Below are 135,268 nucleotides of genomic sequence, written 5' to 3' on the forward strand. Positions count from 1 at the left end.
CGGGACCCCCCGGGTAACGATAATACCCATATAAAAGAACAGATTATGCTGGACCTGGCTGCCCACGCGGGCTGGCACCAGGAGGTCCTGTGCGCGTTGGAGTGGGTGAAGCTCGCCCTGTAGGCGGCTGGAACTTGGGAGGACTGCGGCGGAAGGTTGGGAGCTGTTGATGAAAGGGAGACAATGGTCGAGTCGGTTGACTGCTGTTTTGATTAGTAGTTAGGTATGGAGCGCAATATACCCAGTTTTCCCCAATACGTAATACACGGTACGGCCCCGGCGGATTGCTCCGTCGGGGGGAAGGTTAGGGTAATAAGCTAGTACTTTAAATAGCTCTTATAAGACCCCCTAGGTAATAATAATATTTATATAAAAGAATAAATTATACTAAACCTAGCTACTTACGCGGACTAATATTAAGAGGTTTTATATATATTAAAGTAAGTAAAGCTCGCTCTATAAGCGGGTAGTAAAAAGTTAGGAGCTATTTTAGTTAGTAATTAGGTATAGAGCGTATTATACTTAGTTTTTCTTAATACGTAATATACGGTACGGCCCTAGCGGATTGCTCTGTTAGGGGGCTATTAATTTTATATATTTTAAAAAAAATAAAGAGAATAATTAAAAGCTTTAAATAAAAGCTTATTATTTTTAAAGAATTACCCTTATTATTTTAATCCTCGAAAATATTAAAAAATACTTAGCGATCTATAATAAGTAATAACCCTAATTAGATTTTATAAATAATTAAACTAATAAAGCTACTAACTAAAATCTAAACGCTATTATTAATAATTAACTTATATACCTAATTAATATTTCTAAAACTTATTAAGTTACGTAATCCTTATTAAATATATTACTATTTAAATTATTATTATACCTTAATCCGGCTCTTAATAAAGCTAGTCTAAATAACTAAAAAAATAGTTTTTTAAATACTTTAATTAAGAATAAAAATAGCCTTATTACAAAGACTTTAATTAAAATACTAAGAATTTAATTAAAATAAAAAGCTATTAAATATACGCTCTCTAAATATAATTAGGCTATATAAGAGAATAATAAACGCTAACGTTAAGAACTAGCTAAGTTTTATTAAAACCTCTTATAATATTATAATATATATAAAAATAAAGTTAATATTAATAAGAGTACTAAAAAATAATAAGTTAATTAATATAACGACCTAATTATAAAAGCTATATATCCCCCTAACGGAGTAATCCGCCGGGGTTATACTATATATTACGTATTAAAGAAAACTAGGTATATTGCGCTCTATACTTAATTATTAATTAAAATAATAGTTAACTAACTTAACCGTTATCTTTTTTTTATTAATAGCTCCCGACCTTCCCCCGCTTCTAACTATTTAAAGGGCGAGCTATACTTATTTTAATATATATAAAACCTCTTAGTACTAGCCCATATAAATAGCTAGATCTTATATTATATACTTTTTTTTATTAAGGGTTAGGGGGCCCTTTATATATTCCTTTATATTTATAATATAGCCCGTATTAAAAGAATTTTTAGTTTTATAAAATATAATTTTTAAATTAATATTAATATACTAAATTTTAATATTTATATTAGCCTAGCTATTTATAGTATTTATATTATTACCTAGCTAAATTCTATATTATTAAAAAGTATTTTATTAATCTTTAAGTATACTTATATTAGTTACGATAATTATAGCGTTGAGCTAGCTAAGGGCGCCTAGCCCGAGAGGGGTAGACTTATTAATAAGTATTTTTAGTTCTAGCTTACTAATTACTAACTATATATTAAGAGAGTAAGTTCTTATTAAAGTAGTAGTTTATATATTAATAAGTTTATTTAGTAAATTTATTTAGTAGATTTATTTAGTTTAAATAAAGAGTAGCTTTAGGCAATATTAGAAGCGATAAGGATAGAAAGAATTTTTATAAGTTCTAAGTAATAAATATTAGCTTATTTAGCCCTTTTTTTTTAAAAACCTCTACGTTATTATTAAAGTTTAGAACCTCTATAGTTAAGGGCCGCCTCTAATTATTATAGCTAACTATTATAGCTAATTATTATAACCGACCTTTATTATTAACTTTTTTAGCTAGCACTGCCGTAAGGTAGTTTACTTATCCCGAATTATATAATAGTTTTTATATCGAAATTATTATATTATATTAAGTACGTACTTAGGGTATATTATACGTATTATATAGTTAAAAAGTGTACTATATTATATAATTTTTTTTAAAAGCGTAATCTTATTAAGGTCGATTTTTTATACTTATAAAGCTAGAAAAAAACCACTATATAAAAGCTATATATATAACTCTAGCTTATCCCCCCGACGGAGTAATTTACCGGGGCCGTATTATATATTACGTATTAGAGAAAACTAAGTATATTACGCTCTATACCTAATTACTAATTAAAATAGCTCCTAACCTTCCCTTACTTTTAGCTATTTAGAAAGCGAGCTATATTTACTTTAATATATATAAAACCTCTTAATACTAGCCTATATAAGTAGCTAGATCTTATATTATATACTCCTTTTTATTAAAAATTAAGAGGCCCTTTATATATTTCCTTTTATTTATAATATAGCCTATATTAGAGGGATTTCTAGTTCTATAAAATATAATTTCTAAGCTAGCGTTAATATACTAAATTTTAACGTTTATATTAGCCTAGCTATTTATAGTATTTATATTATTACTTAGCTAAATTCCGTACTATTAAAAAGTATTTTACTACTTTTTAAGCGTACTTATATTAGCTATAATAATTATAGCGTCGAGCTAGCTGAGGGCGCCTAGCCCGAGAGGGGTAGACTTATTAATGGGCATTTTTAGAGAGTTCTAGCCTACTAATTACTAACTATATACTAAGAATAGAGTAGGTTCTTGTCGAAGTAGTATTTTAACTAGCTAACCTCTTAACTAGTTATTTAACTAGCTATCTAGGTAATAGTTTATATATTAATAAGTTTATTTAGTAGATTTGTTTAGTAAATTTGTTTAGTTTAAATAAAATAGCTTTGGGTAATATTAAAAATAATAAGGATAAAAAGAATTTTTATAAGCTTTAATATAATAAAAAAGTAGTAAATATTAGCCTATTTAGCCCTTTTTTTAGAAATTTCTATATTATTATTAAAGTTTAGAACTTCTGCGGTTAAGGGCCGCCTCTAATTATTATAGCTAACTATTATAGCTAATTATTATAGCTAACCTCTATTATTAACCTTTCTAACTAGCGCTACTATAAGGTAACTTACTTATTTTAAATTATATAGCAGTTTTCGTATTAAAATCACTATATTATATTAAGCACGTACTTAGAGTATATTACGTATATTATATAATTAAAAAGTATACTATATTATATAATTTCCTTTAAAAGCGTAACCCCGTTAAGGTCGATCTTTTGCGCCTATAAAGCTAGAAAAAAACTACTACATAACTCTAGCTTATACTCCTTAAATATTATTATTAATAAAAAAAGCTAAAAAAAACTAGAGTAATAAAAGTTAGGATTAAGAGATTATTAAAAAGGAATAGGATAAGAACTAAATAAAATTAATAAAAAAAGTAATAAAAGTAGAAAAGATAAAAAAAGCAGTTATAAAAAAGAAGGGTAAGTAAAAAGCTTAATATAATTAATTATATATAATAATTAAGATTAATTTAAAATAATTTCTTTTTGTAAAGAATTAAAAAAAAAAAAATTAGGGAATAATTAAAATAGAATAGGATAATTAATCCTAATAGTTCTTTTTTAAAACTAATTAAGTATAAGTATTTATAAAAAGGCTAATTAAAATAAAATATAAAAAAAAGGGCTTTAATTAAAAATAGTAAGTTTAAAAAGCGGATTTTTATTTTAATTATATATATATATTTTTAAAATTAAACTAGAGCCCTTTTAATAATTTATTTTTAAATATAATAATATAAAACGATTAAAAAGTCTACTTTTTTAATCTAGCTAATACTACCCTCTTTTCTTAGTCTTAACTCCGTTAATTAAGGCCGTATTAACCTAATTAAAAGAGATATTTTATATTACTTTTATAAATATTAATAATTCTTTTAAAGTACTATACTACGAGAGTCCTCTATACCCTATACGTTTTTAATAATAACCCCCTATATTACCTACGTTACGAAGCCCATACTATAAGATATATAAAAAAAAAAGAATCGTTCGAAGTAACTTTTGTAAGTAATAACGAAACGGCCTGGTTATATTAATAAATTACCTAAAGCCTATAATCTAACTAGAGCTAATAAACTAACCCCCGTCTCCCAAACCCTAACTGATTGCCAAGTTGCCAAGTATCAAGTTTATTCAGAACAAGACCAGCAAGAAGTTGCGTTCTTGCTCGCACACGCGTCATCAAACCTCGCCTTCTGCGGATACGGGCACAGCACCTGCTCTTGCGTCGATCCATCCGGCAGCGTCACGATCACTGGTGAAGACTCCGGCTCCGTCCCGTTCTCGACCCAGGCCCGAAGCTGCGCGAAGATGGCCTCGGGCTGTCCTCCTCTGCCACCCCAGCAGTGCTCGAGCCCGGGGACGCGATAGTATTTGTAAAACGAGCTAATGTTGCCGCCGACGACGTCAGAGACGGTGTTGTAGTATCGGAGAGTGCCGCCAGGAGAGATGCTTTGATCGGCCTTTGGAATATTAGCTCAGTACAATGTACGGTAGTTAGGGATCAAGCAACGGAAGGGGCATTTACGAGTCCGTGGTAGGTAATGATCTTGCCCCCTGCGTTTTTGAAGTCGCTCAGGTCCGCCTCGTCGGTCTCCATGTTGGAGGCAAAGACCAATTTGGTGGCGCGGTGGATCGTGTCAAACGTTGTGTCTGTAAGAGTAGGCACCGTAGCATTGGGGTCTTTGGAGACGAAAGCCTGCCAGGCAAAGGCAATGTTTGCCTCAGCAGTGCTGCTCGTGCAGACCTTACCGGTGCATTCTGTCGGTGCGATGACGGATAGATTGCTGCCTATCTCGTACCCATCGTAGATGAATCTCCCAGTGGAAGAACGGGGACCGGTCCAGGAGGCATTAGCCACGTTGGCGGCCGCTTGACTAAGTTCGAGCGTTGAGTTAGTCTGCGCGCACGTGAAAGACTTGCCAACCTGCGCGGAAACGTTGAAGTTTGCCCTGCAGGCCTCGGGATCACTGACGAGGCCGTCCTTGACACCGTCTAGCTCGTCGCAGGCAGAGATGGCAATGGCGGTGAGCGCGTTGAGTTCGCATCCCAGCGGGAACTGCTGGGTCTTGAGCATGTAGTAGCTAGGCCAGATCGAATTGAGGTAGAACTCGGCCCAGTTGACGGCGGGGGCGGCTGACATGATGCCGTCGTAGGCGTCTGGGTATTGCTGCGCCAGTTTGAGGCCCTGACGGCCGCCCTGGGAGCAGGCATTCCAATAGGATCGCGCAGGAGGCTTGCCGTAGAAGCTTTCAATAAGCTGTTTCGTTATAATAGCCTGTTGCGAGAAGTTTTGGTTAGAATTGTGGCTTGGTACATGTGCCATGTTGTCGACCAAGAAAGACAGCGTACCTCATCATTCAGGGAGACCTGACCAAAGTTTTGCAGAGCGTTGGTGTCTAAGCTCCCCGGGCTTTTAAGCAGCCAGTCGATGGGGTTCGAGGTAGTAGGGATTCCGGCGTCAGTGGTGACAGTCGCGTAGCCGTTGGCAACGGCGTTGATCATGGCTGCGTAGCTGAGGATGAAGCGGCCGGGGTTCCAGCCACCTCCGCCGACTGACTGCAAAATCCCGTTGTAGCGGTCTATGGGTGGTAGCCAGGCCTCGGCCGTGAGGGTGTCGTTCTGTCCTGGGTGCGTGTAGGTAACGGTGACGTTGCAAAAGGTAGCGTTCTCAACGTTGAGGGCCGGCTGAGAGTAGGTCCATCCCTTTGGAACGTCGAAGCTGTAGTCTTCCACCAGGTTAGCTTGCACCGCGAGAATACTGGCCCCTAGCAGTATAGGGGACCCGAATGTCGCGCTTGCGCAGCGGCTTCCATTGACGGCGAGGGCCATGTCGGCTGAATGAGGTATGATGACTTGAGCTTCGTAAGGAGGTTTCCAAAGCAGTGAATTTGTGCGAGGAAATAGGGGTGAACAGCAAACCACCTTTCTTATATAGAGTAGTGTACCGGCAACAATGACGAGAGCTCTCGGCATGTGTCTCCAGGATGAGGCTTTGCAATTGCGGAAATTAAGCATCCATTTTCTGCAGCATTGTAGACCCATCGACCGGAAGAGTAGGGGATCAAATGAAAGGATGTCAATCCTCACCGTCGGCATGATAAGTGATGAATCAGGACTGGCATGTGTATATTGAATGGCTCAACTACGACTGGGACCACTATTCTTCTCCTTCATCCTGTCATGACGCCAACAAGTTTCCCGAGGCCTGGCAACAATCTTCAGAGCCATCACTCCGGGGTCGCCGCAGCTTGAGGTGGAACTCTCCATTGTTTCTTCCTGGGTCTCTGCATGTCAAATCCTTTCTCGAAGACGCAATGGAGAAGTTTGCGTCGGGATGATGCCAAAGTGACCTCGACACGTTGAGCTGGGGTCCACCGGCACAAGTACGTGACTAAAGTAAGTGACTGGGGTCGTATTTTATACGACCCCTGCAGACGATCTGTTCGTCGGCCGCTAGTGGATCCTGCGACTCGCGAGGAAGTGCCCACATATGATACTAACGTTGCACTAACTACGCGGGGCCTAGGCTTGACGACAACATTTCTGGTGAGAACAGAACCGAGCGGACAGCATTCGGTTGTCATATGCCGTTCTTCTAGTTGAGGTGACCCTTTCCGGCAGTTTGGGCAAGTCTCGGCTTCCCAAAACTCGTTTATTGTACGGACCTAGCAAGCTGATAATATTTTTCAGGGCACACCTTTGCAAGGACACCCTTGGTGTCGTCGATATCTTCCTATTCGTGTGGACCCGGTGATGGCTTGCCAGGTATCGTACCTTACGTGATGTGGATTTGGAGATATTATGCATTGAGCAATGTTGAGGTCGATAGCCTAGGCAGTTTGTGGTTCGAACCTGTTCGGCTATTATATAAAGCCGGGAAGCAGGAACCTGTTAGTAGAATGGTCAATGAGCTCAGCCAGACTTCTCAACCTGTAATATTCTCATCACTCGTTTACGGTAGTTAATGGTGTTCTCTCTATTATAAATCAGACATACAACAGAGCGGCTCTCTTTTGTCAATACTTACGGCTTCTTCAAGCATTCTTTTACTTTTGCTTTCGCTTGATTCTGCTTCCCAGAGTCGAACGCTCGGAGACCAAATCGAGTATATCGGCAGCTGTGTATTCGATCAAGCTGACCTCAGAAGGGCTTATCTACATTCATAATCTGCTGGTTTATCCTCGCCCTGCTCTCACGATGCCAAGTCAAGAATGGCAAAGTGATCTCATGGACTGCAGCCCATGCGGCACCTGCATGATGGCCTCATTTCTTCCATGCATGGGTACGTCAACTAAACCTTTCCCCAAACCATCTTACCCTAGTACCTTATTACCGATAATCCATCCAAGTGCTGACTTACATACCCCCCGTCTCCTGCATCAGTCTTTGGCAAGACCTCCGAGCGCATGCGCGACCCCAGCCTCTCAGACTACTCACCCATCAACGGAGACTGCTTTATGATCTCGGCCCTTGGCTCCATTGGTCTCGGTTGGCTGTAAGTTAATAAGATGCTGAGCCGGCACTTTTTGCCATCTTTCCCCTCAAAGCACCTACGACATTCCTCGGCAGCTCGCTGACTATGCCTTTCTGACTAGGTTTCTCATGAACAAGCGCGGCGATATCCGAAAGAAATTCCACATCGAGGGAAGTACATGCGGCGACTGCTGCGTGTCGTTTTGGTGTCCCTGCTGCGTACTCATTCAGCATGAGAACGAGGTCGAGGGGCGAACCGATTATGGGCCGATCAATACTGGGTACCAGTCGCAAGCACAGAACATGGAAATGAAGTAATCACGCGGGTTCATGACCTTTTATTTGTCTAGATGTTAGATGGCTGATACTGCTCTCTACCTGCCCGCGTGGTAATTCAAGGGAAGGGAATCAAAACTGTTGGTGATTTTTGTTGTGAAATCACATTTGATGTCGAACTCATCTTCAGACTGCACATATAGTCTGTCAGAACACATAACTTCATGGATAGAACTGCTTAAAAATGATGCCTGAGTGATTCAGATTATTTAGTACGACTCTGATTCAAGAGATCAAGCTTGTACTTTAATCGATCCTGAAGCCGCGTACGGCAGCTTGAGTGTACGTCTCGCCCAGCGCAGCGCCGACATCCTACTTGCGAAGTAAGTTGCGAGTACCAAAACCACCGATATTGCCTTCATGTTGTCTTTAAGAAGGCTGGATCCAAGGTCTACACCTCGTCGCCGCGCAGAAGCCGTTGCAACATGGCCCGACGTACTGCCCGTTGAGATCGTAGCACATCCCGTACGTCGGGACACAGATACCGAGACAGCTGACTCCCGTGACGGGCTGCGGTGGTCCGATGATGACCTGCTGGAGACCCTGGGGCGTGATGCCGCCGACCAGAGCCTTCTCGCCGTTTGTATAGAAGGTGCACTGGGAGAGGGCGTTGTAGTCCGGTGCGTCGATGATGTTGACGGAGATGTCGTTGTCTACGTGTGAACGGTTTAGTGTTCCTTCTTACACTCTCAACGATGCGAACAATTGTGTGGGGTTGGAACTGACTTGTAGGATACACCTGCCCATCGGCGGGAATTGTCATCTCGTAAGACGCGGGGCCACCGTGGAAGGTAAGGTGAACTGTCTGAGGGGCATCGCGATCCTCGAGCGGGTGAGAGAGGGATGGAAGGATGAATGAGATTGAGGTAAGAAGCACTGCGAACTTCATATTGAGAATTCTTGAATTAGAAAACTTCCAAGGTAGGGCTGAAGATTGAAATTATGTTGGTGCTGGCGGGCCGGTAGATTGATGGTTAAGGTAGGACGAGCGTCTGACCAACTTTATCGAACCTAGTCATCGAGACTTCACCAGCATCTTTATACTCACTCAGAAACACGATGCGACCTCAACCACATCCTCCTGACTTTGCGAGGAAGCAAGATGCCTCGGTTCTTCCTCATGTAGATTAGTCCAGCGCCTACCCTGCTGTACGATCAACACTCGTACTCCCACAACCGTCAATGGCCCGTCTTCGGGAATGACACCCGTACGACGGATACGAACTCACATGGTCTACGCCTCGAAAATATTTTCGTACCTTGTCAGCCATCATGACGATGTCCTACTGGCAAAACATTGACAATATCATCTTCCTCCCAGGCTAAATCCTCACCACTGCCGATCGATCTCGTAAAAAAAGAAGGTTGTGGCAGAAAAACCAGGGAAAACGTCCCGAGTGTGGCGTCAGTCGGACCAATGCCACGATCTCCCCGCAAGACACTAGAACAGATTGATCCTCGGGCTGACCTGGGTTCAGTCACTAGCGTGCGTGCGTGCGAATCCCTAGGTGCTTTAGGTAGAAGCTGAAATGGCACCGGCATGGAGGGGAAGTGGAACACGTTTTGTGTAATGCCCTCTTTTACCGGCTTTTGTTGGGGACTGTTTGGCAACATGAGGGAGGGGAGGCACCGGTACCTAATCGCCTCTTCGTTGGATGCATGCAGGTTGATCGCCCCTCGGTCCCAAGCCCGGTCTGGGGAACCTTAGATCCCGGATCCCAAGGGCGGACTAACAAAAAACCTCGTATCAGGGCGGAAGGAGAGGGGTTGCCCTGCGCATCGTATCGAGCATGATACTGACGTCCATCTGGGACCATGTCTCAGTTGGGCCTTCTATCAAGTGTAACCTAGAAGTCGGTGTGGATTTGAGAAGGATAAGACATAACATTTTGTGGTAGGGAGTCAAGTATGGTATTCAACGATGGGACGAAAGTGTTTCTCCCATCACTCAGTCGGATTGAGTAGGACTTCCTGCGGCATCTCTTGAAATTTCGTGGCAACACAGTCAAACTCGGATGCCGGATGTGAGATCGGCTTCAGCTCCGCTCAGCTAAACGTGCGTCTGACATCTGCATACAGCGGTCAGCAGTGGTATCATCTCCAGAACAAGCACCCAGTTGTGATCAGGTGCTTCTCGGAAGCATCTTTCATGCAAGGGTTCAAACGTTACAAGTAAGCTTCAACGTCTTACGTTTCATTGAGATCGTTGAGCAATGTCTGACTTTCCCAGTGTCTTGAATCTACAATTCTAACAGGTAGCTATTTGCTGCTCTCGTATTCCCATGGTCACCCTGTGGAGGCGCGTCTACGAATATCTCTATCCTCGCTATAGACATTTCCCGAATCTCTTGTTTTATCCCATCTTGCCTCAATAGACTCGGTGAGATCTATCATGCGGCGGCGCAAGAGGCGCCACGTTGACGCTTAAGCTATCCGACTCACAGGCGTCGCCATCCCAAGGGCCACAATCAGGCTGACAAACGGTCCCGCTCTCCGGTACTGTCCCATGCTCAAGATACTCCCGAAGGATCTTGGTCGTACACTTGCTCCCCGTGGCAAAGGCAGCGTGGCCCACCGACTCTTGAATCACGACAACTGACCCGGGGTGTCCCTCACTCGCTTTGAAAGCGTTTCTCAATGGCGTCACGGGATCGAGTCGCGAAGACATGAAGAGCAGCGGCGCTGCGGGCCGGCCTTCTACAACCGCAGCATCGTGCGGCGGTGTCGTAAACGGGCCTGTGAAGCGCCACTTGGGGCGGACGAGCCAGCTCGTGCAGGCGGACCGAATCTGTCCCCAGTAGCCGGCGAAGGTCGGCGACTGGGATTCGAGCACCGCGACGTAGGCCCTGTAGTCGGCGAGGGTCATATTCGTGTTATCTTCGCCGTCGCCGCAAAGGACCGCCTGACCGCCGTCTCCCCAGGAGAGCCTCAGATCTGTGGCGTTGGGATGGGTACAGGCCTGGTCGATCTTGGGAATCTCGGCGGAGGCGGACTCCAGGATGGCGGTGTAGTTTCCCTCGATGGCAGCATTGATTTCGTTGGCGAGTTTGATGAAGCGAGTGTAGGGCGCGTAGAGCGGGTTCTTGAAGGAGAGGATGACATCGTAGCCTGTCAAGATGTTTGTCACCTTGCCGTTGAGTACCGCGACGGGGGCTTCGTCGAGACGTTTCACGAGCTGATCGACTCGATCACGAACGTCTTGCCACTGCTTGTCCGAAGGCCGGCTCAGCGCGCATTTCTCCTTAGCCTCAAAGCATGTCTCGTAAAAATAATCAACAAGCTTCTCCGTATCTTGAAGGTTGGTCTTCCAGCCCTAGTCACACGTGTGTTAGCCGCATGCGAAGAGGTGAATGGGAATATAGGTACACTCTTACCCCTGCCACGTAGTCATTTGAATCCGCGATGCCATCAACAATAAGCCGGCCTACGCGCCCAGGATACATTGAGGCGAACGTATTGCCGAGGATGCTGCCGTATGAGAAGCCCCAGTATTGAATCCGCGGCACATCCTTAACCTTCCGGAGCTCTAGCGACTGCTCGGGTTGCGAAGCTGCAGCTTCTTTCTTGCGAAGCTCGTCAATCTTGTCCACCATCTCGACCATGTCGCGGCAGACAGATGCTGTCGTAGCAAATGGGATGATGGAGCCGTTGCCCGGCTTCTCGGTACAGAGCCTGCCGTACCCCTGAATCCTCGCCCACTGCCTCCTCAATGCATCCGGGCTGGCATCGAGCGGCCCGATGGCCAGACGTTGGATGTTGTCCGTGTCCCTTGCGAGTTCGTCCTCGTAGCAATCAGCCACAGGCGTCGTGAATTGCACGCCGCGCGGATCCCAGCTCAGCATCTCGTACTTTTTGCTGCCGCCGCTTAGCGTGCGGCGCATATCGTGGCCATTGCGGAGCAGCATGCTCACGCCGGAGCCACCGGGCCCGCCTGGGTTGGTGAAAACGGTGCCGCCAAAAGATGGGTCGTCGTCGGGGACGGTGGCAGGGAGCTTGATGATTGCCAGAGAGACCGTGTGCTCGTTCGTCTCATCGAGCCAGTCGAGAGGGACGCTGAGGCGGGCGCATTGGTAGTCTTTGTAGCATGGGTGGTATTCCAGCTTGCGGGCGGGCGTGATGGTATCCCAGTCAAAGTCGGTGATCTTGGGAGGGTCGGGCTTTTTGGCGGCAGTGAAGCCGGCGAGACCCGTGACGGCGGCCAGGCCAATTGAAACCTTCATTGCGTTCGGGCTATGAAAGACTGTGATGAAGCGATTGTGTTGTGATGAAGTTGACGAGTACTTATCCCGAGGCAGAGAAGTTGACGAATGTCGGAAAGATGCCTTTGGCGAAGAGACGTCGCCCCTTCCACCGTGTTCGTCGCTGCTGCCAATCACCTGGCGCGCTTTAGTTTATCGCTGAACTGCAGTTAATGTTAGGGAAGGCGCCGGTCAACACGATTGAGATGAAGATGAACGGCGTGAGATGAGGGGAAGCTTGCTTTCATGGGCCTGAAGAGTGAGTTGAGCAACCGAACAGCCTTTTGCTGCGTCAGCATGGCGGGCCTGTAAACCCGTAAGCGCGGCGCGCAATGATCCCGTCTTACGCCCTTTTGTTCACCAGAACACCAAATGTTGGACGCCGCCAGGCGGAATGAGGAAGGTAAAAAATGCACCCCATGATAAAGGCGAGATTGGTCAGGTCATTTGAAAAACTCATTTGGAGATTCATTCTACTATTATAAGTCCAAGCCTATTGGGTTACATGAACAATTATGAAAACGCCGTGACGCCTGCTGCTCAAAATCTGACAGTTTTCCACCCACCAACTCACTCACTCACTCAACCACGCTCATTCACTCATCCGCTCACTCATTCGCTCACTCAAGCCTTCGCATCCGACAACCGAATGAGCGATGATCCAACCCCCGTACTGCTTGCCCACTGGCGATGGGCATCCTGAATTTCTTCGAGCTCCCACACCTTCTTGATGGGAACGGTGATCTTGCCCTCGGCCGCCAACTCAAGTAAAGCCTTCAGATTCGGCTCAAACGTCGCGTCGTCGCGCGTGATGTAGTAGAACTTGGTCCTCTTGCCGCAAAACGGCACCATGCCCCGCGCCATAAGTTTCATCGTCGGCAAGACAACAGAGCCATGCTCCGAATCGTCATTGAGTGAGCGTAGATTGCCGCCGTAGCCGACCAAGATACCGGTAGGCGACAGAACCGAAAACGACTCATCCCAGCTCTCGAACCCGAGGGGATCGAACACGGCGTCCGCCCCGCCGAGCTCCTTCACGGCCTGCATCCACTTCTTGTCCGTATACACGAACGGGTGGGCCCCTTGCTCCCGGGCGGCGGCGTGGTTCCGCTCCGATGCCGTGCCGTAGACCTCGGCGCCTTGCAGCTGGCACAGCTTCATAAGGGCATAGCCGACGGCCCCGCTGACGCCGTGGATGAAGACGCGCTGACCTTTGCTGACTTTGGCGACGTCAAAGACCATGGCGTACGCTGTGTTCCAGTCTAGGATGAGGGCTGTGGCCTGCTGCAGGTCGGTCCCGGGGGGTACTCTGATGAGGTACTTTTCCGGCAGGTTGACCAGCTCGGCTTCGGCGTCGTAAATTGTGAGGCAGGCGACGAGATCACCCGGCGAGAGCTTGGATGTGCACCCTGGGCCGGTGGTCTTGACAGTGCCGACCAGGCAGTAGCCCGGAGTCAGCGGGGCCTTCTTCTGCATGGGGTAGACGCCTTTGCGCATGTTGATGTCGGCACCTGAGAAACCGGAGTAGATGGTTGAGACCTGGACGTGGTTTGCCGGAGGCGGCTCGATGGTGTCCTGAATGATTTGGACCTTGGAGACGTCGCCGAACTCCGTGATGACGGCCTTGCGGATAGTGGTTGCAGACATGCTGAAGTTAAGAGTCTGATATGAAGTTTGTGATGGTGGTAGTGTGTGGTGAGGGCGAAACTGAAGATATGAGAGGTCGGAATGTGATGAATGTCTTGATTGATGATCTTGTAGTCTCGTTTCTAAAATCACAACTTCTAGTCGTTCCATCATTCATTACTTATACCCATCCTTCTCTATCCCGAACTTGCATGGCAATATTATCATTCCTAGGTTATGCTATGCCTTCCACGCTGCGACCCCGCGCCGTGAGACGAGAGGCTGGCGTCGCGGATGACGCCTCATGGAGTCCTGTTGTGCCGACATCTTCACCAAGTGGCCATTGCTCGAAGCACTAAGGACGCCACCGTGAGCTTGATTTCACCGCTCGACGGATGAACTCCAGCAATATGCCTGAGTATCCCATACTCCACTTGTGGCAGTACAGTTGGGGCCGGTGCGAAGGATGGGAGTGTAAGCGGGTGGCTTGCTGCAGGGAGGGGATTTTAGAGAGGAGTTGTGCCGACCAACGGCGCTAGCACCTCCATTGGCTTTCGAATGTTTCACTGGCGCATCCTTCGTGGGCGTCGCTCTCGCTCGGTCTGACATTGGACCGCCTCGCTTCATTCGCTCTTACGCGGCGCCACAGGAGACAGAGGGTCTCGCTCTTGCTGCATGCAGTGATATCTTACCATAGATTTGAACCCACAACGGATCGGAGCAATCAATTGTTGCTGATTGTCCAAACACCACGGCGCAGGAATGCCTCATGGGACTGTGCGGGGGAGCATATCTGACTCTGTACATGTGGCCTCTGGCGCCAGCATTTAATTTGGCCACAGCTCAATATCCATACATGTCAAGCCACATGGCAATGAGCTGCTTTATTGTCCGATTCGGGATCTTCCCCCGTCAATGTCGCGTGGATGAAGCTCAAGATACCACGTACATTCGACTTGACGATCAACCCGGATAAGATCATCATGCACCACGAAGCCTACTGCCAATCTCGACTGGCAGTTGCTGCTGGACTTGTCGTCTGACTTAGTACCCAACCTGAGGCAAAGTGGTGGTAAGTTCGAAGCAGATGAACCTCGCTCATCTCTTAATCGCGGCATAGAAGCCGTGGCATTAATGATTTATACTGATGCTACAAAAAGTATTCAGGTAGGCCTCACCCAAAACTGTTTCCTGAGTGACAGAGCAGTCACAATAACAGAGCCGCATTGAGTATAAAGTTGCGAGGTTCTCGAAACCTTTTCCCAGTATCTGCGCGACACGATTACTTGCTGAGTCTTGCCCCGTAATATGACATCACTTTCCACGAAAGCTCGTCAAACTCAAATGTCTCTTGAACACATGATCATTCACAAAGCATACAGCGAGGGGCACAGGGTTACTTCATAAGAGTGTGATATTGAAAAAGATTATTTGTCGGGTCCCCTTTCTGAGGCCGGCCCATGCGATTAAGTACATTTATCGAGTCCAACCAAGGAAGATTGAAACACATTGGTTTTAGCAGGTCCTCGACATGCGGATAAGGGGTATGATGAGTCCGCAATGCGTAGTCCCTGCCGGATGGCTAGAAACACATGACGAGAATTTTGGTCCATACGGACTTGGGGTTGACCCAGGCCGATCAAAGGTAAAACAGATTCGTTTAGAAGACGTTGCCCTTGGTCTGGGTACCCTTCTCGCTCTCGACCTTCTTAATGTTGATGTGCTTCCACAGAAGGATGGAGGCCAAGCAAAGGGGAACCAAGCAAGAACCGGCAATGACCATCTTGTGCTGGACATCAGCGTAGGCGGCAACGATGGCGTCGCGAATGGGGTCGCCGTCCTCAAAGGACATCTGGATCGTGACGTCGCCGAAGATCTCAGCGGTTCTGTTCTTGGCGTAGTCGGGGAGGTTGTTGTACAGCTCCGTGGGCATGATGTTGTTCCACAGGCCACCAGCAATGGCGAAACCGATGGAAGAACCGATACCACCGAAGAGGGAGTAGATGGCCATAGCGGAGGCAATCTCCTGGTGGGTGACAACGGCCATGACGGCGATCTGACCGCAGGCGGCGAAGAGACCGGTGCCGATACCGTTGAGCATCTGCATGACGACCAGGGCACCGACGGGGGTGCTGGGCTTACGCAGGGGAATCAGGAGAGCGGTACCCAGAAGCATGAAGGGAACACCAGCAAGCGCGGTGTACTTGTAGTCACCAGTCCATCTAATGATCAATCCGAAGATGGGGCCGAAGAAGGAGGAGGTCAGGGAGAAGGCGTTCAGGATGTATCCGGCGTAGGTGATGCTCTGTCTGTGGACAACCAGGAGGTAAGACTGGTAGTAGGTATCCCAGGTGAAGATGGAGATGAACATGATTCCGTAGAGAAGGAAGGCGCCGATGAGGGTCGGCTCCTTGAGGTACTTGTAATCAATGAAGCTGACGGGGGCGAGGTACTTCTCCCAGATGTAGATGATCGGGATGAGGACGACTCCGACGACCTCCATAGCAATGATGTAGCCAGTCTTCCAGCCGTTGGGGGCGTAGGAGACGATGTTGAAGGGAAGCATGATCATGGAGAACATGGCAATGATGAGGACAATGCACATGACTGTTGGGAACATGGTTAGCGCCTGGTCCCGCGAATTTTCCAATCAGCTGAAATGGAAAAACTTACTATCGAACTGAATCAAGTAGTAGATGAAGCCCTGGAGGTAAGAGCGGTCGTTGGACTTAGCCTTGGCCAAGAGACCAGCCTTCTCGGCCTTGCGCTGCATGAGCAGCATGATGGTCAGGGCGGGAATGCAGACACCAGCAAGAATGATGGCGAAGGCACCGAAAGCCCAGCGGAAGTTGAGGTTGGTGTAGAAGAGGTCGGCGATCTTGGGGCCGGCGAAGGTGACGGCAATGGTGGGGGTACCGTTGATTCCGAACATGATCATACGGTTCTGCAGCGAAGTCATATCGGCGATCATGATGTCAATGACGAACATCATGCCAAAGTGGCCAACGTAGTAGATGGTGTGGGCGGCAACGTAGGTCTCCATGTTCTTGCAGGTAGCCTTCATGATCATACCGATGACAGAGCACAGGATCATGATGGCGAAACCCTCGGAACGTCCCCAAACGTCGATGATCTTTGCAATGACAAGCTGGCAGCATCCTGACAGGATAGTAGCGAAGATACTGACGATGGCCAGGAGACCGTGCTTTCCGAAGGATGATGTGACGAAGGCGTTCAGGGAGCCCTGAACGGACTGCAGAAGCAGATCGGCGAAGGAGACAAGGTAGAGCCTTTTCAAAACGAACACAAGTCAGTCATTTGCTTCAGGGATCACTTCGAGTTGCCCAGGTGGCGGAATGCGAGAAACTCACAAGCAGAACATGATGATCATGGTCTTCTTGGACCACACGGAGGTGATGGCTCTGACACGCTGAACACCACCCTGGAAGTTCTCGCTCTCAGCGTCAGACTCCTGCTTGGTGTCATGGTTGACCTCCTGGGCGCCATTGTCGTAGGCAATGTTCTTCTCATAGTCGATGCCAGCCTCTGTGCGGTGGGCGGCCGTCTGCGGCTCGATGGTAGCCATTGTTGATTATCGGTCGCAAGAAAAAAGGCGACGAAGTGCCACAGTAGAAAAACCCAACGAACAGGGTTTTCAAGAGGGTGGAAACGGGGAAGCTGTTGGCAAGAAGGAATAGTATATTGAAGGCGAATGCCTGTTTGACCTTGCTTGAAGAACCAAGAGAAGGAGAAAACTCAGATCGAGGACACGAGGTTCTATGCGGGCCTTTCTATATTGGCAGATGGACCCCCCGTCCCAACATCCATAAAAATCTCCAGCCGATGTCGCCCAATCTTTGCCTTTATCAGATGATCAGATTAGATGGCAAGGGGCGAATCAAACCTTGGGGCCCATCGGAGGTATGGTTAGGTTCGTGCTAGCGTAGTGGGATCGACCAGGCCGGACAGCTCTAGGTCGGAGGCCGCGTAGCTGGCTAGACCCTCATTGCGACTCCGTCTTGTGGAATGCCCAGGTAAATGGATCGTTATGGATGGGCGGTTTATACCGGAAAGTGAAGGGATCAGCGAATCCGTTGGTTCAGCGGTCATCATTGGCAGCAAAACTTCGAGAAGAAAAGTGGCGTGAAAGGGTGTGAAGGCCCTTGAAGCAGGTGGAAGGGTTTGTCTCTGCAACTCTGGTATTCGGAGGGCTCCATCATCCATCGTGTCTGGTCGGGCCGCCAACGTGGTGGTGGGGGTGGAGCGACTGGTTTCTGGTTCCTGGTCACTCACATCTCACCAGAATATCTCCAACTCTCCAGTTGCTTCCTGCTGCATGTGGCCGCCGTGTTCCAAGGTCGACGTTGCAAGTGGGTGCGCGGGAGTAACCCTCCTCTCCAGATGCCATCTCCAGCCTGATTCACATGCCTCAGGAGCTTGTCATCGTACGCACCCTCCTTGAAGCTCTTCATGCTGTGAGTGTTGAAGCCGTCGAACGCCTCCCGAAAAGCTCACCAGGACAGTGCTAAGCTTCTGCAACTACCGGTAATAGCGATCTTGATTTTCTTCAATTTTGCGGCACAGCCGTTGGTGGTAGAAAGGTTTTTTTTTCCCTCAACACTTGGCAATGCAGGGAGCATCGCTGAAAACATGGGTGCAAAAACGAGACCAAACAAGGGACCATCTCCCACATATCCGCAAGCTAAGCCAAACCCCCACTTTCAAGCGGGCTTATTATCCATGAACGATCGAATGGTCATATCCCGTCGGTCAGTGCTGGAGTGACACCACAAGGATCCTTGCAGAAGTAGTCTGTCACCTCAATGTGGCCAATCAACAGCTGTTCCCGTGAAGAGAAATCCAAAAACTCGGCGCCATCCATGCAGACAAGGTGTGCCAGGACGCACATCGCGGCAAGTGGGATCGAGCAGTGAGCAGTGCGAGCCAAGGCGGTGATGGTGTCCTCGGTCTCACTCTGTTTTTTCGCCTCCTGTCCGTCACCCGTCTACCATCTGTCTAGGTAGTGATGAGCACCCATAGTGGACTAGATTCCAAAAAGACACCCTATGGGACCATGCGATGATCTGTTGGTGTCTTGATCCGTAGGCTTGGCTTTTTCCCGGAGGGAAGGTTATCATGTACCTCGGGCCACATCAGGGCGATTCCGCCGATCACGGGCCACGGTCGGCGAGGAACGGGAACGGCTGCTGCGTCCGACTTATTGCCAGGACGCCGGCATGATGTGCCGTTAATTACTGTGCCGTTATCCATCTCGAGTGAACCCCCAAATCGTCGAGTCATAGAGAAGGGCGTGATGGTGGGTTAAGCGCAGCTGACGTGGCGCGTTGTGTGTTTGATTTCTCTGGTGTCACGGTGTGGCTGTTCGGTTGGTCTGAGTTATTTTGAACTACGCTTTCAATAAAATGCAATTTTCTATGTGTCAAAAATGCTTGTCGGCGCCAGAGCGACACGAAAAAGGCTCCACGATCGGTCCTCGTCGCGGAAGTCAAGCGATATTGAGTCTCTCAGCCGTCAATGCAAAACCTGAACGCCAACAGGGGCGCGCTGACCGACCAGGACAATTGCCCAAATTCTCACTGGCCGGTATCGATAGCGGCGGCAGTTCTCGACTGACACCTGAGCGATGTGGGTTTATGGAAGCATCCTTCGACAGGTCAGAAGTACGAACCAACCGAGCAAGTTACTGGAAAGGGAAAATACCCCGAATGGCCAGTCCCCGAGAAGAAAAAAACAGACTCATCAAGAGAAGCTGAGTTTCCAGACAGTCTTGGCCGAATCCGATCCAGAAGGAAAAAAATCATTTAGTATTGCCACAAGCGCCCCAGGCGGTTGTCTCGTAACTTCAATTCTGACTGGATCGGAGGTAATGTGCATCGCCGTCAAATGTCGGTTTTATCACGACGTGCTCCGAGGGAAAGTCCTCACGAGCCCACTGACTCAAGGAAACAAAGACGGCACAGCATCCCAACTTGACAGCCATCGAAATCATCTTTCAGTCTCACACGCCAGACCGTTACGACGATGGGCAAAACTAATTTTCGAGAAGCCGCAATAGACGAGTTGCAGACGACAGTGTCCGAGTTACCCAAGGATGATCCGATTACTCTCCTGGACTCACGGCCTCAGCCTACGATGAACTCGAAAACCTCTCGCTTAGAGTTTCCACGTCCACGGATGAACTAGGACGAGGTCCAACAACGAATAGGCGCGTCAACCCGAATCGAGCTCCGCCAAGAGACGTCCAGGCCTTTCTCAGCCAAAAACTTTTCAGCCAGCAATCTAACACAGCAGGCTGCATTTCTGCTGAGCTCATCATTGCGTTTGCCGACAAGTTTCTCTGAGCGTATGTCAACAAATTTGACATTGTCGAAACAAAGACCCAGCCAATACCGCTTTCTTCGGAGTTTCCGAAGGTATGCCTCGGAGACAAGACACCCATTGACTCTGTGCGGCTTGAATCACCAGAAGTCGAATTAACAACATTCTAGAAAGCCATGATTTCTGAGCTTTGGCTTATGTCGCTTTTTACAACTTGGACAAAACTAATTCCCAGCTACAAAACGAAGTTTTTGTGAAGTCAAACATTGCCAGTAGAGTCGTCGGTAGTTCCCTTGTCAAGCTACTTTCTCAAACATGCCCAGAGGTCTGAGCTGCGAGCACAGATCACCACTTATACGGCTCTACTAGGCGTGTCTTGGCCAGGCATTGAACACAAAGAAATCACCGAGTCCTCGCTGTTTCTCGTCATGAGGTTACCAATGAGTTGAGTTTCACGACATAATTCGAATTCCGGGCCAACACTGAAGCGAAGAAGAGCGATCATCCGGGTTTTGGGATCATTTAAAGTCTGAAAGACAAGTCTTTGGCACGATCAAGTAGACGAGCAAAGATGACATTGCATTCAAAATGTTTAAGTTGAGGTCTTGGTGCTCCTTGCTGCGCGGAAGTAGAGACTTAAGTCAGGATTTCCACCATAATACTCTGAGTATCTGTTCGATAACATTTGATGAAACGAGTTTTGCTTCAAGCATAGAACATTGCAACTTTCTCGTATAGTTCAACATCCACGTATCTTCAGTCTTTCTAGTGTTGAAAGCCTCAGAATGGTAACAGCTTTTCGAAAATTGCTACATGATGCGAACGGATTATAGGTGGTAAGATTTGTGGTTCCTGTAGAGAGTAGACAAACTCATGGCAGAGTTCGATATATGCTGGGTAAGTCACAACTATGGGGCTGCGGGCTGAGTTGTAGTTTCAGAGTCTACATATATCATCGAAAGTCATTGGTTTCCTTTTGAGATTCTGTAAGAAGCCGCCTAAGGGAGAACCGCGAGCGAATGTACGCCGATGGTACAGCCTTGCAAGAATCTTATCACAGGGTACGACAATTTCAACCAAAGTCCCGATGGGCTACCAAAGTACAACTTAGATCGGAACTGCAATACGCAGGGACCTGCAAGGCTCGCAGCCTCGCAGCAGCAGGATCCCAACCCAGGCTAGGCCGCGATGGAGACGGGCAGCAGCTCCAGCCAGATCTAGACCTTCTTCAGTGTCTCGGGCGAATGGTGAGACAAGTAGTGGTGCCTCAGTGAACTCTGCGATCTTTAAAGCTCTAGACTTTCCTGAATGCACTAGGACCAAATCCACATCCTTCTCAGCACGGAGTGTCTTAGAGAAGGAATCGGAAGTTGGCCGGTCTTCAAGGTCATTTGGCACTTGGAAGTTGGAAGCAGAGTTCGCCGCCTCGAGATGCGAACTGAATGCATAATGTCATGTCTGCGAACCAACTGTTGGAGATGATAAGCAAGCTCCAGGCCTGTGCTGAGCCGCCTTGGCACTTTGAGCTTATTATTGACAGGAGACCCAAGGATCTACGAGGCTCCTCAAAAAGAAGAGACGAAGGCACGCAAATCCACACTTTGCCCATGGGTTCACTTTTCACGACTGCAGTTGCAGAAAGTTCGTCCAAGTCATATCCAATAGCTCAGCTTACACTACAGATGGAGTCTTCAACCTGCAGGACTGCAGGATTCGCAGTTACCGAATTCAGGGAAAGAATTGGAGAATCGCAAGAGGGAATGCATGGTCGTGCATGCATGCGGAATGCGGAAAGGTAGTCTCGGTTGGAAAGGCCCCACGAGCGGCTAAATGTGTCAATGGTGAACGATGATTCGGCCTCTTCAAGGTCGACGGAGTTTGGCCGTGGGTTAACGGGTCAAACCGGTACAGAGCGGGTGGGGTTGGTCGGATTTCGTTCGGGAAGAAGGGGGTAGAGCGAGAAACTGGAGCTTTTTATCCCTCATTTTGGCCGCCGGCGTCAGCAATTTTCCCATTTCCACGGACCATCGATAGACCGGCTTGAAAAATGTTGTTAGATCGTTGCGATTAGTGAAAACTTCTCGTCGAAGCGCTGAGCCTCGGTGGCTAGTGGTGTCAGGCTGCATCCGGCATAGTGTCAACTGTTTGTATCGAGCTCGGCAGGTTGTCATAGGTGTGATCTGTGAAGAAAGACCGAACGATTTTTTTGAGCAGTCTGTCACACGAGTCTTATAAGTCTAAAATAAGCTAGGGGTGACTACCCAACAGATAAAGTATGTTCGGATTCTGAATGATGCTTCGTATGTATCGATCTTCATCTCGTTTGTCAATGCTTCGGAAATTCGGCGAGTCATCAAATATGACATCTCCTTTTTGGGTCGAAGAAGCTCTCAGTACCCATACCTCCAATGCGAAAACCTCGCGCCACAGACACTGTTGGTTTGTCAAGATGGCTGACCTCACGATAGCTGCACTTGACCTCGAACGGAATAAATATCCAGCAGCCGTCGGCGATTAAGAGAATTCTTGACTACACAAACGCCTCTGAATGGACAGAAAGATCTTAAGAGTGGAGAAACCATCTGATCTTGAGGCCGCATCCCCGTCTCGGCGTCCCCTCCACCACTTTCTCGGGCCGGACGGCGTCAAATGCGTGATTAGCGCTACTCCAAATGGCCCTCGTTTAGCCCTACAAGGCCATGGGTTGAGCCTCCCGCGGTCGCCGTGATCAAGGATGATGCCAACGGAGCGAAATTCCGATGCCTCCTCGTTGCACCTGAAGACATGGTTGGCCATATGCCTCCCATATTCGGAACCATTTCCGTAGAAAACACGAACAATTACCCTCGAAACATCCCATAGTATCAGTCACGGATTCATCAAGCTTACGCCAACGGCCGGAGTCCGGCACGGGACATGTGGGACCCCTCCCACTCTGGCGTCGCCGAGTCCCGTCTTAGACGCGGAGGCTCCGAGGTCCAAGCTTTGAGCGGGAAGGATAAAAGTCTGATGGAACCTCTTCGCATCTAATCTGATCTAATCTTGATGATCTCGTCCCAACTGAGTACAATCTTCTTCGACAATCGAATATGGCCAACGTCGAGGCGAACCAAAAGTCCGCCATCGAGGGGGCGGACATCGCGGACGTCGCGCCAGAGGCTGTGACACCGACGACGTCCATTGAGGAAGCGAAGCGTTCTTCAGGTGCGACACACGATTCCATTCAGAAATTTCCTTCCTGACCAAGATTAGACGAATCCTCCGCCCCGAGTCGAGATGTTCTGTATGCTGCTGGAGTTGGTTTGAGACCCGATGATCCTTCCCTGCCATGCCTGACGCTCCGCATGTGGGTGATTGGCATTGGATTTTGCCTTTTGGGTAGCGGCGTCAACACTTTGTATACGTTCCGATTCCCATCCATCAGTCTCTCCCAGTCAGCGATCCAATTTCTGGCATACCCTGTTGGAAAAGCATGGGAGTTTGTTGTTCCCGACTGGGGCTTCAACATCAGGGGTAATCGCATCAGCCTGAACCCGGGCCCGTTCAACTACAAGGTTGGCATCATCCCTGAATGTCATAGCCCCTGTGACACCCGACGCTAACAACCCGTTATCTCGTAGGAAAACATCCTAGTCTATATCATGGCCAACCTCAGCTTCTTGACTCGGCTGAGTGCCGACGTCTTGACCGAACAGAGAGTCTTTTACGGGCTTGAGGCAGGATGGGGATTCGAGTTGACTGTTACACTGTCAACAATTCTCTACGGCTTCGCTCTGGCCGGACTATGCTATGCATTGGTTGTTGAGCCCCCAGGATTGCTGTGGCCTGGTGTTCTTGGAAACACAGCCCTCAATGCTGCGCTGCACACTGGCAAGAGAGAGGACGAGACCGAGTAAGTGCCCTCACATTATTCAATGCTTAGTTCAATTCATTCTGACATACCGGCACCCTAGAGCAAAGTGGACGGCATCTCGCTACAAGTTCTTTATGCTCGCCTTTATTGCCTCGTTTTGCTGGTACTGGTTCCCAGACTTCATCTTCCCAGCACTGGGCTACTTCACCTGGGTCTGCTGGATTGCTCCGAACAATGCGGTTGTCAACCAGGTATTCGGCATGAAGAGTGGCATCGGTTTGTTTCCTTTCACGTTTGACTGTAAGTAAACCCTCATAGGCCCAACAAAGTCCTGAAAAGCTCGTTGATACTAATATCAAATAGGGAGTCAAATTGCCTATATTGGTTCTCCGCTTGTCGTTCCCACGTGGGCCATTCTCAACATCCTGGCCTCTCTGGTGTTCTGGATCTACATTATTTCCCCGGCGCTGTACTACTCAAACACCTGGGACTCAGCTTACTTACCCATCCAGAGCAATTCCATCTACGATAACTTGGGAAAGACGTTCAATGTTTCCAGAGTGATTAACAAAAAGGACGACTTTACTTTTGATCCTGTCAAATACGCCAACTACTCAGACGTACGCAAATACCCCAAACTCCCCATACTATATTATTTTCAGTAGCTCTTCAAACGAGAATGCTTACTTCTTTTACTTAGATCTACCTTCCCGTCACGTATGCGCTCAACACCTTTGGTCTCTCATTTGCCACCATCGCATCACTCTTTGTCTGGTTGTTCCTCGAGAAACGCCGACACATTGCAGCTGCGTTCAGGTCCACCCAGCTTTCTGCTCTCCTCGGGGGCAAGATCGTCCCTAGACACAACCCTCAGCCAGGCTACAAGGCCGTCCCGCTCTGGTGGTACTGGGTTGCTGCGCTGCTTGCTCTAGGATTCGGGATGTTTGCTTGCGAGTTCTACCCGGTTCAGCTTCGCTGGTACGGAGTAGTCCTCGCGTTCGCAGTGTCTGCCATCTTCTTCGTTCCCGTAAGTACCTTGTAAAACTGCTGCTGGTATGAAGAAATGCTAATTCGTCAAATTCAGCTCGCTTGGGTCTATGCGACGACAAATATGAAGATTCAAATTGATATTTTTTGCCGTATTATTGCAGGATACATCTGGGAAGGCAAAGTTCTGGCCAATATTTGGTTCTTCAATCTTGGCTATATTTCTGGCATCAAAGGCCTAGCATTTGCCCAGGACTTGAAGTTGGGTATCTACTGTAACGTGAGTCCTTCGCCTCGTTTCCCCTCCAAAGCCGCCCTTTACGTACTGACAACGCATCGTTGTAGATTCCGCCCCGAAAACTGTTTCTCGTTCAGTCAGTGGGCCTCGTCATTGGCTCTCTGGGTCAAGTCTCCGTTCTCAACTGGGCTCTCAACCACATCCCAGGGATCTGCTCTACAAACGCCCCCAACGGCTTCACGTGCCCCTTCTCTCGGACACACTTCAATACCAGCATGGTTTGGGGTGCTCTCGGGCCCCGTAGATTCTTTGCCGATGGCGCAATGTACCGCTCGCTGCTGTGGTTCTTCCTCGTCGGCGCCGTCCTGCCCGTGGTCGTCTACCTGGTGAGGAAGAGAGTCTTCCCCGAGGCCAAGTGGTTGAAGAAAGTCCATATTCCGCTCTTCCTCGGTGGACTCAACTATATTCCCCCGGCGTCCGGAACGAACTACGGGAGCTGGGCGATTGTCGGTCTCGTTTTTGGCTTGCTCATCAAGAGAAGGCAGAGGACTTGGTGGAGACGTTACAACTTTGTTCTCAGCTCAGCGCTGGACTGCTCAGTTGCTATTGCTGGAATCGTCATCTTCTTCGCCATATTCTACACCGGGGCTTCCAAGAAGCTTACTTGGTGGGGTACGGAAGTTCACAAAGTAGGTTCATGACATCTTATAGTAGCATCTCGTGGGAATAGCATGCTAACCATGATCTTACGCAGGATACTTGTGACTGGAAAAGTTGCACTTACATGAGCCGAAGCGCTCATTAAAGTACCTGAAAATGGAACGCCAAATTTGGGGTTCGGGAAGCGACAGGCACGCGGGGTATTTGCGTGGGGGTTGTTTTTCCGTAGTGCAAGCGTCCCACCTAGTAGTTGAAGTTCGGAGGGGTCTTCGCACTTGAAAACTAAATTACGTAGTAGACTTATCTTAATTATTAGTACCTTTATTGGAGCGTGTTGTCATCTGAGCACTCGGTGTTAAGTGCCCGTTGAACCAGGTTTGTGCCTGAAGCTGTAGTCAAGTCATGGGTCGGCGCTGTCAATTGCTGTTCATGATCGCAGCTACTATGTCGGAGAAAGTCATGGATGGAAATTGAAAGAATTTCTTTATTGTTGATGCTTACAGTGGCGCCAGTGCTATTGGAAACAATGGCTTTGGGACACGCTCGGGTTTAAGGCTTACTGTGACGGTCAGCGCTACCTCCGAAAGTCCGCGCATTGCGGCGGAGGAGTCATCGCCGGCTGAATAATGCAGCAATGATCTGCACTGCTCCGACCGTTCGGCCGTGTATGCGGCCCCTAGGCGGCACATGCATACGCCGGCCGGAAGCCTGCGTGGCCTTTACGCACCTCTTCGCGAGTTTGCATGTCTTCTGTCTCACATCATGTATAATGTACACTCCGAAAGTCCGCTACAGTAGCTTAAGAACTCGGTGGATGAGTCAAGTTTCATGGGGTTTACAGTGTAACTGAGTAAACCGTGCTCCGCAAACATTTGTAAGCGGGGCCCGAACTCTGGGCACCCATACGGGGCCGATGGGATGAAGCCTGAAGGGCAGCAACCTTCGAACGAGGTCGAGAACTCTATTTACTCCTCTCGGACTCTATAAATGTATTTAAGACCAGCCGTGTCGTTCCAGGTCTCGTCGCATTACCTCAAAGATCTTTCTATTGAACAACGACAACATGACTACTTCAACAAGCCCTGTGATACCCACCGGTTCGACGATCCTCGTTACTGGGGCCAATGGATTTATCGCATCACATGTAGCCGATCAATTCATCAAGAATGGTTACAAGGTTCGCGGTACTGTTCGGGACATCGAGAAGAGCAGCTGGCTCAACGCCTACTTTGAAAAGACTTATGGCAAGGGCCACTTTGAACTGGTCTCAGTTCCAGATATGCTTGCAGGAAACGCTTATGACGAAGTCGTGAAAGGTAGTATTTGATGCCCCTACTGTTAGGTAGATGAGTGCTGTGTTATTATGCTGATACCTGCCAGGTGTCTCCGCTTTCATTCATACGGCATCCATAGTCAGCTTTGACCCTGACCCAAACAACGTCATTCCGACCGCGAAAGAGAGCGCCTTGGTTGCCCTCAAGGCTTCATACAAGGAGCCGAGCGTAAAGCGCTTCGTGCTAACTTCATCATCGTCAACGACATTAGCCGCGAATCCTGAAACTTTCATGGAGATGAAGGGGGCGGTTGTGACCGAAGACACTTGGAGCCCTGACGCGAAAGAACTGGCCTGGACGCCGGGCCCGTGGGGTCCTGAGCATGGCGCTTTCGTCTATGTTGCCAGTAAGGTTGAGCAAGAGCAAGCCGTTTGGAAATACCACGAAGAGAACAAGTCCAAACGCCCTGACCTCGTTGTCAATTCTGGTAAGAAAAGCTTGCATTGTGAGCTCCTATGCTTTTCGGTCTCGGATATTAACCGTCATATTAGTCCTGCCCAGCATGAACCTGGGAAAGAGTCTTGATGTTGTAAACCAGGGACACAGGTCTACTTCAGGTTTCATCCTGCCTTTCCTCGAGGGACAGAGAATGCCTCCTCACTTCAGCCACCCCCGTAAGTGCTGAAAGTGAAAGTTGGACAGTCCTATAGCTAACTTTGTGCTAGAATACTTCATCGATGTACAGGACGACGCTATTCTGCATGTGGCTGCCGCTATTTTACCTGATGTCAAAAGCGAACGCATCTTTGGTTTCGCTGAGTCGTTCTGCTGGGATGATGTTCTCAAAATCTTGCGCAAGCAGCACCCGGGCAAGAACATCCACGAAAACTTTGCCAGCGAACCTTTCCCAGTTATCATCAAGCCCGTCGACCGCGCTGAGGCACTATTGAAGAGGATGGGACAGCCTGGTTGGACTTCCCTGGAGGACAGCTTGCGGATGAACACAGAGGACCTCAAAGCTGAAATTTCTGCCTGAGAACAGGGCTTTCATGGATTTCGATGTTTTGGTGTAAACGTCGGGGTTTGGTAACTTGAAATCGAAAAAGCCACCTTCAGCTAGACAATCTAGGGCTGATACTTCACATCAATATCGACCAATAGTAACTAATCAGCCCGCAAGTCGCATTTCAGCTACACGTTCTAAAGCAACCGGCATCACAAATGTACCCCGCATAAGCGCCGGCTGCTGCCTGAAAACGGGTCACTTGTAGCCAAGATGCGAGTTCGATCAAATTGGGCTTCTTCTGGTCAGCACGACCATCAGGATCTTTCTGATACCAACATGCCTCGTTTCAATTTTTTTAATGGGCTCGAGAACAGCACGGAGAGTGATTGACTGAGTCAATACCCCAACACATCGGGGCCGACATGGACCCTTGCAAGATTTGCCGGCATTTTATTGAGTATACCGCCCGCTTAAAGTCTCTTGTCAAGTTCCAAACACCATGGATCGTATGGGAGCAGGAAACCAAAGAACTCTTCGTTTCCAAGAAAGATTGCCCGTTGTGCGCGGCTCTTTGGGAGTTGCTGATTGAACACAGTCTGAACCAGGCTAGAGAGCGTTTCAAGCACGTAACAACAGAAAGCTCACATCCCGTTGCTCTGAAAGTACTGGAGGTAAACAATACTGGTAGGATTCTCTGGGCAAGCCTTGAAGTTTCATTGGAAATCACACGAGACAGTTTTGTGTATCTTTCAGAGGCATCAATAGGCATTTCGCCACAGGATCCAGATGAGGGTATGTCTCAACCCAATTCTTATTCCTAAACCAATACTGCAGAAAGCTTCACACTCATGTACTGACCACTTCCCGTAGCATACCAGCATCCTTCTTTCTGGATGTCAGGTCGGACATATTCACTCCGGACTTTGGCAGAAGACAGGATACTATGCGCAAGGACTTGGTTGAATACTTGTGAGAGCACGCACGGTAGCTACTGTCAACCACGCAAGGGAGAATTGCCAAAACGTTTCATCGATACGAGACCGGATCAGCCTTTACGCCTGGTGTCTACCACGAGTGAAGTATTCCAGCAACTCTCCGCCGTTGTGCGATATGCAACATTGAGCTATTGCTGGGGAACATCGACTCCATTAAGAACTACAAAAGCTACGGAAGAAGACTTTGGCGTTTCTATACCTGAGAACCTTCTTCCTAAAACTTTCCGACACGCTATAAGATTAGTCCGCTCATTAGGTATCAGCTATCTTTGGATCGACTCCTTGTGTATAGTACAAGATGACCAGGCAGAGTGGGAATTGGAGGCATCTCGCATGGGGGATTTCTATGCTGGAAGCCTTATCACTATAGCAGCAAGCGACGCTTGGGATAGCGAAGGAGGCTGTTTCCCAGGAGACGATAATAGCATGGAAGCAGTTATAGATGGAAAAGACTCGAGTCCAGGAGACACTAATGATCCTGAGAGTGCGGCAAGAGCTAAGGCAGATCCTACAGTCCGGATGTTCACCTACAAGGGAGAGGACGGCTACTCCCAAACGTCTTGCACTAGAATGATCCGTTTTCAATGCCTTGACCCCCGCGAAATTCCACGACAAGCACAGCTCAGCACACGAGGATGGGCGCTTCAAGAGCGAATCTTGTCTCCAAGGATTCTTCACTGTCTGAAGTCGGGCGTTCACTGGCAGTGTCAATACTTGTACGAAACTCAAGCTACTCAGACCTACCAGGTCCACCATTCTACAGCAAGTGATTCGACATACCCCATCACGCAAGTTTCTCAATGGTGGCCTGAATGGATCGAAGATTACTCCAAGCGAGACTTTACTATCGCCTCCGACCGGCTGCAAGCTTTCGCCGGGATTACCAAACACTACACAAACTTAACTTCAAAGAAACCGATTCTCGGAATTTGCCCTGACAATCTTGCTCGAGACTTGGCTTGGATCAGAAATGGCCAAGGGAAGGGCCCCGGTATTCCTGGAGCACCCTCTTGGACCTGGTTTTCTTGTAACGCCCCAATCATGGTAGATGATTGGGGCTTCAAACTTCAACGCCGCTTCAAGGTCTCAAATGGCGTGGACTTGGTCGCCTTTGGCATCGAGTGGAAGGGAATCCCGATGACGTCCCAGATTGAGTCTTGTCATCTCATCATACGTGGAGTTGTCAAGAGTATTTCAGTCCGCATACCGCCAGAAGCCATGCTATACAATCCACCGTACATGCTGCTCAACGATGAAGAGACCGATTTCTCCAAAGGCCCAATACCTTGGACCTGCTCAGGACGATTCGACGATCCCGGTCATCCGGTAGATTCCGGACTCCCATACCCTTGCTTGCTTCTCAGGACGAGGATGATTGAGGAGGCCAAAGGTGGCACGATTTTCATGGATACGTTTCTGATTCTTTCTCGTGAGAATGACCCAGCTAAAGTAAAGTCGACTGAGCATGGGAGCTTTCGACGCATCGGAATCGCATCATTCAGAGGCAAGGACAGAATCTTCGTGGACAATTCCGACAGAAAAACAGTATTCCTCATCTAGAAAGATTATACCAGACCATCCCGTATACCTACATTGAAAGAAGCCTTTAAGGGTCAAATGTTTATTTTAGGAGATGTTCTCGGAAAGTACTGAATAGACCTCCACCACTCCTTCTTATTCCTACTTTAGCGAATGATGCCGCATTCTGTAGTCAATAGTATCAGTCGTTTCACGACATCCATAAACAGGATTTGCCACTGCTGGATAATGTGCAAGAGTCCAGTGCCAGCTACTACGCACATTACACACGCTTGCGTAGGGCTTGAGAGGGGAAGTTTGAATGATGACTTGAGTAGAAGGTGAGCTAACTGAATCAACTGGGCTGTACCTGTTGTATTCGACTCTGAATATGTGCAGTGTTTCACATAAGGTTCAAGGAGAACAATCTCGGTTATTTCAATCTAAATGAGCGCTCAAGGTAATAAGAAATGAGATGGATTATGGCAAGCTTTAATAGCTCGTGATCTTCAGCCTCAACTCAAAGAGCATGTTCAACACCTTATTATTCTCTATCCCCTCAGTCGTCCTTGGGGTTGCGGAAGAGTACAGGCTGAGGACTTCCTGGCCGTTGTCCATCAAATTGCCTTCGGGAAAGCGTATTCGGCTGCCAGACATAGGTCAAACCAGGCCTTTCCTGCCTTGCGGTGGCAGGAAGAAAGACCGCCGTCATGCCTTCTGGTATCTGCTGGGATATGTGTAGAGGGCGAAGGGAGACTGTGCTTGGCAGGCCCGGAGTAAGTATTCCAGTGTGACCTGCAGTTCATCCTCGTTCGGATAACGTGAACATCCATCGATGGCGCAGAAGACCACCGCTCCTGGAATAGACAACAAAGTTATCTCGAATAGCTGCCGCAAGGCGTTAAAATCCCACTCAGATAATAGCGCATAATCGACACCCATGGCCAACGTTCGCTCAGCTGGTAATTTCTCAAGCAACTGAACGATCAAACTGCGCAAAAGATGGAATCGACCTTGCGCGCTATCCTCGCGGAGGATACCACAAAAGTAGTGAAGAGTGACGGCTGGCTACATATCTTGGAGACTGGCAACTAATGACAATCAAACGCTTGAAAGGGGTGTCGTCAGTCTTCCGGGCTCATGAATTCGGACAAATAGGATTTGTGACTGATTTGACTGCATCACATGCGAAATGTTTCGATTTGTGTCACTTTCTTGACGATATCGCTTCCGTTGATTCCCTCCACCCTGGCAACTGATCCGATGATGTCTAAAGCCATCTCTATTCGCTGCGAAGAAACTCCACGCATGCCTTGAAGAACCTGTCAACTAAGTCGCGACGTCTCTTGCGGTGCTTGCTGGAGCATCATGAACACTGCATGAGATGGTGACGATATTTGACTACTTTGATGCTGGCCAAGCAGCTTCATTTCTCCTGCGAAATCAATTAATTAGCTTTTCCTATTTTATATAATATTTAACTCGGCAGAAACTTCAGCTGTTCTTCCAATATTTTGTTCTGGACTGATTCAAGTTCCTCAAATTTCTTCTTTAAGATCGCGTGTTCCCCTGTGTGTTTGGGGACGAGTTAGTGACTAAATCACACTCAAGCGGAGATTAAGAGTTCATGTCTATCAAGGAAGAAATAAATGTCACCTACAGTTCGACTCCGTTGCTATGGAGCGAAGCGTCAGGGAATCATCGCTCAGAAGCGCCAAAGCACCTCGTTGAGCCATGGCAGCTGCTATTGGTATCTCTATCACAGAGTTGTTGGTTCGGATCGCCTAGTTCTTTGGGTGATGAAATGTATTGGTCTATATCTTTATTTTGCACAAAGTGAAAAGGGCCGTTTTCAACGGTAGGTTGACTGGGCTGTTGCAAGTTGATATAGGGACTGTTGCCGGCCACTGCGTGCCCTAGCTTCGCTGGTCGGCTTGGACCTCCAATTCGACAGCTGCTCTCATACTCTGAACAGTGCCTTTGGCTTTGATCCCGTGCCTGCTCGTAACTAAGAACATTGCTCGCGAAAGGCTGGTGCAAAGGGCTCGGTCTTCTGTATTGTACAGAGAGTCTCCACTCTGACAAACACACATCTTCGCGATCAAATGAAGGTCGACCGACAACGCCCCAACGTTATCGTCTACCCCGGTAACGCTGTGACCATACTTGTCTTGTAATTACCGTCAGAGCTTTGCCATTTCTTCTATCATGTGCTTCAGTCAACTCATTTCTTTTTTCAGTGTTCTCTCATCTGCTCACAAATTGAAGCCAGGACGTCGAAGTGTTAGGAGTGTAGTAACTATTTTGGGGTTGACACACGAGGTTTTCCCGTCTTCTTAATGGGACTTTACATCAACGTTGGCCATGCGACTGCCGAAGTACTGAAGTGGAGAATGAGGGGTAAAGCTGCTTCTCGGACAATAAGGAGAGGGGACAAATGCACCCCAGAAGCTAGTTAATTCTTCAGAGCTCCGACGAAGAGTCGGCCGCGCAGGGCGGCTTCGAAGGAGACAACCTTTCGGCCAATGCTACCAACTCTGGTTTCTCATCTATTTGGGTTTTCACACTGGCTGACGTGAGCTACTCTGACCCCTGGCGACTAGCTTTCAGCTCAACCTTGGCCATCAATCGGCAAACAATACATGTCTGAATGAATTGACCCCTCACTTTGCCCCGCCATGTAAATCCGTTTGCTATAAATCCGGTTGCCCCGCCTTCGACACTAGGTAGATCAGCCACCCACCGAGATATCGCGACCTTTAAAATTCTTGACGTGAGGGGTGTTTTGTAGAGTACAGAGACATACATCTTACTTCCCGGCATTCCATTGATACCAGTAGTCCTTCCACAATGTCCACCAAGCTCCACAAAGCGCCCCCTTTCAGGGCAGAGCACATGGGCTCTCTCCTTCGCCCTCAGAAGCTCCTCGATATTCGCGAAGGCAAGATCCGTGATCAGGGTCTGTCAGAGGAGGAAGCCGGTCTTCCCGCCGTCGAGAAGGAGTCTGTCGCCGAGGTCGTCCAGCTGCAGCGCGATCTGGGCATCAAGGGCGTCACCTCGGGCGAATTCAACCGCACCCGTTTCTGGGGCCTCATGTGGGATGAGTTCGAAGGCTCTACCCGCTTGCAGGATGCCGAGGCCAGCATGTTCCGGCTGTACCACCCCGACGTGGTGAGCCTTATCGAGAAGGACCGCAAGGTCATGCCCGGCGACTCTGTCATCGCCGGCGGAAAGCTGTCTCACTCGCCCTCAAAGTCCAAGTCCAACTTGCATGAGCTGCGTTTGGTGCAGGCTGCCCTGCCGAAAGAAGAGTGGAAGGACATCAAGTTGACCATGATCACGCCAGCTTGGTTCCACATGCGCTACAAGCAGGGCAGAGCATACACCAAGGAGGCGTACGCCAACGATGCTGAGTACTTCAAGGATGTTGCCAAGGTTTACCAGGCCGAACTCCAGCAGCTTTACGACGCTGGCTTGCGCAACGTTCAATTCGACGACCCCGGCATGGCTTGTGAGTAAGCTGAGTCCGGCAACACTACAATTGCTAATCTCTCGCAGACTTCTGTTCGCAACAGTTCCGCAAGGGCTGGGAGGAGGACAAGGACAATGAAGGCACCGTCGAAGACCTCCTTGACGCCTACATTGCTCTGTACAACGACACAGTCAGCAAGCTTCCCGAAGACATGCACACCGGTATCCACCTGTGCCGCGGCAACTTCATCGGGGGCCGCCACTTCGCCGAGGGTTCTTACGACATCATCGCCAAGAAGCTCTTCCAGAACCTCAACGTCAACACATTCTATCTCGAGTACGACACCGAGCGCGCCGGCGGTTTCGAGCCCCTTCAATTCCTCCCTAAGAACAAGAACGTCGTTGTGGGTATCATTAGCACGAAGATCCCCAAGCTCGAGGATAAGGAGGAGATGAAGGCCCGCGTTCTCAAGGCTGCGGAGTACGTCGCCAAGGGAAGCGGTGAGACCAAGGAGGAGGCGCTCAAACGTATCTGCGTGTCTCCCCAGTGCGGTTTCAGCACGCATGAGAGCGGATACCCGTTAAGTTTGGAGGACGAGAAGAGCAAGCTTTCTTTGATTAGGAAGATTGCTGACGAGATTTGGGGCGAGGCGTAAGGGAATTTACCTAGGTACACGTGAGAGGAATGAAGGCGAGAGTGGTGGTGTAACATTCAACATGACAGTCTCGAGGGAGAGCGGGTGTAGATTACTGATTGCAAGCGTGTCTAAAGATGTTTGGTCTTTCTTCTTTCAACCTAGTCTTAGGAATCCAATGTCTTTGATGACAAAGTACTTCAAAATGATGGCGTCGAGTTCAATCCTGCGATTATGATTGCTTGGAGATCTTTAGAGTACTTGGACCCTCGCTGACCCTAAGCACGAGGGTCAAAGGTCTAGCTTGCTCTCAGTAAATTCGAACAGCTTCAGCCGTCTTGCAAGCTTAAACTCGAGTTACCAACAGACAATTCTCCACATAATGGTAGACAAAGTTAAGGCCAAAATTGAGATGACACAGTAGTGATTTGGTAGCTGACTGCCAACTATGGACTGGGTGAGAGACATGAAGAATGGTACTAGTACTATAGTATGTTGGTTGAATCTCTTCAACCGGGTATTGAGTTAAATATTGAAGCGAAAGAAAAGTGTTTGGCTACCGTCTGTGACGTAGTGTGAAAAGAAGATGGCCTCGAGAAGGCGTCATGTTACGTCGCCTTCACAGCCAAGAAGATTCGGGCAAGCCCAATCCTAAATAGCCTTGACAGATCTCAGAAGGCTCGAGACACTACTCGAGACTTTGGTCAGAAGAGAAGACTCGGATTTTGTTGTCTCGGCTGTCATAACACTCCGGCTGGTCTCGCTGGACCGTCGCCTGGAGTGCATCTCCCGGACAAACTTGGGCCAGGTGTTTGTCAACACAAGATACTTGATGTGGTGTTGTGCGCTATCAAACACCGTAGAGCTGAATCCCGCGGGGATATCACCGGTGTAGCGAGCTTGATGCCGGATATCACCGCTGCTTCCCGAGCTTGACCCTGTGCGTGATCTAAGGTAAGCGTCATCGAAGGGGACAGCAGTGTTGACAGAAGCGTCTTCCCCAAACAAGATGCGGGCAGGCTTGTCAAATACCCGGAACAGCTGCTTCATATCCTGTGATGGAAGGTTCAGAGGGAAATCAGCATGCTCCAGAGAGATGAAGTCGGCGTAAATCTGGAGGGCGAGATTGTATGCATCAAGTTTCTCTTCTTGAGCGAGAGACTCGCGAGATTCCGAATCCGAAATGGCATTCGGCCAGGATCTCGACTTCCATTCGGAGACGCGAGCGAGGAAGGCAATGTTCTCGCCGGAGAAGTCGCTGAGGGCAGAAAACTCCTGCAACGCGCCCTGATTCTCCCTTAAAGCGTGATCGAGTGCGGTCATTGTCAATAGACGACTATCAATATCTGTACCAATGTCGGCGGAATCCGTTTGGCAGACAATCGGCTGCCCCTTTTCAGCTTGGCTGGAAGAGACTGGGTGTTTCTTGCCATGGAACGACGTTACAGTCGACGCCCTGAGTGTTGTCTGTGATTCAGTCTCCCATTTTGCGTTGGCTTCCGTGACGTTCCTAAGGAGGATGCGGAGTCGAATGATTTGGAAGAGTGGGACAAAAATCGTGAAAATCTCAAACATCATGGTTGAGAGATGAATCCTAGGTCCTTGCATCAGCAACTACAAGGCTTTGGAGTAGTAGGGTTACCAACCATTGGCTTGGAGGGAAGTACATGTTGATGGTGTTAAAGGCTGGTACATATGATGCAATGAGAAACATCGGTGTTGCATGAAGACTTGGAAGTCAATGCTGTCAGCAAAGTTCGAACGCGAAGACGGCTAGGAATTGTAACGCACCCTGAAAGGCAGCAACCGATGGTCTGAGTTCGCCATCCCATTGTATCTCGAATACTCCATGCCCGCCAGATGAGTGTCGGCGCAACCTTTAGGCAGTCAGCTATCAGTGTATCACGCGGAGCTGAGGGTTATGAATCAAAGTATGGAAGGAGAAAGTCATACAATCCAAGTCCAAATGAACTGCCAAAGGAGGGTTGGCCACCACTCCCATCCGCGGCCCAGGTCAATCAACTGCTCTACTATGTTGTCTCCGCGGATCTCTGTGCCGGGGATGCCGAAGGTAGGGTGATATTTCTTGCAGGCAACCCACATGCCGGTTGTGAGTAGGCACTTGAGAGTGTCAATATCGTTCAGTTGAATAGGGCTTTTGAGTTCTATCATCCAACATACCTGAAATATCGCACCGATACCGATGAAAATCAGGATTCTCCTCCCATAGTCCATATTCCTAAAGCGACAAAGCCACGACGTCTTCGAACCATTGCATCCTCTTCGGATACTACCAGCGCCAGTGCCAGTGAAGTGAAGCCTCTGCAACTTCGCAACGTGTAGAAACCTGCTGTTAGAGGCGTGGAAGCACGCAATACCGAGCGGAAACCAGATACCCATCACAAAGTACTGAACGTCGTACGCAATGACCACGGGCATCGTTCCGCCGATCGGGTATGTAATCTGAGCCATGCACCAATACAAGTGCAGAAAGATAATGGACCCAAAGGCCAGAGGCAGGCCGCGAAGTCTCAAGATGGGGTTTCTTCGGTTAGCCCAGAGGAAAGCCATACCCGCAAAAACGATGGCTGTCCATGTTGCGCAGAATGTGATGTAAAATATGCCAATTCTATCCCATTTTGGCGGCATGGGTGGGAAGTTGTAGATCGTGAGGCCGGCCAATGCTGCTGGATCCATTGTTAAGGTGGTATGTCGTAGTGTCTGTACGTTGCATGAAGAAGGCAAGGGAGAGGGGGGTAGTCGTGATCTTCTTGAAGTTCAGATACGGACTGGGGCAGGGGGCAGCCGCACTTTTCAAGACAACAGCATTTTCGTGGATGTGGGTTGCAAGACAAAGTTTTTGCCGCCGTAAGACCTCGTCAACGCTTCACAAACGACAGCATTGGCACCTGAGAAGTATGGGGATCGCCCATCTTAGATCGCTAGATCCAGCCGTGGGATAGCGTGCTTGGCGATAATATCAATGTGATACAGATGCTCAGTCCCTCCGAGGCAGCGAATCCCATTGTTCCGTGCTGTCCCCCTCGCATTGTGGCGTCCCTCAGCTATGGCGAATACCTTGTTTGGTACATTGGCAGGCCCGCAACCCATGAAAAGCAGGGTGTTCGCCTCAACTCGGGCTGCCTCTGTTCCTCCCCGTCTTCTTTGCTTCTCTTCTTCATCTTGTCGATCTTTCGATACCGTCTGTGCTCCAGTGCCCCCGGACCAGACCGAGTTCGCTAGACGTTGCGACTAGCCCGCGCTAGATGAGAGATGGCCCAATCAGAGGAGTACCGTTTTGTCTTGGATTTTGCGATCTTCACGACTCAATCTCACCCAGGAAAAGCGAGATGGGGTGCCTTGCATGCGTCAAGTTTTGGAATCTTAGTACTTAACAATGACTTAGTCTGAGAAGTCCGAGTCAAACAGCCTGCTCGAAGCCCCACGAGATCCCCTCATCCAAACGGCATGCATACTTGCTTACTTCATTGGGATGGCTACGTCCTCGACCTGCTGAATGTGCATTAGCGTTGGGATTGACGGCAATAGACGTCTGTTGATCTTTCCTTAAAGCTCCAACTTTTCTCAACGACCGGTTGGCACCGTCAGCCTCTTTGAGACACGGCATTTACGCAGACGAATGAACAAATATGAAATGGGATCGCTATCCTCCTATGCAGTCCCGGCTGGCTTAGAGGCCCTCAAGCCCTTTCGCGCTCGTGTGTGGATGACGGAACCACGTGGTTGCACGTATAGAGAAAGCAGATGTAAGTCAAGAACTCCAAACTTACGCATAGATGAATGTATTCCTCGCACATGGGATCAAGTCTCTTATCATCAACTCATGCCGCACAGTCATGATTCAGAATACTCATCTCGTAGAAATCGGGCCCAGAGCGCTAGAGCAAGCCGATGCAACCAGATTCAAGTTCATCCCAAATCCAGAGACTTGGGACCCCAGAGCATTCAGGGGCCCTTGCAAGATGCACAGGCTTGGGCAGATCCCGGGCATGCGGCTGTCTCCCCCGGTCGATACAAAAAATGATTCCATAGAAGTCATCAAATTCAATCGTGCCAAGTCACTCAGTGTCACTAGTCTCGAGTGTCATGTCTTATTTCTTAGATCCGGTAAACCATTCCTCACCTTGGAATCGGCATTTCAAGAGCCCGTGCATCTGGATAACGATTACGATCGTCGCTGTCAGCTCGGATCCCAGTCTAGACCACAGCAAGAAGCCCTGCATGATTCTGCGAAGACTTCAAGATGGCTTCATGTGACCAAATCTCCTTCAACGCTTGGTGACTTAATTGAGGCCTCAAGTACCTTCAATTTTGCCCAAAGACGACGAAATGGTGTCCTGTTTTGGCCCAGGACCCTTCTCTCGCAAGGTTTGACAGGAAGGGAAACTAACCTGCGCCACCATGCGTTCTACTGCCGACGCCTCTTCGAACAAAGACGGCACCCAAGCATCCGTTGACCGTTCCAAATGCCAAGAAACCGGCCAATCGTCTGTCATTGTAGCAGCCGGCTGCGCAGATAAACAATACCAGTCGAAAGTTCGCGGCTCAAGCGCAATTCTAGTTCGCCGTTCGACTGACCACAAAGGGCCTCGGGCCGGTAATATTCAATGATGGCGCAGGGGTGGCATCAGTGGAAAGTACTACGTTGCGTATCTTTGCCACGCTATTCGTCGCCGATCCTCATGGTGTTGTGATGTTCCGAACAATGATACGCCTCAAGCCATGCTGTAAGACCGGCAGCTATGACAGCGCCACATACGAAAGGCATCTAAGCATCGCCAATGCCTCTCCTGATTACAGATATCCAGGCCTAGTCTAAAGATGATTTGAGCGTCAGGTTCCAGTAAATGTCTTGATTGAGCGCCTGAAGAACATCCAAGTCTATCTGTCTTCAAGACGTGATGCTACAGGTTCATATCCAGTACATTTTGTCGATCCTAGGTACCTACTCACAAAGGAGCCTAACGTGAAGTCGAAAGTATACATTCACCTTGACTCTATGGAGCCAAATGTCATGGCTTCTTGGCTGCTCCCAACGTTGGCTCATTGCACCATGCTTCCTCCGTTGTTGGACCGATTGAGAATATTGAGGAGGATTGATTTTTCTCGTGACAAGCATTCTCGTTTCAAAACAGAGTCATTTGAATGCCCCAGTATATCAACAGTAACTGTTCCTGGGCCTTGGTGATTTGATGCAGAATATGCCAAGTTGCGCTTGCTGTAAGCTCCATCAGGGTCTGTTGGTGGATTCAAAGGTACTGCAAATCGTATCTAACCATAAAACAGTTACCCCTTGGGAGCACCATCAGGCCATTTGTTCCTGTGATAGTTTGAAACTCTTGGAGTTCTCCGTAAAGACACCTGGGATAATATTGCAGACAGCAAGTGACGTTTTTTATAGTCGTGGCCTTCATAGGCTCAGATTGCTAGGAACATCCACAAGTTTCGTATCTATATCCTGTCACATGCCGTTGTCGTGAGATTACAACTTTGGGTGTAAAAGTCTCTCAGAGTCCGAAAGGGGATCAGATACCGGTGCATGACTGCAAGTTGTAAATGTTAGGTACTTTAGACAGCTCATTACTCTTCTGCAGCCCCGGACCATACTAGCCAGACTAGAAGAAGCAATCGTCAAAATAAAGGAGGCAGTCCGTGTCGAGGCAGTCGGCAATCATTGACAAAATCTTGAACCCGATCCTCTTTACATAGACCGTTCGATTTTCGCTAGAAGTTGCATTTCATCAAGCCCAAACTTCGGTTCATCGCAGGAGCTGAACCATCTTCGTCGCGATAATCTCTTTCTCCCCCAGATCAAAAGTTCCAATGAATCGAAGATTCCGGTAAAAGCTTCTCTAGCGAGGCACAAGCAAATGTTAAACGCTTACTCTCCAGCTCGCTTCCCGAATGTCTCTGAATCGACTGTTGTGGCTGTTAGCCTGTGCCGTCTTCGGGATGCCTCACTTACCATTCTCTCAGGCCGACGAGCGCCACATTTCGCCTGCCACGGATTCTTCGTGTCTTCAAAACCATGTGGCCGCAGTCGTACGAGCACGTGGCACCGACCCCTGAGGGGCTGAACGGTTTCCTTCCAGAACTTCTTCCGTGGAGAGCTTAGCAGAACGGGTACACGAGAACTCCTTCGGTTGCCCTTGGAGTTATCTTGCGAGAAAGAGGCTTGATCCCCTCCTTGCTTCTCTTTGCTGCGTTGTGTAGTTGTGGCTTGGTGGGCAGTGGTCTGACGGTCCGACGGATGATGCTTGGCTTGAAGCTTGGTCGCACCTGTATGTTGTGTACGACGCTGAAGGACCTCATGTCTCAGGGCAAGGTCTGGGGCTTCGGGCAGAGAAAGGGAAAGAGAATGGGCAATCGACGATGGTCTCTGTTGAGCCGTTTGTTTTTGTTTTTCCAATAAGGCTAATCATGTGTCTCCTACTGCTCAGACCATTTTCGGTCTCCCCGATTGGACAGACGGAGTGTCTACTGTCTCGACAGATGGAAGATTGAAGGTGTCACGACATGGAAGGTGGGATACCGAAACTTTCCGTGCCGCTTCGTGGTGAATCACGATCTTCCGGCCGAGATGACGCTCGCGTTCCTGGCACGTCGCTCAGCTGGAAGTTCGATGCCTTTCGCGCCTGAAGTTTATTGACTCGAGTGCTGTCGTCCCACGTCGCTCTGCCAAGGTGTCACTATTCTAGTGTATCGATGGGGGCCACAGTTGAACTTCCAGACACGTCAGAATGATCGTCAGGGGGAGGCAATAGAATTCTTCTGCCAAGCGTAACTGTTTCGAGATATATAGACTTTGTATCTCGCAGCGTTTCCCTGGTGTGTATACTGTTCACAGCCTTGGCTGTTCTACGAACAGCGTTGGATTTACGTGAACACTGCGCACACTATTCATGGCATCCCGCGGAATCGCAAGCCTATGAAGGTAACAACTGTAGAGGCACGGCAGGTAATAGACCGGGCAGAATTGATAGATCATCATATCGATGCAATCGCCCTTCGTACCCGGACCCAAACCATGCAATCCATGTCGGACACAGAAATGTAGCTAGCCGCGGGACAGATTAGGTCGACCCCGGGCACCGGCTTCCGGACATAGCAACACGGCACCACGAGTCTACAACAGCCCTTGTTCCATCGAATCGCGTATCCTTCCGAAAGTCAAACAACTGGTTCCAAGATGTTGGTCGAAATGCAGGTCTGCCCGAGCTTCCCAATTCCCCTTGCCCCTCCCCGGGTGCGCAAAGGTACATGTAGCTCCGAGCGCAGGTCTCGGACGGAGAACGAGACCAATATTTCCTTCTTGTCAATGTTCGACGGCGTCGATGCGCAGCTGCACTATGCCGCGCGTGCGTCTTCAGCGGGAGGAGGAGCGAGAACTGTACTTCGGACAGCTGTTCGGGCTCGAATGCTTCGTGCGCGCGAGGATCCTGTTTCTCGAAGAGGAGGGGCCCGATAGGTGGGTGCGTGCCGGGTTGTCTTTGCAGGTGATGCTGAGACATTACAACGTGGGAAGAGTCCCACGGGAGCCAGGTGTGAGGGGCAAGGCTTTGATGCTCCGAAGATGTTGACATTTTTGTAGACGGGTGGTGCCTTTTACGAAGATTCGGGAGCACTTTCCCACGGAGAAAGAGATCTTCTGCTCAAGAGGAGGAAACGATCTATCTTGCTCTCTAGACGAAACATACCCTATGAACATCACCTAAAGAGAAGACTCAACTTCCAAGTCAACCTCTAAGTTCTTCGCTTTTCTAGCAGTCACATGTTGATATGCAGTCCTTACGCAATAGCCTGCCGTACTGCGAGGGGAAGGGAAAAACTAGCATGGAAACCACTAGTGCAGTGCAACATCACAAGTCGTACTTGTGCTCGTACACTTGACACTTTTCATGGGGCCGCACAAGAAGCCATGCGGTGTTGCGATACTGAAGCGGTTCCTTGGATTCGTCGGGCAGCCTCCTCGAGAAAGTATGTGCCACCGGTGGCGTATCGAGGCCTTGGCTAGACGTGACTTTTTTTTGAGTATCTTGTCGGTGAATTTTGTTGTCATGGATAGAAGTGAGCGGTGGATTGAGCTGACGATGGGAAGGAGATTCATGCGGGCGAGAAAGGAGTATAAAGAGGGGCTCGAATCTCACGAGTTGGTGATCGGAAGATGGAGAGACATCATAGACATCACTTGGATCATCATCTTCCCAAGCAATAACTGCAGATCGATACTCATACTCTTACCTTCAGACACTCAACAAGAATCAGCAATACCTAGTTCAAGGTATTCAGCTATTCTCAAACAAGGGTATCTTTCAGATACCTTACGAAAGACAAGATGGGCAAGCATACCTCCAAGCAGTCTTCCTCGAAGTCTAAGAGTAGAATCTCCCCGACCCTCAAAACTAAGAGACCATAGCTAACTGAATCCACTACCGGCCAGGCTCCGGCACCAGGGCACCCAACGGGCAGAGCTCCTCCTCGTCTAGCACCGTCCCGGTTGACCGATCGCTCGGCAGGAGCCAGACAACAACAACGACCATGGAGGCTCACGACAGTCCGATGGGTATGTGGCTAACGCAGCCGTTCCATCAGGAGCCATACCACAACATCGCCGCGGTGTCGGCGGACGGATCGGCGGCGGGGCAGGCTGACGGACGTCAGGGGCCCGGGGCATCGGCGACGTACGCCTCATCCCGGCCGCAGCAGCAGCAGCAGCAGCAGCCGCGCTGAAGTACCTACTGCATGGTCCTTCAAGAGATCTTAGTCTAGTTAAGGGACTGTTCTAGTTCGTTTTCGTTAGAAAAGTCTCGTTATTGGATTAACGTCGCCTATGTTCTCTTCTGTCACCACTTTGCACTTCAAAGATAGACTTAGATGCACTTTGCAATCAACATCTTCTCCCGTGCCTAATCGGAAGAGCCTCTCGATTCTCTACCCCGCGCATCATCGTGGAGATGAAGGGGTCCAGAATCCGTGCGCACAATGTCAGAAGACGCAGAGGGCTATGACTGACTTGGTGTCATGGCTTGGCGATGAAGTTGGGATGTGGCTTGGGAAGAAGCCAGTGGATTCGGGCTAAAGTTTCATGAGGCTGATGAGGAACTCTGAGAGATTGGGGCTAAGGTGGCTGAGAATGGCGCGCTTTGATTAGTGCCATCAGCCCCGACTCGATGCAGCGTAAAGTTGCTGTTGAGCAACAAGTCCTCATAATACCTACTACTCCGTCCGAACATGTAAATCTGACATCGCCCCCAACAACGAACATTGAAGACAGAGTTCCGAAGCCTTGGTACCTAATTCTCTTCTTCGGGACCCGCGAACGCAAAGTGCCAAGGGAATCTTCGTATTTGCTTTTTTCGGTTCTTCCCCTGCCTGGCCCATCTCTTGGCTGTTGGCCCTATTCGGCACTCGTTCTCTCGGACGCATCCGGGCAAGCGTGCCGAGCCCAACGGCGCAGCTTGGCAAGGCCTCCCAAGGACCCAAAGCACAGATGGAGACGTCATGCAAGTTGCACAGTCACTTGCCGCTGTCCCCCGCGGGCTGCAAGCAGGCGGCCAAGAGGCTTAGGAAGCACTTGAGAACTCTCTTGAGAGAGGCTGGAAAGAAGATACGGAATGTTGGGGAGGATTGTAGTTGAGTGAATACCCGGGCAACCCTGACGGTGTGCGTGATGTCCCGATGCGTGTGTATGTGTGTGTGTGACTTGTGAATTCGATAGTCTGGAGTTTGAGTATCAAGTTTGGACTTTTGGCGAGATTGAAGAGTTGCAGCGGTGGTCGTAAGCTGACTGAGAGCCGAATTATTTTTGGGGATGGGCGTCCCTTTGTCCGGGGTTCAATTTCCCTATTCTCCCATGCTCGCTTGTTGACAGCTCGACTTATGTCAGCGGCACAAGTCGACGAGATAAAGTCAGCAAGATACGTACCCTCTCACCCTCTGCACAGATTTGCTTAGGCTCATTCTCACTCTCACTCTCATTCTCAATCTAGTTCACCTTACCTCTCACCTGACTCTCAAGAGTCTCAATCGTCTCAAACATCTGAATTGCTTTACTGGTCCAGGCTAGCCTATGTTCACCCTTCCCTGCCGGCTAGGGACAGCAAAAAGCATAAGCATAAAAGCAGAAATGAGACGGACAACCTACATGACGTCAAACACTCCAAATCAGAAGGCCGCCATCCTCAGTAAGCTTTGACCGAAATTAATTGGCAGCGGACGATGGGCACTGTTTTTGGTTTCACACACAAATGAGTTTTCTGTTTAGTGTTCGCGGTTGCTTGTGTTCCCCAGGTTCAAGCCCCCTCAAAGCGAGCCAAACCTAGCGCGACCATCGAGTCTACAGTGGAGGGAAGGGAAAATCCTTCGAGGTAACAGATCTCTCTATGATGTGCACTAACTGCCCATGTTTTGCGTTGAGATCGCTTCGCTTCGTCTTCCATCATCGGCCCCCTTCTCCACGTGTATACTCCTTCGTTCTCTGTCGAGAGAGGGTCAAGAGCCCACCCCTTTTGCGCCTCAGTTTCAGTGTTCTTTTGAGTGTTCCGGCAGGGAGGACGGCGTGGACGGCACCAGGGACAACACTGTATGAATAAATGTGTGCGGTAGTTGGAGGGTGGAGAAGGGGCTTCAAGGGGCGATGAATTTGTTTATTTGCAAGGGGGCAGCAAGGGAAAGGAGACGAAGAGCGGAAGACAACTGCAACACAGCGACGAGAATGTCACTGAATGATTGACTGAGAAGTGTTTGCAGCATGCGCTGATCGCTGGATGCAGGGCCGGTGAGACAGAGAAACGACTGTTTGGGTCCCAGGAAGACCCTCTCTCGAAGTCTTCTCTCAGTCCTCGCCCAGTCAATCAATCACTCTCTGACTTCCCGCTCCCGCTTTCTGCAGAGTTCCCAATTCATTTGTTCTCGACCAGTCCACTTCGTCCCTGACGAGCTTTCCTCCACAAAATTCCTGCAGAAAGATTGGAAAACGAATGACTAGATGGGCATAGCGCGCCCCTCCTCACGCGTAACCCAGCCACCCCCTGCACCATTTGACTCTTTCCGTCCTTCCGTCTTGTCACTATGGAGTCTATTGTCTCGAGTAAGAGACGGAGAGAAGGAAACCAAAACGGAGAGCTAAACGCTATAACGGTTGACAGCGCTGAGAGCAGCTAGGTAGGAGCTGGAGGTTGGCGCACCTTTTCAGCTTTTGTTATTGACGCCTCGTGCAACACGCGCGACACCTTTGTTGACCGGGACCTTTGTTCCCTTCCTAGACACCTAGATTGTGTCGAGCAAGGTATTGTCCGCGTCTTTGCAACCACAAAGAAGGGTCTGGTGGCAGGGAACGCAGTTGACAGGACAGCAAGCCATGAGAACGCCCTGTGCCGCAGAGGTGCCGTGATGGTGTCTTCGATAGCCAAGCCTCGTCCTTTTCTCAGATGGCTGGCTCTGCCGTAGAGATGTGCCCAGCTCGCTCGGCCGGCCCGGGTAGCTCGACTCTTTAGCTCGCTGGCGCTGCACCGCCCGGTTTGTGCTCTTCCATCATTGATATTGGGGGCCAATGGGGCCAATCAGTCAGAGACATACGCGGCAGGGCCAGTGAGTTGACGAGCATCACGGACTCCCGTGTTGCGTGCAGCAGGCTGCATAAGTGTCAGCAAAACGATGTCTGGATACGTGAGAGCGAGAATTGCGACCAGAGCAAGATAGAGTCCGAGGACCGCTGACAACAAGTTGAAGAGAAGAAAAAGACTGCAGTTGTGACCGAGCCTTCCGAGCTACGGCGGGACAATTCCCAATGCAGATTCCACCATTCGGGCTCCCATGAACACGGTACTCCGTACAGAATACGGAACCCGGTAGAGGAGGGGAGCCATAACCTAAACCTGAAGATGCAGCAATCCTTGTCCCGCCCTCGATCAGGGACCGGACTGCTCTTCGCAGCTCGCTAGAGGGGAAACGCTGGTCAAGCTGGAACCCCGGACCCAGTTTCTGACCCAGCCAGTGGCCACTGGTCCGTCGAGTTGATGAGGAGCCCGTCGTTCCCGCAGCGCTTCCCATGCTTTCAGCGTAGCAAGGCCCCGGTGATCGTTAGTGTTTCCCCTCTTGGGCCCGTCGACAGTGTGTGTTGTCACTGTGGCTAGTGCCAAGTTTGTGTTCGTTGTCGGGAGTGTCGTGCTGTGCTACATACATAGTGAATGCTGAGATGCAGAAATGGTGGTGCCGTGTACGATGGATGAATGGAGGATGGGGGGATGCAGGCGCTGTTTAGCCGTTTGCTGGGGCTGGCGCTTCTGCGTCGGCAGGCCAGGACAGGCCGGGAAATGTACTTGCGCACACACCTTGAAAGTGGTGGCAACGAAGGTACCGCCCCTGGGTCGTACCATCCCATCGATCCATCGCCCGTCCTTGGTCGGGTGTCTTACCGCGCATTTCTTGCTTTTTCGCCCTGTCGATTTCTCCCAATTGCCCATGTTCCATCGGCTCTGCCATCCAAATTCAGTCCCGTCATCAATCATCCGTTTCCCTCATCTTGTCTCCTTCTCACCACCTTTCCTCCCTTCCACTTCCTTTTCCTGTTCGTCACCTTCACTTTCGCCAAATATCCGACACAATTGAACAAACCACAGCCAACCCGGCTTCAGTCTCCTTCTCCTCTCCCGTCCTCTTCCCTTCTCTCCTCCATCTCCCCACACACTCGCTTCGTCACTGCAACAAGGAGAAGCCTCGAATCCAGTATCAGCCGTGCTGACCGACATCGTCAAGCTTCACGCACTCGACGTTCGCTTCCCGATTATCGTCACTCGCTTGTACCACCTCGCCCCTGGCCGACCGACGTACAATCGACGAAGGGTCCAGATCAAAGTCCACTGAAACGCCGCTTCCCAGGACCCGTCCTACGTATACGAGAATCTCGCTTCCTCCAAACACCTACGCTCCATCCTCCGAAGCCCGAGCCGACCGAGCGCTGGTGATAAACACCCGCAATTGTCAGAATCCACGCTTCCTCGACGTCACAAACCGGAACACGAAAAATCATCAGAAGGACTTCCATCCGCACGGAATCTCTTCCGGAATCTCTTCCGGAAATTTTCAGAACTTGGCTTTCGTGCATCGAAACGCACATTACGACGTTTGAAGCAATCTGTGCGGCAGAACCTGGGACGGCAGCTGGACCTGGCTCAACCTCGACCGACTTGGGACGAAAACCACACGCTGACGTGCATATCCGCCAACGGCATTATTCACAACTCGGGATTTTTTTTGCTGTGACCAAATTCAATCTGCGAATTCACCGCTGCCAACTGTGCATCGCATTCCTCTCCGGCCGCCAATCTTCTGGGCTTGACTCGCTGGATTGTGGCTCAATTTCGCACTCGTGCCACCCGACGTGTCTTGGACCACCGCAATAAGGAGGGAATACCTACCATCGATTGCTTTCAACGTCTCCGCATTCCAACGACTTGTTTTTGGCCGCAACGACTGACAAGTTGCCTACTTCTCTCCGAATTCCTTCTTCTTTTTCCATCTCCAACGCTCCATCCGTTCCCTTACTCTTCAGCAAATCGCCAACACCGTCAAGATGTGTAAGTGACAATTCCGCAATCTTGGACGATAAATCCCTAACTAAACATGATGCAGCTGGCCTTTCAACAACGATTATGCCCTTTGCGCAGTTGCCCGCGTGCGCTGTGAACTGTGGCCCCCTATACGACGCCAACGGCGCCTGTGTTCCTCCTGCTGTCGCGGCGGCAGATGCCAATACCTACGACAGGTGTTTCTGTAGTCAGGGTGTTCTGCAAGCCTTCTCAACAGCCGCCGGCGGTGTCTGCCCCGCTGCTGGATGCGACGACGCTGGCTTCAGCAGTATCCAAGGATGGTACACTTCATTCTGTAATTCCGTCACGGGCGGTGCTGCGACTGCATCCTCGTCCTCGGCAGGATCTTCCTCAACAAGCGGAGCTTCAAAAGGATCCTCCAACAGTGGAAATGGCGGCGATTGGTGAGAATATTCCTAGCCTTCCATGCCCCGCTATCGCTAACCTTCCAATATAGGCTCTCTAATCACTGGAGATGGGTCGTCATGCTTGTCATCCTCGTTGTCGCCATTGCTGGTATTTGGGTTGGCGCCTGCATCTGGCGCCGACGCTACCTCCGCCGTAAGGACCGCATGTACGAGCTCGGCAAGCACGCACACAAGGGACCTAGCGGCATCATTGCCGGTTCTGGTGTCAATGTCAACCAAGCTGGTATCGTCAACTCCCCCGGCCAGTTCATGCCCGGCCCGCCGCCTGCCGTATACGATGAGAAGCCCCCCAAGGAGAAGAAGAAGTGGGTTGTCAACGAGCGGACATGAGAGTGCGACTTCAGTAGACATGTTGTGCGGCATCACTCTTCATCACTATCTCTCAACGGCTTAACGAGACGGCGTTCACATATTTCACGGCATTGGTGTTTGGATATTCACACATACTTGTTCCCAGGCAATACTTGTTGCTCTTCTTTTTTTTTCTTTGGTCATTGATTAGGCGTACGGCTGGAAACAATGGAGGGTTCTGTCGTCGGACACAATCAGCATTGGTGGTCCTGGTTCTTGACAGTGAAACCACGCAATCAAAAAGGGCGAGTTTGAAGGGGTGGAAACAGGCCGATGGCAGGAGACCCCCAGTCTCACACAGCTGCGTAACAGAAGCGGCCTGTTTCTCTTGGGCCCCGGGGGAAATGTTCTTTGAAGAACTGGCCCCGGAAAGCGGGAGGGCTCGTGTGGTCAGCTTAGCATCATCTCGAATCAAATGATAATTTCTTATACCCGTTCACAACCACGGCCACTGAAACGCTTCACATTCAGAGCACCAGCAATGTTTTGTTTTGTTTTGCGACTGTAACTGACTCGATGCCGATATCCCGTGGTCGTATGCGTAAGCTTTTCCTTCTTTCAATCCCTTGCCAAAGAGTATTATCCACAATCATGAGGCTTGTCTGAGCGGGTCGATCAAACTGCCATGTGGGCGCAGAGGTCCTGGCACCTGCAGGATGTTTCGCAGGCATCGCGGTGGGTTTTTCGATGGTTCCTGTTCATAATTGGTTCGAGCTTGCGTGCGGGACGAGTGTCGTTTATGCTCCGCTACGGCTTCACTTCTTGGAAGAGAATTCGGCGTCCGCCATTGTCGAGCTCTGCTATTCAATTGACGGGCATGATCACTGCTGGTATTTGTCGTTCGAGATGATGAGACTCTACAGGTAGGTTGGACGAGATATGTTGAAGGGTGGAGCTCCCTCCCTCTGCAACGAAGGACGGCAAGAAGAGGCGTGGACGCAGTTACAGTCTTTCGTTCCATATCTGGCCTGTATGACGAGCCCAACACTTCTGGTTGATATCTTGATTAGATCAAGATTGTAGAAGAGGACTTACGGTGTACATGGTGCTCCAGGGTATATCAACCTACATGTTCCTGCCAACCATTTTCTGAAGTGTAAGCATCGTGACTTTCGTCCGAAGAAACAGTGAACACGGATAGATAAATTTCTACATCTGTAAAAGGTTCCAGCCGGATACATGATCTGCGAATGAAGATCTTCGGCTATTAGGATGTCTTTCGTATACACAATAGGTCCTCAATTGGGACTTCTTCCTCACTCAATCACAGACGTAGACACCGATTCAACGGCTGCCGGCACGCGAGCTCAAACTAGAGAGGGCGCTCCTCATTCGTGCACCTATGAATGGTACTGAGGCTGGCATGAAGTCTATCACACGCCATACGTGAGTTCATCTGAGCACTAGACGTGCACCCAACATGAAGTCCAATCGGCTCCGATTACCAAATAATCCCCGACCGACGGGGCTTTCTTAAGCTCGCCGGCTCCCAGCTACCAGCACACAGACATTTACAACCATCCGCATGTCGATTCCCCTCGTTCTCCCATACATGACTTGGCAAATTGACTTAAGCTTCATCTTTCTAATAATTGTTCTACCACATCCCGTTTCCCACAGCCATAGCCGATGAAGCAACCCCCAACCTCCCAGCCCACCGCATCCCCACAGACCGAGACACAAATTCCCCATTCTGGACCAAGACCCTTCCCCCTCTCGAGGAACATACAAAAAGGCTCTTTATAGAATACGCAAAGATCCCAGAAGATAAGCTCCAAGACCATCTCGAAGAAGCAGTAGGTTGCTCACCGCCCGACCTCTCAAACCCACACTCACATTTCCCCCCCCTGGACTCTCCCAAACCCGACTTCCTCAGCATCGTCAACGAAGTACTAACCCACGGCCTCTCTCTCTCCTCAGCGCAGAAAGGCATGGAACGACTGTCCCTACCCATGCATAGGCCTCTGGCTCTTCCTCAAGCTACAGCTCCGAAACAACAGGGAATTCGACGAGGCCGTGTGGCGTACGCAACGAGGCGAGAACCTCGTCGACTTTGGATGCGCCGTTGGTCAGGATCTACGTAGTCTGGTGCGTCTATCCTTTCCCCTCCTGCCTGACTTCTTACACTCTATGCACCCTTACCATCAGCTCCACAAGAATGCCACACAATATCATGAAACCATCTCGACCAGCCATCTCGACCAGCAATCAACTAACAACTCCCCAGGTCCACGCAGGTTCACCCCCACAATCCCTCCACGGCATAGACCTAACCCCCTCCTTCTTCTCCGCCGGCAAATCGCTCTTCAACGACCCTCACACCCCAATCACATTCCTCCAGGCAAACGCCCTCTCCCCGCCCTCAACCCTCCCCTCCTCCTGGCGTAACAACTTCACCATCATCACAGCAAACTACGTCCAGCACTGCTTCAGCCTACAAGACCAAGAAACCTACGCCGCCTTCCTGCTAGCTTTACTCTCGGGAAAACCAAATGACTTGATTTTCGGCCGCACGGCGGGCACGACGGAGGGCGAGGCGCGGAGGGAGGAGATGCACAAGGGCCAGAGGCTGTATCGGCACACGGAAGCGAGTTTTGTCGAGTTTTGGACGAGGGTGGCGGCGCAACATGGGAGGAGAGCGAGGATTGAGACGTGGGTTGATGAGGTTCCTGCTTTTGAGCTCAGGGGCGAGGGGATGGAGAGGTTTGAACCTGTCAAGAATCTCATGTATTCGATTCGGTTTGAGTGAGGTTTTCTGACATGTGTTCGGCACGCGTGAAGAGTACGCAAAGCCAAAGGTTATTCACCCTCGTGTACTTGAACTATGCGACATCTACAAGTGTGACCAAGCGAAGAAGACGCAGTTCAGGTGTACCATGCTAATATTCATGCAGTCTATCTATATGCCATTAAACGCGTGTCGTGTTCGGATCCAAAAATCAACAAAGTTCATACTGCTTTTGATCGGGCCCAGGGTGTCTTTTCTGCATCATCCGCGTGGAAACTCTCAAAGCGCCTAACTAATTTGAATACGGTTCCCAGTAGGAGTTATTAGTTTTCGCAACGTCGAATCATTTACTTGGTCCTTACAGGTAAGGCGATTTTGGCTTTGTCGCTTTGCTCTTCAGCCGCATCCATGTACAAGTCAATCAGACAACCGGCAGACCACGCCTGTGTAGGGCACTATTGTTTGTTAGCAAATGAGCCACTGTTTACAATCAGAAACAACTTACAGAATCGGGGCAATCTTCGCCATCCTTTTGTGTCAGCTCCGCGAGTCCGGCCCAGACGCTTTCCCGGATCATCTGCTTGCAGCCCATGAGCCTCCGCGTAACTTGCTGGAAGGCCTCGATGCGTCCAGCCTGGTCACCTCTTCTGGCGAGGTCAAACTTGAGCAGGGCGCGGAGGAAGAAACCAGTTGGCCACAGCCATTCCGGGCCCTGGTGGTAGTTTCGTCCCTTGCTAGTGGCGAAGTCCTCACTGTCTTCGCTGTTGCGGTAGTACGGCCTGTAGTTGAGATCGGCGGGGTCGAGAGTCGCCATGCCTGTAGGCCCACGGATGGACTTGTCGGCTACCAAGAGGGCGTGCAGCGCATGCGCGGGATCGAAGAGCTCGGGTGCCGCGCACATGGCGATGGGGAAGTTGGCACGCAGCTGGTAGTCCTCGTACTCCTTGCCAGACTTGTACAAGTCCTTGTAAATTCCGCGACGATTGATGACCTGCGGGTTGACATCGTACTTGCCGTCTTCCTCAGAAGAAAGAGGAACCCAGTAGCATCGCTCAAAGCTGTCGCGAATCAGGTTGGCCCACTCTCTGTGAGAAATTGTCGACTCGTCTGCCTTCTTCACGGACGAATACTGGTACTTGCCTTGCTGGTTGAGCGACGCCACCCACTTCAGAGTGCTGTATAGGAGACCAGTGATCTCAATGGCAGCGCCGTCACGGGGTGTACCGGGAACACCCTTTGAGCCAGCTTTTTCGCTTTCACCCATCTTGTCCATCCATGTACCGCAGTTATTCTGGTTACCACCAAAGATGATGCCAGTGTCCCAGTCAGTCTTGATGGAAATGTTGAAGCCATTGTCACTCATCTGCGAGTCGATCGAGGGACCAGCATTGGCCTCACGGAAGGACATGCCAGATGCGTGTCTCTGCAGCGCTTCCTGGATGATATCCTCGATGGTGCTCTCCTGGGAATAGGTGCGAGAGTCATCGACATCGAACCAGGTGTCGTCGTAAGGCAGGAAGCGTCTCTTGACCTTTTCCTGGAGCAGGTCCAGTCCATTGGGTGCGAACTTGGTGTAGTCTTGGATGCACTGAAGGAAGAACCAGATGGAGTCGCGAGAGTTGTAACGCGGCAAAGCTCCGCTGCTGAGCAGGTTGGGAATCATACCGTGCTTCAGAACGCTGGCAAAGGCAAGGATGTGCTCCTTTGCTTCGTCGAAACGGCCGGTGCCAAGGTAGAGACCACGCAAGGAGATGAAGACATCACGTCCCCAGCATCTCGCCCACTCGACGGCAAAATGAGGCAGACCGGCAGCCAACGATGGGACCAGCTTCTTGGGCCACAAAGAGCCAGATTTGACAAGGCCAGTCTCTTGCACGCTGACCATGGCGAGACTTTGGAGGAACCATTGTCCTTCGCGAACGTTGTCGTTCATGAGTTCAAGTCCACGCTCCCAAGAGGCAGTGTACAAGGTGCGCAGAACGAGGCCAAAGTATCTTGGCAGCAAAAAGCTGGGGATCTTGCGAATCGCATCAAACCGCTCCTTGAGCCAGACGGCGGGCTTCTCAAGGTTCTCAAAGTCGGGAGTCTTGCTGATGCGCTCCAGGCGTCCGACAATGTAATCCAGAGCCCATTGGCCGTCACGAAGATTCTGGCACAGAGGATGAGCAAGGTTGTTGTCCCGGATAATATCCTTCAGAAGACTCCACCATCCCTGGAGACCGGCATAAACGAGCTTGCCGTAGCCGGGAATCTCGTAGCAGCCATCGTTGCCACCGCTTCCATCACGTTCCTCGGCCTCACATCGGTAAAGCAGGAAGTTGAGATCCACCAGGTTCAGGTTCTCAACCGCGGACCTAGCACCCGAGGTGACGTAGTTGTCGAGACCAGATGAGTGCTCAGCTGCCGGGATCCATGTCTCGAAAAGAGCAATGCTGCCAGGAGGGAACTTGTCGCGCACAGTAATAATGGTATCGTCGCCCTTGACCTCCATGCGAACGCCGGGGACATCTACCACGCGACTAGGCAGGCCACGCAGAAGCTTCTTGTCGTCCAGAGCCTCCTTGCGAGCCTCGTCGCTTGCATCCACCTCAAGCATCCAGCTGCCAAGATGACGGGCTTTGGTGCCTCCAAGGTGTACCGCGTTGAAAGCGCCATTGCCGTTGCCGTAGCCAGGGAAAGCAGTGTGGGCAATCAGGAAGTATCCCTTTCTCGACTCAGGGTGTACTCTGTGTACGGTGATGTACTGATCCTCATGATGAATGTGAGTCTCATCGTATCCGTCCTTGCCCATGAGGGTGTGGATCTGGTTCAAGAGCTTCTTGATGCCGCCAATGCCGTTTCCGCCGCCACCAATCTTAACAGGCTTGGAGGATGACTCAGACGTGTACAGCCTAGTCTCGTTGACGAGGTCAACAAGTTTGGGGTAGATCTCATCATAACCCATGACACTGCCAGTTGCACTGGCGCACATGTTGACCAGAGCGGCGTTCGGGAGGGTATCGCGTGCATCACGCTTCTGAGCCGGGGTCTCGTTGTCGTGAGTGCAGTCCATGAAGAGGGCCTGAACTGGTACAGGCTTGATCCTCCGGATGATCTCTCGCGAGGACGGGCTGCTCCCGTTGAGCAGGTCGCTGCCTTCGTTGGCCGGGCTCATGGGGCTCATTGGGGACTTAGGGTCTGCCTTTGAAATCTCGTCAACCTCGAAGCTTCCAATGGGACGACCGCCGTGCTTATGGACCAGGCGGCTGAGCTCTCCAGTGCTCCATGCTTGCATGGCTTCACGGATCAAAGCACTCAGACCCAGCCTCTTTACGAAGACATAGTCCATCTCCTCGGAGCCAGAGAACAACTCTGCCACGACATACAAATCCGGTCGGACTCGGCGTGCCTCGTCCAGAATGTGCTCGGCAACATGGATTGGCGTAGAGTGGCAGTTGTCAATGCGGAAACCAGCAAAGTACTTGGCGAGCATACGGGCATACTTGGTCATGAACTCCCACAGGAAAGGACTGTCTGATGGACCCTTGCCGTAGCGGAGCTTGACGCAGTCGCCCCAGACAATGACCTCGCGTCTCAGGTATACGCGAGAATCCGGGCCGGCATTGTCGACCAAGGCGTTGCCGCCCCAAACCCAACCATTGTTGACCAAGACATTCTCCTCGGGCTTGTTCTTGGCCGTTGTGTCGTTCTTGGGCAGACGAGTGAAGTAGGTCTCGATGAGAGGGAACTCCTTGTTGATGGGGCCCATGCGCGGGCCATGCTCATCAAGTCGGCAGTACTTGATACGATTGAAGAGCTGCTGCAGGATCTCGCTGAGCTCGTTATCATACTCTTTGTAGAATGGCAGGTTGATCTCGTCGAGAATAGACACCAACTTTGACTTAGCTGCCGCCTTGGTCGGACCGCTACCCCCTTCACCCTCGTAGCGTCCAAAGATGGTGGACAGAAGTCCAGAAGCCACCTTAGGGTCGACCTTTCTCCTGAACCTCTCGCCCATGCGGTCACCGCCCTGAAGGCCGTTCTTGATGAGGAAATCGGCCTGGTCTTTGAGAGATGCGTCTTTCAGTCCCGTCACATTTGCGTCGCCAGTGGTGTCTTGCGGCAGGGTGGTGCTGCCGGCAACCCAAGCCTCCAAGCCCGCCTCAACGTCGCGCTCGACGTCAATGGCGTAGTATTCCCAGAGGCGAATCTCGGAGATCACCTGCTTCTTGATGGCGTCCATAATCTTGATGAGGTCATCGTCGCTCTTCACCTCGGTGGGAAGTCCAAGCTTCTCAAGGTTCTCGCTAAGCTCCAACAGCTTCGAGTCCAGCAGCCACGCGGACTCTAGCCAAGGTGCCGTGACCAAGTTGTATCCGGCATCCGGGTGATCTTGCAGCCATGCGGTATTGTGTGCCGTGTGATTAAGGACAATGTCGGTCAAACTAAGGAGGGAATACTGCTTTTCCAAGCTCTCCACCAAGCCCTTAATGTCTTTCTCGCCGGCAGGGAAGCATTCGGGATCCCAGCCCAATTGATCGTACAAGCTGTATGGGGAATTGGAAGCACCGCGAACCTGCAGCGGGGTGAAGTGAATCATGTTGTAACCGCGATCGCTAATACCGCGAAGATGCTTTTCCCAGTCGCCTGGGTATTTGCCCATAAACTTGCTAATGACTGAGAAGATGGACAGAGCGGGCAGTGGCAGCGGGCGGCCATCGAGACTGAGACGCGGGGCGACATCGATGTAGTAGAGGGGCGTCTTTTTGTTGGTGGCGCCGGTCTGGGGAGTCGAGTCGAGCTCCTCTTCAAGCTCTGGCAGCTCGGCATAGGTGGTGTAGAAGGCGTAAGCGCCGGCCTGGAAGATGGGGATGGAGATTTCAATTGTCCGATTGAAGTCGGGCTTCAGTCTAGAAAACGCATGAGTCGCAAGCTACATACACGAATACACGCCAGAAACTGGACAATGGCAATGAGGAGCAGTGGAAGCCGCAGAGAAAGCTTACTTGAACTCGCGAAACTGGTCTCTGTGAAACTCGGCGCCCTGCTCTGGAATGTTGACCCACAGACTGCCATGGCGACAGATGGATGAGGTACCCTCGATTGCAAAGCGAATTGTTACAGGATCGTTTGTCTTTGGGGCGAGATAGATGTATTCGCCGGCGACCTGAGGCGAGCCATCATCGTTGAGGGGGAGGAGGTATACTTCGTTGGATACCATGGTTTTCGGGACCATTTGCGTAGGTTGTAGGAGGCAGCTTTCGTGCCCCGCGGACAGATCGGCGGCGTGGGTATCAATGAGGGCGAGGTCGAGGACGGGGCCTGGGGACGACGGGCAGCAAGCTGTGGCCGTGGACCGTGAACCTTGGGCGTGGATGGGGCCTGTAGATGACCTGGACGTGGAAGAGAGCGCACTGGCTTATGCGGAGACGATTCCGGCCAGAAAAAGAATGGGCCGGTTGCTGGGGTTTGAGCGAGGGTGAAGACGCAGCTAGATGGAGCGAGTGGCAATTGCAGGTGCAATTGATTGAGAGGCGACAGAGATGGAGGCGAAACGATTCGACGGTAGAATGAGCTGGCCGTGGGCCTCGAGGATAAACGGGCTGCTGTAAGAGGTGGAATAGGCAAAGGTGATAGGAAGAGAAGAAGTTTGGAGAGTGTGTGGGAGAGAAGGAGGAGGAAAAGAAAAACACGGCCGAGGACGGTGACGATATGACGGATTGGGCCAGAAAGAGAGACAGCACCATCAGCTTAGCTCAGGTACATGGCCTCACCTTCCCAACAGCTCCCAGCCCGGCCGGTCTTCTCATGTACCTTAATTACTTCTCACCTTGTACCAAAGTACGGCAGGTAAGATCAGGAAGGGCAAGACATGGCGGGGTTTCGCTATGCTCCTTTACCCTGCCCTGCCTCATTTTCGTTCCCAGGCCAAAGTAGCAAGGCTCACCTAAGAAATTCCAAGAGCTCAGCAAAGTAGCAGAAGATCCAACAGAAATCCAGGTCAATCCAAGGTACGGAAAGCAAAGCAAGGTGCCGGGGGCTGCGGAAGCTCTGGTCAAAATGCGATGAAGAACGCTGGGATTCCGTGTATCCCGTCTTAGTGCTGAGAGTTCTGCTAGGCCATCTCGCCTAGGTACTTCTCACCAACACAGCTACAAGGAAAGGAAAATTTGACGAGATACAAGCTGCCTCACCTCATCTTGAGGTACTTATCCAGCTATGGCTTTTCCCCCCCCTGGCACCTATGCTAATCTCGCCAAATGCAAGAGCTTCCAATGTCAGTCAGTTCGGGAAGCCAAAGGACGAAGAAAAAGTCTCCAATGCTCCAGTGAACAGAGACTCGAACGACAGGCGGGGGGCGGGGCAGCCATGTATCTCTCCACCAAAAGCATGCAGAGAAGGTACATCCATGGATGTCATCGCCCGCAGCAAACCCGCAATTGTCAAAGCTGCCAAAATTAAAATAAAATAAAAAATGACGGGCACGGCAAACATGGGAATGTTTGGCAGCGCCCAAACCGGATAGCTTGGGCGGGGACAACACAGAGGCTCGCACGCTCGGTGGGGTCTCCCATGCTGCTCTAGACGCCCTAGCGGAGTTTGGTCTTAGCGCTGCGCTGGTCGTGGGCCGTCATCGCGATCCTCGAGATTCCAGACCGCTGTCGACACTGAGAATTCCCACTCTTTGGGTGCTTCTTGGATCGCGATGCAGAGAGACTAGTGTGAGTTGGCCAGTGAAAAGCCAGCCAGTGTGCCTATGGCCCAGTGCGGCGAGTGTTCCATATCGTGTGTGCAACAAACTTGAGCGGTAACCGGGGGATTTAATGTCGCATGCCGGGGATGGAGACTCGGACTGAGACGAGACTGGGGGAGCACGGCAGGCCGCAGCAGAGATGAAAGACCAGGACAGGCCAGACCGGGATCAAGTCATAGAGAGGAGTCCGACAGCTGTAATCCATGCCCAATCTTTCTTGGAGTATCATCGTCATATCCCAACGGTTTGTAATGTCAAAGTTTGTCTTATCGATATGCCGTCTCAGGTCATCGCAAAGATGGATACTGAAGATGTTTTCTGCATGGTCTGCCGGTGGTGGCCTCTACCTGATTTGGCTTGAAGCAGGCACTGGCAGTGAGGCTCGCTCGTATGAGGGGCCGGGAATCCTTTGGGCGACCATGATCTGACTACTCGGAAGCTGTGCGATTCTCGGCGCATGCCGCGGTCCACGTCGATGTGCACCAACTAAGGCAGGCTCTAGCATGATCTGATGCGTCTGGCATGCCATATCTCGTTGAAGACCTTCGTGTTTCTTTTCATTGTCTCTCCTTTCCTCGAGTTCCATTACTAAGGTAGAGTAAAGGATAAGAGACGTGGATGGAAACGAAGCAATCGGATGAAGAAAAAATAAACAAAAAGATGGAAGACTAGAATCAGAAAGAGCTCCATCCCAGCACTCAAAAGAAAGTGACGTCACCAGCTTTCACTCCGCATCAGCTCTAGCGGCTCGCCTTGCTGCACAGACGCGGTTTCATGCCCCGCCTTCCTTTCTCCCTCCCTAGCACCTTGCACCTTCCTTGCTCTTTCCGGAAAGATAGCTCCAGCTCAGCTTCCAACGCACAATCGGCAACCACCCTCCTGTGCTCCTTCTTGCCCTCGCTGGTGCTTTCCTCCTCCCTTCCTCCTGAGGTATCGGTAGCCTGTCACACCTTCCCGTTTCCTGGCTTTGCTCTCGCTGATCAGCAACCAGCGTTACTCGTAGCTACCTTCCATGTGCCACTCCAATTGACTTTCCGTGCCTGAATATCACCCGTCGCAACGCGACATCGAATTCTTCATTTCCCATTCTTCACCCCCATTATCCGAACTCTCGAAAATGAGTATTTCTTCCCAACTCCTCCTTCTTCCAAGGTCCTCCTCCGACTGGTCCACGTCTTCACTCTTTTGCAGATGCTATGGAGCCGACACCGCTTTTGTGCTCCCATGTCTATTTCTCCCGCCATGACGTATCTCATGCAAGACGCACTTAGTGCTCATCTCTTATATGAGTCTAGCCTGTCCGCCCCCTGTAACCAGAGATAGCCTCGCCGTGCCCATGTGGGAGATAGCTCAGGCTGCAAGGGTGGCTTAGCCAGGCTCGTTAGCAACATGACTGGATAACATCAACGGTGTTCTGTGCTTTCTTTCATCTGGCGGCACTGTCCAATAGCGGCCGTCCGCTAGACTTGGTGTAGGAGAAGGCTGTCTCAATGTTCATGGTGGGCGGCTTTGACCAAGGACTTTTCCCATCGGCAGTCTGGACGCGATGTGTATCATAGTATCTCGGATGCAACAAAGCCATGAGGGTTTGGGATTTATTCTACATGTAGGTAAAGAAGTCGAGAAACTTCCCAGCCCCAATGAAAAACTATAACTCCACTTGCTTGTCTACAAGGTGTTGCCTACAGCATCATGATGGACATGTGTCTTGTCAGACTACCATAGCGTCTCTAGGATGGTGAAGCAGTGTCGACTAAGGCCACAATGCTAAGTGGCAATGCATTTATTTGTAACCATGAAATCTATCTTCGGGCTGAGAGAAAGCACAGATGAAGCAAAGCACTCAACAAACTAATTTTCCAGGGGCGAATATCTACTTTCTCATAATGTGAGGTGACACTGGAGGAATATCACAAACTCTTACCCGCTGCATCGCCCAAATATGGTGACTTGCCGTCACTACTCAGACAACACACAAGGCATGCCACTAGAGTTTGAATCTCACTACCTGGAACCTGGTAAGTGCGGGTTTCTGACAAGCGACATCTCTAGATACACCATACCCATCCTGACCCTCCTAGTATTTAGCTTAGCTATCATTCAAGCCACAAGCTGTCCCAACAGCTGTGCTGCTTCTTAGGCCATAGAACAACGCCTCGTAGCTACGTAAGCCTAAAGTACTGGCAATTACCATCATGCCGGGAAGGTTTCCATTTTGCGAAGTAGATAGTTATCGGCGATTCAGCAAGAAGCTGGTGCGATGTATTCATAAATAGAGTCTCATGATGACTGAAGTGTGGTTGAGGATCTTCCGGAGCCAAGTCCGGGGTACCTCGAGGGCAGAGCATGTGGTCGAAAGCGACGAATGAGACCATATCCCAGCGCCACATGGGGTTGAGCCTCATTATGCATGGTGAACATACCCTGCCCGCGATTTCTCGATCTTCTTTCTCCCGGCATTGACGCGAGTCTCAGAATCTTTCGGGCAAGACATGTGCTTTATAACCATTCCACTTAGGTCAGTGCGGACCGTCCCTTTTACCTCTCGAATAGAATCGAATATTTCATTGTCAGTAGGATTGAGTCATCCCAGACGAGAGGAAGCGTGATTTTGCCTCATCTCCCCTTTTCCTTAGGGTTCGCTGTCACTACTTCTAGTAATATTAGGGCCAGATCACCATGCAGCGTCAACGAGACTACAGCATAGACGAAGTTTCTCCAGAGCTGTTGTGTGGACCACTAGTAGAAGTCACCGGGGCATCTTAATTGCTCTGAGCTTAATGGGGCGGCTTCAGGCAACTGACCGTGAGATTGGGCATACCTACTCGTCCATGTAGCAACAGCTTCAAGTGCTCGGGAGACTGACTGACTAGCCTCAGTCTGGCTTACTCCATCAAGCTACGAGCAAAGGAAGTCCATGCTGCATGAACGGCTGCTGTCCAATAGTATATCTGCTTCGCGGAAGAATCAGGATGACGTATATTGATCGTACGCATGCTACTTCGAACCTTCTAGAATACATCTGTAACTGCACTCATTCGCTCATCTACGTTTCTGGGGTTGGACAGGTGTAGAACCATCAGGCAATTCAGCCAGGGAGACGTGTGGACCCCTACTCCAGGCTGCCAGATGTCATACAAGCCTCGAAGAGCGACTGTTGAACAATGACATTGTCAAAGGAATCTAGCACATGTCAGCCATCGTGGGGATCGTCACTCGGCCGCAAATGGTACAGAGACAACGATGGCAGGACCATGCCACATTGAGGAAAGGCGGCAAAATCAGATGTCACTCGGGAAGAAGGGGCAATTTAGTTTAGCGACGGCGGTGGCGAGCGGGATGTAGTCGACGGGATGTCTGGCGTCTGCCGCGGCGCGGCCACAACCGCACGCCGCGTTGCCGCGATATCTCGTGGTCGTGCCAATGAGGAAACAGCAGAAACATTTGAGGAAACCCGAGCTCCGTTAACATGAATCCGGGTGGCCCCATGCGACGATCAGCATCGTGGACTAACGATTTACCCCCGCGGTCGGGATTCAGGGACGCCGTCCGCCGCACGACGTCGACAGGTGAAGAAGCGAAAGGGGTAAGACGAGCTGGCATTCTGGCATGTGATTTCCCATCTATGGATCCTGGCAGTGGGGGGCGAAGTGGGAGGATTGGAGTGCCAATGGTGCATTGCATCTAATCTTGGATCGGTTTTATTTGTTTGGGTTCCCACCCAAGAGTGAATCCACTTTTAGACACGAACATTGGAACTGTGGACATGGGGAGGCGGAGGCAGAGGGGACAATTGATAGGGATGGTGGGCTGAGGAGCAATTTGTTGACCTTTTTTTTTTTTGTTTCTTGTCTTGTGACAAGCCGAGCTTTGGGGTCAATGAGGAGAACATGATGGAGACGATGGGGACTGATAGAGGGAAGTTGACTCGCTGTTTTCACGATACAAACAAACGTGCAAATGTCAGATTCACGGGCCCCTACTTGCCTCGGCCAGGGCCGGAGGAGGCGGAGTGTCCGGCCGAGGCTCCCCGGTGGTCAGGGACCTTCGCCCGCCCGGGCCAACTCAGCACTCAGCTCGGTCCTGCCTGCCCAAGTATTTTGAACAGACAGCGAGTGCTAAAGATGGACCGACCAGAAAAAATTAGGGAAGGGGCCCGCCGACTCGGCCTCAACCCCCTGGCATTTCGTTGAGCGACTATACTTGATTGGGAAAGCGGTCACGACTGCTGCCGCGACCCTGCTGGTCTGGATGTGCGTCATGCTGGTTCTCAACACTGCCGCTGGGCAGGAGCACCCCAGTACCTCAGGTACTAAAGTAGGTAGGTAGAGTTGAGCTGACTGCGGATTCTGGCTGCAATTGGTCGCAGCTTCCCTCACAGGACGGGGATCGAACTGGGGTTGCTTGCGGCGGTACCTAGTTGTGGTGGCAGGAGCAAACCGACACCAAAATGCAACAGCATTGAGTGCGGTGGGCGTTGGTGGATTCCCGGAAAGATTCAAAGACACTGGACAACCGGGATAGCTGGAGACAGACAGGGGGAGGAAAGATGGAGGGGCAAAACCACATGCTGAGCTGCACCCTTTTTTTTTTCTTCTTTCTGCCATCTGCTGCTCACTGCTAATCAACTGCTTTTTGCTGCTGCTGCTACTGCCGCGCTTCCATTCGATTCGTGACCGCCGAGTGACCCTCCCCAGGACCCGTGAACCAAGACACGACACGCACGACACACACCGAAAGAAGAGCCGGTGCCGATACCTGTCTGGACCCTCCCTTGCCGTAGCTGTCTTACCTGAACTTCCCGGCTTTACCCTTCCTCCACTTGACCTACCTTATCCTTGGGCCTTACCGTACCTCACTGTACGGATACTTCCTCTAGGTCCCGGCCAGTACACTACTTATTAAGATAACCTTCACCCCCTCCTTTTTGACGCGTTTCCTACCTTACCCTCTTGCTCCACTGTACCTCATGCTTTTCAGACTGCGTCCTGTTGTTTCCATCGCCAGAAGCAGCTTTCCCCTACGACGATTCAACTCCACATCCGCAATGGCTTCCCTCGGCGTAGAGAAGAAGCACAAGGTGACCGTCGTGGGCTCCGGTAACTGGTGAGCTAGTTCCTCTCATACACCCCAATATCTCATATCGCGACCCCCATAGCTTCCTCCCCCATAGCTTCCACCGCACCGACTGGATGAACAGACACTAACATAACCCAACTCAGGGGCTCAACCATTTCCAAGATCGTCGCCGAAAACACAAAGGCCTTCCCCGACCTCTTCGAAGAAGATGTGCACATGTGGGTGTACGAGGAGGACGTCACCCTCGACTCGACATCGCCTTACTACGATGCCTCCGTAGGCGAGAAGCCCCAAAAGTTAACCACCGTCATCAACAAATACCACGAAAACACAAAATACCTGCCCGGTATCAAGCTCCCTCACAACATCATCGCGAACCCCTCCCTGCAGGACGCCGTCAAGGACTCCACCATCCTCATCTTCAACCTCCCCCACCAGTTTATCGGCAATGTCTGCAAGCAGCTCAACGGCCACATTCTGCCCTTTGCTCGTGGCATTTCCTGCATCAAGGGTGTCAACGTCTCCGACGACGGCGTCTCCCTCTTCTCCGAATGGATCGGTGACGGCCTCGGCATCTACTGCGGCGCCCTCTCCGGTGCCAACATTGCCTCCGAAATCGCCGCCGAGAAGTGGTCCGAGACCACCGTCGCCTACGACCCCCCGCCCATGGATAACTCGCGCGCCCCGACCCCGCGTGCCACCTCCCCGAACCCCAACGCCAACGGCGGCAATGGCCTTGCGCCCCTGACACCCGTCGACATGCAGCACAAGGACGCCCGCGGCCGCACCTCCAAGACGAAGCTCACCGCCGTGCCCGCCGAGTACCCGCCCCTGGACCACCAGATCTTCAAGCACCTCTTCCACCGCCCCTACTTCCACGTCCGCATGGTCTCCGATGTCGCTGGTGTCTCTCTGGGCGGCGCCCTGAAGAACATTGTCGCGCTTGCTGCCGGCTTCGTTGACGGCCGGGGCTGGGGTGACAACGCCAAGGCCGCCATCATGCGCGTGGGCCTGCTGGAGATGGTCAACTTTGGAAAGGAGTTCTTTGGCCAGACGGTGCACACGGGGACGTTTACCGAGGAGTCGGCCGGCGTGGCGGATCTGATTACCTCGTGCAGCGGTGGCAGAAACTTCAAGTGCGCCAGGATGGCCGTTGCCGAGGGCTTGAGCGTGCAGGAGATTGAAAAGCGCGAGTTGAACGGTCAGCTGCTTCAGGGTACGAGCACGGCGCAGGAGGTCAACAGCTTCTTGAAGGCGAGGGGCCAGGAGAAGCACTACCCTCTCTTCACTGCCGTGCACGGCATTCTCGAGGGACGATATAGCGTCGACGATATCCCGACCTTGGTGTCTACTTCGGAGAACTAGGGTCTACTTTGTGGGAGTTTGAATATAAAAAAGAGGCATGTGGATAATACGGAACATTATTGATCGTGACGGAAAGAGGTCCAACGGCACGCTGGTGTGTGCGAGTATGTGGTAGAGGCCCGGAGTATTGGGTTTGTTATCGGTTTTTGAAAGATGTATGTTGATATCCCTGGATCATTTACCGCAGTGGCACGGTGTGAAGGAACGGATTTAGACAGGTTAAGCAATGACACACATTGTTCTGGTCGATCTTGTGGTTGGTGATATATCCTACGCGCTACCAAGTGAATCATCCGTCCTTCATCCTTGATATACCCCTCCAATTTCATTCCCGTCACCAGCCAGCAGGCGCCCGTCTGGGTCGACGGGTCAGGTCAAACTGTCTGGGTGGTGGAGTGTTTCATGGTCGACAATTACATTTCCTACGCCAACCAGCCTACTCGACGACAGGCTTAGCCAGTACCCGAGTTCGAATCCCAGTATGAGCACCTTATTACCGACAAGAGATGTAGCCACACCGATGGTGAACTCTTTTTGCTTTTCCAATCTAGTTACATTATCGTATAACGTCCCCGTTGTCTGATGGAACGGTACAAGCAAGCTAAGCCTAGATCCTTCAAGACGTAATTCTCTGTATATGTATCCCTTACATATATGTACATCTCCATACCCTTCAGTAATATCCCCAGACGATATTCTCAGTCCATATTCTCGAGCAATCCCATCTTCTCCTCATCACCACACCCAACACGTCCACTCCATGACCTGCCCCTCACCCACCCCTTCTTCTCGTCACCCTCCTCCTCCTCCTGCGTCCTCTCCCCATCCCCAAAAACAGGCCTCAACACGGCATCATACGCCATCCAAAGCAAATTAAACACAACCCCCAACGTGACCCCCAACCAAACGGGCACTTTCCCTTCCTTGTTGGCCACCTTTTTGTTCAGCGCGAAGAAGACCAGCAACACGGGGAGGAAGAGCGCCTTTAACAGCCACTGCGCCAGCTTCTGTCGTGGCGAGGTCGGGGTGTACGGCACGAGGGAGTTGAGCCAGCGCTGGTAGTCGTCCGGGAGCTCGTGCTCTGCCGCGCCGGAGGTGATGAGGTTCAGGTACCGGGGCGAGGGTTGCGCGTAGGCGGGGTCGGGGCGGCGGGTCGGGCGGAGGAAGCGGTAGTACCATTTTTTGCGGGGGTCTGTTGGGGTTTTGTCGTCGTCGCCGCCGTCCTTGGCGTTACTGTAGTTGTAGGAGGAGGAGGAGGAGGTGGTGGTGTCAGGCTCATCGGGCTCGGCGTCCGGGATGGACGGGGAAAAGAGCGTGTGCGCGAGGAACGGGCGGGGGATGTCGATGGGCGGCTTCTCGGGGACGGAGACGCGGGGCGGGAGCGGGATGCAAGGGGTCAGGATGTCCTTGTAGGAGGAGCCGCCTCCCTCTGTTGCTACGATTGTGGCGTAGTCTCGGGGCGTGACTTCGTAGACTACGCCGATGAGGCCCTTGTCCCAGCCCAGGTCTGGTGTCGTCGGTACGGTGTTGTTCTTCTCCCTCTTCGTCTGGTTCGACGCGGCGGACGGAGGCGGTAGCGGCGGCACGGGCGGGAATTTGGGAGGGTCGCTCGGGTCCGGGAGGTTGGGGATCTTCCGGGGCGCCGAGTTGGCGAAGCATGGTTCCGTGTAGGGGAGGCCGGGGAGGTCGAAGACGAGGGAGAGACCTGGGGCGGAGACGTTTACTTGGGAGATTGGACGGATGCCGCGGGCGCCTAGGAAGGTTTCTGCGCTTAGGTTGGAGCCGTAGGCTAGGTAGAGGACTGATGTCTGTTCTGCGGCGACGGCGAGGGCGGTGGGGGTGGAAGGTGCATCGTTGCTGGAGGCGTCTGGGGAAGCTGCCGCTGCTGCTGCGAGGCGGGAGGGGGATGTGCGCGGGATGCTCTTGATGGAAGGGTAAGATTTCTCGGACGGGGCGGAGGAGGTTGAGAGGGTGGCGAGGTCTTTTAGGCGGCGGAGGAGGCAGATTGGTTCTTGGGGGAGTGAGGTTGTCATTGTCCCCCGTGCTTTAACGTCGAATTGCGACGGACGAGGTTGAAGGTATTGTGGGAGGCGAAGCCAGGTCGGTCGGTTTTATTTTCCGTGATGAGAGGCACTGGCGTTCTTGGAGGGGAATGAGCTCGAGCTTAAGCTCGAGCTATAGATGAGAGGTAAGGTAACGAGACCGAAAAAGCTGGGATGATGCCAGAAAAGTCCAAGGAGTGATGAAGATGGGATGTTGAAGCGGGAAGGGAAATGCTGAAACTGATGAGTTGCGCCAGGGTACTAGCTGGTTGTGGGTGGGCGCGGGAGACTTTTTGTGTCGCCCCGGGTGTCTCTGACGTTCGGACTTTGGGGGTTTGGATGACGACGCTCTGAGGGAGGTTCCCGGCCTACTAATAAGTGCCTTATCTTTACGGAGTAGGTACGGATACCTTAGTGTCAAGTAGCATTCGCTGCGGGCGCGCCGGGGGAGCGGCGGACGGAGAATGCGCGCGCGTCGGAGTTGGAGGGTTGGCTTATGTAAACCCCGGGCGGTGGGATGCGGGATTGGCGGGGGTGAGCTGCGGAATCATTTTCAGACAATAACTCGCACCTGTCAACGTCGTGAGCTGATGGGATTCGAAGCTGGTCTAACACGATGGCATAGGGTATTTTGAAGATACTGTGCAAATGCTCCAATCCTCTACCTGAGATTGGAAATGCCATTGCCCTTGAGTCTACACTACTCTGCAGAGAACGGACCACAATGCCTGTGCTGCATCATCTGATCCTTTCTTCTTACTCGATAAGTCAACGAGATCCCAGAGCTCGAAGAAATAAATGTATAATTTAACTATCTGGCTATGCTCTCCGTGTATCTCATTTGGGTCGCACTAAGCACATATAACTGACCGATAGTGAGTAAGTTGCGTTCTCGCTGACTTGAGCCTCAGCAACTCTTGGAACATCATGTTCGCGAACCTCAACTGCAAAAATGAAAATCCAAGAGGCCAGGAAAACATCGCAAACCTCTAGAAAGGTATCATAAATGGGCTTCACCCATGTTTACATATTGTCTCCACGACACTGGAAGATTATCCCATACGTGATGTGGGGAGCTTGTGGGACATCTATAAACAACCAATTGAAACAAGTTGGTGACATATCTCTTGTCCTCCAGGCTTGGATACAACTCGAGGACATCACTTCCAGTGGGCGACCCACAACGTTGCCTGGAAAAACGATATCCTGGTCTTGGTATCACTGTTTGATTCTTTTTTTATTTCTTTATTGTTTGATATGTGGCTACCCGCTGGTCGCGAATCTAAACCACTGTTTTTGATCCTACTCGATGCTCACAGGGAATCGCTCTCATAACTTGGTCATTGCTATTCAGAACCTTCGCTCGGGGTCAAGAAGGTTTCGAAAGTCGGTAACGAGCATCATATCGTTGCCTTCATCATCATCGCCCTCGACTTTAATCTGATCCATAGCATTCTCATCTCCGTCCTCTGTCGCGAGTGCAGCCTTAGCCGCAGCCGGGACCCCATTACCATTGCCATTGCTGTGATCGCCATGGCCCCTGACAAGTTCGTCCTCGCCCTCAACCGCCCGCGACACGGACGAGTACTTCTTCGGCACGAGGTACTTATCCATGGCGCCAGCCTGCACGTTCCTCTTCGGCGTGGTGCCCTTTTCAAAGTAGAACCTCTGAATCACGTGCTGCGGGATGTTGGACTCTGGCTCCCAGGTCGGGTTCATGGAGGAGGGCCAGTTGCCCTTCCACCGGACCTGGAAGAAGCGGCCTAATTTCTTGCCGCTGCGGCGGGAGACGCGGTCTTCGAAGCCTTCGATGCGGAGGACTTCGTAGACTTGTTCGTCTTCGTCTTCTTCTTCGTCATCATCCTGTGTTGCTGTTGATGCTGCTGCCGTTCCGGTTTTCCGCGCGGTGTGAAGTTTGGTTGTGGTGGGTTTAGAGTTTGTGACTGCGGTTTTGCTGCCTGTTGTTGTTGTTGTTGCGGGAGGTGCTGAGGCGGTTTGTGGTAGGGCTGCTTGTTGTGGTTCTCGTAAGGTTGGTGCGATGTGTGGTTTTGGGCCCGGTATCTTGGGTAGTGGTATAGGCGTCGTAGAGATGGGTTGTTCTATTGACTGAACTGGCTGCGAGGGCGTCAGTTGGGAGTAGGAGGACGAGGACTTTGAGGCCGCGAGGGAGATCGTCCAGGGGGTCGTGTTTGATATCAAAGGCGTGGAGCCGGGCTTGGGTATTGGTGTGTGATTCCAGCCTGTATTTGTGCCTGTCCCGTTCTGTGTCGGGTTCAGCGCGGGGGGCGCCGTGGCTGGCGGGGGAAGCATACTGCTCGCTTTTGGTGTAGGTGTTTGCACCTTTGGTGAGGACGATTGTTGAGGCGTGGAAGAGGGATCTCGTATTGAGAGGAGGGACCGCTTCGGCGGTTGCTGCGTCTTTGCTACCCGCGGAGCCGTGGGCGTGGATGTGTGGTTCGCAGAGGCCGGGGGTATCGGCGGGAAGATGGGCGTCTCCCGAGGCCGGCCACTACTACCCTGGAGACCCGGCGCTGGCGGTTGTGGTAGCGGCGGCAGGGCCGGTGAGCTGGTGGCGCCTCTGGACGAGTCGAAAGGCGTGCTCCGGCTGCTGGTGTCCGTCTCGATTCCCGGCATGAACCGCGAGAAGGCCGGTCTCGGTGACCGGGTCCTCTGCTTCTTGCTCGGGGGTTCTAGGCCCGCGGGTAGACTGCTCTGTTCGCCAGAGTCGTATGAGTCCTCCGTCAGAATCAAAGGTGTTGTTGTCCCGGTCCCATTGAGCTGCCTGAAGATGGCCTCGTCGTCGGCCTCGTCATCGGCCACTTCTTCCATCTCGACGTCCGCGTCGCCTTCCGTGTCGAGCTCCCTGAAGTCGTCCACCAAGGCGCTCTTGGACGGCGTAGAAAGCGAAGGCGCATTCTTCCTCGGCCTGCCCCGTTTCTTCTTCTCTCCGTCCGCGGCCGTGGCGGGTGGTGGTGTCCTCAACTCCTCCGCCGCTACATGCTTTCTCTTCCGGCCCCTCTTCGCCCCCTTTCCACCCTTCTCGCCTAGTATCGCGACGCCCCTCTCCCTCGCTACAGCCTCCTCAACAGCGCGCACATTCTCCGCCTCCTCCAGCCGGCGCTCCTCCTCATCCCGCTCCTCAGCTCTTGCAGCGCACCACTCCTCGTATGCCATGGGCGAGACGTAGTCGCATATCTGCTCGGCATCGATCACGACCCGCGCGGCCGGTAGGTCGGTCCATCCCACCACGTACTGAAGACGCTTCTTACCGTCGTCAGAGAGCGCGGGCGGGACGAAAAACTCGTCGCGAATGTAGGCCGTCGAGTCGCGCGGCGGAGCGAGGGTTATCGGTCGCAAAGGGGGTCCGGAGCCGCGTTTATAGCGGCGGTAGGTCGGGAGGTCTTCGAGGACTACGGCGAGCCTGCGCGGCTCGGGTTCGGGGTTCCTTCGGGGCGGTTGGGGTTGCCGGGCCGGTAGTGAGGATGCGGAAGATGTGGTGGTAGTGTTGGTGGTGGCGGCGCCGTTGCTGGTGTCGGCCGGGGTGGGGGGTTGACCACCGAACCAGACGAGTTTCTTTGAAGGTCGCGACATGGTTTTCTTGCTCCTTTCGGAGAAGTCCACCATGCCACGCCTGACGCCTTTTTTGTGATTCCGTTGGACGAAACGGTGCAGCGGCAGGTCGGAGAAGGCTTCGGTAGGATCGTCCGTCGTCTAAAGCAGGTATCTGTGGTTTGGGAATCGGCGTTCGTGTTCGTCTCGTGTCGTGTCGCGGTTTCCGCCAGTAAAGACAACGCTTTTGTTCTCGACAACGCCGCTGACTAGAGGCGTCAGAAAAATACGGCAGCAATTGAAGAATTTCATTCATATCACGAAATTTCGTACCTGATTTTTGCGCGTGTTTTGCCGATACCTGCGCTGTGTTTCGTGGCAGTGACGCCGGTGGGGTGGGAGAGGTAGGAAACTTAGAAGCCTTAGTACTTTAATTAGCTTATTCTCCACCAGCATGACCACTACAAATCCCAATACTCATTAGAATTAAAATAGTTAGCATTAGTACATTAGAAGATATTTTATTTCATTACAAACTTCTTTAATCATCAAAAATCAATTATTATTTAATATTATTTTTTAGTTTATTTCTTAAAATCAAAGTATAAAGAAATAAAAAAAAACCCTGCTTCTCAAATAGCTTGCTCAATTCTGTTAAACTAATATTCATCTTTAATATAACAAATCCTACTACCTTATACAACACCTTTAGGTAGTAATTAGCTGAGCGTGATGCTGTATTACCTAAGGCACCAAGTACCCTTGGAATTCAGGATCATGCGATCCGGGGAAGCAGGTGCTGCAAAAGGGTCCGTGCAGAAGCTGCGGCTGGGCGTCTACCGGCGCGCTGTGCAGGGCGTCAAATCTTTGGTGGGCCGAGCTTGACCTCATCGCGAGGAGCACAAAGCTCCATCCACCACATCCCAGCTTCGGTTTCCATTTCTTTCTTCGCAAACCAAAGCCAAACCACCAAAAGAAAATCTCCCCTCCACCCGCGCGCACCGCAACGTCGATGCCCACGACAACCCGAACCTAATCAACACTCTTCGCCAAGGCCTCGCAAATATGCTGACGCCCACGAGCACCTTCGCCATCCGCCTCGCCGGCCAGGGCGCCGCCCGCGCATCGATTGCCTCTTCCATCGCCCGCACCACCGCATGCCCGTACTCGACCGCCTCCATGAAGCAGCACCAAGCCTCTGCCCGCCCAATTGGTCTCGCCTCGACAGCCGGCCCCATCGCCCGAACCAGCGCCGCCTTTGCCGCATCCCCCTCGTCCTCCATCGTCGCCCGCGTCGTCCGCCAACCCTGCTCCCAACGCTGCAATGCTACCGCTACCGCCTCCGCTGCGGCGCAACAAAAGTCCGCCCCTTCGCCGGGGGACAGGTTGGACTGGGAGACCTTCTTCCAGCTGCGCAAGTCCCGTAGAAGGTGGCAGCTTGGCTTCAGCGTCATTTCTGGATTGGGATCCTTTGTTGGCGGTGCTGGCATCTTGGCTACTGGCATTGCGGACCCGTTGGTGACACAGATTCCGCTGGATCCTTTCATTACGATGGGCCTTATGACGATGGGCTTCGGTGCTCTTGGATGGCTTATTGGACCTAGCGTTGGTTCTCTGGTGTTCTACACGCTGAACAAGAGGTGGAAGACTCAGATGACGGTGGTAAGTTGCCCTCTTCTACGTTCCGGAGGACAAGGACTTTTTCTAATCTGGATTACTGCCGCAGAAGGAGAAGGAATTTTTCGCCCGCATCAAGAAGAACCGTGTTGACCCCTCTGTCTCCTCTGTTGGTAACCCTGGTAAGTACACTCCCCAATCAATATGCCACGCTCTCACGTGCTGATCTCTACTAGTCCCCGATTTCTACGGCGAGAAAATCTCAAGCGTCAAGGGGTACCGTCAATGGCTCAAGGACCAGCGAGCCTTCAACAAGAAGCGTGTCAGCTTCGTGTAGAGTACCACCACAACGACCACCCACCACGGCTCTCTGCCAAGAACAGTTTCTTTAGGATTAATCAGGATCATGGCTAGCGGGCGAAGGCAGCCCTCCTCTCTTTGTAGCAATAGGGGTATCGCGTAGGAAAAGTATGTATCATGACGACCCAGCCCCCCTCGTCAGAACAAATTCAACTTTTTTATATCCAAATCTTTTCTCTCCAGTGGCCCCGTTTCGCTCCATCTCAGGTAAAAGGCAACGTGGGGTCCACGTCTCTCTTCCACGCCCGCATGCCGCCGTCAATGTCTCCAATGAATCTTTTGCCATTGTTGTCCAGCGCTAGATCTTTCAAACGCTTTGCCGCAAGCTGTGAGTCGTTGCCGACCCTGCAAACAAGGTAAATGGGCGAATCCTCTGGGAAATCCGACGGCAGCCACTCAGGTTGAGGCTGAACTCCCTCGCTGGACGGCTGCGTCTCCTTCATGAACTTTGCAATTGGTACGCTTACAGCGCCATCGATGCTACAAATGTCAAAGTTTTCGCGCTCCCGAACGTCCAGCAAAAGATGCCGGCCACCTTTCTCCTTGGACACCCGCTCGTATTCGGTCGCAGAGATACGCTCCTCGGGAGCGAGTATGCTGACCGGCGCAGTCACACCGCAAAACGACACATAGTCCAGCGATCCCGATCGCAGAGTCTCAAGAGAAAGCGTCGACGCCGCAGAGCAAGCGAAGCAGTCCTTCCTACGGCCCCGCATACGAACAGACCTAAACTGCCCCGACGTCGCCGCGCCCGAGAAGATGAGAAGCGAAGGCGCCGCCGCAGTCACGCTCTTGTCCGTCACATCGGGATCGACCGCGCCCAAGGCAACGAGCTTGATCGCCTCGAGAGCCTGCAGGACGCCCATGACGCCAACCACGGGCCCGAGGATGCCGCCTTCGCCGCAGCTGACGACGCTGTCGGGTGGCGGCGGCTTGGGGAACACGCAGCGGTAGCATGGTCCTGCGCCTTCCAGAGTCCCCTGCGGCGCGGCGGCGGAGTTGAGGATGATGAGCTGGCCGTCTGTGCGAAAGGCCGAGGCGGAGACGAGGGGTTTCTGGAGGAGGACGCAAATGTCGGAGATGAGGTAGCGGGAGGTTGGGTGGTCGGTGCAGTCGAGGACGAGGTCGTATTGGGAGACGATTTCTTCGGCGTTGGTTGGGGTTAGGTGTGTTTTGTGTGGATGGTATGTTACTAGGGGGTTGAGGCTGGGAGGGGTGGGTTAGTGTGAGCTTTCGTGGAGATGGGGTCAGAGGAAGGAGAGAGGTTTCCGTACCCCTTCAGATATGTGATTGCGCTTTCGACCTTTGAGATGCCGACCCTATCGGTCGAGTGTGCGACTTGGCGGTGGAGGTTGGAGACTTCGACGACGTCGCCGTCGACGAGGCCGATGGTGCCGGCCCCTGCTCCGGCGATGTAGGCCGCTGCGGGGCATCCCAGACCCCCGGCACCGATGATGAGGATCTTGGACTTTTTCAGTCTTATTTGTCCTAGGAGTCTCGTTTCAGTGGAGTTATTTCACAAATGATGTGCCATTAATAAAGCTCACCTTTGACACCTACTTGGGGTATGATGAGCTGTCGTCCATATCTCTCATAATCCTCGGGTTGCAGGGGCCATTTCCAGGGTTGAGATGATGATGATGCTGAAGCATCCTCCTGTGCCTCTTTCTCTGCGCTGGCCAGCTGTTCCTTGAGGTTCCTAAGGTCGAGTTCAGCCTCTGCGACTTTGCGTTGCAGCTCTTCGACTCTGCCCATAATTGCGTCGGTCTGCGCGGTCTGCGGTGTAAGTGAGAATCGATGACTCCCCAAGCGCGGAATTTGTGAGCGGCGGGGCGGACCTGTATAAAATGTCGGAGGTTCCGCCCCCGATCTCCGACCCCGCGATTCTAGAAGACCCACATCTCTATCTTTTCGGCCCCACCACGAATTTTTGAAGCTTTGGGTCAGGTCAAGTACGTCCTCAAACTTCAGTACTTTGCATCCCACTGTGACCTAGATCCGACTTTGAACTCGAGCTGTCTCAACCATACAACTCTCTAGAACCTTCAGTACACAGATCACTCAAGATGGTAATGCGATCTGATTCCTCCTCGTCGCCGCTCCCCAAACTAACGCCCCCAAGGCGCCCACAGCACCAACAAAAGCCCTCTCAGCCCGCGAAAAGCGCATGGCCCGCATCCGCGGCGACATCCACCCCCTCGCGCCGCACAAGACCCTCCGCCCCGAAGCCCAAGTCGACGACGGCTTCCTCACCAACAAAAAAGACAAGCGAACGATGAAACACAGCGCCTTCCTCAGCAAAGTCGCCAAGACGGCCCCGGGCAGCGGCAAGACCCTGAAACGCCGGAGACCGAACAAGAAGCTCGTCGCGACCATGGAGTCGCTCGCCGACGCGCTGCCGGAGCTGGAGGAGGGCGCGCAGACGCTGGATCAGCTGCGCGAGGGGAAGGTCAGGCATAAGAGTCTCAAGAGCAGGCCGGGCGCGCTGAAGAGGAAGGAGAAGGTTGTCAAGGCTGAGGTGGCGAGGTTTGGGGCTAGTATGGCAGCATTGGCTTCCGTGCCAGCTGCTGTGAATGCCAGCGGTTCTGGTGCTGGTGCTGGTGCGATGGCGGTTGAGGAGACGGGATCGCACGAGACGACGACGAGTGCGACTTCGAGCCGGTGGGCTGCGCTGCGGAAGCACATTTCGAGCACGATGGAGCAGAACCCTGCCTTCAGCACATAAGGCTCGATGGTGGTATATTTACTACTATCACCGGCAGAGAGGGATCTTTGACGGACTTGATCACGACAGCGGCTGAAAGCATGGCGCACCAGAGCATGATTTTTCCGTCTACGAAAGGGGCCTGAGACTTTCTCATGGTTCCGCAGCACACTTGGGATATATCCATGAGCAGACGGTCCATCTTTCAGAGGGTTTCTGATGCTAGAGAATCGTTGGCTCCGAGCGAGACTTGACGAGGGAAGCCTTCCTTGAGACGTAAGGGAACCCCTAGAGGGTCCCATTTATTGGACGAAAAGTCGAGTGCGGTAATCCTGAATTGGGGATACAACTGGAAGCTGGCAAACAGTCTCGATGGCGCTCACTATTTTATTGCCTGGCGACCGCGATCGTGTCTACGACGTTTATAGAGTTGCCAAGGCCGGGAAGCCTCTACAAGACGCGAACCGTGTCAAGTAAACGTTGTGGCGGAGAGCGTACACGGAACTGATGTCGTAGTTGAGCTGCGGTTGGTCCACCACTACTTTCCGATGTTCAGGCTGCAGACTGGGTATAGATTGAGAGCGTCTTGAAAGCACTGGAACGGCATCAAATAGGATGGGCAGTATGAGGAACCAAGGAGGTCCAATTAAGTAGCCAGGGAGGATAGACCCCTAATGCACTCTGTGGATGGAATTTGTGTCTATCAAACATAAATTCGACGTGCTTCTTGGGTTTGCCTGATGAATATCATGCGTTGAAGATTTCGTTTGTCACTATATGCATTGTTTACTCTGGCAGGGATATCAGCCTAGCGTTTCAAGGATAGCAAATCAGAAAATATCCCAATGACGATCTTGTGAGCCGACGTCATTTTGCCCAACGTCAAGGGTGCGAACGCGTCGCAATAAGATATTCTGTGTGGTCAAGATTAAAGAAAAGTAGACAAACAGATCGTCAGACTAAGGTGCGCAGGGTATCTCCAACGGTCTGGAGTGGTCTATAGGCGCGTTTTGTGGACTTCTTGGCAGGTTTGACGAAGGGGTGATGTCAGTTCAAGTCCAGGCATGGCGGTTCTAGACAACTTCATCGCCAATCAGTTAGTCTCTGGCGACATGGTTTGCTCAATCTGCACAAGATTCCAGCAATTTAGGTAGTGCATTTGTGAAGTTCTTCATGGTGTTAATTTGGGGTAGAGTGTGCAGGTGTGGTCTTTCCTCGTCATATTATGTGGTCGGCAACAGCGATCTACAGGAGGGGAAGGCTCGTTTGCCTAGGATGAACGTCACAAGGAAGGAACTGTGCAGCTGAGCAGGCAACAGCTGCACCTATTTCTTATTGAGCAGCTCCTTCCCTACCTTACTTAAGTACAAAGGTACTCGTCTTTTGCAGTTGATATAAAGATCCACAAAGCTCTCCTCTTAGCCTCGAATCGTCATTTCCACATCACACCCACGAACAATCACTTCCCGTCTCAAGTCGAAACCACTACCACTTACACGAATTCCATACCTCAAATCATCATCATGGCCGACACCAACCCCGGAAACTTTGCTAACCGGTATGTTTCTCAGTACCATTCCCCAGCGTCTACATATCTCTTGACTCTTGAGTGAGTGCTAACGGAATAAAGTCCCACTGAGGAGGTCCGCGAGATCGCAGCCAAAGGCGGCCATGCCAGCCACGGCGGTGGCATCCCACAGGAGGTACCCAGCGGCAACACAAACCCTGGCAACTTTGCGAACCGGTACGTTATTTCTGCCGTGAGATATGTTGTCTTTTACTATCATGTATCTGACAATCTTCAACAGCCCCACGGAGGAGGTTCGCGAGATTGCGGCCAAGGGAGGTCACGCCAGCCACGGCGGCGGAATCGAGGCCGAGACCCACTCGGCCACCGGCAACACCAACCCCGGCAACTTCGCCAACCGGTAAGCTGGCTTCGTATGATCCTCCGGCATCCGGCTCCTTCACATATCAAGCTTAACTCAACATTATGCCTCGCATATGCGCTTGTATTGTATGGAAAGATTACTAACGCGACCGCAGACCCAAGGAGGAGGTTCAAGAAATCGCGGCCAAGGGTGGGCACGCAAGCCACACGGGCGGTTTCGCCAGCATGGACGCCGACAAGCTGCGCGAGGTTGCTTCCGAGGGCGGCAAGGCGTCGTCCGGCTCGTTTGAGCCCGGCTCAGAGAGAGCGCGCGAGGCGGGACGCAAGGGGGGTCTCGCGGGTGGATCGGACTGAGATATTTGTGATCGCAAGGTAACAGCACTCAGAGCTCTATTCCCATGTTTATTTGAGCGCAACGACACAGGACAACAGGACGAAGCAACGACTGTACGATATCCGGAACACAAAGGGATGGAACATGAGACATGATTGATGGGCGAGAAAGTTAGGATTGCCTCCACAACAGGGCCTACCCTGAGGAAATACCACAATTGAGATTCCAGGATTCTATATGCCTGACCAACGACATCGCTGACTTACTATTGCATTGCCCTGTCAGGCGTTTCGTCCCACTTCCGGGCCGTGAGCGGATGGCTCCGAGGTTTTGCGTGCTTTCGGCGCCTCCCTTTCCTCTCTCACTCTCGGACCCCCACCATATCAATCCCGGACGGTCGAAGAAGGTGGCAGGGTGGTGCAAAAACGCACGATTTTCAAAGTCAATTGTTCAAGACCCCCTTCGGCATTTTCCAACCAGATTGATCCTACCTATCTTGCTCCGGGATGAGTGTGCTACGAGAGACAGTGCAGTAGCTGAAATGCATTGAATCCATGAGTCCTTCCTTTCCCAGACCGAATTGACCCTTTGGCTAGGTCATTCTCCAGCGGCACCCCCATGTCCATCCACCAGCCCTGCGGGTGGGTTGCTTAGGCTGGTTGATCAACTTGGCGCTCTGGGTCGGGGCCCTTGGGAGGAGCAAGCCACGTTCGGCAGACGCCGATGCAAGTGACGAGCGTTTTCCTTTCCTCCTCCTCCCCGCCTGCGCTTTTCCACCTCTTGATGGTTTGACGTACCCAAGTACTGCGGATTGAGGGTCCACTACACCAGTGATGGACTTGGCTTCGTCACTGAAGCCGCGAGCGTTTTCGTGCGACTCGATCTGTTGGCGGAAGTACGTTCTCTACGGTAAATATTTTGGGCTAGGCAAAAAAGTAGCGAGCGGCTTGTTCTAGTCCCAGGCGGGAATGGCTAGACCCGGCCGATGACATTGGGTGCCTTTTTTCCTTTCCGTGACTTTCGTCCCAAAAGGGTTTGCGGCGGGAAGTGCGCCAGGTGGGTGGTATCGCAGATTCAGCAGCATCATGATGCCGCAGCACGGTGACGTAGACGAGGTGAAACTTGGCTGCCCTTTTTCTTCTCCGTCGCTCACCCCCAGCGTCTTGCTTTGAATTGAGACCACGAGAAGATGGAGAGATGATCAAATTAGAGACTCAGCACCAAGCAATTATCTCACCTCCGGTTCAGTTTACCTTGTTCAATGAAGGATGCCTACTAGTGAGGAGGAGGGGGAAGGGGGAGGGTCTGTAAGTGAGACTTGACTGTGTGAGAGAGAAAAGGTTTTTCTCAGTTAGAGGCTTAGCCATGGCTCCCACCCCTTCTTCCTTCTCCAATGGTGACTCCTCCCTTGACCGTCTCAATTCATTCGTCACAAGCAGGCAGGCAGAGGGGACGTTTCTATGGTGGGAATCGAAAACAGAATCGGGATGCAGCGGCAATACGTAGAGTTTCTCCATACCTACTCCAGGTCTCGGGGCCCTTTCTTTTTTCTCCTCGCGTACCTTACCTTTACCTTGATTACCTACTGTGGCATCCTGCCCATCCCTGTCTTTTAGGTAGGTACTGAGGTAAGGTAGGGCAAGGTAGGTCTTGAAGATGATCGGCCATCGAGACTAGCACGTTTCGTTTTTTGTTCCCTTGGGACGCATGTTAAAGTCGTGTGTTTCCCCCCTCGCCCACGCAGCCCACGCAAGTGCTGTGGTCTTTTGCAGCGAACACATTTTGACTCCTTGCTGTTTCCTTCTTTCCTACTATACTTTGCAGCTCTTGCATCCTCACCAAAAACACCTTTTGCGAGGATCTCCCGATACCCCCAGTCCCTGGTACTCCCTCGGACTTGGCCGGTGCTTCACCTTTATACGATGGCCGCGGCAGTTGATGTTCAAACAGCAGCAGGTGTACCGCATACGGGTATCAGCCGGTTAAGCAATTCAAGGTACGATTAGGCCTTTCTTCCTCTCACTTCCAGTTTCTCAGTCCTATATCCTCTGCCTGCTTATTCAAACGAGAACATGGCGGGAACATCATCATCGTCATCCCTTGGGTTCTGGAGGGTGCGCCGGAGGCATCATGGGAGAGTGGAGACGCTCTTCCGAATCAGGTTAAGCCCGGAACAGTGGCCCTAGCTCCTCGGCTCCCCCACAAGTGTGGCTTGTCGGCACCTCGTCACCTCGTCACCTCGCATTTTTCGTCTCTTTTTCCTCCCATCATGGTGCTGCGCCACTCCTGGGCCACGTCTCCCCCCATCGTCACTCGTCGTTCAAGCCTCATCTCTTCCCTCTCCACCCTCTGATTCTCAGAGAGTCAGCACCTCTTCGCCTCTCTCATCCGAGCTGCACTGCACACACTGCCCGCTGCATGCACGGAACCAGCCCAACTCCAGTGCACCTAAGGTACCCAGCCAGCCCAGCCAGCCCCGTTCATCGTCTTTTCTCCCCGTTCGCTTCCCCACCGTCGTCCATAGCGAACCTGCGTTCCGCTCCGTCTGCAACCTGTGACCAGGAGGATCCTGAAGTTTCCCACCGCCCACGCAGAAACAACAGAGACCCTCGTCCCTCCCCCCCCCCCCCCCCCCCCTCCCCCCCCCCCCCCCCCCCCCCCCTGCGCCCCCCCCCCCCCTCCCCCATCGCCAAGGGGATCCCTGAATTTCCCCCCCCCCCCCCAAAAAAAAAAAAGACCCCCCCCCCCCCCCCCCCCCCCCCCGCTCATCAATCCCGAGCGAGAAAAAAAAAAGAGCGGATGCGAAAAAGGGCCCTGAATTATTTTTTGAATTTCATTTCTTAGCCTTGGCTAATTAACCCCCCCTCGTCTTCCCACTCTACTCCCGATTGATCCTATTCTCGGAATCCTTCTCTCTCCGTCCTTGTTCACAATCTTCCTTCTATCCGTACTCTGTACCGGTTCCTCGAGTTCCCTACCACACACCCGTCAACCCACGTACCTACGGAGTACTTCACCTACCTTACCCCAAAGTCTTTCCTGGAAAAGATCGTCGCTCTTCTCGAACCGAACCAAAGCATCCCCCCTCTGACGCAACTCCCCGCGAAAAACAGCCGCTTCTTACCCTTCCGCTCCTCTCGCAACCGACAACCATCGCCGCCCCGAGCGATCAACTCCTCCCGCTCCGGCTCGACATCGACGACGTCTTCGATATCCTCTACCGCATCGGCCTCAGTAGTATCACCACCAGCATCCCTCCAGCTTTCCCCCTCGACCTCCCCGACGAGCAGTACAAAGTCCGGCCACAGGTCCGAGTCGCGCCTGAGCATGCCTTTCAGGAAGATGGCCCGTCACTTTGGTGACACTGTAAGATCTTTCTTCTTGCAACCTCCTGCTCCTTCCCGTCTTTGTCCTTGGACCTGGCCAAGCTTGCTCTCACCTCGCCGTCGCCGCCGCCGCAGCAGCAGCACTGGGAAGTGCGACCTGATGAGGTCACAATCTTTCATCATCTCCTGCACTCCAGGTCGGACGACAGCCGCAGACGGGCAAGCACATGCCCATCTCGTCTCGTCGCTGCTGGTCCCAAGTGCCGTCGGTGGTGAGGCTGGCAACGGCGGGGTAGTATGAGAGGGGCGGCCGTCCTGTTTCAGCGCAAGCGCCAGTGAACTGACCCGAATCGCGTCCTAGCTCTCCCCGCAGCAACCTTACTTGTCGTGTAAGTCGCACTCCTCCTTGCTCCCAATCAAGCGCCGCACCTCCCGCGGTGTTATCCTACCATCCCGTGATGATCATGGCCCCGGCTGACAGCTTCTTTTGGACGATGCAGATCACGATATTCTCCGTATGTTAAACCCTCTGATGGATGACGAGGTGCCGGGACCCTACCGAGTCCGCAGGTTCCGACTACTTGAACCTCCGATTTAGCACACGGGAACCATTTGGGCTTACTCGTGTTGATTGCAGTCACCTACGAAGACATCAAGTCGCTCAAGAACGACTGGTTGACAGACAATGTACGGCACACCTCCTACCCTGCGCTTGCTCCTACCTGGCTAACAATTTCACAGAACATTGCTTTCTGGGAAGAGTGAGTCCCAACCACTTACAGTTTGACGATAACCACCTATTCTGAACCCTCCTAACAACTGCCAACTGCAGATGGCTGGAACGCGAAGTCCTCCCCAAGTACCCTCAAGCCCGCATCATCCTGCTTCGGCCCTCAATGACCTTCCTCCTCATGAAGGAGCCCGACATGCGCCAGATCCGCTCCGCCCTCCCCGACTTCTCCAAAGTAACACACATCTTCCTCCCCATCAATGACGCCCGCAACGTCGCCCAGGCCGAGGGCGGCTCCCACTGGTCCCTGCTGCTCGTCAGCGCCATCGACGGCGTCGCCTTCCACTACGACTCCCTCGGCGGCGCAAACTACGCAGAAGGCCGCCTCGCCACCCACAAGATGTCCGAGATCCTCGGCCGCCCACTCCGCTATCTCAACCTCGACGACTCTCCCCAGCAGGAGAACGGCAGCGACTGCGGCGTGTTTGTGTGTATCCTAATGCGCCACCTGCTCATCAAGCGCCTCCTCAGCGCCAACGCTCGCGAAAAGGTCAGCATGAGCATGGCCAATAAGCTGATTGACAGCCACGGCGGACGTAAAGAGATGCTCAAAATTATCGAGAGCTTGCGCAAGGAGGGCGAGCGGAGGAGATCGTAAGCGCTAATCCCTCAAATTATCCCCTCTACTGAATTTGGTCTTTGTTTTTTTTTGGTCTCTGCGGCATGTGGATGATGGCAGTACTATCATCCTCCTTACTGTACCTGTACTCTCCAATCTTTGAAGCGTCAAAACCGTAAACTTGTCTTGAGGGTTCCCTGACACCCCTTCTTTCAAAAAGGAGAAGCGCATCACCGTACTCGTCAAAGACGCCGCCACGGATCGAGTAGTCAACCAAAGGCAACCCTTCGTACCTTACCCCTACAAAACTCGAACGAAAGAACGACAACGAGACCGTGATTTAGCACAGTTACATCCTTGTCGACGACTTTATTTAAATGTTTCGATATACGATATCCACGAGCGCATGCACTAGTGTATTTTATTCAACCACATGAGAAAGGGGGCAGAGGAACGTAAGCATTTGGTAGTGGAAGACGGGAGTGACGAGCGGAAACCGACGCGTCCGAGAGATCCCATCGAGCCGATTCCATCCGCCGAGATACGAAACGACGATTCAGCGACGACCAGAGGTTGTGGGCAAGATGAGGCACTGTGAGATGATGGGCGTAGAAGGGCCGACGCTGCGGGCTATCCTGGCGGGGCCACGTTGGAGTAGAAAGTTCAAGACGGATGGCCGTAGTAGAGGAGCAAGAGAGGGGTCCAAATCAAGACAATGCAAAGGCGAGGCGTTTTTGGCGTCCCAAGGTCGGACGGTTAGCTAGGAGAGATACATTTGATCTTATTCCCATTCATCCTCATCCGCGGCATTCTTTGTAAGGTATGTTGGATTGCTTGCTGCATCGTGCATGCATTGCCGCGAACTCTCGACGAGCATCACCTCATCATGCCTTCATCAAAATCACGCGATTCGCTGGGGACCTGAAACTCATGTAAACGGAATTAGCTGTATCACGCTAGTTGAGAACCCTTCTCCAAACCATCTCTGAGCTGGACCATCAATCTATCGCTCTGCGCTCACCAACCAAAGCCCAATAGACCATCCACAAGATGGCAAAAAAGTCGTCATCCCGACGCGCAATCGCAAGATCCCTGGCCGCATTCTTCCCCATTCCCATCCACTCCCGTTACCAAAAGGGGCCATCATCCTTGCGAGCCTTCTTGATGCTCGCTTCGCGCTTGTCTTGCGCAACCCGGGCTGCCAGCTTGTTGAATCCTGCCTTTGTGATTCCGTGCAGGGCTACACCTCTGCTCATGACCGATGGAGCGACGGACGAAGGAGCATGGTTCATCTCCTGAAGGCGCTGACGGAATGCGAAAGCCGTAGTCCGTACATTGGTGTTCGGGATCGACGGAGCGTCTAGAAGAGACGGGACTCCCAGTCCAGTGTTACCGCCGACGCGGTCGTACTCGGTGCCGGCAATTGGCAATACGGCAGTGTCGGGAACTGATCGATCGTTGCCCCTCATACCAATGGACTCCGCGAAAAGCTTGGCCGAGAGGTTGGAGCGGCGAGCGGCCGATCCGTCATTCAGAGACTGCTCTGCGTCTCCATCAACGCCGCCGTCGTCAACGATGATTTGCTGTTGCTGTTGGCGCCTTGGTTAGCGTCATGGTCTTGCTCATGTTGCTTCTTGTTCTTGATCCGAAGATAGGCATTCACCTTTCGTTGATCAATCGCGCCATTGCTCTGGTATATCAAATCCGCAGTCTGCTGGGTATAAGGGTCAGTGCTGTCGATATTATAGTGCAGCCATTCCTTCTGCGACTGCTCTGTAGTGTAGGCCCAGCCAGCAGAATACCACATTTGAAAGGCACCTGATTTGGAATCTTTGCGGTGACGAACCTCTTTTCTCTGATCAGGATCATAAGCCATGTACTCAACGGCCTCGTCCCAGTTTGCGCCTTTCTCCCAAGTAATGGGCTTCAGTCTTTCTCGGAATGCATCGAGCTCTGCCTCTTCCTCCAGATCATTTGAGTGGGCATTCGCAAGCCATGCCTCTTGATAGCGCTGATCCTCGGCCTCAGCCTCTTCTTTGGTCTGAAAGCCGCGGGCGTTCTTTGCGGAGATGGCATCGGTATTGAATGAGCGGGATGTAGGGAGGTGTCGAATCTGGAGAAGATCATCGAGCGAGGCATCGCACGGGTCCGGGCAGAAGATGACATCGTGCCCCTCGCGTGATCCGCTGTAAAGAGGGGATCCAATGATACACTTACGAACAAGCACAGCTGACTCAATGCTGGAGAATGAGATCTGAAAGCTTTTCTCGTCGGTGTACGCAAAGTGCGTGATGACTTCAGCGAAGGTGGACGCCAGCCCAGCTCTTTTGAGAACCATGTGCAGATCCTTGACGGGGAATCCGGTGACGGTGAGGCATCGAGTATTTCCCTCGCGAATCATGGTGAGGATCGAGTCCTTGAGAGGAAATGAGTCCGTGTTGGGCATGCTGATGCGGACTTGAACTGAAGTACCATCAGCCGTGGTGAATCCGATTTCGCGACCGCGGTCCAGGCTGTATTGGAAATACGCCTTAGCATCCTCAGGAGAGGTGAACTCAATGTACGCATGGTTGAAACGATTATCACTAGTTCCCATCGGCATCGCGTGTGCCTTGAGAATTCGACCACCTCGGATGTGCTCAAGGATGCGCTGGACGTGAACCTCATCGGGAAGTCCAGTCATGATGATCGTCCTGGAAGACACATCTGATACGCCATTGTCGGCGGTTAGCTTCTGACCAGCCCCATCGCGTATATACCGAAGGCCGTATTTCAACATACCCGGCACCGCTAAAGGGTGACGACTTCCAACGGTACGCTGGTGCGTCTGCAGCGCGCGCTCCTTCTGAAATGGACTGTCCCAGATGTTATCGCTGCCCTCACTCCAGTTGAGCCCAGTCATGGTGTCGGCCGTGCTAGTTGCAGTCTCGGTGTTCTGGTTGTCAAGGTGTTCAATGACGGGAGCAGGATGCTGCTTTTCAGCCAAAGCGTCGGGCGTGACGAGGGCTTCCTTGAAGGTGGAGGGGAACTCGGGCTTCGGGAAAGTGGCCTGGTTGTCTCGATCAACGTTCTGGGGCTTGGAAGGTGTCTGGAGAGCTGGAAAATGGTCCTCAAATGATATCAAAGGCTCGTCATTGATGCCAAGAACCGTCGAGAGACCAGGCTTCGTGGTTGTGCCGTCATCAGGAGAGACTCCAATGACTGCGAAAGCTTCTGTAACCTCTGGGTGATCAGTGATAAAGGAGCGCATGAAGGCCTCGTACATTTTGGCCCGCTCAACAGCGTTGAGAAGGCAGTTCTGCATGGCCTGGAGCTGAGCAACAAGAGGTGCATTGTTTGCGACCGCTCCGGCATACTTCGCCTTGTATTCTGTGAGCTGCTCTTGACTATGGTCGAGATCGTCTTGGAGTCTGCTCAGTACTTCTTGATCCTTGCTGCTTCGCTCATTCTGTTCGACAGAGTAAGTCTGCGCTCTGCATCGGAGAAGATTGGCCTCCTTGATATCTTCCCTGAGCTTGGCGATTGTGCCCTGGTCCAAGTTCGCTTGATGCCTTAGCGATTCGTTGACGTATTCGAGGCTCTCATTTTCGCTTTTGAGGGCTTCGTGATCGGCCTCGAGCCGGCTGAGGCGAGACTTCATGGCGAAAAGGCCAACTCCCGCGTCCAAACTTTGGCGAGCATCTGAGTAGGACGAGAATGACTGCTTTGACGACAAATTGTCTCGGTTCGTGCTGCTGGGGGTAAACTCGGCTGAGGATGGGTTCAGTGGCTTGCGACCAGAAACGAATGGCTCGATCGGGGAAGGTTTGTTCTCACGAGGCGGAATCGCGGTCTCTTGGGAATCGCCCTGCTTAATGACAGCGACACTTGTAATCGTCTGGGCGTGATTGGTGTCAGAGACAATAGCTTCCAGATCCTTGGGGTCATCGAAGTCGTCGCCAAAATCAATGAGCTTCTCCGAGTTTGACTGGGAAAGGATCGGACGAGCAGGGGCGGGTGGGCTTCTGGCGTCGCTTTTGTCATCATTAAAGCCATCGTCAGTCGACGCGTAGATGCTCTCATCACTGTCATTGTTGTTCTCTTGCTTGATGACACGGCCGGGGAAACGGGGGTCGGATTTGTCAACCATTTTGGCCGCCGTCGTGTTGTGCTGCTGGTGGAAGAAGTCCAGAAGGTCTATCGAGACGTAGGAGCTTTCGGCTGATTCTGTGGGAAAACTGTGAATGAATGGTGTTAACGAATGGACCGACGATGCTTTTCTTGAAGAGAGAGAAATGCGAGATATGAATGATGAAGATGATGCGGGAGTAAAGATAGGAATCACTGGCTGAAATCGATTCTTGTAGCGATTGGATTGGAAATGACGATTGAGAGTACCGTTTACTCTGCCAACCTTTGACGGTTGGGTCCTCGAAAGTGGTGATGTAGAAGGGGAAAGACGAAGTGCGAAATCAGAATGTGAAGGGAGGAACTCTTGGAGCCCCCGTGTTTTCATTCCGGGAAAGGCAAGAGCGGCTGTTGACGCCGGCGGAAAGCGCCATTCGTAAGATGCTGTAACTAAGGCAGGTGTGCAGGAGGGTCGGGAAGTAGGGGCAGATTCTTGGGGCGGTGAGCAAGCAGTGCTGAAACGTATCATGACTTACCTAGCTGAGTCTGAAAATGCTTGAGCTATCTTGACTCAAAGAGACTAAGAGTTGCAGTAGGCCGAGATATCACCGCGAGTGGATTCTTTGCATTCAGCGTTGCTGCTACCTGTTGTTGAGGTAGACGATATTGGTGAATGATCTAAATGATCTTGTTTCGTTGTCGAGAAGTGGCTTATAGAAGGCTTGTTCTATAAGAGCCAAGGCGCGCCGATGCTGACGTCAAGAACGCCGAAAAGCAAGGCGAAATCTCCGTCTCTATGTCTATGCTGCTGTGTTGTTGTGCGGTTGCTCTATAGAATCGAGGCCAAGACTCGGAAGCAGACTTGTTCTGGAGAAGAAAAGATTGTTGCTTCAGGTAGAAGACTGTAGACGACCTGAAATATGTTAATGATGCTCAATGCTGATCTCAAAGGTGAGTGAGGCTCTTGCCTGGATGACATACCTGAGTACTCCGAAAGGGAGAGGCGAGGATATTAAGGTAAGTGAAAGTGCTGCCTCTGCGTGCTGATGTGGATGTATGAGGAAGAAGACTCTGTGAAGAGACGGGAGGGAAGTTGCTGAGGAGGAGGGAGATAGGGTGGTAAGGGAGAAGAGGTAGGTGAAGGTGAGAAGAAAAAGAAAGAGAAGAAGAGGGCTGGTGAGCTGAGAAAAGAATCTGACTTTTATAACCCTAGGGCAGCCGGAGACGGGAACTGAGGCTATGAGGGGACTGTGGTAGACGGAGGAGCTCAAAAGATCAACTTCACGGGAGACTGAAGACGGCACAAATGGACCAGAGAAGTATAAGACGAAGCAGGTCAGACGGGAACTTCACATGAGGGAAGTTAGAAAGACATTGGTCGAGACCACTGAGACTTGGTAGACACATTAGAGCAGACAGTCAGAGACTGAAAGGGGTTCTTGGGAAGGGAGGGACTGTTCTCATTATGAAGAATGATGAGTTTGAGTGCAGTCAACCCCGAAAGGGATCCCAAAGAGTTGCGAGACCACTGGGTCCTGTTATTGAAATGTCACAGATGAGCCCAGGCAGTCTAGTCTTCATGGGAAGATAAGTCACCGTGAAGACAAGTAGGATGTGAACAAGTATGAAGAGGCACAATTGCTATGAAGGGACCCTGGTCCCAATTCATTGTAGCTTCCAGTATCTTCTGAAGACGATCCAGTGAAGGAGGTTAAGTGAAGGGAATCAAGTGAAGTGGACCGAATGCGTGTAGTCTGAAATAAACTTGTTACAAAGGCCTCGAGAACTTATAACAGCATTACTAGAATTGATGAGGTATGTTAAGTTAAGGGTCACAGGAGTTGCAGTAAACAATCACCAAGACTTCAGTGGGAGACAAATATGACCACATATATCGGAAAGCATAGTCTGAAATCTGGTATCTTCAAATCTTGGAAAGGAAACTGATACTACGCAAGGAAAGGGGGTATACATGCTAGCCCAACGCCGTGCTTTGTTAACTCAATGGCCAAGGGAAACCCTTCAACCTCCCCTACTGATACTCGTTGAATACTTGTCTTATACTTCAACGACAAAATCTCGAATCATGTTGAGGAATCTCTCCCGATACTCCGTAGGGTTGGCAGTAATGCTCATGGGGCCGTGGCCGGCAAACGCGTTGTACGACTTGACGAGCCCAGTCATGGCCTTCGCGCGAAACTTGTGCTTGGCCCAGAAGAAGTCGAGAACGATCATGCGGTAGGTCCAGTTGCCGTCGGCGTCCGTCAGACCGGTGCGCCAGGGAGGTGCGTCGGAATTGATCGTGGGTACGTCGCGAGCTTCATCGAGCACATTGGGGCCGGGGAAGCGCACCATGAAGAGGGAGTAGTCGACGGCGTTGTTCTCGGCCAGGAGTTGGGTATCGGCTTCGAGAATGTCCAGCAGCTCCTTCTTCTGGGCGGGTGTGACGCGAACCTTGTCCTCGAACTCGTCAATCAAGCGTTCCTTGACGCTCTGTGGTGCAAGATTGCCGTTGGCGATATCACGTTCGGGGAAGAAGTAGTCGTTGGGCTTGAGGTCGTATGTCTCCCACTGGTTCCTGCGATGATCGGTCTCCTCCTCCTTCTTACCGAACATCAGGTTCTCCATGATGATGTGGTGCGTCGGCGCCATGCCGAGAATGCCACCAATCGTCGCTTTCGCGGTATAGGCCATGTCGGTGATGCGAACCAATAGGCTGTGCGGGTGCTTCTTCATGTGTGCAACGTAGGCGTCAAACAAGTCGTGCGTGAAGAACTCGTGCTCGAACCGGCGGGGCAGCGACTTGATAAGGAACTTCCCATCGGCCGTCGTGAAGAAGGTCGAGCCGCTGTACCCCAGATCGCCGACAGGCACGAGATCGGATTCGCGGCCCTTGCCCTTGGCTGCCTTCTTTGCTAGGTGGAAGGAGTTTGTGTACTCGTCTTCATCAAATTGCCAGACATTGTGTCGGAGTTCGAGGAAGTCTGCGGCGCGGTATCGAGCAAGAGGGAGGTGGAAGACGGATAGGAAGGAGGTGAAGACGCGAAAGATGCGCTTTTTGAGGCTTGGTTTGTTGGGGTTGTTTGAGTCGCCTGAGATGGCTGCGAGGATCGAGGACGAGATGGAGGTGCTCCGGATCTGCATGGTGGCGGTTGAAGGCCAAAGGGCCCAGGCAGGTCTTTGATATCCCGCTCGTGGTAGTGAAAAGTGTCTGTAGGGGAAATGTCTTTGGGAGGAAGAATGTAGGCACCGTTAGAAAAAGAAGTTGAAAGACGTAGCTTGAGCTCGGTACCTTGCCTTAGGTGCGAAGGGATGGGAGCTTGACGGGAGCTTGTCTTAGACCGACAATGGTGGAGAGCTACTGACGTCACTTTACCGGGGAAGGCGCATGTGCCCGCCAAAAGCCACAACCAAGCGGAGCAAACGTTCCTGCTCAGCAATGCGGCAACCATTTAATCCATGGATGAATATACGCGCAGGATTATACATGAATCTCTTCGTCCAAGAATCTCCATGGTTGGAGAGTCAAAGGGAGAAAAAAGAAGACTGCCTTTATTGCCCTGGCTTTTGAAACCCTTCTTCTTCTTACCCACCCTATTACGATCAAATGATAGGCATCTTACGCTATCAAGGTGTATTCTGAAAGAAAAATATAAGAAGTAAAGAGTACTAATGGAAGTAATAACAATAACAGCAGGGGGAGAAATACTTGCAGTTAGCAGAATTGGTGGAAATGAAAACAAGGTTCTGAGTTGTAAATTATCGCGTGACATATCGCTGAGACAGCTCTTGAATCAACCCACTCTGATGAAGATAGGGACATGAGTCTTCTTTCATTATAGCCGGAGAGTGATGCTGGTTCCCGGTGTTCTCATATCTGGAGGTTGTATTTTCCCCAAGCTCGGATCTTGACTAGAAGTCTACACTACGACGCATATTGAATCAAACTTACGGACTGTGTCGAGTGTTGTAGACTTCTAGAGTCTCGACCCTGTCCTCAAATAAAATATAAGTCTAGCTGAAGCTAAGAAGGTTGCAAAAGTCTCATTGTGAGAGGGGACTTACATGCTGTCAGTCCATATTACATGGGTCTGGGGCGCTTCACGATACGCCATTCGCTCACCCATCTACCCACTCATCATTGGCCAATGATGTCCAAAGTCCCGCGACCCCGCAGCCTCTGGTGTATGATAAACTCTCTGACGGCTGCCTGGCTTTATTTTCCATTCGCTGATTTCGATGTGAGACAGTATCTGACAACTTGGAGACCCAACCATGAGCAGAGAATGCAACAAACATGTCCACACACTTAGACGGCAGGGACGGTAGCCGTCTGAGGGATTGCATTTCCTGTTCAGATAGCAGGAACACCATCATCCCCAATCCCCTTCTTTGCAATGATTGCCAGCCATGGAATGACTTTTTCCATGTTGTCTATTGCTGCTACGCATCACAAGACGTGGACGTCTCAGCTTTCGATCCCGACTTTGATGAATCGGAATCTGCCTCCTACGGCTTCCAGTCTCTGACCTTTCGATCGTTGAGCAGCACCGCCAATAGCCCAAACTGTATGATATGCAGCTTCATCAGCTCGGAGATAAGCACCGTAGATGGCGCCGGCGACGACACTGAATTGACAGTCTGCGGGCTCTTCCCGAGTCGTAGGACGGACCCAAGCTCTCGTACCCTCATATCTAACAGGGCACATGAGACTTCGTCCTTTGCCGAGAGCTGCGCCTTGGCTATCTGCGTTTCGGGGCTTACACCGCTAGCGGACAGTAAATCAAATGATATTTATCGACCTGTGGTCCTGGGGATTAGACTTAAGTATGGGTCTAAAGACGGAACCCGACTTGAGTTGGCAGAACCCTGGGATCGGCGATACATCAACGTCAGCCTCCTTCGCAGCTGGCTGGCGAGCTGTCAGGACTACCACGGACCCAAATGCAACGAGCCCTTGACAGAATCAAGACTCCCTGCCGGTTTCCGCGTAATAGACACCAAATGTAGGCGGATTGTCCAGCCAAAGACCCAGGTTGCCTTTGTAGCATTGAGTTATACGTGGCGGCTTGCAACTGCTTCAGCGGATCGGGACCTTCATTTGACGACGTCAAACGCAGAAAAGTTGAACCGGACTGATTCTCTTGTGGCGGATCTGCTGCCAGAAGTAGTTGGGGACGCTATCCACTTGTGCCGGAACATGAGACAGCGATACCTCTGGGTTGATCGCTTGTGCATCCTGCAGGACGATGAAGATCTCAAGATGGCACAGATCAACGCTATGAACGACATTTACCAACTCGCAGAATTCACCATTGTTGCAGCTGCGAATGGTGTTGGTGTTGGGCTACCCGGTCTCACTACGCGGCCCAACATTTCCACTCACAAGAACCATTGCTGGCAATTCATTAAGCACGTGCCTAAAGCAGTCGAGGGTACGGCATCGGGCGGGAACTCTGCCATGGAACATGCCGTTGTCGGGATAGCCCCTCTCAGCGAGAACCAGGTCATCAGCTCCAGCGAGTGGAACTCGAGAGCATGGACATTTCAGGAGAAGCTGCTCTCCCGGCGGCACATCTTCTTCAGCTCCGGGCACGTCTACTTCAGTTGCTTCCACGAGGGCTCTGAGCTTCATAGATACCCAGACATCAGGCACTACCGACCACAGGAGGAACCAGAGACTGCCGGCGTCACAAGGACAGGTCAAGACCGGGGTGGAAGAGGTTTCGAAAAGGGCCTCCGATCCGATGAGTACAGCGATGACGGGGTACTCGGATTTTACCCGCTTCTAGTGGACCAGTATACTAAACGAACACTCGGCCGTCGGGAAGACGTGCTGAGCGCCTTTGCTGGCGTCGGGAATGTTGTCGCTGCTCGGGCCAGAACGCAGATGCTGCTGGGACTTCCGGAGAGATACTTGGCGCATAGCCTCCTGTGGTCGTTTTGCTCTCCTCTGGGAGTTACATATCGCACGACTGAAGGGCTGAGACTTCCATCTTGGACATGGGCTACCCGAAAAGGCTCCGTCGTTTATCAACGGTCTCTCGGGGGCAAAATTGACGGCGACTGGTTGGACCCGATGTATCAGATTCACTTTGGACATCTCGTCTCCTTTTTCTACTGTGACCCGATCTCTACTGGCCCCTCTAGGCTCAGAAACATTTGTGAAGGCAGGGTTTGGTTTCCAGAAGATCGAATCGATGGTTCTATGCGGCAGGAAGACTTCCAGCGAGATCTTGAAGCCTTCTTTCAACCCAGGGGAGAACTTTGCCTGGTGACTGAGTATAAGGATCCTCGACAAGAGGCACCGTGGATCTCCGTGGTTGACATGTGGAAACGGTCTCCGCAGAACCCTATGACAGCTCGCCACCACATCGAGCTTGATGATAAGACCAAAGCCAGGGCTGAAGAACACCCTCGCTGTCTCGTTTTCAACACCACAGTTGCCAGAGTCCGGATGGGGTCATACCTTCGCGGCGATGATGACGGAATTCAACTTACGATCTACAACAATGATGGCACAAAGATAGGAACCACTGCGCCTATGCATAGGCAGTGGGCTTTAAAATGTCTGAGCATGGGGTCGAGCCACTACATGATAGTTGTCGCCGCTGGCCTCAAGTTTCCTGAAACCTGGGAGCATAATGCTGTGTTTGCGGGAAGCCGAGGATTTGGGTTCTATGTGCTAATTACATCTCGCACGAGCGGGCTCTACTCGCGTCTTGGGATCGGCTTTATTTCCTTGGATGGATGGGCCTCTGTTGAACCCAACTGGGAGCCTGTTATTCTAGTATAGTAGTATAGTAAAGCGAATCACTGTTACCAGGAAGACTTCTATGACTTTCTCCGTGGGCGAATAAGAGCAGACGCATTAAGGAGTAGAGTAGAGATTTACATTGCTAGGTCTCGGTATCATGGAAGCATGGAGGTCTAGGTACCAAACGAACTTAATGTTCTTACTATTGGGAGATAGTAGACTTTTAGTCATCATTGAGTCGATTCAACTAGAGAGGGAAAAATCAGCAGCGGAGTGGTTAGTTGAGCTGATGATCTGGAAAGCTGACGGGGTCGTTGCCGAGACCTGGCCCCTATCGGCCCATGTCAACTCAGGCTGAGGTGCCACTGCTACCGGCCTCGCCTCCAATTATGCGGGAAGGAAACTGAACCAGACGGCTTGCTATTGTATGATGTATGGCTGCCACAACATGCGAGTCTCCGAGTCACTCGCACGACCTTCAGACAATGTATCGTAGACCTAATGCACTGACATTTCCAGATAATCAGAGTCACAATTACTCATGGCAGAAGAGGAAGGCCCACAGACGTTGCAGATAGTACTAAGTGAAGTCTCCCATTCTTTCAGATTCTATTCGTCTGCGTTGCGCTGGTAATTCTACAATCAAAAAATTTAACCATCCCTTATACTATCTATAGTCTCCCGTCTAGTGAGATCTTTTACAACTTGCTTCTCAGGTCCTTTCTCTCATCCTTCTTGAACAGCACCTTGCTGTTGGGGTAGGGGTCAAACACAACGCTGTTGAGCGGGTTGTCCTCGCTGGCGCGCTTGAACATGTCCTCGTACACCTTGCCGTCATAGCGGCCCAAACTGCTGTCCAGGACCCAGTCGTCAAACTTCCAGGCATCGACCAGGCGGACTGCGTGAGGGCGGATCTCCTCCAGGAGGGTCATGACGGCCTTTGTTCTCGCCAGCGTGATCTGGCGGACAGTGACAGCCGCAGAGCTGTAGAACTCGCTGGCCTCCTGCTCGAGGGTATTCAGAGCATACAGTCTGAAGAGCTTGTGCAGCAGACCGACGGTGTCCTTGTCGAGCTGCTCGGTGGTAGCCTTATCGTTGAGAGCCTGGTGGAAGTTCTTGACGACCATGTACTGGGCGTGCGCGGTGCTGAGGCGCCAGAAGTCGACGAGAAGGCTGTTCCAGGACTGCTTGTCCTCGTCTCTGTGGCGGAGGGCCTCAAAGGTGAGGAAGGACACGCGCCAGGCAAAGGCAGCGACGAGGTCCTCGTCTGAGCCGAGGACATCGAAGGCTGCGCCGATGTCGCGGCGGCGGAGGAACTCAGAGAGAATACGAGTGGTGTCGTTGTTGCCGGCCTTGCCCTTGAGGACGGAGCGAGCGGACTTCAACAGGTAGCGGGATACTTGCTGGGTGAGCATGTAGTTGTCGCCCTCCCAGGTCAGGGTTGGCAGGTAGTCGGCGTACCAGGAACCGATACCGCTGAAGGAAGAGTATCCGTGGCCTCCGCAGGCGCGGCGGCAGATCTCGAGACCCTCACCGGCGACGGTTGAGCCGTAGGCCTTGAGGGCGCAGGAGGTGGCGTGGAGATCGGCGAGGAGGTCGGTGCCGGGGTTCAACTCCTCGGGGCCGGGGTTTCTGGTTCCGTCGCTGAGCTTGCCGACGTCGCCCTTCATGCGCTTCTGGTTCTCGTTGTAAAGGTTAATCATACCGCGACCGGTAAAGTGAAGGGCAAATGTGGCTGCCAGGAGGGGGAGCAGACGAATCTGCACCATGGTGTAGTTGAGAACTTGGTTTTCTCCAGGCTCACCCGCCGGCGCATCTCGGTCCTGGAACTGTCGGCGGACAGCGCAGTAGCGGGTGGCGATGGTGACACCCTTGGCCAGGACGGAGCCTGACTGCAGGACAATGTTGGATCGCACCCATGTGAGGGTTCCGTAGATGAGAGAGGGGTTCGCGGGACGGATGTACTTGCTCGTGTTCGGGTCGATGGACGAGAATCGGGCGAGCATGTGGTTGTGCGGAATCTTGACGTTGTTCAACAGCAAGAAGCCGTTGTCCATGGTGTTGTAGCCGAACTTGGGGCCGATATCGCCGACGTGGACGTTCGGGAGAGGCTCGTGAGTCTTCTTGTCGCGGATCGGCACGACGAAGGGGTGGGGGCCAATCTTCTTGCCGTTGAGGATCAGCTGGGCCATGACGACGGCATGGGTGGCCGTCTTGCCCAAGGAACCGATCCACCACTTCGAGGCCGTTAAGTGAGGCGAGTGCAGAACGAAGCTCTTATCAGACGGGTCCCACGTTGCCGTGGTCTCGAGGCCACGAACGTTGGAGCCGTGGCCAAGCTCGGTCTGGGCGTAACATCCGAGGATCTCGTAGTTCTCGGCGGGCTTGAGGAAGAGCTCGTGCTGCTCGGGAGTGCCCTGCTCGCGCAGCGTGACGAGGAACATACTGGCGTGGAGGCCATACGGTGTCGGCTCAGCAATCAGGTCGTTGGCAACGATGTAGTCTTGCTGAGACCAGTTGTGCTCCTTGGTCAACTGGAACAGTCTCTTGCCTCTCGCCAGCGCAGCCTCGATACGGGCATTTCGGCCGCGGAAGTAGTTCTGGGTCTTGTCAAAGACAGGCTCCTTCTTTAGGATGTTTAGTATCCTCTCGCTGCGCTCGAGAGCCTCATTTGTGAACATGAACGACGCGAGCTGGTCGACGTTGAGGTTGGACTTTGCGCGCTCCTGAGCGAGGAGCTCAGTGCCCTGGGGGCCAGATGGCTGGAGGGCCTTGACCCAATCCGGGGTATTCGGCATCGTGACTTTTGTGTGTGGGGATGATAAGCTGGGGTAAGTGAAGGACTGGGGAAGTTTGTCTGGAGAAATGGAGGCTGCAGATGGGATTTTGTAGGATATGCTGTTCTTGAGTCGTGAGGTGTGCGCTGTCCAGATCTAATCTAATCGAGGTTTCGAGAGTTCCGACTCGGAGAGCAGCTATGATGCTTTGAAGGGCAGTGCCTCGGTAATTACTACATCTAGTTAGACTCTAGCTCTTGGTTCGTGTCGAAACTCCACAAAAAGGCTCTCTGGAAACCCCTTATTTCACCAGGTAGCCCACCAAAAGCCAAACATGTCTGCTCCCGATCATCGGACATGCTCGGCGCCGACTCCGACTCCCGAGGGAGAGGGCACCCCTAGCCGATTTCCCTCGGTTGGTTTTCTCTAGTGCCGGGTGACCGCTTCTAGACCTCCGGGACACGCGGGGTTTAACTCATATTACCATCCATCACTATTACGCGTGCCTTATGACACCAACCAGCTCATGGCCAAAAAGCATGGGAAGACAGTTGACGATTGGGGCAATTGTGAGATCGCACATGTTAGTTTTCACTGGCTTTTCGTGATGAACTAAGCTACCTTTTTTCGGAGAAGAGTTTCGTCGACATTGCCAAGCGGGCGCAGTGAGCAACTCCATTCAACTACTAGAGCTCAATGCAACTTTGAGGCACACGTTCTACTTATCCTTCGACGGTCACAAACTTTATTTCTGATAGTTTATCTTTCACAAGCTACTCCGTAGAAGCTCAGGAGAAGCTCTGTCAACCACAGAGGTCCCCCGCCGCCGGTCGCCACCTGGGAAAGATTCATTCCAAGTTCCTCAATCCCCTATTTAACTCCAATTACATCTCTTTCAGAGAGGCATTCCCCTATACGAGAAAAGAGTCTTGACCCGCAGATACTCGACCATCCCAACCGGATTTCATCCATGTCCGGGGCGCTTGGATGATGGATCCAGATAGTCGGATCTTGATCCCTGCCACAACAAATGATGCGTCATCCAGCACCAACACCTGACAGATCCACCAGACGCTTGGCGGGACCCAGCAACAACGAACATGTGAAATTGTCTGCTTGAGTCGTGCCATTGGGGATTTTCTTGGAATAGCTGTTTTCCTTGTGTTGACGCGGTTTGATCATCCGGTTGAGCTCAACGAGTGCTATGGCTATGGTGCTTGTTGCATATTGGCAAGGCTATGCGGCTCATGGAAGAATGGTCTATGCAAGCGTAAGATGCACACCATCTATCTTGGTTGACAGGAAACCGACCACCCTTTAGTGCCAATGTCGCCACTCCCGATGGTGAGCCATGCAGAAGATTTCCATAATCCCGAAACTCCGAATGGATGGTTATTCGAGAGTCTGAGACCCTGAGAGTAAGTAAACCATGCGGAGCATTCGTGATTGGTCCATAGTATGGGCACCGTGTTTGCGCTTAAGCGGCACGTTCATGTTGGTGCACTGTACAATGAAGTTTGCTTGAGACAATGAGCAAACATTGGCAACCAACATGGAAATGATGGAGTCAAAGGGACGAATCAACAAGACTATCTCAAGCCAAGAACTCACGTATGTATCTCCGGCCCCATCGCATTTCAGCTTCTGCGGTGTGCCTTTGGCGTCGCCCCAGTGCGCGCTACCAACGTGCGACACATCTCCCTCCCAGCCTGGATAAATCCATCTAATTCCGGAGGCGAAATGTGTGTTTGCTACCCCAACAACAAGTCAGTCCCTGTGGCGTCACGATCCTTGCCAAGATCAGTTGTTCGTTAGCTGAAGAAAGTAGCTAAGCTGTCAGATTCACCGGCAAGGGCCGCCATTGGGCGATGCGACGAACGGGAGGGTTTCTAAGACCAACTACTATCGCAACAAACACGAAGGTTGCTTCGTCGGTGGCTCCTGCCCAAATTCAATAAGGCCCTTGCATGATGGAACATCGCCGAGACCTCGACACAGGATGTGAGATTGGAGGTGCATTTCCGGATCCTCGTCCCTCGAGTAGGCAGCCTGATGTGACCGGCTTTGTCCTGACCCTTCAGGACTTGAGCCTCAGAAGTCCGGAGGAGATGGTACGGCTAAATCTCCTAGGTCTCATTAAGAGACAGATTGATATGAGTCTCTGTTCACATAAAAGGGCCAAGTTTTCCTGCGATACTTGGAGAAGATTTTATGTTGAGCCATCGCAAAAGCAATCACCGCGAACTATCTCCTCAAGCTTCTTTACCTTACAGCCCATCGTATAATGCCTTCCAGACTTGATATGGCCATCACAGAGGCCCCAATGGCTAGACGCAAGAACAATGACCCTCCACGTTCCCACATGGTGGGACGACTTCACCCATCTGGGTTGAGGATCACCATGGAGGTCAACAACTACTTCCTCGACAACTGGCCTTTCCCTGATGAGCGAACCAAGCTCCAGTTTGTTGCTGAAGGTCTGCCAACTTGGCACTTGTGCCAGTACCCGACGGCCCGCGAGGACCGGGTCGGTGCAGCTTGTCGCTTCATGGTCATGCTCTTCCTTATTGATGGTAAGTGGGACTTGTTTGTGCCCATGTCAAGAGTATGGTCTGACTCTTCTGGATCTTTAGACTTGCTAGAGCATCTTTCACTGAAGGAAGGCTCGTCCTACAACGAGCGGTTGATCTCTATCGTTAAGGGCGAGACGGTGCCTGCCCAAGATTCGCCGATTGAGAAGATGGTTTTGAATGTCTGGGAAGATATGAGATCCATCGACAAGAAGCTCTCGGATGACATTGAAGAGCCTACTTTCGACTTTTGGCGGTCGCAAAATGACAAGGATCGTCTGGCGAAGAAGAGTGTGGCAGAATATCTCAAGTATCGAGAGCTCGACGTCGCTTCTGCGTAAGTCTCATCATGTTAAACTTCAAGCTTCGATCATCTGACCTTCTGCAGCGTGCTTCTAGCTACTCAGCGCTTCCAGGATGCAATTTACCTCAGCAAAGAAGAATTGGCCTCAGTTGCTGATCTGGAACTCAACTACACGCACCACATCTCCGTCATCAACGATGTCATGAGCTGGGATAAGGAGCTTCGAGCTTCCAAAGATATCGCGGCTGAGGGCTCCATCGTCAGCAACATTGTACAAACTCTGGCTGATGAGAGTGGCCTTGACTACGATGGCGCGAAGCGAACCTGCTGGGTCATGATTCGGGAGTGGGAGAGACAGCACGATGCCATCGTCCAGCAGAAGCTCCAGGAGGGCTGCTCTGATGCACTGAAGACCTACATGGAGGGGATCGAACTGCAGATGAGTGGTAATGAGTTGTGGAGTCGAACTACGCACCGCTACAACGCCCCTCATCTTAAGTAGATCCATTCAGAGATTGCTATTTGTCTAGTTAGGTAAGGTAGTTTGCACTTCGTAGGTATCAATACACGATGTCTTTGAAATGTGTTATCACTGGCTAGAATCTGTTCGGAAGCGGATGTTCAATACATATAAAGTCTCTCCACGAATCAAAGCCTTCGGAGGACTGTCAAGTCTGAAGTAGTGATTCTTAGTCTCCATAACTGCTAGCTTTTGCAGAAAGCCCAAGACTTTTGGAGAAGATTCAATGAACCCTTAACGTTGGAAAGCCTTATGTGTGTCATTTATTTCTAAATTCTGTAGATGTCGAAGCACCCTAGAGATTGTTCGCCAGCAGCAACAGCTCGCTTTATCATCCGGCTGTAACCTTTCGTGCCAAGCCCATCTTGGCGATGCCAAGATATGTCAGGTTCCGTTAAATTCGACGTCGTTCATGTCGCAGACTCCAACTACGCTAACCGATAATTCAACAGCTAGATGGGGCTCTTCAAGTATTGTCGATCTTATTCCTTCTGGAATCTTAGTTCCAGACGGTTGGAAGCCGAGATATTTCGGCAATCTGTACCCGAATAAACCTACTGCTCGTGTTCGGATGTCCGGCATCATACCTGCGCGGAGGCGAAAGTACAAGGTTACCCGCATATGCTTACAAGAATTATGCGACCATCTTGTAAGGGAATGTCTGTCAGATTACGTACTAAGTACCCGTTGTGACTAGTGAGGAACGAACTTGCCTTACGCTCTATTGTGCAACGGCTGTTACTTGGCAGTGAATATTTCGTACTACTTTCAAGGGCAGGCTCATATTGAAGGCATAAAGTTGAAGAATGTAGAATCTTTGCACACAGTCGCACAACGGTCCTTCAAATTTCGTGCTGTTCCTCGTTTCTATCCTATTCACTTGCAGACCTCTTCTCACCACGGGAAAAACTCCCACTTGTCAATTCCGTCCAAACAATGGCCTCAGCTGCATGGACGCGTCTTCAAACTGCCGCCCTTGCATGAACACCTGGAAATCGCCAATCATATTCTGTGCTCTGTTTCCTCTATGAGATGCCACGGCTTCGACGGTAAGTGTCTGGTTCCCGGATGCTGCCGGTACCTGCACGCTGGGCCAAGGCGAAATGCTGATTTGAGGAAATTTCCCAAATGTTTACCCCGGACACCCACCCCCCGTCCTGCAGTCAAGGGCTCAACTTTACATGGCACAAGACGTTTCCCCACCGAATAAAGAAGTCATTAGCGGACGGAAAGCTTCAACTTAGTAAACAAGCTTGTTTTGGACGGCGCCTCCTCTTTTGTGATTCGCCTGTGTTCGATGGCGTTAGCGTGGGCAATCTCACTACTTCTGGTTCGCAATTTGCCTACGGAACAGGGGTCTCTCTACGACAGCTGGAGAGCTAGCGGGAGACCAGCTCGAGGGGTCGATGAGCTCCATACCAGGAGCACGCTGCCATTCGCGGAATGATCATGTTTTCTAATCCGTCCATCAATGTTACCTTCTCGTACCTTGAATCTCAGATTTCGAGGGCTTGCCTGAAGCTATGCCTGCATTTCGTGAGCGTAAACCGTAATCCGTGGAGACTCAGCACCATCTCGTGATCATAGTATCCCTGTTGCGTTGACGGAAAAGCATCCGATCGAAAGCTTGAAGATGTTGTATAAAGAGATGGTAATGAAACATGGTTTCTGGGTTCTGGATTGCTCGGCATCCTCTACCCTCGACCTCGATATCTGTTGGCAGACCCTGAAATTCCCCTTGATACCCTTCTAATCATCATCGTTGCACACGGACTTGCAAGATGAAGATCACGTCCGCCTTGGCTACGCTTTTCGCCCTTGCGGCTGCGACTCCGACCCCTACCGTCGACTACACTGCGGAGAAGGCCCACCTCGTGAAGCGAGCCTCCATCTCAGACAAGGCGACTCTCGGTTATGCCACTCTGAACGGCGGGTAGGTTTGATAGCGAGGGGTCTTGAAACGCAGCAGAGCTAATAGTGTTGTAGAACTTCAGGAGGATCCGGTGGCACGGTCACTACCGTCTCTACCCTGGCCGAGTTCACTGCCGCTGTCAACGAGAAAGATACCGCCGCAAGGATCGTGGTTGTCAAGGGCACCATCAGCGGCACTGCCAACGTTCGCATCGGCAGCAACAAGTCCGTCATTGGCGCATCTGCTGGTGCAGGTGAGAATCATTCATACCTCATGTTGCTCGCACCCTGGCTTACCTTCTCGTCTTACAGGATTCAACGGCATTGGACTGCACGTCCGCCGCATGTCCAACGTAATTATCCGCAACATCAAGTCTACCAACGTGCTTGCCTCAACTGGTGATGGCGTGAAGATTGAGGTGAGCAGCCTTCTTAGATGAGCTATAATGCCGAGCATCAAACCTGACGGATCTTTTCTCCTTAGGAAAGCATCAATGTTTGGATCGACCACTGCGAGTTCTCTTCGGCCCTTGTATCTGACAAGGACTACTATGACGGTCTCGTGGATGCTTCCCACGCTGCCGACTACATGACCATTTCCTAGTAGGTCTTCTACTCAGCCGGAGTGAGGGATGCTTGCTGACATTCATCAGCACATACTTCCACGACCACTGGAAGACTTCTTTGGTCGGACACAGCGAGAACAACGGTGCAGAGGACAGCGGCCACCTGCGCATCACCTACGCCAACAACTACTGGGCTAACTTCGGCTCTCGCGGCCCGTCTCTGCGCTTCGGTACTGGCCACGTCTACAACTCCTACTACCTCAAGTATGTACCTCGTCAATGTTTAAAGTTTACATTATTACTCCCAAGACAAAGATCAATATGACTAACCCCTCGTGTCTAGCGGTAACTCTGGAATTAATACACGCCAAAATGCCCAGGTCCTGATTCAGAGCAACGTCTTCAAGAACGTCACTGTTCCCATCACCTCTCAGGACTCCGACATCGTTGGATACGCTGTTGCTATTGACAACGATCTTGGTGGTGCTTCCAACCTGGCCCCCGTCGGTACCATGAACGCCAACTCTCCCCCTTACTCCTACAGCCTGCTCGGTTCCGCCAATGTCGTTGCTACCGTCCCTGGACAGGCTGGCCAGAAGCTTACCTTCTAAAGAGTTAAAGTAGCGGTTCAGAAGGGTAATCGAGGCATGTGGAGGCTTTGAAGTCATGGAAGCCCGAAATTTGTACATAATTCGTCCCGAATTTGGGTTCAAGTCCGGATCGAGGTGCGAGAGGGCTTGGAAGCACATAGCATTAACTTCATCGTATATATCATGAAATCAGAATTTTCATTTTTTGAGAGACGCTTGTTCAGCTGTGATTAAACATCCAACTGATAAGCGCTGTCAGCCCAAAGCAATAATACAAAGCAGAGCACTATGCGGCTTGAGGGATTTCGAACTAATGGAGCATTGATTTGAACTAAGTCAGAACATATAGCATTGTGTAAAGATGCCGCCGGTATTGAAAATGCGCTACCAAGGTATATACAGGAGTTGTGAAGGGTATCTTCGTTCCTAGTCTTATGTATATCGCTCTCAGCTATTTATATATCTAATTATACGAGTAGCTATAATATCCTTATTAGATTAGAAGTCCAATTCGACCGCGGTATATAGCTAACTACGTAGGGGCCAATTAGGGACCCTATTTATAATTATTATAACTAATATAACCTATAGTTAGAACCTCCTTTTTATACTTATATAAAAATTTATATAGTTTAATTAATCTTTTTATTAACTTATAGTTCGAACTAGCTACCCTATAATAAGAATACTAATACTAATTAATAATTAAATTCTATTATCGTAAATCAGTAAAGTATTTTATTATATAAAAAGAACGACCTTTTAATATTATATAGGATAAGAAATTCGTACTAATTAACTTTATAAAAATAAATAAAAAAAAAAGCAATTCTTAAATACTATATAAAATTAAATAATCGTAGCCCCTTATTATTTATAAAAAGTTAACGTTTATTATATTAAATTATATTAATTAATAAAACTACTTAGATAACTAGTCTTTTATTATTACTTTAAATAGCTTTTTTATTAAATAACTTTTTTATAACCGGCCCGTAATTAAAAATTAACTAGCTAAATTAATAAAAAAAAATACTTATATAGTAGCTACTTATTTAATTAATTAGCGTAATAAATAAGCTTAATAATATAATATAAAAAAGTACTATGTAATTAAAGAAAAAGATTTTTAAATATAAATATTTTTAATAAGTATAATAAAAACCTATATAAGAGTTATTAAGTTAAGAAATTTATAATATATAAAAAAGCTTAATATTACGAAGATTTTATAAATATAACCTCGAAATTTATAATTTAAACAATCTTTTTATAACCCCCTTAACTACCCCTTAAATATTACTTAAAAATATAATATAAAAAACGGTTTAATAAAGGAAGAGAAAATTTAAAAATCTTAATAATATTAAGTTAAAAGTATTATAGATTTTAAAAATTAACTTAAAAAAAAGTAGCTACCCTAAAGTAGTTTTATAACCTCTTATTAAAATTATAATTAGTTTAAAAAAAAGCTAAAAAAATACGGCTCTAAAAAAAAAAAAAAAAATCTTTTAAAAAGCTACTAAAAAGCTCTTTTTTTATACTAAGTTCTTAATATAAAATTACTAATTTCGAAAAATTAACTAAGTAATAAAAAGGATTATTAATAAGTAATAATTACTTAATAATAATTAAGTTATAAAAAAAACTACTTAAAAAAATATAAAATAGGGTATTAAGAAACTATAAAAAAAAAGACCTTTAAAATAATTAACCTTACTTAGTATAAGTAACGAAGTAGTAAGTATTTTTAATAAGTTTTTTAAATCCTTAATTTTATAAAAAAAAGAGCTTAACTTCGCTAACTATACTTAATAACCTATTTAGCTCTTAATAACCTATTTAGCTCCTCTATAAGCTATTTAGTTTTTATTTTTAACTATTTTTTTAAAATACTATTTTAAAAGAAATAAGTTAAAAAAAAAAGTAATTTAGAAATTATAAAAAGTACGAGGCTTAAGAAGTTAAAAATATAAAAAATAATAGGAATTAATAATTAATAAAAATCCCGAGACTAATTATTACGTCTTTTTATAGTAATATAAACGTTTATTATTATTATTAAAAAAGGAGCTACTAAAGCTTACTTTTTTATATTAAATAAAAAAGAGGATCTTAATAAGTATAATAATTAGTAATTTAAAAAGGTAATAGTAATTGCTAAAAATAATAAAAACGAGAATAATAATAAAATAGTAAAAAGAAATAAAAATTACTTAGACCCCGATAAATTTATTAAGTAGCGAAAGTACGGATTTATTATAGTTAATATATAAATTAAATATATCTTTATTAAAATTAAATACGTTAGTAATTATTAATACGAGTATAAGCTAAAACACGACCCTTAGTAAGTTAAAGTAAAAAAAAAAAAAAAAAACCCCGATTTTAAATAAAATCCTAATCCTTTATAAATAAGTAAATATTAACTTAAATTATTAGGGGATATAGATATATAAAATTACGGATTAGCTTAATAATAAGTAAATTAACGTAGTATTAATCTATTTAACTAAGGTTTATAAAAAAAAGGGGCTATAGGGGTAACCCTTATTTTATAAAATTATAAATAACCTTAGTTATTAACTAAATAAATAGTTTATAAGTATAAGCTTAAGAATTACGAAAGTAATTAATAAATTCTTTTATAAACGAGGGGTATTATTAGCGTAATTATAATTATGAGAACTATATAAAATTTTAGTAATAACGATTATAAAAGAGGAATTTATACTATAGAACTAAGTATAAGTTAATAGAGCGTATAATCGTTTTAATAAATTTTTAAAAAAGGTAAATAACCTAAATTTCTTTTTTATAATTATTAATAATAATTTATTATTATAAAAGGATATATAGAAATAAAATATCGTACTAAACGTATAATAATTAATAATTCTACTTATTTCGATCTATAGCTCGTCGTTATTATTAATATAAAATTCGGTATTAATTAGTTAATAAAAAAGGAAATAGATAATTTAAAGTTACTAATAGTATATAATAACATAAGAATCGTATATAAATACTAAAAATATAGTAATAAATACGAGGTAATTTATAGATTTTAAAAAGATTTTTTTAAAAAAAAAATTATATTTTAGGGGAAAATATAAGGTTTTATAAAAAACCCTAATAATATTTTATAATTATTATAAAAAAGTTAGGATTAGGGAATATTAATATTATTTAATAATTAATATCGTATTAATAAATAAAGCTTTTAATTATTATTATAAAGCGGTATATAATTTTAATTAAAACGACTTTTTTAGTATTATTAACGTAATTTAAAGCCGCTTCGAAACTTATAATAAGAATCTAGAGCTCCTATTTAAGTTATAAATAATTTTTTTTATATTTATAGTTAGAATAATAAAAGGAAAATTATAAATAGAAATTTTAAAAGAGCTTATTAATCGAATTAATAAGCTAATAAAAACCTAGCTAAATAAGAGGATTAATAAGTAAAAAGTTAAATATTTTTATATTATAATTTAGTATATACTAAAAATAAAAATAACTTTATACTAGGCGTTTAAAAATTACGAGACGTTTTATTTAAAGCTAAGATTTAGTTTTAATATTAAAGTAAAAATACTATACTAAACTTATTTTTAAAAGTACGACGGCCCTTATTAATAATATTAAATCGACTAAACGTATAAAAAAAAAAAAAAGAAACTAAGTATAGTAATTGGTAATAAAAAAGCTTAAATTCGTTAAATAAGTAAAGATTTAACTTATAAATAGGGTAATAAACAAAATAATACTTTAGTTATAAAAAGAAAAAAATATTAATTAAGTAATTATTTTAAAGAATAGCGTATTAAATTATATAAATAATATAAAAAGTCGAGGGTAATAAATAATAAAACTAGCTCTTATTAGTTTAGTTAATTTTTTATTATATATAAAAGTAAATCTAGGGGTATAGAACTTAGTAATAGTAACTAAATAGTAGCTTAGAATATCCGCTCCCCTTAAAAAATTTAAAAAATAAAGAAGATCTTACCCCCTATATTAATAAATTAAATTATAATAAAATTAATAATATTAACTACTTATTTTTTATATTATTAGTTTTTAAAGAATATACAAAGTTAAATAAATAAAAAGTAGTAAAAGCTTTTAATAAATAGGCTTTTATTTACGAATAGTAAGGGAAGGTCCCTTAAATAATAAATATAGAAGTAAATAAAAGGACGAATTTAATAATATAAAATTCTATTTTTTTAATACTTAGGGAGAAGATACTATTTTTATTAATATTAAAAAAGAAAGATAGTATTAAATAATTCTAAGAATAGCTAGAGGGGTTTTTTTTATATTACTTAGATTATTCGAATACTAAGCTTATATAAGTATTTTATACGAGCGAAAAATACGGCCTAAATAATTTTTATAAAATTATCCTAAATACTAAAATATTATAATAGTTAATAAGAAGAAAGGGGTAATTCTAAGTATTATAAAAAATTGTATTAATAATACTTAATATATTAATAGCGGGTATTATAAAAATTAGCTTCGGCCTAAATAAAGAAATCGTTACCCTAGGTATAATAAAAATAAAAATATACTTCGGAATAATAACTTTTTATATTCTACCCGTTAATACCCTATTTCTCTTATATTTAAAAAATATAAATTAACTAGGTATTATATTTAATAATATAAAAAATAGAATCTTTAGTAATAAGTACTTCGAAATAGTTAAATAATAATAGGGGTACGCGTTTATAAAGCTTATTAATAATATAAAGTTAATTAATTACTTAATAAAAAATGAGCTTTAATAACTATACTAAAGATTTAGGTACTTATTAATTACGAAGCTATATAACTTTTTAAAATAATTAAGTAATAAGAATATTAAAATAGGGGCGCTAAAGTAGTTAATAAAAATATATTATTAATACTAAATAAATGCACAGAGCTTACGTAAATTTAAATTTAAATTGCGTAATAAGCTTAACTTTAATTAAAAAATCGTCGTTAATATTTTCTATTTAAATAGTTAACCGGTCCTATATATAATTAACGAGGCTATATTATTTTAAATAAGGTAATTCCTCTAGGATTTATAAGTAAAAATAGTATAAGTAGCCCTATAAAAAAGCTAGATTAATATATATTAAAAACTATTAAATAGTATTAAAACCGACGCTAGAACGAGTTTTAAATTAATAAAATTTAAAAAAAATATAATAGCCTATAGTATATAATTAAAAATTATACTTATAAAAGCGTATTATAATATTAAAAAAATAAAAAGGGTATATTAGTAATTAAAAAGAGTATTTAGGATTATTAAAAAGAAAAATCCCGATTTTATTAATAATAAATACCTCTAAATAGTACTTAAATACTATAACGATACTATAAGACCTAACGATTTTATATTAATATTATTAGTATTTAGAATATACTTAAGAACGACTTTAGCCTTATTATTATTACTAAATATAAACTAACGAGCCTAAGTAATTAAAAAAATAATATAAATATTACGCGAGGTAAGTATAAAAAATAAATTAACGAGGTAATTATTACGTATAATAGGCCTAATATAGGGGCTAATTTAAATATATCCCTAAATTTAAATATATAAGTTTAGTACGAAATTACTTAGTAATAGGCTAGGCTATATAAATTAATTTTTATTAATAAACGTTCTTATATAATCATAAGAAATCGTAACTAGCTATTTAAAGTATTAATTACCGTAATTAAACTATATTATATAAATCCTATTAAAATAATTTTTAGCTTATAAAAAAAAAAAAGCTAGGGGAAACTATATAATTAGTAATAGAGGTATAAGAAATTATCCTTAACGAAATCGTCGTAATAATATTAATAAATAATAAAAAAAAGGAAATTATTAAAAAAGTACTAATATTACTAGCGAGACGTTATAAAGAACTATAATAGTAAGCCCTAATATAATAATTTATTACTAATAATAAAGTAATTAATACTTTTTATATAATAAAAAAGAAAGCCGATTTCGAACTAGTAGTTAAACTACGTAAAAAAAGTATTATTATAATTATTAAAAAGCTATATAAAGAATTAGATCTTATTAAAATAAATACTCTATATAATTAAAGGGTCTATCGATTTATTTTCTATAACCCCGAGAAATATAAAAGTCTTTATATATTTAAATTACGAATAGTATATAAAATTAAGAAAAAAAGAATACCCTAACTATATAAGAAATCTAAGTATATAATTTAGGGGTATAGTAACGTTAAAAAGGTAACGCTATTTACTTAATTACCTATAATATAGTGCTATAACTAATAATTAATAATAGTACTAATAATATTATTATAAAAAAAGGGATACGAAATTTAAAGCCGTAATATTATTTAGGCCTATACTTAATCGGCTATAGGGCTTATAAAAAAAATCCTAGCCTATTTATTAAAAGAAATAGCTAGTAAGTACTTAAAAAGTATAATTATTAAAGTACTTAAACTATTATATAAGCTCGTAAAATCGGGTACTTATTAATAAGTTATATACTACGATTTTTATATTAATTAATTATTAATAATTATATTTATATATAACCCGTACTTACTAATTTCTAAATAAAAAAGCGAATAATTTAGAATTATTAAAATATAAACTAATAATATATTAAGCTTATTTAATATTAATTTTATAAAAAAAAAATAAAAAGCTTTAAAAAACGGGCTTTATAATAAAGCTAAAAGAGGTTTTTATAATAAATAACTTATTAGTATTTAATAATAGAATTCTTATAATTAAAAAAGAAACCGTTATTTTTTAATAAAAGAGGTAGGGTAAGAAAATTACCCTCGTTAACCCTAACGTAATTAATATTAAAAAGTAATATAAGGCTAAGCTTGCGCAAGGGGTATATATTATAAATATATATTAACTTAAAATAACTTTTAATTATATTAAAATAGTATAAATTATAAAACTAAACGAAGGAAATATTAAAGTACTTAATAAGTAACTTAAATAATAATAAACAAATTTCGATCGAGGCCTCGTTTATTACCTAATTAACCTCGTTATTAATAAACTCTACGTTTTTATTAATAAGTTATTTATAAATAATAACGACCTTATTTTGTAATTAGGATATATTATTATCTTAGTTAATAAGAGTATAAATAAGAGCGAATTTACTATATATAATAATATAATTTACTACTTATTAATTAAAAATAATCAAGTAATAAAAAGTATCTTAATATTAAAAATTTATAATATAATTAATAGCGTTAACTTTACTTATATAATTTTAATAATACTAAAAAGGATTACTAATTAACTTAACTTTTTATTAATCCTAATAGTTATTTATACTAATTCTTATTCGCTATATAAATACTTCGTTAAATTAAAAATAATAATAAAAAAAAGGCTTATAATTAATATTATAGCCCTTAGGTAATTATATAAAAGACGCGAGATTTTTAAAATACGTTAAATTAATAAAAATAATAACCTCGCTAATATTTTTATAAAAATAGTACTTAATAAGGGGTTAGAATAATTTATAAATAATAAAAAAGTTAATATATAAATAGAGGGATAGGTTATATAAAAAAATAAAAAAAAAAATAAAAAGGAAACGACTTAATAAACGGGCCTAAGATCGAATTATATTTCTAATTATAATAAGTAAATTAATAAAAAAAAGAGAAAGTTAGTATTAAATTAAAAATCTAATTCGATTATAATATATAGCTAACTATATAAGGGCTAATTAGGGGCCTTATTTACGATTATTATAATTAGTATAACTTATAGTTAGAACCTCTTTTTTATACCTACGTAGAAATTTATATAGTTTAATTAATCTCTTCGTTAACCCACGGTTCGAACTAGCTACCCTGTAATAGGGATACCAACAGTCCTGAACCCTAGCATCCAGGTTGAGTCCAAATGCTCAACCTGTAGATATAAGAGGATTATTATGCAATTGCCACCCAATTCCACACGTCATGTACTATATCCCGCGCAGCTCTTCCGGCTGACTACCGGGGAAAATTCAAGTTCATAACCATATCTCGCACTCTTGACTCGTAATGCTTCGTGTTTGTCGCATTGCTTTTCGAGCGCGCGAATCGATCTTGCGCGTCATTATTCTTGCTAGCGACGCGGCGATCTTAACCGTCGAGGCGACGGCGCCGTGAGGATAGTTTGCAGACTTTCGGGTCTGTGAATTGGGCCCCTTCATACCATCTTCAGCTCCTCTTGTTGTGCAGGATCTACAGGAGGTATTTGAAGAGGCTGTTGAGGCGGCGGGAACATCAAAGGCTGCTCGGCAGCCTTTTGTTCAGCGGCAATTTGTTGTTCCAGCTTTTGCTGGTTCTGTTGTGCCTGAAGTTTCTGAAGGTTCTCATGCTCCTCGACCTTTTGCTTTTGTTCCTCGGGGGAGAGAGAGTTGAAGGCGGCGATGTCCTGGTCCCACTTGATGACGCACTCAATGTTCCAGTTGCATCTCTCTACCTCGCCGAAGATAGGATGCCTGAAGCGGGGGTGACGACTCGGCCAGTTGGAGGCGTGGTAGTGGTGCTTGACAAGAGCGCCCCTGGAGTTATGGTTCCCAGAATCCGAGTGTCCCTGGCCGGCGGCAAAGGACTCGACATCGCGAACGAGGATGTTGCTGACAACTTTTGACTCGTCAATGTCGTGGAATGTGTCCCAAGTAACTGGCCCGGATCGAGAACGCGCACTCATAACTTCCAGGACGGCTTTGGTGAAGGCCGAGGGACCGGTACCGCTGATAACCTCGTCAAAGTCAAGCTTGATTGCTGAGATGGGCACACGTTGGTTCTTGGAGACCTCAGTAAGCCATGCCATAATATTCTCAACAAGCTTCAGCATGACGGGGTGACCAGGTCGCGACATGAATGTCCATTGACAGAAGGACATGGACTTCTTGCCGAGAATGGGATGGTCCTTGAAGTTCGGTTGGTCAATCTCGACGCCAATGACGAGATCGAGGTCGGCCTCTTTGTATCTTTCCGGGATCCATCGGCTGACAGGTCGGAGATCCTCGACATCAATATCGGCGTACACTCCTCCCTCGGCGTACATGATCATGTAGCGGAGCAAATCCGCCTTGATGATGGTGGCATTAACGTTGCGATACATGTCGACGATATCCGGGCGATCGAATCCGTCAGGGCCGTAGTGCTCTTCGACATACTCCATGTCGTTGTTGTCGGTTAGGACTTCATACCGGTACCCAGGGTTCTTGTCCGTCCAAGTCCGTGCAGTGAGAATCTGTTCGGCTTCGAATGAGAAGGGCGCAACCTTCCAACTCTGCCATATTTTCTTAGGGAATCCACGAGTGCTTGCTGTTGCGTGGCGACCACCGCGCTTGGAGAGGTGGACAGGTTTGGGCATCGACCCGAACAAGTCGATGTTGAGAACGAGTAGAATTATGCATACACAAGCAATGTACAAAGGCAGACATCTCCTGAGTTGTGTCGGGACTCTGTTTCTGAACAAGTTTGCCTTGGTCGAGCCCGTAGGGCTCAATGGACTCAATGGACTCATGATGGGTGAAGACATGTTGTCCGAAGTCGTCCAGAGAGAAGTGGAGGTGTTCGACCGAAGAAGCTTTTGAACCAAGCTTTGACAAAGATGCGACGAGCATAAGAACAAGCAAGACGAGTGGGATGCATGTCGAAATTTGAGGAGCTTTCTCCATGCAGGCACACAACCCCAGAGTATCCTCATCGCCGAGGCGGGGATTTCCCTACAGTTGTTCCGGTCCATTCCCCCACTCTCCTCGCCTATCAGTTGCGCATCATTGTCACGAGCCGGGTGCCAGGGTAAAGAAGGGAAAACGCCGAGGTCACCAAAAGTAAAGTCGCATCGTGTTCATCCCGTCTGTGCCTTACTGACGCCACTGCCTTGCCTCTGTTATCTAATTAAGTTTGGGACCTTCCGTGTGTGTGAGTGGCTGCTCTCACTGTCCTTCGATACGAGCAAGGCTGGAACATGAGCTCAACGGTTCCTATCCTCATTCGTGCGGCCGGATAGCAGCGAGCAAGCCACCATCTTACACTACCAAAGAGTCAGACAGCTGGAGGATCGAAGCCATTCAGGCCAGCGGGGATGTGATGAGGACCACTCATTGCAGCTGGTCGCATTTTGCGCCATAATAGCGCCGGGACGTTGAGCTTGTTCGAGCGTCCATTGGGCCGATCCTGGCCACCGGCACCAACGGCTCTGATAGTCAGGGGAGGCAAAGGCGGTGGAACCTTCCAAATCAGGTGGGCTTGCAGGTGGATAATGCAAATTTCACGAGGGGATTCTTGCCCTCTCCATTGCTCAACCGGCCGAGTGCTCGAGTCGGAGGAGCGGTTTGTGTATCGGATGATAATCCCAAGCTAGGCCGACTGAATACTACGCCGCTTGTGATAGCTGCCAGGGACGCCCGGTTTGATTGCAACCAACGAAGGAGGAGATGCGTCACGATGAGGGAGATGAGTGATATCGCTCCTACGCCGCTTAACTTTGATCATTTCGTTGTTGGACTTTGGAGTCTTAGCCTGGCTCTCCGCATTCTACCCCGGTCTATCCCCCGCATATCGAACCAGGAGCCCCCGGAAGGATTGTGGACCTCTGATCCTGGACTTACAGCGCCACCCCGCATGCTGTCTTGGCTCGACCGAGGAATCTTTGTCAGGTTCAGCTGGTTATTCCTCTTTTCCTGGCTTGTGAAACTCTGGATGAACGCCTTGTTGACACGAACTAAGTCTATGGGCCTTTGACTTTGCGCGGAGAAGGCAACGCAAGGTTCAGTCGATCAACGCCAAGCCGGACTACACCCGCCCCAGGACTCAAGGAGCAACCTCCTGGCTGACGACTGCCGACGAGCCCGTGCAGGATTCGTTGATACTGAAAAGAACCCGTGCCTCTTTTCCCAAATCATCAAAATTTCCGGAGAGGCAAGGGTCGAGAACACCTCTTCCTGCAGCATCACGCAAGCGAGGACACCCGGCGGCCGTCCTCGACCGTAAGCACGCATCAAGTGTCAGCTTGAGGCTGAAAAGACTCCTTCTTACACGATTCATTGTCTTCAGCAAAGTCTTCAACAGCCTGAAGATGCCTCCACGAAACGAAGGCATTCTCGACAGCCACGAGTGGGATGAAGTTAAGCCTACCTGGTGCGACAAGTCCAAATGGCTCGCAGATGAAAGCGACTGGAAGCCTGCTTCCCTCGTACGAATTAGGCGGCCATCTCGACTGAATATCTCCAGTCTGAGCACCTTCTTCTGGCCCATCAAAGACACCAAAAATCCAGAGAAGCTGCGGCCCACAGCATACCTTGACGGCTTGCGAGGTTTCGCTGCCTTCTTGGTGTACTGGCACCACAATCAATTATGGGCTCATGAACCTCACGTCCAAAACAGAATCTTTGAAAACGCCTTTGGATACGAAAACAAATATCACTTTATTGCCTTTCCTGGAATCCGCCACTTATTTACTGGAGGCCACTTCTCAGTATCAGTCTTCTTCGTCATATCCGGCTACGTCCTCTCCGCTAAACCTCTGAGCTTGATCCAGTCCGGAGACCACGGAAAATTCGCAGAAAATGTCGGATCAGCCTTATTCAGGCGATGGCTAAGACTTTATATCCCATTGGCGGCGACAACTTTCTTCTACATGACATTCCTCCACATGTTCAATATCTGGGTCGACAATATTGAGCGTGCGCCAACTTGGAGAGATGACGTCTGGCTCTACTATTGCGAGCTGAAGAACTTTAGCTTCGTCTTCACCACTGGAGGCGGTCCTTTCTTCAGTTGGAATCCACACCTTTGGTCCATCCCTGTTGAAATGAAGGGCTCGGTCATCGTCTACACGTCTCTGGTCGCATTTTCCAGGTGTACCAGAAACGCTCGACTCTGGTGTGAGGCTGGTCTGGCTTTTTACTTCATGTACATCGCCGACGGATGGTACGGAGCCATGTTTGTCATGGGCATGATGCTCTGCGACCTCGACCTCCTGGCGAAGAAGAACGATCTCCCCAACTTCTTTAAGCGACTGGAACCCGCCAAAATTTTCATTTACTACCACCTCTTCGCCGTCTCGATGTATCTCGGTGGTATCCCATCTTACACCGGAGACGTCATGAAAATGCGAGAGAACCGCGGGTGGTACTATTTGTCGTTTCTCAAACCTCAAGCCGTCTTCGATTACAAGTGGTTTTACCTCTTCTGGGCAGCCACAATGCTGGTATCTGCGGTTCCACGTATCTGGTGGCTGAAGAGATTCTTCGAGACACGCTTCTGTCAGTATCTAGGACGAATCTCCTTTGCCCTCTACTTGGTCCACGGACCCGTTTTGGGAACTCTGGGCGATCGACTCTACACAGCCGTCGGGTACCACAAAGAGACGGAGCGACAACATCTCGCGCACCTAGTCGACAGGTTTCCGTTACCCAAGGTTGGGCCCCTCGGCTTGGAACCGGCCTTCCTCATTCCTCATGTGATACTTCTTCCGGTCACTCTTTGGATCGCTGAGATTGTCACGAGGTTCATTGATGAGCCTAGTGTGAAAATTGCTCAGTGGCTCTACCGGAAAACACTGCCAACAGCGCCAGCAAAGGCTTGAGATAGGCTGAGGGGGATTTGGCGTTCGGGCACATGTATTTCGGGACTGCCGAGACATTTACGGCATCTAGCACGAAGTAATGATTAGTGTAAACCACTTATAATTGATCAATTGACAACACTGTTCCACCACGCAAGACTAGACGAAGACGCTCAGACAAACGAGGTGCTCGATGTCACGGTGCAATCGGATTGGCTGCTATCCAGAACCATGGACCTGAGCCTATTCTAGTTGAACTCTAGAGCCCGTCTAGTATGCAGCGACGATAGACTTGCCACGCGGGCCGTCAGGCTGAGCCAGCGGTCCTGGCGGGATTGAGTCCGCCACGCGCTGTCTAGTTGACTCAGCCTGCAACAGGTAAAGTTGGGGGTTTGCCCTTCCCGCCCGAACCTCAATTTCTCCTGTGTCTGCTTTTCCTATCGACTTGCAGCTGTATCACACCCAATGACGCTGCAAGAGCGGATGCTTTCCCCAAAATGGAAGTGGTGTGGCAGCTCGTGAGGGGAATAGGATTGCAACTCAGGCCAGGGGTTCGCGCAGCTCACCGAGGCAACTCACATGCTCACATGCTCGAAATAGCGAGATTATGCTTTACCATTCACCAATCTGCTTGAGGAGCTAATCTTTGATCAAACTTGAGAGTTGATCTGAGGGACACTCCATCACTAAGCTTTGTGCATGCATCCCAGTTTACCTGACCCTTCGCACTAAAAATGCGGGTGGCTGGGGTTGACGAGCAATAGTCGGCCGCGCTTGTCAACTTGTAAGTGAGGGGAAGTTGAAAGCTCCAACTTCCATGGTAGTATTCACTTGCTCGTCTGTCGATCCCCATCACACGGCATACATCTCCCGAACACCTCCCCGTGTTTCTCATCTTAGCTTTACTTCGACAGCCTTGCATTCTAGGTCCCCCACATCCCTTGGAACTCTCATTTGTGATGCAATCGTGATCCATCGTCCTGGAGCTCGGTCAGCACATGTTTCGGGGAAATTTCGCGCAACCCCCAAAGTCCCAGACCTGCTCTTTCACGTAACCTCACTATCGGAATTGAGCACCCCAAGTGCCTACCTACACATTCACCGCAAGGTTATCTGTCAATAGGACTAGCTTGATCACTTGACTCTGCATGCTCCGACCCCACGTTCGACGTGCCGCCCGTTCCAGTCGCTTGTCCCTCGACACCTCGGCGCATGCAGACAATCCTCCCACCTCGCGATGATAGCTAGAGACTTCAAGCGCGTCATCCTCATCGTAGGCCCCTTCTTGTTTCTCGTTTATGTCGGTATACGGTGTCTCGACTTCAGAGACTCTGCTTCGGGGTTCAATTCCTGGTTCGATCACATCTTTGCACCGAATTGGAGACAAGGCGATGAACTCAAACCGCACTCGCGGCCGGCGTCTTCGGGCGTAGCGACGGAGGTACAACCTGTAGATGGCGCGCCTGAGCATCCGCCCGCATCAAAACAAACACATCATGAGATATTCTCGACGTCAACTTTCAACAAGAAGTTTTTCGCCATACGATTTGACGATGAAGGCGCGATCAATCCCAATATCATCCCGCATCCCACCATTGAGAATACTTATGTTATTGTTGCGCAAAGGCGGAAAATAAATCACGACGACTCTGAGCATGTGGAAATCACTTGTAATGCCACCTTCACGCTGGAAGGTCTCGTCTGCGTCGATGCGCCCACGGTTCTACCCATCGCAGCCACGAAGAGCGGTGATGACAAGTGCCCACCGAAACTGGCCTACATCGCCATGAACGTTGGGCCTCACGATGCGCGGGTCTTGTACGGACCCAAAGCCCCGTTCATCGTATACGGTTCCAACTCGATATTCGCCTGCTTCGGACAGTTCATGCAGGACTTCCGAACTCTCGGAGACTGGGGCTTCGAGATGTCGTTGGATCAAGGTTTCGCGCTGGGAACGGAGCTCCAGCGTCCTGCGCCTTGGGGCATGATGGAGAAGAATTGGTTTCCGTTCTGGGACGAAGAGGGCGCAGTCTACGTCCACCACGACGTGGCGCCGAAGCGAGTCTTTGCGAAGTTGAACGCGGACGGCTCCGTAGGCCCGAACCTCGGGCCGTTGGCTGCCGGGGATGAGGCTTGCATGAGCAAGTACATGCCGAAGCTCCCGCCGGATCTCGAATCGATACACCAGGCGACGAACTCGCTGAGCATTACGTTTTGCAAGCGCAGCGACCCAACGTGCAAAGCCACTAGTGACAATACCTTTGTCTTTACAGTGTTCCAGCACAAAACTTTCTATCAGTTCCACAGCGAGTACGAACCGTATGTGATGGTGTTCAGACAAAAGGCCCCGTTCGAGGTATTCGCCATGTCAAAGAGACCCATATGGATACACGGGCGGGAAGAGAAACTTGGTGGAGGGTCCGACATGTTTTACGTAACCTCCATGAGCTGGAAGAGGCAAGACCAGAGGTATCACGGATTCTTGGACGATGTTTTGTTCCTCTCGTTCGGCATTGAAGACGAAAGAACCGGCGCTATTGATGTCTTGGCTGAGGACTTATTGGCTGAGCTTGGGACTTGCTTGGAACCGTGATAAACTTAAGCTCTCCAGCACAGCAAATGATTAATACCACATATTTCATTCGAGCCTGAGCTCAATCATTTGCCAGTGTGCTCGACGAAGCATTTCAACGTGAAGAACAGACAATTTTGGGCCCCAGCTTTGTCTCACTTGTATACCCGACTTCAGCCAACGGTCGAGACCCTTCCACGCCTTCGTACTAGTATTGACTCGCTCAACAATGAATCCGGGGAATGCGCACTGGCTGAGGCCCGTAGCCAGTCCCCCAACATTCCAGTTCTTTGTTCGGAAAACGACAGAATGAGTAGGAGAGCTAAAGAAGAGGAAACAATCGGCCATCGCCTGTGGTTCCCCGACAGTATCTCTCCATGGGAAGAACCTTTTTATGGACTTGAGATTGACCAGAAGATCGGTCACACATCAAACCCCGTGATGGTGCGATTGTGTTGAAGACCCAGAATTAATGATCGGCCGAGATGATGTGAATGACTTGAGACTTTCGCATTCCGGCCCAGCGTAAGCCAGAGTCGACTCTGGACAGGCACGGCAACGAGCGCACTCATTCCGCAAACGGAAGCATCCCAAACCAAAACTGGTAATAGTCGTTGCCACTTCCAGCCGTCCCATCATATTCATAAACCATTCCTAATTCATTCGACAACGACAATGCAATGGCAAGTCATGAGAGCGTCACCGTAAGCCACCCAAGTATCGTTCCTTACCGGAAGCAGCGCCTTGCCCCGGGAATTTGTCAACCATTGGTAGCTACCAGATTTCCTGGCGTTTATGGGGAAGCCATCTCTCACATGTCTTTACCTTATGAATGGAATGTGCCCTCCTGTAAGCGCCCATTTTCATCTTCATCCGGGCTTCCGCCACATTACTGAGTTTCTGCCACGCTTGGCGAGAAATCCCGACGACGCCGCGACCACTCCATCCTTGCACCCTTACGGATACTTATACTCAGCACATAGCACCCAAGCGCGCGCCTTTCGCACGGAAGCCCTAGGATGTACAACCCAAACATCAGAATGATTAGTCCCGATCATTCCCTCACATTTAGCAACTTGGCGTCACAGAGCTTCGAGCTCACGCAGCACAATGTACCAACGTCCCCCGATATCCGGATGATTCAGGACATCAGTCAGGTCACTTTGACGCCTAGAGATGGAGAATCAGTCATGTCGTGGACAAAGGGGTGCTACTTTGGGAAGAGCGGGTTCGACGACGTGATGCTCTGCTGGCAAGAGCTGGAAGCCTTGACGTCTTTTTGTATCGGCATTGAGTCTCCCGAGCGCGGCTTCTTCAAGCCTATTCGGTCCCATTGGAAAGTGAAGTACAACGACGGCACGACAATCAAGGACTGGTTCTTTCCTTCAGACGACCCGTCAGACCCGTACACGTTTCCGAGCTCAATGGATGTTGACATTTCGGTTACGAGCCATTCGGTGAAGGATCAGCTAGAGCTCAAGATTACGATCAAGGATAAGACACCAAATGCTGAGCTTAAGTCATAAAAAATTGTAAGTAAAGGCACTACCTACTATGAACCAAAACCTAGCGCTTACCATCATCAATCCAGTATGTCGACGAACCACAGCATGTCAATACTTTGTAGACACTCATACGGTTTTGCGGGACACAACAGTTCAGATAGCAGTTAAGATGAAAAAGATATCCGAGATGGAAAGAGATGGAATGATTCAATACCGGCGTTGTTTTCAAAAGCATTTTGGGAGGCGATTTTGTTTAGATGTAATAGTTCCTCCTTGAGATTCAATTATTCAATCACTGTCTTGAAATATTTTCGTAACCTTCGGACCTACTGTGGGAACATTCGTTATATATCGCACGTCTTGAAGTTTTACCTTTTATTCCCAAACCTGCATGGCGTGTAAGTGCTTTCTACCCGAGTTTCGTTGGGATAGCCATAACCTGCTGATGATCTTGACGTACAACAGACTCTTCTGTGTGGATCCGTGAGACAAGGCTTGGCTAAGCTTCAACTCTCCACAACTCGTACCCAACCATCTTCTTCGCTTCACGAACTTCTGCATCAGGACTCTGGGAGCCACTCTTAGAGCTATCCACTCCGCGATCTCTTCATCACAAGATGGTCTGGTGGTGTAGTTGGTTATCACGTCAGTCTAACATTCTGAGATCTTCTCATCGAACTCTCCCGTTGTTTCACTGAAGGTCTCCGGTTCAAGTCCGGGCTAGATCATGATTGGGCGATTGGTTTAGTGGTATAATGACCGCTTAGCATGCGGTAGGTCCTGGGTTCGATTCCCAGATCGTCCATCTTTTGCTAATTATCATGCATATGTGGTTGAGAATGAGCCTCATGTTGACTTTTTAGTCTCTCAGGATGCTGCGTCACCCAATAGCTGTATGTCAGACACAGGGTTGCATCACCCCTGGCCATCTCGACAATGACAACCCGGCAATTTGGAAAGCGACGTTTTTCCGATCAAGCCAATCGTTAAGAGATCGCCTTCGCCTTCGCCCAATGATAAGTGAGAGAAAGCGGATTTCCGTTTACGGTAGAGTGGCTGCTTACACGCGCTAGGGTCTGGAGTGGAAACTCTGGGAGCTGACATCGCGCTAAGGATCAGGGTCTCGGCAGGCTCTGCTGGGCGTGCTGGGGCAGGACAGCCGTAGATAGTACGGATATTGACTCGAATGTGTAAAGAGAAGTGGCATTTGCTGTCCTTACCCAAACAATGACAAAGGCGACAGAGTAGGTCATAAATGTGTTTAATACAAATATGTATGCTGTTATTGTTCTAAGAGCTCAAGATTAACTAACTTTATTTCATCGTTACCAAGGATTTGGCCAGTTGGAGCTATTGGGGTTATGATTGTTTGTGCATGTATTGATACAGAATGACAAAAAGAGGCTCATGTTGCCCATCAGACATACAGAGTCATATTAGCAGAGTGCGAAAGATACTTGATTACTCCCACGGGATCCGAGACAGCCCTATGAAGCCCAGCTTGCCCAGGCATCCAAATTACCGCCATTGACTACGTAGAAACGGGCGCGCTAAGAGGACCATCATCCCTGTTTGGCTTCCCTGTGAGGCCCACCCGCCTCCAACTTTACAGCTCAAAGCTCCAACCAGCGTGGTTTACTCTAGCTAGCCAGCAGATGGGATGGAATCTGTCAGCATTTAGGGACCCCTTTAAAGCTCGAATGTTTCGCCCAGATTTCCGGCAACATGTGGTGAATTACATCCCGCATCTCTCTCGCTCAATCACCACGACAGCGTAATTGTCTGTCTTTGCGAACCAAGATGGCGCCCATATCGCAGCTTCTCCCACCAGTTGCCAGCTTGTCCGGTGTCGGCTTGCTTGCGCTGGGGTCAGTGGCACTGCTGTATATCATCAGCCGACTATTTCTCAGCATCCCTTACCCCAAGGGCATCCCGCTCATTGGCGAGCCTGATGGTGCCACACGATTCAGCATCCGCACGTATTTGCGGTTCTATACCGATTGCCAGGGTCTGTTCCGTGAGGCCTACGATAACGTACATCCTGTCTTGGTCCTCGCATCTCCTCCCGTTCGCTTACCTTAGGCCTAGTATACCAAGAAGGGAAAGCCGGTAATCATTCCAGGCATCGGTTTCCGCCATGAGGTCATTATGCCCACGAGCTCGATGCGATGGGTTCAGACACAGCCGGAAAGCCAGCTCGATCCCAGCACCGCTTTTGCAGAGGTTGATCAGGTTCATTGGGCTCTTGGCCACGACCGATATGTGGTGGATGCGTGGCAAGGCCACCTGGTCAAGACCGAGATGAATGCGATCCTGGAGAACATTTGCGCCGCCATGAACGAGGAGCTCGGTACTGCCTTTGACAAGTGGTTCGGGACCAATCCGGAGTGGAAAGAAATCGACCTATTTGAGTCGTTGAAAATGGTCGTTGCGCAGGCTGCGAGCCGCTTCACCATCGGCCCAGGCCTGGGCCTTTGTAGGTACCCTCCATATAGATGGCTGCACAGAGACATCAAGCTGACGGGAAGTAGGCCGTAACGAAGACTACCTCAATCTCAATTTCGATATTATCAACCAGCTCATCATGAACGCCGGCGCTTCCGGAGCCAGCCCTCGGGTTCTTCGACCTGTTGTAGGTAGGGCTGTCAACTTTACAATACATGGCAAGATCAACAGACTCAAGAAGATGTTTGAGCCGCTTTGGAAGGAGCGTCTCGAGACTTTGAAGTACGCTCGCGATGACCCAGACCACATTGAGCCTCAAGATCACCTGCAGATGATGGCCCGTTACGCCAAGGACCACCGCCAAGAAGAGTTCAATGATTTGGACATGATGACGCGCCGTCTGATCGCAGCCAACTTCGGATCCATGCATCAAACCAGTATCCAAGCCACCAATATGCTTCTCAACATTTTGGGATCAGACATGGAGTTCAACACCATCACGATCCTCAGGGACGAGGTTGATCGTGTACTGTACGCCGATGGAGACAACAACTGGACAAAAGCCAAAGTGAGCAAGATGGTCAAAGCCGACAGCGTCGCCCGAGAGACCTTGCGCCTGAATTCCTTTGGCGGACGTGCCGTCTTCCGAAAAGTCTTGGTCGACGGCTTCAAGACCCCCGACGGGTATCACCTCCCCAAGGGGACCCTCATCTCCTTCCTCGGACAACCCGCTCAGACGGATGGCGAGGTGCTTGAAGACCCGCTGAAGTATGATCCCTTCCGCTTCTCCCGTATGCGTGAGGATGCAGCCGCAAAGGACGAGAAGGCGCCCCCGGTCACCTTTGTCACCACGAGCCCCGAATATCTGCCTTTTGGGCACGGGAAGCACGCATGCCCCGGTCGATTCCTGATTGACTTTGAGTTGAAGATGATCATCGCCTACGTTCTGGGTCACTATGACGTGGAGTTCCCTCCTGAATACAATGGCAAGCGTCCTGAGAACTACTGGCTCACAGAGGCATTGTTTCCACCAAACGGCGTGAAGCTTCGAATCAGGAGGAAAACGGAAACCAAGGGACAGTGAAGCAGCCTGTTGCTCGAGACATAGAAGCCGGAGATGCGGGAATAAAATTATTTTGAGTTAAATGATGTGAAGCCGGTGGGATAGTTTGGGAAGTCTAAGAAGCACATGGGATTCATGGTCATACACAACAACCGACCGATCCGGGAGACTTCTTAATACTTGCAGCGAGTCTTAAATAGTTAATTCTTCCCGCGCCATTGCATTGGCACATAAGAACTTTGAAGTCGTCTTGTAGCAAGTCTGTGGGGCCTGAATAGGATCTGGCCAGATGTGAGGCCGAGTCTATGCCCTTTAGATCTTGCATCATACTCAACCATTCTAAGAATCCGGGAGTTCTAAATGAGACCGGGCATAGTCCAGCATAGAGGGACTCTGTGCATCCGTAGACCCGGAAACATCGTTTCGCCAATGTCAACATGCAATTCACAAGTCATTACCCCAGGCGGCTTATAGTGTAGTCTACTTCATTCAAATATCCACATGCCACAATGCTATGCTATTGTGCTACAAAACGAGGAAAGCTCCCATGATCATGCCTTCAAGCTATCGCAAGGGATGTTGGAAGGCACCCCCGTCGGGTTGACGAAGTAGTCATGGTACCAGTACACCTGGTGCTCAGGCTTTGTAGACAAATTCGGCGCCGCGTCAACGCCTTCTGTAGTCTTGAGGACAGTGTACTGCGTCTTGTAGCTAAAAGTCAAAGTCCGGTCAGAAAAATGATTTCTCACTCATACTACTTTAAATCGAGCCTCATGCTTGACTTACTAAATTTGCGAGCAGTTGCCCGCCTTGAAGTTATTCTCAATTCGTCCATGAGCCTCGTAGACAGTCGCCGTTGCATTGTTGTCTGCGATGAACGTCGTATTGGGGAAGTGCTGTCCCATGTTGTTAGCCAAACAGACAATTCAAACACATTGCATGCACGAAGGTTATGTGCATGAGGAATGGGAGGTGTTCTCATACGGTAAGTGACATGCTGCCATCGGTGGGCAAGAATCGCTGCTTGCACTTGGTGATGGCGTCTGCACCGACGCAGTGGATGCTCAGCGTCGTCTGCATGCCGTCCGCGGTGAAGAAGTCGGTGTACGCCGTCGTGGCGGTGGGATCTTCTGCGGGGGTGACGAGACTACACATCACAAACGTCAGTATCCATTCATCAAAAGAGGAGTCTTCCTTTTGGGAGATTGTTGAACAACTTACGCCTTGAGGAAGGCCTTGAACTCGGGTTGCACACCAGGCTGCGGGTCGTAGTCTGTGAAGTCAATCGCCGCGACGAAGCGCGCGGCGAGGAGGGCGGGGAGAGCAAAGGTGAGCTGCATCTTAGGATTTAGAAGTGCAAACAATTAGGGCACAAAAAAAGAGAGGCTTCTATGAACGCGCTTGAAACGAATGGGTAATGCTTGAGGCTGCTTGAGAGAGAATGAGGCTCTCGTGAGATGGGGCCGGTGGGATTTTATAGAAACATGAAATGCGTCTCGATAGCCTGTGTACACCGACGGGTTGAGGTGGGTAACTTAGTCAACGCAGGGCTGTGTCTGCTATCGGCGTTTCGTACAAAAGATACTAATGCGACAGAACGAACTGTATAATCATGATAGCATAAGCGCCCAGGCCCCTATGTACTTACTACGGCGAAAGCGAGAGGCTCTTTGAGTGGGCAATATGCTCAACACTGCACTTTTTGCGGCCGGTTCGCCCCTTATTTCGGCCCAAGTTGACCGGTCCGTCCTAAAGCTTAATAGACGACCATCTGGCGATTGAGCGGGTACAAGAAGCAGAAATCGCCAAAAGTACCAACGGTACCAGCGGAAATCGTCCCCAGATATACGCGAAAAGGCTGGGCCCGAGCTGGGGTGCACCCTGCCGGACATGGGATGAAGGTTTCCCAGGGCCTCCCGTTCCCGCAGAACGCCGCGCCGCCCGCCCCTTTTCTTTTCCTCGGAGCACCCGGCTGGACCGGTGCTGCCGACGGGGGAGAGCTGACCGCCTGAGATACCCCCATTTCAGGAGGGGCTCTGGATCGGACTTGCTATGATCGAAGGCGGGGTCTTTAAAGAGCTGAGTGAATGTTCTGAGAGTGACGACAGGCTTAAGCATCCGTTGACTCCTCGAGAATCCCACAGCTCTTGAACTTCGTGTCCTTTCAACAAGCCCAGTCTTTACCGCGAAAGCAAACAACATATTACCAAACATGAAGCCCTCAACTCTCCTCCCGCTAGCCGCAACCCTCGTCGCCGCAGTCGACATGGCGCCCTACAAACCCTCCGCCGGCGTCGACGTCGCCTTCGCCGACTTCGTCTCTGAATACTACCGCACATCAGAAGACAAAGCCGCCACCACGACCTTCACCAACTTCTGGCCCGCCGACGGCAAGATGATCCTCGCGGGACGGACGTTTGAGGGCGCGACGGCCATGCTGGGCGTCAAACAGTCGCTGCTCCCGCCGAACGGGAACAAGTCGTGGTGGCATCTGATCCGCGGGGCGACGGTGGGCGGGGAGACGGAGACGGATAAGACGTTCGTGGCGGAGATTGTGGTGCAGACTACGTATGTTGGGGGGAACTGTTCTCAGGCTTAGTAAGTTCAATTGCCCAATCCTGCATGCTCAAATTTGGGATGATGGTACTGACGATGTCTTTGTTAGCGGGAGCGCGGCGTTTACGGTTCTGAAGGACGCCCAGGGTGCGCCAAGACTAGAGCCGCATTCGGAGAGTTTGAGTGTGTATAACCTCACAGTCTCGACGACGGATTCGCCCACGGATATTCCGTGCAGCAGTTCGTAGTGAGCGGGCAACCACGATACAAGTAGCATTAGCTAGAAAGGATCAGATACACAATCAGAAGTCAAAAAGTACTGGAATATGATCATTGTGGAAAAAGCTCTGTTCAGTTCATCGTACTGGATACTGCCCCGTATCTCGAAGCAATGAACATATTCTATCGTATCATATCGTAACCAATAATGCAAGTATCGCTCTCTAATGCCGTAATGACAGGTTTTGCCCTCCGTCCCAGTGTGCCGAACCATTCCACACGTGAATTTTGGTGCCCCGAGCCCCAATAACGCCCCGTGAAACAAGACTAGATTGGTCTTTGGTGTATGTTGTAATACCCACCGCCAGTGTTATATATACGTGCGCAAAACAGAATCCGGTCGTAGAATCGTGCCAAGGAAATAGAAACAAGAACAAAAGGCCGCACTAAATGGTATCGTAGCTAGTAACATGTAACAGAGGAATGGAAGTATATGCCAAAATAAAGAGTCTGTGAAGAAGCGGATCATCAAAGACAGTGGCTGATCACTGAGCCTTCTCAACATCTCTGGTGTTTGTGTTCTCCTCCTGGGTGGAGATGACAATCTCGGGCGCAGCGACCTTGGCGTCATCAGAGCCTGAAGAAACACCAGCGTCCTCGGATACGGCGTCAGCCTCGGTAGTCTTCTTGCGACGGAAAGCGGCACCGATTGTGGTGAAGAACCTGCCGAGGGCGCGATAGACGATAACAACGGGTCTGCCGACCGTCTTTGCAATCTTCTCGAACCAGGGATCGGGGAAGAGACGGATGAGGACGGCCATTGGGAGAGAGACGGATGCGAGAACGATAGAGACGGCCCAGTGCTCGCCGCTGATACCGCCTGGTGTGATGCGGAAGGCCTTGCCACCGACAAAGATGATAGCAACCTGGGCGCCAACCATGATGCAGTTGATGATGATGAAGAAGTAGTTGCGGTGCACGCCCTCAAAAATATTGAACTTGTTGTCCAGGCGACGGTTGTTGAACTCGTTGAAGATTTGCATCCACACAAAGGTGTTGAAGATCATGGAGTCGAGCTCCAGCTGCTGGTCTTCGTTGTTGGCGTCGTAGCCAAAGATGGCGTTACCGGCGAAGTGAAGAACCAGGGTAGCGGTCAACTGGAAGATTGCCTGACCGATGATCATCTTCCACATGTTGATGGTGATGAGGGGCGCCTTCTTGCCTTGCGGCAGGCGGTCGAGGATCTTCTCGGTCGGGGGGTCCGTGGCGAGCGCAAGGGCGGCGAAGGTGTCCATGATGAGGTTGACCCACAAAAGCTGGACGGCGGTGAGGACGGATTCCATGTCGGGATCGGAGACGGCGGTGATGAAGGCGAGGAGAACAGCAGTGATGTTGACCGTGATTTGGAACTGGGCACAATTATGTTAGCTTCAATCGGTAGGAAAAGGGTTGTGTATCTGCATACCTGAAGAAACTTCTGCACGGCGTCGTTCACTGCTCTTCCCCACTTCAGGGCCGTAACAATCGAGGTGAAGTTGTCATCCATCAAGACGATAGAAGACGCCTCCTTGGCGACCTCGGTACCGGAAATACCCATGGAGAAACCGACATCAGCTGCCTTGAGCGCAGGCGCATCATTAGTACCATCGCCAGTGACGGCAACGGTTTCACCAAGAGCCTTGAGTCGGGTGACCAAGACGCGCTTGTCTTCTGGCGAGGAGCGGGCAAGAACTTGCAGGCGGGGCAGCATCTCGTTCATCTGCTCGACAGAAAGCTTCCTGAAGACGGGACCCTCCATGATGAGACCACCTTCGGTGAAGATGCCGCACTCGGTGGCAATAGCCTGGGCAGTGACAGCATTGTCACCAGTAACCATGCGAACGACAACACCAGCATGCTTAGCCTTGCGAACAGCTTCGGGAACACCAGGACGGACGGGGTCCTGGATACCAACGACACCGGCAAAGACGAGGTCGTGGAGGACATCTCCGAGATCAACGTGTCCTTCGATGGTGGCGTTAACACCGTGGGGGGGCCATTGGGGAAAGTCTTGGTAGATGAGAGCGATGGTGCGGAGAGACTGCTTGGCGTAGGCGTCAATCGTCGCCTCGAGGTTGAGGCGGTCGGACTGCTCCAGAGTCGAGATGGAGAGATCGTTGACGTTGACCTGTTGGCTGCAGTACCCGAGGAGAATCTCGGAAGCACCCTTGACTACAAGGCGGTACCCCTCGTTGTCGGATAGCTTGATGACGGCAGCCATGCACTTCTTGCTGGAGTCGAATGGCATCATTTGCGCAACTTCCTCGTTGGCACGAGTCTCGGCCAGTCCCTGCATGCCGAGGTGGTCCTTGGCGAACTGGAGAAGGGCGGTCTCGGTCTTGGAACCAATGAATGTAGCTTGGCCTTCCTCCTCACCCTCGAAAGCGGTTGAGTTGATGGCGACAGACTGAACGATGAGCTTCTTCGTAGCTGTAGGAAGTGATTGAGCAAATTCAACGGCGCCGATTGTCTTCTCGCCCTCAACCGACTTGGAGAAGCTGGCAGATCCAAAAGTGCCGGCAACAACAGTCATCTTGTTCGTGGTCAGAGTACCAGTCTTGTCGGAGCAAATCGTTGTGGCGTTGCCCATCGTCTCGCATGCCCTAAGGATACGAACCAAGTTGTTCTCCTTCAATAGACGGGTGGTAGCAAATGCCAAAGCCAAAGTTACAGCCAGAGGTAGTCCTTCTGGGACGGCAACGACGATGATAGTGATGGCGACGATCAAGATATCCATGAAAGTGGAAGCTTTCTCGGCGCCAGAGCTGTTGTTGGAGCCCAGGCCAGCCAGGAAGCGGATCAGGAGGACGACGAAAAGGAGAAGGGCAGCACTGCTACCAAGCTTAGCGATAGCCATGGCCAGGCCCTCGAGCTTCTTCTGCAAAGGCGTTGCCTCCATCTCGGTGCGTACCGACATCATAATCTTTCCAAAGCTAGAGTTGGTACCGACGGAGGTGCAGACAAACGTGCCAACACCCTCGAGAACCTTAGCGCCAGAGATGATAAAGGGGTCGAGGTCCTTGGTAGCGTTTCCAGATTGCAGGGCGTTGTAGACGGCATCACCGCCCGTCTTCTTGAGAGCGTCGGACTCGCCTGTCGCCGAGGACTCGTCGCACTTCAAATCATGGCCGCTGATGAAAATACCGTCCACAGGGACGAGATCACCGGGTTCGAGATGGATAACATCGCCAACCAAAATCTCCGCGACGTTCAACATGTACGATTTGCCGGATCGGATAACCTTGACCTCTCGGTCTTCCTTTTTGGCGTTGAGCTTGACAAAGGCTCGTTCCTTCTGCCAGTCATTCAAAGATCCAACCAAGGTGACGATAAGAATAGCAGCGATGATAGCTACTCCCTCAACCCAGTCAACCGGCTGGCCTGCCTCAGGGTCGTGCTCAGCACCAAAAGTTTCGTAAAGGCCAAGCGCAAGCGAAATAGCGGCGGCGACTGTAAGCAAAATGATAACTTTGTCGTTGTATGCACCCCACATGAGTTTCCACAAGGGTGTCGCCTTCTTGGCGGGCAGGACATTCTTGCCGTAAACTCGGGTTCGGTCAGTGAAACCATTGGCATCAGCGTGGTGTGTTGTGGCTGGTGGCTGTGCACCGGATGTGGCGAAGGAGGGCTCCTGATGGCCGGTGGCCTCCTGGAAGCTTACTCTGCCCCCAACGCCCACCTCATCTTGGGATAAACCGGCTTTGACATCTGTCTGTAATCCTTTTTCGATACCGCGCAGGCCGCCGAGCGCGAAAAAAGCGGCCAAAGATTTCGGGTTGAGAAGTTTGTTGAGGTGCCCAGGGCTAAAAGCAAAAGGATTATTGTCAACGACAAACTCGCCTTCCGTGCCGGGATCGGGGTGAAGAGCTGTATCCGGATCTTCCGTTAAAGCGGTTGAATGCATACTTGTTGCAGCGCTGATTGCCGGGGTGAGAAACGGATTTGAGTGCGTCGATATAGGTGACGGTGTTATCGCGTCGTCGTTGTCATTCCCGCGAGAATTGCGGGTGTCAACGCGCAACTGGGGTGGTGCGAGAGACGCCATTAGCACCGATGCAGAGTAGTCTTGAGTTGATGTTATGACTTTCTCATGGACGAGGTGAAAATGAAGTTGAGGAAAGAGTTCTAGGGAGAGAGAAAAGAGAAATTGGTTGCAACAATAATGATGCTAGGTAGCAGGAGTTGGTGTAACCTCCGGCGAGTTGAAGAGTATTAAGAAGGCAGAAGGGCAACACACGAGCTGTACAACAAGGCTGTGTAGGAGGCAACTTGCGTACGGAGGTGTCTTCGCGTTCCTTCCAGGTAGAGAGAGCCTCAAAGGCGTACCAAGAATTCCAAAACGCTGAGTGTGAAGACTTCCGTGAGCCTTGGCGTAACTGCGCCCTTAGCCCCGTCGAAGAAAGTTTCCGTTTCTTAAGTGTACACCGACGCCGTCAAGTCAGCCTGCGTGCCTGCTGAATGGTGACAGCAGAAGAGGGCAGTGCAGAGAGGAGGGCTTCGATTCCGGGCGAGAGGCGAGAGGCGATAGTCTACTTTCCGTCGGATGGCGTGTGGAGTTGAAGAGGATAGTGCGGGATAATCAACCTTGAGTAGCCGTCATGTTTGAGATGACCTTGAGAAGTCCTCACACAAGACGAGACTGATGATGAGGAAGAAGAGTTTTCAAGAGCGTTAGAGGTATAGGCTGATGTTGTCTGGAATCTTGGACCGGCGAGACTTGAGAGTGGCAGTGCAGAATGAGCGTTCACAACGACATGCCCTTCTTGGCAAGTCAAGAGGGTATGAAGTCAACCGAGACCCCACAGAGACAGGATGGATTGGCCAGAGAGAAGCCAAATGATACATGCATCAGAGGAGGGGAGAAATAAAAAAGCGCGCTTGCTTCTGGACTATCACAGCAGGAAGCATATGTTGGTCTTGGCGGTCAAGTAACAGAATAAAAAGTCTTGCACGACGTGATCAAGAGGGGAAGGAGCCAAAAGAGAGGAGCCAGGAGAGGAGCTCCGATGGAGAGATAGAATGATGTGCCGGGGGGAGAGGCGCTCATTTGGGTGAGATTAGCAAGACTAGCTGGTGCAAAGGTGAGCCAAAGGGTGAGAAGGAGGTAACCACCCAAGGTCTGGGCATTGAGGCTGTGCAAGAGGGAAAAGTGCAAAAGGACCCAATGAGGGAATTAAATTGGAGCATCAAGAAGCGAGCTCTATTCAGTGGAAGAACGGCTTGAGTCGGGGCCATCCTAGAACCGCTGTGCAACAACGAGATGGGAAACCAAGCCAGGGGGAAGAATGGAGACTGACAGCGTGTAAATGGGATCTTGGCAACATTGGCCATGCCAATGCTTGAACCTTGGCGTTTTGTTGATGCAAGTGCCGGGACCTTATCGCGTTTGATTCCGAGGTATTCGTTTTCAATCTGACTGGACTTCTCCAGACGAAACCGAGGTTTGCAAGTACCGCCGTGAGCGTCTGTCGATATGGACATATACGGATATTGCGCCCGAGACTTGAGTGGCGTGCCCATCCTTCGGGTCGCAACAGGTGCGGTGCAGTATCGTGCCATGCGGCCGCCCGGCGGGGGGTGGCCACCATTAGATAGACGCCGTGGGCATCCGTGCTGTTCCCGTGTCCGATCGGTGGCCGGCCGTAATCCAGATGGCGTATCGCTCTCAACCTCTTGATACTGCCAAGGGAATGAGACGCACGCAAGAGTTTGGGGAACGAACGCAATCGAGTGCCCGTCCTTTGAAGCCCGGTAGATCCGCTTCTCTCCCGCGCTGGCGAAGAGAGCCACCAAACTGCTGTGGTAAAATGGCGATGGCTTCATCGACCAGCATTACTGGAGCAGTGACCGATCAATGCAGGGCCGAATATACACGGCGGCGGCGAATGACCACTCGGTGTCAGCGGGAAACAGTTTCCCATGGAGGATGGTCGGAGAGGTTTCGGACTGGCAAAGTTTGATGACGGAATGGGTGCATGGATCGGGACATTGTCCGTTCATGGTCTCAGTCATATCCGGCTCCTGTGCCACTGCCCCGTACGCTGTACTTGGGAATCAATACCTTGGGGGCTGCCAGTAGCCACAAGGAGATGTTGAGAACGAGATCCATCAATATCATCCCGCGGTGGAGTTGTTGGCTCAAGTCTGGGCGGCCGGGTCAGCATTTCGAGGTGGAGCTTGGAGGCATTGCGGGAGAATTGAGACGTGAAGCTCGAGACGAATCAGTCGACGGGCAGCAACAATGAGCTAGCGATGATAAGCTCTTGGCTGAATCCATGCGGAATGGTGATGTAAAGAATGAACATGGGGAAGGTTTAGGAGAGGACCGGAGCAACAGTGTGGAGAAGAGGAACGGGAGGAAATTGATTGAGGAAAACAAAGTTTGTGAGATGAGAAAAAGGAGGAGTCACGGCACGGAGTGAACAAAAAATGTGTAGGCAATGTCGAAAAGACAAAAAGAGGAGCCAAGAAATGAGAAAAAATAAAATAAAAAGGGCGGTCGCGATGCACAGTCACAGTCGAATCAAGCTCGGAGTGGAGTCCCCGGGGGTCGTGGGGGACAGCGCTAGTCAGCGCCAAGAGTGGCTGTGGCAGGCACGCTCCAAGAGTTCCATTGGTTCGCTTACCCCAAGCCGAAGGTGGTGGTCCACATTGGTCCATATCAGGTAAGCAGCTGCAGGCAAGGTTGGCACGCACCTACCTTCCCGTGCAGCTGGTGGCAACTGCTCTTGCTCGCTCTTTCCTCTATGGAATTTCAAAGTTCTGGAACATCTTCGGGAATCCGCTGGGCTGGTTGACCAATGAACTCACAGCATGTTCGATACGTACCGCCAGATGTCCATGCAAGTCTCCAGACCTCCACCGTCTGATCCAACTTGTCATTCTGCAACCTGCATCGATGCACACCACATCACAGCAGAGCAACCCGGAAGCTTCAATATCCATCCTGGTATCATACACAACCTCTCAAGTCCAAGAGCGTTTGGCCCAGTCCAAAACTCTTGGCCAGCATTACACCAATGGCCCCAGCGCTCAACGAACGCCTTGACTCGAGCATTTTCCCGAACTAATATCATGTAGCGCCACCTCGAGCGCTTTCCCTTTCTGTCTAACGTATGGTGTATCTCTCAGCATCCCGATATCTGCAATGTTTCAAGCATCAACTACCGTGGTTGCGGAAGAATGTCAAGGTCACCATCCCGGTCGCTGCATACATAACGCGGGGAACGCGGGGAAGCTTGTCGTCTAGCCAGAGAATCTTGGCCATGATCCCCTGAACAAGACGGTCTAGCTTCGACTCAATTGCATCCAACTTGTCCACCTGATCTCGAAAGGGTGTATCGCTTGAAGCATCCAGGTCAGGAAACCATCTATCATCAGCATGGGGTTTTCCGCCAGTCTACAGTGCTGTTCAGTGAGATGAACTAGCGTCGCGTTGATCTGTCAAGTCCTACAACGTAACGATGCCATGTAGGCAAACATGCTGCCATGTCGTATCTCATCCATAAAGGAGACATTATCGCCTTTGCGCATGTCAATCAACGAATCTGCCTGGCTATCCAGTTTTTTGGGTATCGTGGCTGGTGTCATTACCCGTTCCATTTGCGAGTCCTCGCGTAGCTTACGTTCGATTGTCATCAAGCTTTCCTGTCACTGCGGTGCCAACAGAGACGGCGCTTCCCATCATTTCGTTTAACCTGCCAAGAAATTGGTAGTCCAAGGCTGATCCTGAGTTCATACTCGTTCTCGCCACGAGGCTGAGCACTGAGCACTGAGCAAGATGGGGTTCAACCTCCACGCCGATGGGACGAACGATCCCAGTGAAGTCCGCAATTGGCGCATTCACATGATAGCGGTCATTGCCTCAATGAGTGCTATCGCCAGTAAGTTTCACTTCGCCCCCAAGCTCACCAGAGACGGCACCTAGACTAACACAGCCCAGTGGGTTACGACACCTCTGTCATAGGTGGCACCATGGCTCTGGACTCATTCCGCCGGGATTTCGACCTTGCAGATAGCTCGCCAACTGTCCGTGATACTCTCCAAGGCAACATCGTCTCCACGTTTCAGGCAGGATGCTTCTTCGGCGCTCTGCTCATGTTCCCCTTGGCAGAGTGGCTCGGCCGCAAGAGAGCAATCATGATCTCTGCTCTCGTCTTCCTGGTTGGCGGGACTCTCATGACAGCATCCCACGGAGAGATTGGGCTCCTGATTGCCGGAAGAGCCATCGCTGGCTTGGGCATCGGTGCTACATCCCTCATTGTCCCTGTGTACATTTCGGAAATCAGTCCGCCGTCCATTCGCGGCCGCCTCGTTGGGCTTTTTGAAATTGCATCACAGGGAGGAGGGATGTGCGGCTTCTGGGTAAACTACGCGGTGGACCGCACAATCTCAGACTCGACACAAACGCAGTGGATTGTACCCCTCGGCTTGCAGTTGCTTCCGGGTGTGCTTTTGTTCTTTGGCATTTTCGTGTGTCCTGAGTCGCCGAGGTGGCTGGCAAAGAACGATAGATGGGAAGATGCCACGAGAGTCTTGGTTCATGTCCGCGAGCTGCCAGCAGACCATGACTATGTCAGCACCGAGATCAGCGATATCAAGCGCCAAGTAGAAGACGGCAGCGCGAATCGTATGTCAAAGTCTCAAATGTTCAAGCGCTTGTTTGAGAAGGGCTCTCGCAACCGTATTGGCATCGGTCTGCTTCTGATGGCCTGCCAGAATCTGACAGGGGTCAACATCATCACATACTGTGAGTAAAAGAAAACGTTCTTATGATCTAGGTTCTCTTCCACTAACATGAAAAAATAGACTCGCCTCGTATCTTTGAGACTCTTGGCATTACAGGCACGAGCACCAAGCTTTTCGCGACGGGCTTCTACGGTATAGCCAAGACCCTCGGCATGGTCATCTTCACCGTCTGGCTCGCCGAAAAGGTCGGTCGGCGCAATGGTCTCATCTGGGGTGCCTTCGTCGGATCCCTTCCAATGTGGTACATTGGTGGCTTCACGTTTCTTGCGGACCCTGCGGGCGAGGCGGCTGCTGGTAATACCGACCGCAATGCATGGGGGTACATCGCCATGGTTTGCGTGTATCTCTATGGCTTGATCTACTGCGCCACCTGGTGAGGCTCCTTTTACTAGTATCGCTAGTCTATGAGTGAGGCATAAGGTCTAATCAACCCTACAGGCAAGGCATCACGTGGCTGTACTGCAGCGAAGTGTTCAGCTTAGACATCCGCATGCTCTGCGTCGCAATCACAACAGCAGATCAATGGCTGTGGAGCTTCATTGTCTCACGGACTACGCCTTACATGATTACGTCGCTCGGCTACGGAACTTACATGTTCTTCGGCGCTCTCATGATCCTGATGGGCGTGTGGGCTTTCTTCTTCGTACCGGAAACCAAAGGTAAGTTTTGTTACCCACTCTCACTGGTCTCTACTGCCGTCAGAGTGTATTATCCTCAGCCACTTTCTCCGTCGTCGTTGTCCTTGTGGCTGACGCAGGCGCCCCGTGCTAGGTCTCACGCTGGAAGATATGGATCTACTCTTCATGAGGAGCATGCACACCACGGTCTGGACCGCTTTGCGAGAACGCAAGAGCGTCAAGGATGTCTTGGCGAATACTTCGCCCGCCGCTGTGTACGCGACTGGTTCGGAGGAGAAGGAGATTCGGTTAGAGTACGTGGATACTGTGGAAGACAAGTCAGTGGCAAGATGAGATGGCTCAAGGAGACGCAACGAGCTGGAGGCGGATGGAACGGGTAGTTTCGAGGCGGCCTCTTTTGCAAACATTTGGTAGGGAATTTGGATGTTTCCTTCATTCGTT

At 49.9% G+C, this 135,268-nt stretch overlaps 44 protein-coding genes across 44 annotated transcripts; 24 read left to right on the forward strand and 20 right to left on the reverse strand.

Annotated features, from left to right (window-relative positions):
• Positions 1-4,343: 4,343 nt before the first annotated feature.
• CTAM01_12453 (uncharacterized protein) lies at positions 4,344-6,045 on the reverse strand (the record flags this gene model as incomplete). The annotated part of the gene is made up of 3 exons (XM_060528459.1): positions 4,344-4,676; positions 4,742-5,491; positions 5,566-6,045. 3 exons carry the CDS (start codon positions 6,043-6,045, stop codon positions 4,344-4,346), a joined length of 1,563 nt encoding a protein of 520 aa, XP_060376848.1.
• Positions 6,046-7,622: 1,577 nt separating this feature from the next.
• On the forward strand, positions 7,623-8,007 carry CTAM01_12454 (PLAC8 family protein; the record flags this gene model as incomplete). Its single annotated transcript, XM_060528460.1, has 2 exons — positions 7,623-7,711; positions 7,812-8,007. The coding sequence occupies 2 exons, from the start codon at positions 7,623-7,625 to the stop codon at positions 8,005-8,007; spliced, it is 285 nt and encodes a 94-aa protein (XP_060376849.1).
• A 387-nt stretch (positions 8,008-8,394) lies between these two features.
• CTAM01_12455 (uncharacterized protein) lies at positions 8,395-8,914 on the reverse strand (the record flags this gene model as incomplete). Its single annotated transcript, XM_060528461.1, has 2 exons — positions 8,395-8,678; positions 8,752-8,914. 2 exons carry the CDS (start codon positions 8,912-8,914, stop codon positions 8,395-8,397), a joined length of 447 nt encoding a protein of 148 aa, XP_060376850.1.
• Positions 8,915-10,393: 1,479 nt separating this feature from the next.
• Positions 10,394-13,910, reverse strand: CTAM01_12456 (uncharacterized protein; the record flags this gene model as incomplete). The annotated part of the gene is made up of 3 exons (XM_060528462.1): positions 10,394-11,338; positions 11,400-12,401; positions 12,987-13,910. The coding sequence occupies 3 exons, from the start codon at positions 13,908-13,910 to the stop codon at positions 10,394-10,396; spliced, it is 2,871 nt and encodes a 956-aa protein (XP_060376851.1).
• A 1,639-nt stretch (positions 13,911-15,549) lies between these two features.
• CTAM01_12457 (siderophore iron transporter mirB) lies at positions 15,550-17,475 on the reverse strand (the record flags this gene model as incomplete). The annotated part of the gene is made up of 3 exons (XM_060528463.1): positions 15,550-16,496; positions 16,563-17,179; positions 17,261-17,475. 3 exons carry the CDS (start codon positions 17,473-17,475, stop codon positions 15,550-15,552), a joined length of 1,779 nt encoding a protein of 592 aa, XP_060376852.1.
• Positions 17,476-20,111: 2,636 nt separating this feature from the next.
• CTAM01_12458 (uncharacterized protein) lies at positions 20,112-20,387 on the forward strand (the record flags this gene model as incomplete). The annotated part of the gene is made up of 1 exon (XM_060528464.1): positions 20,112-20,387. A coding segment is annotated over one exon (276 nt), but the record flags the coding sequence as incomplete, so codon positions are not given.
• Positions 20,388-23,317: 2,930 nt separating this feature from the next.
• CTAM01_12459 (OPT family small oligopeptide transporter) lies at positions 23,318-26,111 on the forward strand (the record flags this gene model as incomplete). Its single annotated transcript, XM_060528465.1, has 9 exons — positions 23,318-23,432; positions 23,481-23,782; positions 23,849-24,120; positions 24,182-24,381; positions 24,445-24,701; positions 24,782-25,108; positions 25,166-25,348; positions 25,414-25,995; positions 26,061-26,111. The coding sequence occupies 9 exons, from the start codon at positions 23,318-23,320 to the stop codon at positions 26,109-26,111; spliced, it is 2,289 nt and encodes a 762-aa protein (XP_060376854.1).
• A 918-nt stretch (positions 26,112-27,029) lies between these two features.
• Positions 27,030-28,276, forward strand: CTAM01_12460 (aldehyde reductase II; the record flags this gene model as incomplete). The annotated part of the gene is made up of 4 exons (XM_060528466.1): positions 27,030-27,285; positions 27,347-27,727; positions 27,792-27,914; positions 27,966-28,276. 4 exons carry the CDS (start codon positions 27,030-27,032, stop codon positions 28,274-28,276), a joined length of 1,071 nt encoding a protein of 356 aa, XP_060376855.1.
• A 2,006-nt stretch (positions 28,277-30,282) lies between these two features.
• Positions 30,283-30,801, forward strand: CTAM01_12461 (uncharacterized protein; the record flags this gene model as incomplete). Its single annotated transcript, XM_060528467.1, has 1 exon — positions 30,283-30,801. One exon carries the CDS (start codon positions 30,283-30,285, stop codon positions 30,799-30,801), a length of 519 nt encoding a protein of 172 aa, XP_060376856.1.
• A 666-nt stretch (positions 30,802-31,467) lies between these two features.
• Positions 31,468-31,701, reverse strand: CTAM01_12462 (uncharacterized protein; the record flags this gene model as incomplete). The annotated part of the gene is made up of 1 exon (XM_060528468.1): positions 31,468-31,701. The coding sequence occupies one exon, from the start codon at positions 31,699-31,701 to the stop codon at positions 31,468-31,470; it is 234 nt and encodes a 77-aa protein (XP_060376857.1).
• Positions 31,702-33,609: 1,908 nt separating this feature from the next.
• On the forward strand, positions 33,610-34,886 carry CTAM01_12463 (5-methyltetrahydropteroyltriglutamate-homocysteine methyltransferase; the record flags this gene model as incomplete). Its single annotated transcript, XM_060528469.1, has 2 exons — positions 33,610-34,270; positions 34,318-34,886. 2 exons carry the CDS (start codon positions 33,610-33,612, stop codon positions 34,884-34,886), a joined length of 1,230 nt encoding a protein of 409 aa, XP_060376858.1.
• A 630-nt stretch (positions 34,887-35,516) lies between these two features.
• CTAM01_12464 (uncharacterized protein) lies at positions 35,517-37,562 on the reverse strand (the record flags this gene model as incomplete). Its single annotated transcript, XM_060528470.1, has 5 exons — positions 35,517-36,459; positions 36,512-36,595; positions 36,657-36,742; positions 36,819-36,986; positions 37,047-37,562. 5 exons carry the CDS (start codon positions 37,560-37,562, stop codon positions 35,517-35,519), a joined length of 1,797 nt encoding a protein of 598 aa, XP_060376859.1.
• Positions 37,563-40,997: 3,435 nt separating this feature from the next.
• CTAM01_12465 (uncharacterized protein) lies at positions 40,998-41,198 on the reverse strand (the record flags this gene model as incomplete). Its single annotated transcript, XM_060528471.1, has 1 exon — positions 40,998-41,198. The coding sequence occupies one exon, from the start codon at positions 41,196-41,198 to the stop codon at positions 40,998-41,000; it is 201 nt and encodes a 66-aa protein (XP_060376860.1).
• A 1,586-nt stretch (positions 41,199-42,784) lies between these two features.
• Positions 42,785-43,616, forward strand: CTAM01_12466 (uncharacterized protein; the record flags this gene model as incomplete). The annotated part of the gene is made up of 2 exons (XM_060528472.1): positions 42,785-42,863; positions 43,327-43,616. 2 exons carry the CDS (start codon positions 42,785-42,787, stop codon positions 43,614-43,616), a joined length of 369 nt encoding a protein of 122 aa, XP_060376861.1.
• A 2,429-nt stretch (positions 43,617-46,045) lies between these two features.
• CTAM01_12467 (uncharacterized protein) lies at positions 46,046-46,420 on the reverse strand (the record flags this gene model as incomplete). Its single annotated transcript, XM_060528473.1, has 1 exon — positions 46,046-46,420. A coding segment is annotated over one exon (375 nt), but the record flags the coding sequence as incomplete, so codon positions are not given.
• Positions 46,421-47,131: 711 nt separating this feature from the next.
• CTAM01_12468 (uncharacterized protein) lies at positions 47,132-47,851 on the forward strand (the record flags this gene model as incomplete). The annotated part of the gene is made up of 1 exon (XM_060528474.1): positions 47,132-47,851. One exon carries the CDS (start codon positions 47,132-47,134, stop codon positions 47,849-47,851), a length of 720 nt encoding a protein of 239 aa, XP_060376863.1.
• Positions 47,852-48,459: 608 nt separating this feature from the next.
• On the forward strand, positions 48,460-49,233 carry CTAM01_12469 (uncharacterized protein; the record flags this gene model as incomplete). The annotated part of the gene is made up of 3 exons (XM_060528475.1): positions 48,460-48,463; positions 48,519-48,879; positions 48,933-49,233. The coding sequence occupies 3 exons, from the start codon at positions 48,460-48,462 to the stop codon at positions 49,231-49,233; spliced, it is 666 nt and encodes a 221-aa protein (XP_060376864.1).
• A 1,643-nt stretch (positions 49,234-50,876) lies between these two features.
• CTAM01_12470 (uncharacterized protein) lies at positions 50,877-52,003 on the forward strand (the record flags this gene model as incomplete). Its single annotated transcript, XM_060528476.1, has 3 exons — positions 50,877-51,050; positions 51,175-51,342; positions 51,482-52,003. Coding segments are annotated over 3 exons (864 nt in total), but the record flags the coding sequence as incomplete, so codon positions are not given.
• A 326-nt stretch (positions 52,004-52,329) lies between these two features.
• CTAM01_12471 (glycogen debranching enzyme) lies at positions 52,330-57,197 on the reverse strand (the record flags this gene model as incomplete). Its single annotated transcript, XM_060528477.1, has 3 exons — positions 52,330-52,425; positions 52,488-56,871; positions 56,968-57,197. 3 exons carry the CDS (start codon positions 57,195-57,197, stop codon positions 52,330-52,332), a joined length of 4,710 nt encoding a protein of 1,569 aa, XP_060376866.1.
• A 1,354-nt stretch (positions 57,198-58,551) lies between these two features.
• Positions 58,552-58,876, reverse strand: CTAM01_12472 (uncharacterized protein; the record flags this gene model as incomplete). The annotated part of the gene is made up of 2 exons (XM_060528478.1): positions 58,552-58,716; positions 58,763-58,876. Coding segments are annotated over 2 exons (279 nt in total), but the record flags the coding sequence as incomplete, so codon positions are not given.
• A 4,886-nt stretch (positions 58,877-63,762) lies between these two features.
• CTAM01_12473 (glycerol-3-phosphate dehydrogenase) lies at positions 63,763-65,159 on the forward strand (the record flags this gene model as incomplete). Its single annotated transcript, XM_060528479.1, has 2 exons — positions 63,763-63,821; positions 63,938-65,159. 2 exons carry the CDS (start codon positions 63,763-63,765, stop codon positions 65,157-65,159), a joined length of 1,281 nt encoding a protein of 426 aa, XP_060376868.1.
• A 698-nt stretch (positions 65,160-65,857) lies between these two features.
• On the reverse strand, positions 65,858-67,192 carry CTAM01_12474 (gliotoxin biosynthesis protein GliK; the record flags this gene model as incomplete). Its single annotated transcript, XM_060528480.1, has 1 exon — positions 65,858-67,192. The coding sequence occupies one exon, from the start codon at positions 67,190-67,192 to the stop codon at positions 65,858-65,860; it is 1,335 nt and encodes a 444-aa protein (XP_060376869.1).
• Positions 67,193-68,551: 1,359 nt separating this feature from the next.
• Positions 68,552-70,825, reverse strand: CTAM01_12475 (chromo domain-containing protein; the record flags this gene model as incomplete). Its single annotated transcript, XM_060528481.1, has 1 exon — positions 68,552-70,825. The coding sequence occupies one exon, from the start codon at positions 70,823-70,825 to the stop codon at positions 68,552-68,554; it is 2,274 nt and encodes a 757-aa protein (XP_060376870.1).
• A 990-nt stretch (positions 70,826-71,815) lies between these two features.
• On the forward strand, positions 71,816-72,704 carry CTAM01_12476 (uncharacterized protein; the record flags this gene model as incomplete). The annotated part of the gene is made up of 3 exons (XM_060528482.1): positions 71,816-72,412; positions 72,477-72,549; positions 72,604-72,704. 3 exons carry the CDS (start codon positions 71,816-71,818, stop codon positions 72,702-72,704), a joined length of 771 nt encoding a protein of 256 aa, XP_060376871.1.
• A 226-nt stretch (positions 72,705-72,930) lies between these two features.
• On the reverse strand, positions 72,931-74,482 carry CTAM01_12477 (ThiF family protein; the record flags this gene model as incomplete). Its single annotated transcript, XM_060528483.1, has 3 exons — positions 72,931-73,933; positions 74,002-74,215; positions 74,275-74,482. The coding sequence occupies 3 exons, from the start codon at positions 74,480-74,482 to the stop codon at positions 72,931-72,933; spliced, it is 1,425 nt and encodes a 474-aa protein (XP_060376872.1).
• A 412-nt stretch (positions 74,483-74,894) lies between these two features.
• On the forward strand, positions 74,895-75,452 carry CTAM01_12478 (uncharacterized protein; the record flags this gene model as incomplete). The annotated part of the gene is made up of 1 exon (XM_060528484.1): positions 74,895-75,452. One exon carries the CDS (start codon positions 74,895-74,897, stop codon positions 75,450-75,452), a length of 558 nt encoding a protein of 185 aa, XP_060376873.1.
• A 1,502-nt stretch (positions 75,453-76,954) lies between these two features.
• CTAM01_12479 (stress-induced bacterial acidophilic repeat domain-containing protein) lies at positions 76,955-77,676 on the forward strand (the record flags this gene model as incomplete). The annotated part of the gene is made up of 4 exons (XM_060528485.1): positions 76,955-76,989; positions 77,062-77,175; positions 77,240-77,359; positions 77,478-77,676. 4 exons carry the CDS (start codon positions 76,955-76,957, stop codon positions 77,674-77,676), a joined length of 468 nt encoding a protein of 155 aa, XP_060376874.1.
• A 3,002-nt stretch (positions 77,677-80,678) lies between these two features.
• Positions 80,679-80,985, reverse strand: CTAM01_12480 (uncharacterized protein; the record flags this gene model as incomplete). Its single annotated transcript, XM_060528486.1, has 2 exons — positions 80,679-80,695; positions 80,781-80,985. The coding sequence occupies 2 exons, from the start codon at positions 80,983-80,985 to the stop codon at positions 80,679-80,681; spliced, it is 222 nt and encodes a 73-aa protein (XP_060376875.1).
• On the forward strand, positions 80,770-82,600 carry CTAM01_12481 (NEDD8-specific protease; the record flags this gene model as incomplete). The annotated part of the gene is made up of 7 exons (XM_060528487.1): positions 80,770-80,964; positions 81,028-81,254; positions 81,344-81,501; positions 81,581-81,669; positions 81,724-81,743; positions 81,815-82,366; positions 82,552-82,600. Coding segments are annotated over 7 exons (1,290 nt in total), but the record flags the coding sequence as incomplete, so codon positions are not given.
• Positions 82,601-83,458: 858 nt separating this feature from the next.
• On the reverse strand, positions 83,459-86,460 carry CTAM01_12482 (uncharacterized protein; the record flags this gene model as incomplete). The annotated part of the gene is made up of 2 exons (XM_060528488.1): positions 83,459-83,920; positions 83,995-86,460. 2 exons carry the CDS (start codon positions 86,458-86,460, stop codon positions 83,459-83,461), a joined length of 2,928 nt encoding a protein of 975 aa, XP_060376877.1.
• A 2,036-nt stretch (positions 86,461-88,496) lies between these two features.
• CTAM01_12483 (uncharacterized protein) lies at positions 88,497-89,582 on the reverse strand (the record flags this gene model as incomplete). Its single annotated transcript, XM_060528489.1, has 1 exon — positions 88,497-89,582. One exon carries the CDS (start codon positions 89,580-89,582, stop codon positions 88,497-88,499), a length of 1,086 nt encoding a protein of 361 aa, XP_060376878.1.
• Positions 89,583-91,638: 2,056 nt separating this feature from the next.
• On the forward strand, positions 91,639-93,234 carry CTAM01_12484 (uncharacterized protein; the record flags this gene model as incomplete). The annotated part of the gene is made up of 1 exon (XM_060528490.1): positions 91,639-93,234. One exon carries the CDS (start codon positions 91,639-91,641, stop codon positions 93,232-93,234), a length of 1,596 nt encoding a protein of 531 aa, XP_060376879.1.
• A 659-nt stretch (positions 93,235-93,893) lies between these two features.
• Positions 93,894-95,993, reverse strand: CTAM01_12485 (acyl-CoA oxidase; the record flags this gene model as incomplete). The annotated part of the gene is made up of 1 exon (XM_060528491.1): positions 93,894-95,993. The coding sequence occupies one exon, from the start codon at positions 95,991-95,993 to the stop codon at positions 93,894-93,896; it is 2,100 nt and encodes a 699-aa protein (XP_060376880.1).
• Positions 95,994-98,295: 2,302 nt separating this feature from the next.
• Positions 98,296-99,348, forward strand: CTAM01_12486 (aristolochene synthase; the record flags this gene model as incomplete). Its single annotated transcript, XM_060528492.1, has 3 exons — positions 98,296-98,545; positions 98,606-98,879; positions 98,931-99,348. The coding sequence occupies 3 exons, from the start codon at positions 98,296-98,298 to the stop codon at positions 99,346-99,348; spliced, it is 942 nt and encodes a 313-aa protein (XP_060376881.1).
• A 1,799-nt stretch (positions 99,349-101,147) lies between these two features.
• CTAM01_12487 (pectate lyase) lies at positions 101,148-102,454 on the forward strand (the record flags this gene model as incomplete). The annotated part of the gene is made up of 6 exons (XM_060528493.1): positions 101,148-101,299; positions 101,353-101,531; positions 101,590-101,696; positions 101,762-101,880; positions 101,931-102,107; positions 102,187-102,454. The coding sequence occupies 6 exons, from the start codon at positions 101,148-101,150 to the stop codon at positions 102,452-102,454; spliced, it is 1,002 nt and encodes a 333-aa protein (XP_060376882.1).
• An 8,208-nt stretch (positions 102,455-110,662) lies between these two features.
• CTAM01_12488 (glycosyltransferase sugar-binding region containing DXD domain-containing protein) lies at positions 110,663-112,009 on the reverse strand (the record flags this gene model as incomplete). Its single annotated transcript, XM_060528494.1, has 1 exon — positions 110,663-112,009. The coding sequence occupies one exon, from the start codon at positions 112,007-112,009 to the stop codon at positions 110,663-110,665; it is 1,347 nt and encodes a 448-aa protein (XP_060376883.1).
• Positions 112,010-112,920: 911 nt separating this feature from the next.
• On the forward strand, positions 112,921-115,063 carry CTAM01_12489 (acyltransferase; the record flags this gene model as incomplete). The annotated part of the gene is made up of 2 exons (XM_060528495.1): positions 112,921-113,141; positions 113,203-115,063. The coding sequence occupies 2 exons, from the start codon at positions 112,921-112,923 to the stop codon at positions 115,061-115,063; spliced, it is 2,082 nt and encodes a 693-aa protein (XP_060376884.1).
• A 1,216-nt stretch (positions 115,064-116,279) lies between these two features.
• Positions 116,280-117,635, forward strand: CTAM01_12490 (uncharacterized protein; the record flags this gene model as incomplete). The annotated part of the gene is made up of 1 exon (XM_060528496.1): positions 116,280-117,635. One exon carries the CDS (start codon positions 116,280-116,282, stop codon positions 117,633-117,635), a length of 1,356 nt encoding a protein of 451 aa, XP_060376885.1.
• Positions 117,636-118,654: 1,019 nt separating this feature from the next.
• On the forward strand, positions 118,655-119,140 carry CTAM01_12491 (uncharacterized protein; the record flags this gene model as incomplete). Its single annotated transcript, XM_060528497.1, has 1 exon — positions 118,655-119,140. The coding sequence occupies one exon, from the start codon at positions 118,655-118,657 to the stop codon at positions 119,138-119,140; it is 486 nt and encodes a 161-aa protein (XP_060376886.1).
• Positions 119,141-120,919: 1,779 nt separating this feature from the next.
• On the forward strand, positions 120,920-122,648 carry CTAM01_12492 (cytochrome P450; the record flags this gene model as incomplete). Its single annotated transcript, XM_060528498.1, has 3 exons — positions 120,920-121,153; positions 121,208-121,595; positions 121,651-122,648. The coding sequence occupies 3 exons, from the start codon at positions 120,920-120,922 to the stop codon at positions 122,646-122,648; spliced, it is 1,620 nt and encodes a 539-aa protein (XP_060376887.1).
• A 530-nt stretch (positions 122,649-123,178) lies between these two features.
• CTAM01_12493 (uncharacterized protein) lies at positions 123,179-123,967 on the reverse strand (the record flags this gene model as incomplete). Its single annotated transcript, XM_060528499.1, has 4 exons — positions 123,179-123,338; positions 123,414-123,523; positions 123,612-123,774; positions 123,849-123,967. 4 exons carry the CDS (start codon positions 123,965-123,967, stop codon positions 123,179-123,181), a joined length of 552 nt encoding a protein of 183 aa, XP_060376888.1.
• Positions 123,968-124,839: 872 nt separating this feature from the next.
• CTAM01_12494 (uncharacterized protein) lies at positions 124,840-125,431 on the forward strand (the record flags this gene model as incomplete). Its single annotated transcript, XM_060528500.1, has 2 exons — positions 124,840-125,195; positions 125,293-125,431. 2 exons carry the CDS (start codon positions 124,840-124,842, stop codon positions 125,429-125,431), a joined length of 495 nt encoding a protein of 164 aa, XP_060376889.1.
• Positions 125,432-125,947: 516 nt separating this feature from the next.
• On the reverse strand, positions 125,948-129,486 carry CTAM01_12495 (calcium-translocating P-type ATPase; the record flags this gene model as incomplete). The annotated part of the gene is made up of 2 exons (XM_060528501.1): positions 125,948-126,811; positions 126,868-129,486. The coding sequence occupies 2 exons, from the start codon at positions 129,484-129,486 to the stop codon at positions 125,948-125,950; spliced, it is 3,483 nt and encodes a 1,160-aa protein (XP_060376890.1).
• A 3,735-nt stretch (positions 129,487-133,221) lies between these two features.
• CTAM01_12496 (quinate permease) lies at positions 133,222-135,160 on the forward strand (the record flags this gene model as incomplete). The annotated part of the gene is made up of 5 exons (XM_060528502.1): positions 133,222-133,324; positions 133,384-134,190; positions 134,250-134,562; positions 134,628-134,848; positions 134,961-135,160. The coding sequence occupies 5 exons, from the start codon at positions 133,222-133,224 to the stop codon at positions 135,158-135,160; spliced, it is 1,644 nt and encodes a 547-aa protein (XP_060376891.1).
• Between the last annotated feature and the right edge of the window lie 108 nt (positions 135,161-135,268).

This window comes from Colletotrichum tamarilloi (assembly GCF_030869305.1).
Source record: "Colletotrichum tamarilloi strain Tom-12 chromosome Unknown Scaffold_77.1, whole genome shotgun sequence".
Lineage (NCBI taxonomy): Eukaryota > Fungi > Ascomycota > Sordariomycetes > Glomerellales > Glomerellaceae > Colletotrichum > Colletotrichum tamarilloi.